General features: G+C 35.3%; 1 protein-coding gene and 1 long non-coding RNA gene across 6 annotated transcripts; both read right to left on the bottom strand.

The window, feature by feature from the left end:
- Window positions 1–29,416: 29,416 nt before the first annotated feature.
- Window positions 29,417–84,853, bottom strand: zfat (zinc finger and AT hook domain containing). Of its 2 annotated transcripts, none has more exons than XM_088601849.1 (16): window positions 84,677–84,853; window positions 80,847–81,014; window positions 79,345–79,599; window positions 78,516–78,695; window positions 77,757–77,910; window positions 73,600–75,086; window positions 71,073–71,305; window positions 54,303–54,390; window positions 49,549–49,698; window positions 47,160–47,333; window positions 41,382–41,470; window positions 38,801–38,939; window positions 34,475–34,590; window positions 33,337–33,463; window positions 32,729–32,856; window positions 29,417–30,698 (listed from the first exon to the last, which is right to left on the bottom strand). In XM_088601849.1, exons 1-16 carry the CDS (start codon window positions 84,693–84,695, stop codon window positions 30,474–30,476), a joined length of 3,732 nt encoding a protein of 1,243 aa, XP_088457975.1. In that variant the 5' UTR covers window positions 84,696–84,853; the 3' UTR covers window positions 29,417–30,473. The 2 variants fall into 2 exon arrangements, with proteins under 2 accessions (XP_088457975.1, XP_088457976.1); XM_088601850.1 differs by having other exon boundaries at window positions 33,337–33,460.
- Window positions 84,854–85,669: 816 nt separating this feature from the next.
- LOC148651498 (uncharacterized) lies at window positions 85,670–96,258 on the bottom strand. Of its 4 annotated transcripts, none has more exons than XR_015925763.1 (5): window positions 96,085–96,258; window positions 95,618–95,692; window positions 90,052–90,097; window positions 89,279–89,336; window positions 85,670–86,332 (listed from the first exon to the last, which is right to left on the bottom strand). It is a non-coding gene; the product is annotated as an uncharacterized LOC148651498 (long non-coding RNA). The 4 variants fall into 4 exon arrangements; XR_015925762.1 differs by lacking the exon at window positions 85,670–86,332 and adding an exon at window positions 87,382–88,213; XR_015925764.1 differs by lacking the exon at window positions 89,279–89,336 and having other exon boundaries at window positions 96,085–96,257.
- Window positions 96,259–129,533: the final 33,275 nt, after the last annotated feature.

Genomic DNA, 129,533 nt, shown 5'->3' with positions numbered 1-129,533 from the left:
ATTTGTGTCAATGCATAATTGAAAGTGATGTGATGTGCTTTGTTGCAGAGCAAATAATTACAAAGCGAATGGGATGAATAAATACAGTTTTGAACCCTTCAGAGAATTTGGTATTAAAAAGAAATTCACAGTTTAAAAGTCATTCAGCTGGAATCTAATAACTATTTAAATATTAATGGAAATGTTCACAAAAGCAGTTTGCAAAATGCGTGGCGTTGACAGTCTTATCTTCATGTTTGAGGAACAGGTTTGCATTGACAAATGGTTGCAAAAGTGGGAGTAGAGCCTCATTCATTAATAATTCATTTGCCATGTGGGTGACAATAAAAAGAAAAAAAGAAGGCTCCAGATCACACTCTCTGTTGACAGTGAGTGACTGGCAGAAGCTGATGTGTCTTCATGCTGCCTTCTTGGCATTTGAGGCCCCTGGAGACACCACACTGTCCTTCCCTTGTTATTAAGACAACTCCAACCACAAGCCACTGACAACTGGTGTCACTCTTGTCACTGCCATCTATTTAAATCTGTCAAAACATTTATGTTTGCAATAGAGTTGTGGTTTTCATAAAGACCTTTATGTGACCAGCTAGGCAGTGCACAGGCTTAATGGAGATGGAACAGCCATATATTCAATCCCCATGCCTCTTAATGACTGTTGCAAATTGAGGAGTATTGCTCCTACCTTGTAATGTATAACTGGGCACCTGATAGAAAAACATTGCCCCTGTAACACCACTAACATAAAACAATTTATATAATAATTGTTAAAATACAGATGCAATATATTTATCGCACCATTCCTCAAAGCAATCAAAAGCAATGCTCATTTACACAAATTACACATTCCCGATTCTTATTAATCTTTGCAGATTCAACCATATGCTTCAACCATAATACACACAGAACACATAGAATGTGCATTCTACAGTATGTGTACACAGAATTTCTACATAGATTTTAAGCCTGATAAATCTGTAAACATACTCTTTGAGTGTAAAAATAATATAAACTTAGTATTCAGAAGTCTAATTTGTTTAATGTCCATTTTTTTATATTTATCAGGTAAAAAATTATATTACCTAAAATAAATTAAAATATTTCTTCCCCAATCTACCCATTTTCAGTGTCTACTCATTTGGGTACTGCGATGAACAAGACACAACCCACAGGATGGGACTACAACCCTAGAAAAGATGCCAGGCTATCCCGTGTCACACACATGAGGGCAATATTAATGATGCCAAGTAACCTGGATAGTACAACCTGGAACTGTGAGAGGACAACAGAGCACTTGGAGAACATGCAGATTCCACAGAGATAGCACCCCAGGCCAGAAGGAAGACCCCAGAGCTGTTAGGCAGTAGCACAATCAGCCACCATTCCAGCCTTCCGTTAACATATTCTACAAAACAGACAAACGATTCACAGTATAAAATGTACAATAATGAACAATGTATTAAACTAAACCAGTTTAAAAGAAACTAATTAGAATGCAATTAAATGAGAAAAAATACTTACTGAAATAAAATTACCATAAAACATGCAATTAACTTGCCTTATACTTGCGTGTTTTTGCAGTTGGTAGACTAGCAATTAATTGAAGTTTGAGTGCTTTATTCCAATTAAAATGACATTCTGTCATTCCATTTGACAGATGAAAAAAAAACTGTTCTGTTTTAATTTGTACAAATGTTAAGACATCTTTATAATTGCTAAACCCTTTTTTCAACAAATTTCAGCTATAACCAATGGACTAAGCACAATGTAATAGCTGGATCTGCAGATTAGACAACCATTGCAGAAACAATATTTTTTCATCAATTAGAGTGGTTTATGTATTTATTTGAATGAAAGATTTAGTTCCTTGGCTTTGTGCTGTTGAAAGATAAATACAGAACATTTAATCTCACCACATTCTATTAAATGATGTAGATAAATGTTTAAAAACCAATTACAATTATCCAAAAAACAGTTTGTTTACTGTCACTATATATTTAGCTAGATGTGATAAACGGTTCAAAGCAAATAAGAAAATTCTATTCATTATTCACGTTCTCTAAACAGCTTCACTAGCTGCATTAATAAAAACCTAGAGACGTTGAATGTTATAAATTAAAAATAGACTTGATTCATTTGTACCAGGTAGAAATTTACGAGCTGTGGAAAATCCACTTTTTTGAAGATGATGGTGTATTTCTACATCTGTAGAGTTAACATTTTTTGGCCATAATATGTAAAGTTGCCTTAATGCACTAATAATGTGGACAATATCTGTGGATCAGTGTACAATTAATTTAAAACAATGTTGTTAAGCTGTGAGAAAACAGAATTTAGAGGTTCATTCCCATAAGCGTATCTATCCCTTTTTGGGTGGATGTTCTCTGGCATGGCTGGAAGGGAATAATGTATGGATATTAGCTGCTTTTCTTGCAAATCACATTTAATTTGTCTACGAAAAAGAATGCAAAATCCTGAAAAGGATATAGAAGTACCTGCTTTTTATGGAAGTGTTTTGAAAGACAAAGAGGCTGTGAATGGGATCCATGAAAGGCAAGAAGTATATTCAGTATTTATAACAGTATTTCATTAGAAAGAAATTTGTTTGAAAAGAAAGGAGTAATAGAATGTGTTTAGTGTTGAAGAACTGATACTTGCAACACAGCACATTGGAGTTTAAGGAACTGTCACGGATGTCGGAAGGGACGAACCGTGGAGAGGCAGGAGAGCGAAAATGACCCTTTGCGTAGCAGCGGAACGGGGGATTATCCTGGGCTCAGCAGTTCAGGAGTCGTATAGAAACCAATACCCTCAGGCAGCGGAGAACCAGAGACCCCGAAATATATAGCCCCAGAGGGAGAGACACCAGAAGGACAGCAAAGCAAAGGAAATTAGGGACAGGACAGAGTAGGAGCGCCCCCTGGCTGCAGAGGGCGTGACAGGAACTGCAATTTTGTACTTTAAAATACCTTGACCTCTTTGGACCTTGACCTTAACACATGACTGTGAAGTTGCACTATATAACACCATCCATTGAAGGATAGCTGCAGAACAGCTGTAATACGTTTATAAGGAAATTATAAAAACAGATCTATCTCTGTGATCTGGCTATGCTTATTGGCATTGTTACAAAGATAAAAATAGAACCAGACATACTATAGAAAACATCTGGATATACGTGAAAGTGTTAATGCGAAATATTGCACTCAAATGGAATGCAGTGTTTTACTGCTATTTGATGCATCACATTATAAACAAATGTGCAAAAATACCCAATTACATCAAAGATTTTTTCTACCAACTTGAAGCACAGTGTTATCTGGTTAGTTACAAATTAAATACTTTGATATAATAGAGTTCTTTTGACTACATTTTAGTTTTTTTCAATCTAAAATTGATAACATCTGAAGTCAGATTGTATCATGTGACTCCACTTCCAAGAATGTACAGTTTGTACTTTCAGGCTTGGAACATCTCACCTTGCAGACCTTATACAGTCTTCAGCAACTATCTGAAATTCACCACATATTCGTTGTATCTCATTCCTACTGCCTAAATGTGTTCAGAGCCTGCAATTCTCTGTGCCTTCATCATGCATGTTGTAAATCAATTACTAAGATCTGGAATTATTCCCTCAGCCCATAAGGTCTTTATTATTATTCTCTGGTAAAACAAAAACAGAACTTAGGCTCCAGACTGCTCAGTTATCATTTGCAATCATCTAACATGCCATTTTTTACAAATGTTTTAGAACATGTTTTTTTATTTTAAACATATAAAGCATAAAACAGGTATACTTATCCTTGTATTCAGATGAATATAAATATATACTGTAGGACAACACGGTAGTGCAGTGCTGATCATTGCTGGGGCCTAGGGCTTAATTCCTTGGGTGCTATCTGCATGGAGATTTATGTGATCTCCCCATGTACGTGTGAGTTTCCTCTGGGTTCCTCCAACAATCCATATTGGTAGGTTAACTCGCTTCTGTGAAAACTGGCCCTGGTGTGAGTGAGTGTGTGTGTTTGTGTTTGTATGTGCCTTAAGTTGGACTGGTGTCCCATCCAGGGTGTATCCTGCCTTGCACCTGCTTTCTGGCCTAGGCTCTGACTCCCCAGAGACTCTGTATTGAATAATGCAGATAATAAGACTCTGTATTAGAAAATGGATGGATTGATGGACAGTATATGCCTCATAATTATTTTTATGCAGGTTTTAAGAACAGCTATCCATACAAATCCCTAATCTTTACATACCTGATAGTAGGATGTGGACTATGAATGCAAGTACTGAGTATTCATCTTCTGAAAGGGAATTTTCTTTTTGACAAAATTACAGCATTGTGACCCCTGGAGTCAAACAGAGGTGGAAGTTAATGAACAACTGATATTTCAGGTATTACTAATGCAAGGTTCATCTTTTCCATTTTTACTCGGATTTCTGCTTCATATACAGTAGCTGCAGTTTATTTGGGTATGTAAGCTAGTATTTGTCCCAGTCGCACATGCTTAAGATCAGCGTAATGATAGTGTATTGCTGCTTTAACGCAGGTAGACCCTAATCTAAGTGTGTGTTTTCTTTGATTTGATATATTGTGTTGTATGTATGGGATGGTATTTCTTTGTTTGATCTTTTGTGAAAGTATTTGCATTTCCACATTTCCTGTGTAATAACTACTTTTGTTCTAGTAAGTTATGTAAGTTGCTATGCAAGTTGTGATGTACATTATGCAAGTTAATATGCAACTTATTAAGCTATGAATATTAAGATACTAATTAAAGTTAAAGTCCCTTAGATAGGGGGAAATAGCCAAAACTCCCTGTATTTGGACTTCTTTGACCGTACTGAAGGGAAGTCCCAGGATCTTCTGGAAGCTGGCTCAAGTTTATAATGTAAATGCCTGATTGTTACATTGTTAGCAGAAGACGTTTGAAGGATGCCATGGGTGAACGTGCCCAGTAGCAAAACGACAAACTTAATATCTTTGGGAGTTTGGGAAGAATCCAGAGAACCTAAGGAAAACCCATGTAAAGACATGGAGAACATGGAAACCACACATTGAAGGCACCTCAGGCAGAATAGAGCTCATGACCCAAGAGCTGTGTGGCAGCATAACTAACCACTTAACACTTATCACCCAGACAGCATCTTGTACCTTCAGCAAACTTATTAACTGTATCTCTTGCAGTAAATGCCCAGCCATCTACATTGGAGAAACAGGAAGGAGACTCGGAGACCGCTTCAGAGAACACGTCAGGGCTGTGAAGATTAAAGATCTCTCCAAGCCCACTGTTTCTCATTTCACCTCTGACGGCTACGACCACTCTAATCTCTCCGTCTCTGTTCTCAAAGACGGTTTTCCGAACTCATACATCAGAAAGACTACTCATACATCAGAAAGACTACCGAAACCAAAATTATTCTGCAGCTAGGATCACACATTCTCCCTTCTCTTAACAACAGATTACTGTTCTTTTAAATTTTCTCCATTCATTGGAAGTTTCTTTTCACACCTCTCTATACCCATTCTGACTTCACACCTCTTGATTGGCCTCTCTTTCTCTCCCCTGCTCCCGCCTCTCACTCCTCCTCCCTCCCAACCTTTCTTCTCCCGCTACATTACCTTTGCCTACTGCCTTGTCTCTCGCACACCTGAAGAAGGCTCCACGGCCGAAATGTTGTGTTCTCTTACTTCTTTTTTTCAGCATGGAATAAACCTATTACTTGTTCCTTTGCAGCCTATGCATGCTGACGCAGCTACCCACCTGAACCACTTAACACTATGCTTCCTAGATTCTAATGGGACTAATGGGAATTATTTTTGGCTCCTCCAGTTTTAATTATTTTTATGAATTTAGTAAAGCTTTCTATTTTGAATAACTTTAAAAGTTCATGGTGGTGTACTGACGGGGTAACAAAGCAATGAATTGGCTGAACACATAAGTGTTCAAATAAACTCCTAGTAATTTGCTTCAAATATTCCTTCACGACTTTGTCAGTTTCTCACTCCAAGTCTAGAAACACCCACGTAATAATATCTGTTGAGAATCAGCATTGACAGCAAGATCTCACAACTTGAGGGCTTTCATTTTTGAGAAAATACTGGTTGTCAGATGATCCATGAATTGCATTTGTCACTTATCACTCATTCTTTATATCCAACAGGTCATAATGCGAGAGAATAAAACATACACTTTGTTACAAAAAAAAAAAACAAAGTGCCTTAATAATAAAAAGAATGGATATACAGTATGGGATAGATATACTGTAGTCCTACTTTAGTCTGTAGTTCTTTCATTTCTGTGGCATTTAAATCAAAACCTATTTAGGATTCTACATGTATCTTTCATTTATACAAAAAAATCCCTCATACTGAGAGGGAAAATCTGAAATTCATTTATTTGTCCTGAATAGACAGAAAGGCAACACAGATGTCAAACCTAAAAAAATTGCTTGAAGAATTGAATTTTAGACAAAAAGGATGAAATGTTGATAGAATTCCATTTATCAGGGCAACGGGCTTTTTCATATTTGGGGATATGAAATACAATTTTAAAATGGTTCATATAGGTTTTTATTACTTATTTAACTAGGTATGTGAATGTAGATTCTCATGTCTAATTAAGACATTTTGTTGTTTTCACGTAAAGAAGTAGAAAGCTCAGTAACTTGAAAAGGTTATTGTCACGATTATAGTCCCCCCTCCTTAAGGGTGCTCCAGCCCTTTCACATGAGACTTTATTCTGTGCACCTGTTTCCTATTCCTAGCCCACCTTAAAAGCCAGGCGCTGACGCTCATCCGGGCTCTGCAACTGGTTTCCTTACCGTGCGAGTCCGGGACCTGGAAGCGCCTGGTCCCGTTAAGGTTTTAATCTCGGTTCCCGTTCCCGTTCCTGTTCCCTGTCTGCCGGTTCCGACCCGGCCTTCGTGTTTTAATTCCTTGTTCTGATCGATCTCCTGGTTTTGGACTTACCCATTTGTTTGGATTCTCTCTAAGGACTATTTTTTGGATTGTTCGCCTCGGCCACACCTCCCCCGTGCACCAGCGCACCTTGGACACGCCCCCCTGTCTTCAGCCCCGTATTCCTGCATGACGTTTCCCCAGTGTTCCCCCACTTCGTCGGATTGTGTCGTCCGCATAGGGTCCGGAAGAACTGTTCGTTACAGTTATTATTCTAACATATTACAGCCTCTTGAAATAAAATAATTATGTAGAGTATGTCTTGGGTTTATGACAGACATGATAGAAATGTAAACTTTTCTGTATTATAGTGTGTATTTGCAATACACAAAAAAAATGTCTTACACAATTCTTACACATCTTACACAGAATTCTCCTAATTGGCTCAAAGAACTCATAGTTCACATAATGTAGTTTCCAGAACTTTGTCTGAAAGGCACATTAGCATGACTTAAACAGTTGAAAGTATTTCATATGTTTAAATCATAGAAATAAAAAAGTTTTGGAAAATAGGTTCCTGTTGTGGGAAATTCTTCATCGGAGGAGCAGGACACAGTCTTGTGGACATTCAGTTTTACTGAGCCTCAATAAGGACAGCAATGTGCACGTGACCTACCCCGCAGAACAGACACACAGCAAGGGGGTCCCAACGCTTATATCAAGTCAGAAAGAAGTTTGTTTCACAAACTGAGTGCTTGTCCTGTTCTTTGATATTTGATTATTTCTTGTCCTGCTGTAGGTTCTGTCTTTTGATATGCAGCAGGCATTGATCTGCTTTATCCTGTTTATGGTACTGTATGTTTGTGGGTTTTGGCCTGTCTTTTGATTTGTAGCATTAAGTCACTGGGGCTGCTAAAGGAAGTCACCTTTATTGCATTTTAGCATGACTGTTGAAAGATACATTTACAGACCCCAGCAATACCTTCCACAGTGTGGTTAAGTAGTAATATTACAATGCTGGATACAGTAAGTGATATATTTATATGTCCTACTTCAGTTCCTATCCCTTGCAATCTTAAGGTTGTATTGGCTCTCTTATTAAAATATGTAATTTGTTGTTATATCAAATCTTAAATATGGGATAAAGTTCATCTGAAAGGATGTTCAATCGTATTTGATGAATCTTATTTTCTGGTGGGCTAGGCTTCTGCAATTTCCTAGAAAATAAAATCAAGCATTATCTTATGAAGCATAACCTTTATTACAGAGCGATGTTCAGATTGTTCTGAGCACCAAAAATGAAATCCTTGGACTCCAATATAGTCATTTTCAATTTCTATTTTTCTCTGTCAAGGTTTGTTTATTTTTAATCTGTTCTGTTATCAATCATCTTTACTTCATACTGTTTCCCTCTATAGAAGAAAATACATCACTGGGATTTAATAACTTATTCTTCTACAAAAAAGCAGTGGTAAGCCTAGTGGCAGAATTGCATTAGTTATCAAGTAAAAGAAATGCATTTTCTTGCAGAAGATTTAGTTCCAATTCATTTTTTACTGTTTAGTGCTGTCATTGTGTTGTCTTGTAAATTGGATTTTAAACTAAAATGGATATGCGATTTTTATGATTATGAAAAATCCTACTGTCATTGCTGTAGTGTTTTACCTTGTTTGCTCTAGCATGTATTGCTCAACATTACTTGCCAACACCAATCAGCTCTTATTGCACATGTCAAGGTTGCTGATGGAGAGCACGAAGGACACAAATCAAAGTATCTTCAGTATCATGTACAGCATTAGGTAATAAATGTAGCTTAAGACTGCTGAGCCCAAACAGCTTCTGTAAAGGTGTAATAAACATCTATTTAAATTTTTGAGTGGGTGTGACTCATTGTGCTATATGAAATCATAATTTAATCAGTTTTAATCTTTAAAAACATTGCAAACTGTTGTTTTATTAAATCGTTAAATTAGAGGATTATTTGAAATACTAAGATTCATATTGTAATTTGTTCCCTTTGACTTGGTTCACGATATGGTTTTCTAACTGTAGGTACTAAGAAACAGAACACAATCTTATACTATGCATTTGTCCAATGTGATTTGTATAACATAAAGAATCCCACAGATATAAATGAGTCTTGACAGAGATTCTTTACAATATTACTGGCAAACTAGTTCCCATTTGTTTCTTTGAAGAATTTTAAAGCTAGTTTACTAGATCAGCAGAAATATACATTTTTGCCTTTGTCTAATTATGACTTAAATTAATATACTATAGTGTTTAAAGTCAGAAGATACACAAATATTACTTTTGAAATGCTCACTTCCTTTGTCAGTTATATATGGGAAAGAGTTCAATAAGCAAGCTTCATATGTCATGAAGATATAAAATGGAATGTACCTGCTACAGTTGCATATTTACTGTATTTTTTCACTTCATTAAAAACAAAGTAAGGAACCCTACAAGTGTTAAATTGCATGCAAAATCAATATTTTTGCTGATCTCACAGTTCATGTTTAAAACATGAATGCATAATGGAAAACATGAATTTTAATCATATTTTTACAGGATTACAGTGTAGCTCATATTTCCCTTCCTCCTGCTCTGAGTTACAGAGTTCATGTGTCAGCACCTTAATAACTCAAGTAGTTACAGAAGGGTTGAAGCTACAGATCTATACTGTAGAATAAACCTGCTTTGCTCCAGGTTACTGGAAACAAATGCACAAAGTTTTCTGAAACTTAAAATTAAACTTTTAGAATGCAGAAAGTGCTTTAGCATGTAGCACCTTGAGTTTTTGTTAATTATAAGTTGGCTGAGTTTTTAAATACCCCATTTCCTATTTTACGCAAGTAAAATATGTTTCTGAAATATTTTCTTTAAATCAGAAACCTCAATAGTTTGGTAGAAGCCAATGTAATAATGGGCCCCTATTACAAGGTATAAAATGCTATGTTGCCAATTGTTGTGGGATGTTTCTTTTTATTAAAAGATCTAAAATGGCTAATCTTGGATTAGATAGTACAATTAGAAATGTTATGCATTTATCTTAAAAATGAACATATACAACTAACAATGAAAATGTACATTTATCTTAAATCTTATAAATCTAAAATCCATTTTAAAGATAGATCTTGTCTTGGGGTGGATGCAAACAAAATACTTTGAAGTGCTTGAAATTCCCTGAAGCCATCTTTCCTACACTGCAACCTCACAACTCCAGAGGTCTGAGTTTAATTCCATCTTTGGACACCTGTCTTTGAGGAGCTTGTATGTTTTCCCAGTGTTCATGTTGGTGCTTTGGGCTCTGAACTGTGTAAATACTGTACATAAACTGTTGCTGAGATTGATAGGCTACTCTGTATTGTCCATGGTTGGGGTATTGAAATGCATTCCCAGTATTAGCAGTACCATGGGACTATAGAGCAGTATTCACAAAATCCCTGAATATTGAAATAAATATGTGGAGTCTCTGGTTTTGTATGTTTTGCATGTGTGCTGTAACACGTTTAAGTATGTATGTATACAGTGCCACCGGAAATCTTATCACATCCTTCCTTTGGTGTCCCATTTTGTGAAATAATAAAATAACCCATACACGTTGGATAAATTTAATACTGAATTCAAAATCTAAATATTCATACTGAAGAATCTTGAGAGTTAGTAAATGTCAGCAAAAACTAAAGTGAAAAAAATGAAATATGCTGATTGCACAAGTATTCAGAGCCTTACTGGGCACTCAAGTAAGATCCAAAAAGACCCATATTATGAAAACAGAATAATGTGGTGCAAAGGAGGTTTGTACACATTCAAATTAGACTGTGTCGTGTACAGTACATCTGCTTGGGCATACAGTACAGTGAAAACTGAAGGCATTAACATGTAGTGTGCTCTAGTTTCCATTGTTCTTGGAAATGCATTCCTCATGGTAAACAACAGTATGGTACACGGTTATTGTGCCTTCAGTGATTGAATAAATGATCTAAGTTCATAAGCTTCCTTTGTGTACTCAAGAAGCAGACTTGCATCATTTAACTCTGTTATTTTTTTTAACTTAACTGAATTGTTAAGTTTGAAATGAAACTGATACAGCTTTAAAATGCATTCATACATTTTTACAGATATACTTATGTCGAGAATTTTAGTAATTAATAATCAAATGACTCACATTAAGATGAAAAGCAGTCTTGCAAACGTGTTCTTGGCCTTCTGCACACTTTTAATTTCCTTTCAGCTGTGAGGAGAGTGGAAATAAGATTTGTGAACTGCATACATTTACTTTTACATTGATAGCAATTTGTCAGCAGTTTACATACATGGTTTATGTATAGAAGCAATAACTGTCATGCATCTTCATAAATATGATACATAATCATGAAAATAGAAATAATATTAATGGCCAGTCAGTAGAAAGAGAAGAGGGTTTCAAGACCTTGAACTTCTAAATTAATTCCATGTCTGAGATCGATTTTTAAATTACATTTCCTTGGTTGACTTTATTGGATATTTTGTTATTTAAAAAAGACACCTTTTCTGTTTCAAGCTTAATACAGCTTTAATGTGCCTTGCAGCTTTTTAATTACAGTCTAATAAATATTCAATGAGAGAGAACGCATTGATTGTAAATAGTTTACTTGCCATGCCTTTTGGGATCGTTGTAGAACCTTAAGCTGTGGGATTGATGGGGAAATCAGGAATGACACATTTTGTAATCTTACTAATGGTTTCCTCCTCTGCCCCAGACACCTTCAAGGTTAAATAAAATGTAGATTAGACCTTTGTATCCTAGCTCTTGTTTGCATTTTGCAGTGTAGATTTGATCATCAATCTGGTACATGAAACTTTGCCTGCAATATTGAAATAGTTGTCTTCAATTAAATAATGCATTACAATGTAAAAAAATATTTGGAGCAGCAAAAATACTGAGATATGAATCTGAGTTGCAATTTGGATTTGGTATAACATCCTTTGCAGCAAAGTATTATACAGTTCTTAATCAGTAGAATATTACTCTGTTGGAGATGTTGGTAAAATTGTTGGTATTTTTAGCTGATTTTGAGGTAATCATCTTAATTATTTGTTCATATCCCAAATATAATGACATCATAAAGTAAAAAAAAAAAACTTGGATGAAACAGATTGTAAATGATATTTTGCTGAATTTCTTCAGTTTACTTTGTGTGATTTGAGAAAACGGTGGTAGATTTCAGGCAGTAACATACTAGTTTCAATACACCCCATGCAAGCACCTGTTTAATTGATTTCCTGTCATCTTTGCTGGGAGTCTTTGACTCACATTTTTGAAGGAAATAGCAGTCAATTCTTACACTAGTTGTAAGGAAGCTGCACTTTTGTTTTCAGAATGATGATGTTCCAGTTTTATGGTTGTAAGATGAAAAATCAGGTTTACAGGCAGCTATTCCACTTACACATTGTTTTCGTGATTAATCCAAAAGATTTCGATGTCTGATAATTTACAGTATGTAATACTTTCCCTGCGTAGTCTTTTGCTTTGTTTGCTGCTATTTTAGTTACTGAATAGCTAACTACAGTACTGCATAAAGGTGTAGATGAACTGTGAAGAACCTGAGCTCTGAATAAATAACAACTAGTTAACAGGAATATAGTAATTCTTTATATAATTAAACAGAATACAAATAACAACTCAGCCCTTCCCACTTACATGGCAGAAAAATAATCACCTTTGAGTTGTTTTATGTTTTGGAATACAAGCATCTGTGACAATCAAAATTTCGATCATCGTCTTAACCAAGCTTAGCGGGTCCTAAAGGGACCTGTAACCAATCTAAACTTTCAGTTGTCAAATAAACCTGATTATTTAAGGCAAATACTCAACACATTGCTAGGAAATACCTGCATCTGTGTACACTATTTATTGATTAGTGCATGAACGTTTGGAGTTTTCATTTGGCTTCTTTTGTACTGTACTGTATGTAAGGTGGTAAGCTTCTCCACTTACAGGTACAGTAAATAGACAAGATTGCCTAACACACCTAAAAGTGTTTCGGGAACACAAAAATCTATTTGTCTGTAAACATTGATTGTTTTGAGTTTTCCTTTTGTCTTGAGTTTTTCCTAGGAACCATACCATTTGCTACACATCAACGCCTTTGCTAACATTCGTCTCTCATCTCTCAAGGAGTCACTGCCTGTAATTTTAAGACCCATAACAAAGCTACAGTGGACCATGTTAACTATGTAGCTGGTGGGATTACAGGGAGCCAAGTGATCTGAGAATTAGCCAGGTGACCAGAACATAAAGAAACAATTTCAGGTTGCAGAGCTTTATCAATACAGTGTTTGCCTGATTTAGCTCTGTTATGATCTTCTCATTACTTTATTAAACTGACTGCACTCTAACTTTTCATAAGAAGGCAGCCCATAATATAATGACACATTCTCTCCAGCAGTGTATTTATGTAATTCCAAAAGATCATGCAGAGGGTTTACACTTGCTTCAAGTCTCACCTGAACTCTCTGGTAGACAACTAAGTATAAATTAAGAATACGGAACTAAAGCAAGTTCATTTGCCTCAAGAAGTCAACCAAGCTATCAGTTCGGCAGAATTAATTTTAATAATACAATTTTATGTATACTGTACAGTAACTTTTCAACTGGAGCTATTGTTTAGGTTCTCACAATGTATAACCGCACATCCCCATGTATTCAATTTATATCTTTGACAAAACCTAAGCCTAAGCTGTTCTTTGAGCTCATATCTACACTTCTTCTTAAAATCCATCACTAAAGTGGCTGGGCAGTCAAACTGTTTCTGGCCTCCAAACAAACAATTTCCAAAACCAGTCTTCCAAACTTTTCTGAATTCTTTCAACTAAACAAAGTCTGTGTTAAGGACTGTGTTAAACGTAAATATAAATAAACACTTTTTAAAAGGTGCTGGAAAAATCTAACTTCTCTTCCTGCAGCCAGAAACACATTTGCAATATACTCATAACCACACAAGTACAATCCTCTCCCATTTTCCACCTTTATTAAACACATTTTATTCTCCCTTGAGTCAGGAAAAAGCCTTAAAGACAGCCAGTCTCTACTATACAGATCTTTAAAGTCCCTCTGTATAACCTTATCCCACAATAAAGCAAAACGCAATCTCTATACCCCCATGTCCAACCCTAACACTCCCTGCCAGATCAAAAGAGACCTAAAGTAACCCATAATCAGAAAAATAAACGATTACCGGAGAGTATGCCTACTGGAGAAAAGACACCTCATGAGAACATAAAGTCTTTGAGGATTTCAATACATTGACCAATCTCCAGGTGCACCCCTAATCCTTAGGATGAAGTACTTAAAATCCTGAACTTACTTTTGCAAGAAAAAATATTTATCACACTTGAAATCGGCATCTAATCTTTTCCTCCCTTCTTACTCATTAACAAAATGAAATTCACTATAAAATTAGACAGAACCTACCGACAGCCCCTCCGTAACAACTTTCATCATCCATTTTTGTAGATCCACAAAAATTCTAAATATTAAATTCCAGTCTCATAAAAGACAAACATGCCACAAAAACACTTTGTACTCCATGAAGAGCCCAAAGGTAGTAAATCATGATAAACTGATTGGAATATAATCTCACACTGATGTAGGAGGCTCACATCAGATTATAATCCTCACAGAAATGTCAACATGTGCAAAACAGCAAAATGGGTTTTGTCTCCAGTAGCATTGTAACTGGACAAAGAACTAATTAACTAACTAATGGTCATATGCAACCCATGTGCAGTTCTACACATTAAGCATGCAGTAAAGGCTGTGCTAGTTAATTTGTTTTATTAACTGAGATACAGATTTTAGCATGTTTAGGGACAGTACATAGGGTAGGATATCGATGCCTATTTCACTTCCAGTTGAAGGATTGCCATACTGTACATTCTGAAACTTCCAACAAAAGAATATGTTTGCTACAGTTTTCTCAAGAAAAATGACACACTTGTCATTGCTTTATTTCAGAAAGATTCTTAAAAATCTTTAAAAGGAAAGTTAATTCTCAGCTTGTTTTACATTATCATATTTCAGGACACAGAGGGAGGAACATGACTAATTCTGAGAAGAACAGAAGAGATCCCGTACAAGCTTTGTAGATGAGCATACAATTTAAAAAATAAAAATCTCCCTGTTTTGTTATTGTCTTTGGATTTCCATTGTCTTTTTGTTACACACTAAAGCACTGCAATTATCTCTTAATTAGGGTTTTCGGAGTGCATTTTTACAGGATAATAACTTGGTTTGCAAGCAATTGAGTGTAAATAAACCTTATCAAGACAGTGTTACATTTCAAATCCTGTTTCTGTCTGTGGAAGAATTAATAATGTAGAGACTGTAAGGCAAAGACAGAATAATGCACAGACTGCAAGGCAAAGGCAGAACATGTAGATAAAAAATAATTGAGAGAACAAAAAAAAATACATATTGTATAGTCATACATTAATGACTATTGTTTAAACATTTAATGCATAATGTCATGTCTGTTGTGGAGTTAAATGAGCACACTTTAAAATAATTAAATTACTCATTGCTTATTGTGTTTTGCATGTAAAGAGTACCAATGGAGACAGTAAAAAGACAAAGTTATATTACATGTAAGTTAATCAAAATGATTATATTAAACCCTAACTTGAACTAAACTAATCACCTTAATGAAAATAATATCCTAGAAAACAGACAGCAAAGATTTAGAGAAGGTAGAACTTGCCTAATAAAACACTCCACTATTTTGGCCAATAGCTATAGAGTGTAATTTATAGCGGTCTGAAAGTAAGGAGTTGCAATGATTTTTTTAATTAGTTTAGGGTACTAGCTCTTTCTAAATTTATAGTGGGTAATTGTTTAATCAATTCCAAACCTGAAAGTAAAATTTAAAAAATGAATTCAAATTTTAACTGCAGTGAGGCAAAGGAATGGCAGGACCAGCCCTATTTAAAATCTGCCATTAAATCTCACTGAAGTGGTCACACAACGATAGGGAACAAAGAATACACATTCATATTTTTTGTCTAATGGCACTTATTTGAATATTTCAAATGTCAGGTAGAATAAACTTAAAAATTGTTATTTATAACCAATATTTTTGTTTAAAAAATATGTAGAGTATATGTACTAAAATGTCAGATTAAAAAAACACTTCTGCTAGGCTTGCTCATAACAATAAGCATCTGTTAACACAGCCAGGCAAGTTATCTCCAACAGTTCTTTAGGGACAATTTCAGACCAATGCTGCTTTTCTTCCCTACTGTTTTCATCTGAGATATTTTTTTGTCCAATACTATTCTAGATGTCTTTAGCCTGAAAGCCATGGTGGTTTTGACAACAATGAATCATCACATGATTTCTATCAAAGAACTCTGAGAATAAATCATTGCCAAAATGTTCTTAAAATGGGACCTGCTAATAGCTTCAATTTCAGTGCACTTGCACAGTTCATGGGAACAAATGCATCATCAGAACAACCTCAGCAGCTGCCCTCCCAGACTAAATAAGTTTAGATAAATTGTGCTGCTGGAAATAGCTAAAGCCGGCAGTAATAGAATCCAGCAGGCTTCATTCATTAGCTGGATAGGTGCCAACATCCCGTTGATAGCTTCATAATAAATATTACAACAATCAGCTTGCCTTTTTATAGTTTTCATGTGCTTCCTCTCTTCAGTTATCTGCCGTAGGTCATACTGATCATTCTCCTTTGTTCATTTTGAAAATGCCGAGTCCTAAGAAATAAAAACCCAAATCAATCCCCTTGCATTTTAAGCAGCTAAATCAGTTGCAGTTTTTTTTTTCAGTAACTGGTGCTTCAGTGGTTCAGTCAAATTTTAATAATGGAGAAAGGAGCCAACAGATATAAAGGAATAGCACACTTACAGTTATAGTCTGGATGAACTTGCTTGGCTGAGAGAATAACCACATTAAAATCCTCAGCACCAAGGAACACTGTCACTGTCTTCCCCTCACATACAAACTATGACCAGGGAACTGCAGCAACAGTGAGAGGGTTGGGGTGAAGGGAGAAGTTCTAGAAAAATGTATGCAGTGGTGAGCAGCCAGTGAGTGTTTATATACACAAGAGCATAAGGGCAAGATTAAAATTTGACCTCTTCCCAGATATCTGTTAAATAACACTAGTAGTTCGGTGGTTTTAAGCAACTAAATCAAGAATAGTGTTTTTTTTCCAATAACTGATCCATCAGTAGTTCAGTCCAATGTTAATAATGACGAAACGGGCTGACATACAATATAAAAGGGATTCTTAATAGCTTGGCCTACTTTGCCGTACTTATACTTTGGTGTTAATTTGCCTGGCTGAGGAGATGACAGGGCTGGCTCAGTGGTTTCAGCAAAGATCGCTGCAGGCACAACCCTTAAAAAGGATACCCAAAACAGTGATTTAGATGTCTTTGAACACGGAGCAAAGATCAAATCAGTCTGTCAACATAGGAATCTGATACACAGGAGAATGTGAGTGTAGTGGGGAATGAAAGATGAGCGCCTACAGTATGATGCAGACAAAGTTCAAGATTGAACAAATTATATTGACAGTAGCACTGTTAGTTTAATTACCATTGCCTGATCTCATCCATCTGTTCATCCATTTTCTAACCTCTTCATCCATTTCAGGATTACAGTGGAGCCAGAGCCTAACTCGGCAATCAATGGGTGCCAAGCAGGGTACACTCTAGACAAGATGCCAGTCCATTACAGGATACACACTGTGACACAGAGACATATACTGTACATTCACACCACGGCTAATGTTCCCACAAGCTGATTAACCTACTAGTATATAATTGGACTGTGGGAGAAAACCAGAGCACCCAGACGTGAACCATACTGTACGAAAACAGGGAGAACATACAAACTGCACACAGATTAGCACCCCAGATCCAGTATTGAATTTAGGGCCCTGAGGCAAGGCAGAAATTATAACCAATATGACACCAAGCAACCCCACCCCTGACTGATCTCACTTCATCCAAAAGGACATTCTGTTTCCTCATAATATGGGAAACAAAGGCCTTAGTTAAAATTTGAGAAGAACTGAAAAAGTATTTTAAAAAGATATTAATGTCCTCTATCTTTTGCATCCTGTTTATCATTTTACACAGCTTAGTTTTTTTATGGTGGCAAACATAGTGCTGTGACTGGGACCCCCTAGAGATTCTCAAGGACAGTCCATTGCATTAATACACACATTCTGTTTAATGTCTGCACATTTTGTAGATGTGCAAAAAAACAGCTTTTTTGGTAACCCTCAGGCTGCAGACATAGGCTGTTGAGAAAAACAGCAGACCATTTTCACCTGTTAGGCTTTTTCAGAGCATTTAATCCCCCCACTGTGAAACCCTTTCCTGTCCTCCTCTGTCCAAACGACACCAGGTGGTGGAAGTTGAGGTATTTCAACAACAGATGCCATTGTTCAGAGTGACTCCTGAAGCACGGAGGAAGGTCAGGCACACTCAAGGGAAGCGAAGCATTTAAATTATCTTCTAGTAACTTTAGAGTCTGTCGAGAGCCCACAGTTCCATACACTTTTCCAAGCTAACAAGGAATAATTGTCTGAAATTCTAAAGGTCTTTCCCCCTGTGCAGTCTTTTATTACCTTGGGCTTATTAAAATCACTGAGGAGAGAACAGACTTGGAAGAATGAAGCGTGTGACTTAAGACTCGCTGGTAAAATCCTTTTCACATTTCATTTTTTTTAAGTAACTCTGAATCACTCATGAAGTCCCATGGAGATTAGGGTCTCCTTTTCACCTTGGGATGGAACAGGATATTGATCTCAATTAAGGCAAAGGGACAATGAGGTAGGCCCAACCTTTTGGTTCAGTTTCTTTATTGGTTTTCTAGAGGGTTTGTTTGTTTAGGGTTTTATGTTTTGAGTAAATATCCTGAAACTGTATTTTGGTTCAGCATTGCAGATAGTAATATATTTCATTAAACCATGCGACCTGTTAATATTTGATGCATACAGTACCTTTCTGTCTTTACTTTTATGATTTTTACCAGACATTGATATGCTTTATATCTTTTAGAATTCGATTTTTTTAGATTTGTACTTTAAATACTGCAATGCAAAAAAAGAGTTTAGTGAGGCCAGAGATTCTGTGGTAGATGGTAAGACCTAACGTACAGTTAATACATTGCAAGAAAGTTTTCAGTCAGGTTCACAAGAAGTGAAAAGGCTGGTGAAGAAAACAATGAGGCGTTTTAACATTCTCTGTGTCTTGTAAACACACCTCTTGAACTCCTATTCATGTACGTAACTACTTGTACCCTTTGCATCTGGAACAAAATGCCCAGTCAATATATTCTTGAAGCCAATATATTAAAAAATAAACCTAGCCTTTGTAAAGAGATCACTTTTTTGGCCATATACTATTTCTTGTATTAGAAATTTGTCTTTTGCATACCCCAACTTGCTCTCCTTGAGACACACAGACAGAGAGTGAAGCTTAGGGTCAGAGCGCAGGGTCAGCCATTTATACAGCGTCTCTGGAGCAGTTGGGGTTAAGGGCCTTGCTCAGGGGCCTAGGATTTCTCTGCCGGCCGCTAGATATGAACTGGTAACCTTCCAGCCACAGACCCACCACACCGCCCCCCACTTTTTTTAAGAGAGATTTTTTTTAAAGAAATGTTTAATTAATTTTAATTTAATTAATTCTTTGTCATATGAACACACTGGGGCAGGATGCAAGGTAATTACTGAAGAATAACAGTAGGATAAGTAAAGAAATGTGTCTTTCCATTGAAAATCATTGGTATACAGTGGAAATCATTACTTATTTTCTATCAATGAAAACAAAATTCTGGAAATAAATTCCAGTTTAACCAGCCTCCAAGAATATGCATTGAACAAGTATTAACGATACGTTCCATCATATCAATCAGACAACCTCCTGGTATTCTCTACTACACAGCCAGACATGTTTAATTTACTGTTGGTGAAAAAACAAAAATAACAATAAAATAAGTTAAAGCTTTTTCAGAACAAAAGAATGATTGAATATCGTGATGTAGACAGATCAATATCAGAACAATTTAGGCGCATGTGCAATGTTTAACAGCTGTCTTGTTTCAGGAATGTTGTCTTATTATAATCACTATGATATATACCACTCGCAAAAGAAATCTTTCAGAGTAAAAAATCCATTCTGGTCAATTGCAGAGATGTATTACAAATCAAACTTTTCTATTCTACACCAGGTGGATTTTTCATCCAGGTGGATGCTGCACATTGGTGGTGGTGGAGGGGAGTCCCCATTACCAGTAAAGCGCTTTGAGTGGAGTGTCCAGAAAAGCGCTATATAAGTGTAAGCAATTATTTATTATTATTAATTATTATTATTATTATTATTATTATTATTATTATTATTATTACACCCCTAAAAAGCCTGCAATACAACTGAATTAGATCTGAGATGCATTTCACATACTGTACCTTTCACTTATCCCATTTAACTTTTGATTACAATCTCATCACCCTCCATTCATGAATGCGTAGAGTTACAGTAGATAGATGAACATATGGATAAATAAATAACAGAATCGTAGCAAATGAGAAGACATAAAAAAGTATTTCAGCTTTCAAATTCAATAGATTAATGGCAGTACTGCAGCAGTAAATAGAGGTTTCCTATAATCCTACTGTACAATCAAGTTTTCTAGAGTGGTAGAACAGTAGGACTACAAAGAAATAAAAACATGAGTATTGACCTGAAAAAATCTGTGATATGTGAAATGAATCCTCACCATTTTTTAAATGATGCTCTCTATACAGATAACAAAAATATTTCCTCAGTCAGCGTTCCAGGATGAGTTAAAGCCAAAGAAGTGCTGTGCTTTTATGAAGATGAAACCTAGTGAGCAATGAGAGCCATTTTTCTCTGAACATTTCTGCTTTTTAAGTAAAAAATAATAATCATCCTATGTTCCTAGTCCAATTAGGTATCAGTAATAGAATATTAGGGTAACTGTAAATTTTTATGACATTTGTGGTTGGAACAGCATTATTTAAAAATCAAATAATATTAAAATATAATATATTAAATATATAAAATATAAAATAAGAAATATTTAGAGTTCTAATCAAGTCTAATCTAATTATAGTCTTTAGAGTTCTAATTATCGTGACATTTCTCAGTGAAGTAACATGAGGAACAGCCATTTGATATTAAGTTATTAGAGCTTGTGCAAAACAAAATCTGACAATCCCTGAAGCTATATTGTCTTGTCTATGAAGTAAAAAGATTTTTTTTTTTCATAAAACTGAAATCCACCTCCTTGATCTTGATATGCACAACATATGTCTTGAGAGAAACAGATTTTGGGGAAATGTTGTTGTGAATCTTTTGGCAATGTTGCAATGATCCTTTGAAGCATTCTTACACTATATAACTATATATACACTATATATACACTAACTAACAGCTTCATATTATTTAATAAAGTAGCTGCATTGTTTTAACAGCAAAACACAGGCACAAACATTTGCTCTTTCTTTGTCACAGGAGCCACACAAAAAATTAAACAAGAGTCCAAAAAATGTCCTGTGTTGTTTGCTTTTTAATTTGATTTACATCCTTCTCTCCTTAAAGCAATCTCTTAAACCTTAAATCTTTAGGATAAGGCGAGCAAATTAAATAATGTGATACTTCAATAGCCCTTTTACTAAGGAAGCCAAGCTATACAAATGTTCATCGATTACAGAGCAATTTATCCTTTTCACTGTTAAGTAGAGAACTGTCAGATTTAAAGATAGACTAATGAATCTCACCATGAAACATGCAAAGTTTCTACTTCCAGTCCACTCAGGTAGAATACACATTTACAGCTGACAGTGACGATCGAGACATCATTGAGTGGTCAGATATCAATACAAAAATATGATTGTAAGGGTATATTTCTCTACTCAATTTGTTACTGGTGTTAACCTGAACTGGAGTTATTCTGGTGTACAAATTTACATATGCATATATAATATCAGTATAGGGTACCAGATCACAGCTGGCTAAGTTCTTTTAGCTTTGTCATCTATTGCAGAGATTGCAAACCCTGTTCCTGGTGTTCCAGTGTCTAGCAGGCTTTATGAATCACCCATTTATCATCAATTTCCACTTGGAAGAATTTAGTTTTGGCCACTTAAGTAGGTAGGTAGTTTGTGCAATTAAGTGGCTTAGAGATTTTATATCAAAATCCTATAACTCTCAAGGATCACAGTTGGTCATATATATTGTTTGGTTCCATTCATTAAAGTTTTTAATGTAGGTTACAGCAATTATGTTTTAATTGTTAATGAGGTTCTGAGAAAATGATGCATTGCCTCTTCAACAGATGCTTGTTGTGACAATGTAAAATCAGGTTCCATTAGAATTGATCTGACTGAATGCCAAAGACATTTTTTTTTCTTTAGCTATTTCTTCTGCTCAAGAATTCCTGACAAAAAAGCAATTTTGAAAACATCTGGCATATAAATGCAATCTTTTAATTCATTAAACTACTGGCATGGAAGAGACTCTTTGGGAAAACAATTTTGTACAAAATACATGATTGTGTAAGTACATTATCTTACAAATATAGAATTATATATATAATATTTATTGATTTGTATGAAAGACAGATGTCTATGCAGTAAAAGCCATCAATTTTAGTATAAGCACAAAAGGAGAATTACAACTACATCACAACATTTACAAAAAATTAGGCTTATTAACTCAGATATACTGTACGTAATGCCTGCACTGAAACGAAAAAAGTTCTGTAGTCACAAAATGTACTGTACGCATGAACTGGATATTCTTTACAATAACCCACATTGAAAAAGAATAGGATTGAAATTATTATTATTATTAGGTACCTGATCTATTGCAGATACAGTAAATACACCTAGCTTCATTTTATTAAAATATTAAAATTTTGACATGTTGAAGATAACTAAGAGTTTTTAACTTGTAATCCTCAGTGACTTTTCTTATGCCTAATATCACTACATACATTCCTCAATGCATTTTGCTATTGCTATTTCATGAGCTACTGTATATGTAGAACAAAGTGAATATAAAATATGACACATTTGAAAGAAATATTTAAGAAATAATTACAGTATATTTCTCCCACGACATAAAAATAATAATTACATTCCACAACTGTCATGCGTAGTTAAATTCAATTTTATATTAATTTTAATAGTGCACTGGCCCCATTTTGTTCAATTGAAAAAAGTACTGAATAGTCCTAAAATAAAACCAAAAATCTAATCCATATTCAATTCACTAAGTCAAACTCCCCACCAAGAGACTAATTATAAACACAACATGAAACTGTTTGTCCTAATTGACAAGTTTAAAACAATCATAACCCATTTCCAAAATTAAAATTAGTTTAATTTGTTAATTTAACTCTCACACTAATCCAAAACCAATCCTAACCCTTTTTCTAATTTAACTCTAAATTCGTGATTAACACACATTTAAATGTACACATCTAATCCTAAATTAAAGATATACAGTACAATACCGCCTGCTAATACCAAAACTAACTATAGTCCTAAAAGACCTAACAAGAACTCTGACCATAACCTAAGGCTCTAAAAGAATTTCTATGACTAAATCTACTGTTAGCCCTTACATAGACTAAACAATAATTCTAAATTAAAGCCATTTTTATAGGACATTATCTACAAATTCTATGTAATATCTATTCATCAGCCTAACTGTAGGTCACTGTAATTACTTTAAACCTTATTCAGCCTTAAAGTGAGCTTATCCCTAACCAAATAAAACCTAACTCTGGGTGTAACTCTGAATCATTCCTCACCAACTGTTCAGAAGACATTAAACATAATCAGGTTCACACAATTTGTTTTTTTAATTTTCTTTGCATATACAGTACATGTTGATTTAAGTTGCCTAAGAGTTGAATTAATTGAAGTTAAGCAAGTTCTTGTTGTGTGACTGTAAAGCATATCACACTGGTTAAATATTTGATCTACAGATGATAGTGAAGTGTTTCCACTATAAGGCATGACAACAATGCTGAGAAAATATATTCAATTAATTAATGCTCTGTTTTTAATCTCATTAACAGTTGTACTTAAAAAATCAAAAGAGGTACTCATTTCTAAAACAAGATTGTGTCGCAAATGCTCAGTGAACAACGTTTTATATAATTCATTTGCTTATTGAAATGACAATAGTACATTTACATTTTTACAAATACATTTACATTTTCTCATATTATAGGTTTTTCAGTCTCTGTTGGAGCTCAAATTCTTTTTGATATCCAAGGCTACCATGGATACATAGCACATCACCTTGTTCATATTCATTGACATTCTTATAATAGGTCAGCGCCCTAGAAAACAGGTGGCACACACTGAGGAATGTAGTAGGCAGATAAGGTGAGAAAAATGTGATTTTATCCATATATAAGGAAAGTAAATTCTTAAAACCCTGGAGCTATAAAGCACATTTTGTCAGAAAACGGTTAGAAATTTCAGGTAAGGTTGTTCTCTCAATCATTGATGGAAAACTCAAATTCATCAACCTAACAAGTTAAATGTATAGTACAACTGCTAGAATCTGCTAGCAGGGTGATATAGTAGCCATATCACCCTGCAACTCACAACTGGCAACCCACTGAAGCTAAGCAGGTGTGAGCCTGGTCAGTACCTGGATGAGAGGCCTTCCTGCTTGAAGAGGTGTTAGTGGGGCCAGCAGGGGGCGCTCACCCTGTGGTCCATGTGGGTCCTAATGCCCCAGTATAGTGATGGGGACACTATACTGTAAATAAGCACCGTAAATGAGACGTAAAACTGAGGTCCTGACTCTCTGCGGTCATTAAAAATCCCAGGGCGTCTCTCGAAAAGAGTAGGGGTGCAACCCTGGCGTCCCGGCCAAATTTCCCATTGGCCCTTACTAATCATGACCTCCTTATACTCCCCATCTATGAACTGGCTTCATTACTCTGTTCTCCTCCCCATGGATAGCTGATGTGTGGTGATGCCGTCTATGGCTGCCGTCGCATCATCCAGGTGGATGCTGCACATTGGTGGTGGTGGAGGGGAGACCCCATTGCCTTTGAGTAAAGCGCTTTGAGTGGAGCATCCAGAAAAGCGCTATATAAGTGTAAGCAATTATTATATTATTAGAGTCAGAATATTTGAATCACAAAGTGCCAAGTCTCTTTTCTGTAGCAAGAGTTTTGTAGAAATCTTTAGACAGCCAAGCTAAGACTGACAGTAAAGAAAGTAAATTTGTAAAATGGTAGCAGGAATTTCAGCCACATAATGGTTCATGTTTTTCATCTCAACCTTTTTTTCCAACCTCTTTCATTAATTCCCTTTAGCAACTGAAATACCAACTTGCCGCACTTCTTACAATATAATCTTTTCTTCCAATTGACCAGAAATCAAAACCAAAGAAAGAAAACAAAATTAATTCACAGACTTGGTCCTCCCATATCATCACCTACGAAAGTTAATACTGTATGTCTTACAATAGAATTTAAGTACAGTACTATGTACAGTACATTAGATCTTTTTTGGTCACTGACTCAGATACCAAGCTCTGATGCAGCATCTTCACTTGAAGTATGATGTACAGTATATCTGACTGTCTCTCTTTTTGTTTGGATATTTTAGCATGTGACAGGAATTTTCGCTTCGTGTTCTACAGGAAGCCCAAGAAGCCCCTTAAAAACAAGAAGCTGACTTCAATAGACCAGTCTGCCTCTCTTTTCAAACCCCCCAACAGGAGCCCTAGAGCCTTTTTACCACCTTTTTACTGCCTCCCTGTAATGTTCTGAATCTCAAACACATCTGTTGAGAGACTGCATGAGAGTCTCTACAATTGTGTTCTCAACTGACTTGCTGTATGGTGATTTTGCAGCTGATATTGACCCTGTATGAAAACATCCGTTAAAAGATTGTGGTGATGATGTTAATACTCATTTAGTTATTTAAGCTTATTTAAGTAATTAATCTAGTTACAATTAATTAAAATAAAGTTTTATAATCACTGAAATGGTGAATAACAACATTTCTAAAAAAGTTAGTAGTAAAATAAGTTTTGAGTTTTAAATTTATGCAGCTGTAGACCAGCTGCCCCACAGGAGATCATATATTTTATAGCTTGCATGCTCCCTCGCAGTGAATCAAACCACACACTCTAATTCACTGATAAAGCCAGACTTCAGAGTCTTTTACACTTGCAATGCCTTACATTATAATACTGAGATATACTACTCTAGTGTGCTCTGGAGTGTACAATATCATATAATAGAATGACGTGATAGATGATGAACAATGGAATTATGCTGAATTTTATGCTCTTAAAGTTTGAATATACATTTGTTGACATGGGAGAAAAATCCCTTCTGAGTTTAAAAGACACAAGAAAAACCTCTGATCATTCAAGTATCACTTCCACAAGGAACTGAACAGACACCCGTGCTCATTCTCTTGGATGATTTGGAACCTGAGCAGCGCTCTTGCAGGTACTGTAAATAGAAAAACTAATAATGTACTACTTCACCTATCCTGACTCACAAACCTGTAGAAACAAGATTTAAATGAAAAATTGTGACATTTTGATGTACTACTGTGCTAACCGAATGCCATTCAAAATGCTTAAATGACCAAGATGTTTTTGCACACTTTTACCAATGTTTTGAATTAAGTGATGAGAAGACAGGGTAGAGTGTGACCCACCTAGCTCATTTAGTTGAAAGGAAAGAATCAAAGAATAAAAATAATTATCCATGCATTGCTTTCTTACACGATTGTATATGAGTCGTATGAGACCCTTTCTGCATTAACATTAGCTCTTTCTGTAGAACAAAACAGCATATGGAAATATACTTATAAAATAATGGTTTAAAGAAGAGCAATATAATGCCGCAGTAGCTGGCATTACTGCCTCTCAGAGCTGGGGCACTGGGTTCAATTCCAGTGTGGATTTGACTCGTTCTCCCTGAGTTTGTGTGGGTTTCCTCCCACAGTCCAATAACTTACTGGCAGATTAGTTGTCTTCTGGGATAACTGGCCCTAAATACAGTACGAGTGTTCCAGTGTCTGCCTTGCAATGGGCTGGTTTCTTGTCCCTTGCCTTGTGCCTGTTGCTTGCCAGAATAGGTTCCGGCTTCCCTTGACCCTGAATTTGAAGAAGTGGCTAGAAAACGGAGGGGTGACTTTAAAGATTTCAGGATTCTTTTTACAAAGTTATCTTTTGCTTGTAATAATTAAATACATTTACCCAGTTCTCAGTGTACCTGTAATAGACTTTATCATTATAATAATGTACAATTCAATATCTAACCAAAGATTTCCAGGACTCAGCAGTAATATATTTTTTTTAATCACAGTCCACATTGCTATATAGGCCATTCAACTGAGATGTTGTAATTTGGCAGTTAAGGGAAAAGTTGATCTGATAATGATTAATCAATCTCCCTGGAACTTTCAAAGAAGGCAGAACATACACAGAAATGTTTAAAGACAATCTCTGGAACCACTGCAGCGGAAAAATGCCATTAATTGCTTTCTAAACAGATAAAATTATATGGCTCATACAGAAAATTATTATTTCTGTGATGAAACTCAACATAAGATGTGGTTAACTATGATAAAAAAAATCAAATAATTTGTCATTCAGTTCAACTTTTTTTATACCGCAACCCCCAGGCTAAAAGGATGTTGAAAAGATTCAAAAGTGAAGTTACGTCTCATGTCTTCATCGTGTCTGGTTTACGTCTACAGGAACTTTTAGTTGTTGCACTAGACCGATGTGTGGAATTCTTAACATGTAAGTCCGTAACATCTAACAACTTACCTGTTAAGGACTCTGTATTGCTTAAGGATAGAAAGATTGCATGGAATTACTGCTTTGATATTGCTCTCATTATGTAAGCAATGTTATAATAGTGATTTGAAGTCCATACAATAAGAACATAAAAACGGTTAGAAACAACAGAAGATCATTCAGCCCATCTAACCCATTTGTAAATCTGTAGACCATGGAGGTGTGTGACTTTGTTGTTTTCTATAGCAATCCACAGCTGTCACTGATTGTTTGCACTGATCTGTGATGAAGAGATCATTTTGACAACTTCTACTGACTGAAATCTGATGGCTTCTTCCTCAGAGATGAGGAGTTATCCTGTAAGAATGCCCCATCTTAACCTCACTGGTCCCAAGTAGATTTATCTTAGAAAACTAAGTGTTGGATCCTTAAAAAAAAGTTAATTATAGTAAGTAAATATTTTAATACCTCTTTTCTAAACCAAAAGCAATATCCAAGACTGTGTCATACCTAGGCCCTCTATTCTTCTAGGTGCTCTCTAGGTGTGCTGCTTGATGTAATATTACACTGGATATTACACAGTAGCATTAATAAGAGTACACCTTAGCATATTTGACTCAAAAGAAAACAACTTCGTCTTCATAAAGGCTGAAATCTGATCAGCATTGTAGAGGCTAATACAGAGTGACTGGTGAGACACAAACTAAACTTACGGAGGAAGCTTGTTTCAGCAGTTAATGGACTCTCCAGAATATTGCAGAATATCCAATAATCTAATTGAATAATGCAGAATATCCAACAATCTGATTGAAATTTCCAAAGAAACTGAATCCTTTAACTAACAGAATTTTCAATATATTCTCTCTCTCTATTTACTATTTAAGGAAAATAAGACTACTGAAAATACTTGAACTTGGAGTCTCAGAAATGGTCATCTTAGGTGAGGTAATAATATTTGCAAACGGGGTGCTTGTGCAATGCCTCATTTCTTAGTTATTTAATTTTCTATTAACTATAATTTATAAAATAAGTCCCATTCTCTGATTACTCCCTGCTTTGAAATCAGGGCTCCTGAAGCTGAGGGACATAATCACTTTAATGTTTGCATCGGTCATTGTAGTACAACCAGAACTCTTTATCTTCAAAGCATACACTCCCTAGTGCTTAATTAGATTCAATTCTATTTTATTTACCATAGCATTCGATATGTAGCTCTGGAAAAACAGGCTTTTACTGATACTTACAGTACAGCACTTTGAAAATTTATAATACTCTATTAACTTAAGATCTACAGTAAGTGCAGGTTGCAAGTACACATTGCTAAAAATATAAAAATAACCATGAAAAAGGTGTACTTTTCTTTATAGTGCCATGAAGATGCTTAGTCATCAACAATTAGTCTTATCCATACACATCTCTTTCAGTCCACTGCAGACAAGCTAATGCTTGCTTTTGTTTGGTATATCCAAACATGTTCTTAAGCTTCTCAAATTCTTAACCAAAATTAAAATGCAAAAACTGATTTAACCTGTTTTAAGCTTCCTTGTGCACAAATTCTGGCCCCCTTTCAGTTCACATATGAGGCTTTGAACAATGGGAGATACTGCTGTCTGTCCTGTTACTCTAAGATTGTAGAATCATCTTTCAGCCCATATCAGATCTAGCAAGTAAGTCAACAAGCACTTTCAAATTCACTTTTATACTTTTAATTCTGTTTCATATACTGTGTAATTGTATACTCATCTTCTTTTTGTTTTACTGTACAGTGTCTTGGGATGATGAAACATAAGGTTTTTGCTGTCTGATTCTTTGTAAAAAGAAAGACTTGACAACATCTGATATTCACACTTCTTTCTTATCAACTTCTGAATTTCATAAGTAGAATATTTTTTTTTAATTCAAGTAAAATTCTGTTTGCAGTGAAAGAATGAAGAGAATTAAAACATATTAATTGATTAAGAGACTAAAAGAGAAAGGCTGTTGTACATTAAACCGTATTTAAAATATAAATATGATTCTGAAAAAATACCTGGTTTCCAAAACTTAAAAACATATTCCTTTTTGAAAATTTCTCTGTGTTTAAATATCTATGGCTAGATATGTAAAAACTTTTGGCACCGTGCAAACTATGAAAAATGTTTGTTAAACAGAAAATACACTGAACTATTACAAGAATTACACAAAGTTTCTGGATTAAGCAGCTCATTTAATCTCAAGGGCATTTATCAAGATGCTTTCTGGTAGAAACTTTTCCTTTTACATTAAAAGTGCAAAACTATTAATTGAAAATTAATTAATTAAACTATCTATCCATCCCATATTAACTGAAATTTAAATGTTTGGAATGGAGTCATATCACTAATACCAATAACAGGATCTTCAGAAATCTGATTCTGTGTCAGTCTAGCTTTCTTAAAAATTGTTAAACTAAAGCAATTGGGAGAGATTAAATATTACTATGATACAAAATCCTGACATTGTTTTTACTTTTAATTCGAGAAGCGTGGCCCTTTCATGGAAGTTTCCTCTGAGTGACTTTGTTGTTTTATCCATAAAATCAGGATAATCTAGACGCTAACAATCACATATTGAGTTCTGGTCATTCAACATATTTATGTGAAGAAAAGGGTATATCTGAGCTGCCCTACATCTACAATTTATATTTTAAAAATTTCTTCACAACGGTTTTTGATACACTCTACTCCTCCTTTTCAAAAAGCACAATCTTGCTTTCCGAGCATCAGACAGTTTCAACAGTTTGCTCCTCTGCTTGAACAGCCTCCTGGACATACACAATGAACTGGGAAGCATCTTCTCCCTGTGTGTAAACAGTAACAGTCTCAATTCCTTCCACATCATCCGAGGAGACTACCAGATGGTGTTCCTCTCCTAGGCCTACTGATGCTTGTTGTAAAGCCTCTTGAATCATCACTGCGTGGTTCCCTTGTTGCTCCTCTTCGGCAACCTGTGATAAATGAAAAGAATTGTGCTTGATGGCTCAGTCAGTAAAACCATAGGTAAATCTATATTACATCAAATAATTAACCAACAAATGTCTCCTCCTCTGTGGAATCTTTCACAAGATCACTTGTGTGTTGACATTATTTGCAAATGTTTTCCTTCCGGCTTTGGCCAAATATACTGCACCCATCTCTGTTATCAGACTAAAGGGTAATGAGAATCAAATGTTTTCGTTGGAAACAAGTGGCGGATTAGGACTATTGACTATCCTGGGGTGAGACAGCAGGATATTATTGGTGTCCACAGGATGTGTGTACCCACTCATACATCAATAATTTCCGGACACTAACTATCCTAACCAGCAGGTCTTTGTATGACTGCGTAACCTTTAACTGGATCTGTTTTCTTTCCACTTCCCACAGAACATATAACATCACAAAGAAGGCATTAAAGGGTTAGATTGAACCAAAAGCAGTGCAGCTATTAAACTGTTATTTAATATACTGACAATATATTCATATCAAAATGATATTAGCTCAATTAGAGTAAATAAAAAAGTGATGATTTTGGTGATTAGTTTCTTGTAAAAAAACTAACCTGAATTTGAGAACAATCAATTGCTGTCTGATTTTACCTTGCATTCAAAATTTAGCAATTTTCCTATCCTGTACATATGAACGAAAGGTACTTGATTTTTTTGAAAAGTGTGAAATTCCAATTATTATGCTAATTGGATAAAGTAAATTAGCCTTTGTTCGTTAGTAGTGTTACAGTTGAACTTTCAAGCCTTGACGCATATGGCCTTGATAAAAGCAATGAACTGAACTCATTAAGGCTTATAAAGACATTTTTGCAGTGATGATGCACATAAACAATTAAGCTGATCTTTGTTCGTCCTATAGGGAATTAAGAACATCTAAAGACCATTTTATATAGTCTGCTTTGACAAACTAATGCTACACCATTTACGAGGCCTTTAAGTAAGGAACATTTGGGTGTTCACTAAAATACACTATGTACAATGACCTGAGCTGTTAGCATTGATACAAAACTGACTACTATGTTGCTGTTACAATAACCATTAGCTCAAATTATTGCTATCATCACTACTATCGTTACTATTATGCCTCAAATCTTAGGCCAAGGGATTTTGAAGTTTCCCATGATGCCTTATTTTGCTTTTTTTACAGGCTGCTTGGTTTTATTTAAACCTCACACTTCATCTGAAAAGGTAGGTCAGTGTTTCTCTCTACTGCCAATATTTCGACACGTGCATTAAAAATCTTATATAAACATTAGTTCAGGATTTCAAAGTGGAGCTTTGTAAAAAACTTGATAGAATATTCTTTTTGAAGTTCTTCTGCTCCCTCGAGTGATGCTTTACCTTTAATTGCTCCAAAGGCAAATTTTCATTTTCATTTGAGCGCAATGTGCAAGTGCTGACCTGATGTGGAAGAACTCTGTAAATAACTGCTCTGACATTTACAACTCCATAATACATTTCAGTTATTTTTCGACATGGTGCAGTTTTACATTTTGAAATTTAATCTTTCCCTTTTGCTGTATAAAATGAAACGAGAATGAGTTCCATAAATATCATGAATTTAAAAGATGTAAAAATCACATTAAATCATTTGCACATACTTATAACCCATAATTATTCTTATAAAAAAAAGATGTACAGTGTATAATGTCAATGACTTTATATTTTTCATTTTACTAGAGGCTTTTAATTTTGTGTGTATGAGTCAAATATACTCTTATTCATCTTTTGGACACAGTTTTGCTCTGATTATTCATTTCAGTCCTTGTTTGCAAAAGGAGAGTGGCATTTCTATCCACATTATCTGTGAATTCGGGTTGATGCATTTCGTTCTTTCGCCACTGTGAAAGACACACTAGAACAAAGTAGCTCCTTAGGTCCATAAATAATAAAAAATGCCACAATCTGTCAAGACTATGATGCAATAAGACCAATAAATTACATTACCATTAATTCAGAAAGTTTTACTGTAGATGATAATGACATCTCACCTGTTCCACCACAGTCACAGTTCCAGGAGCCATAGCAACTACTGAGGCGACAGCAGTGTCATGATTCTCTGAGCCAAGCTCAATTATTTGTTGAAGAATATTAACTGCCGTAGGATCCAATCTCTCTCCTATAGTAAATATCAAACCGAGGCAAGCAATAAGCACAAGAAAGACAAAAACAATAACAGCAACAACTGAAATTCTCTATCTAAAATTAATTTAACTTTTGTAAACGGAACAAAACCCAAAGAAGATCAATTGAACATGGCTGAAAACCAAAACCTAATGATACAAAATAATGTAAAAAATGAGAATGCGGCATTTTGATTTATATAATATTCACTATTAAAAAATGCTCAAAGGTGTAGATCCCAAATGAAACAAAAGGAAGAGAATGAGAACGCTCACGGGATGATTCCAAAACTTTCCTGCTTAATTATAACATTTCATTTGATGAAGTCCAAGGTATTTTTTTGTAAACTAGGTAATTGAAAAAGAAACTCTATTTCATTTCTCTTTTGCATTTTCTGCCTGATTGTACAAACATCAGGAAAGAGCTAATAAACTGTACTGTCACAAACTCCTCCCTGGTATTTGCTTTTACTCACCATTTTCAGTGTTGTACCGCAGATCCTGGAGTGCTGCTACAGCAGCCTCAGTTCCCTGGAGATCTTCAGTCTCTGTAATATGGAGATATTGGGTAGATGGCTCATCCAAGGAGGATTCTACAACCTGCTGAAAGATACACATTTTGAATTCTGTGCCTTTGGGCTATGCAGTAATCTATTTATAAAACAATAAAAAGAACAACGTTAAAACTTGAAAAAGAAAAGGCTATGGCAGTTCCTTATCTTCTTTTGCTTTAGAAGTATAGTAAATACTCCTCGTGCTATTGTATTTTGTTTCTGATTCTTTAGGGGAGATCCTGTACTAAGAATAAGCAGCCAAGTTCCTGGAGGCACATATTTAAAAGCCAGTAATATTAGAAACAATATACTGCAACAGTTTTAGCAAGTAATTATGACAACATTTGTAGCAGTTACAGCAATTTGAATGACAGAGGATAAGGGAGATTAATTTTAGTGGGACAATATGACTAGAAAAGATGAAAGGTGATGGGGAAGCAGTTTATACTGGAGATTCCACTTCTGTGACTGCAAAAAATAACTGGAATTGTGAACTGGCTTGTAAGAAAGAATCAAAACTGAACAACTGGAACCCTGTTTAGCCTGCAATACAATTAGATTTGCATGTGTAAAAGAAGAGGTTATATCATTGGTTGATTTCAGTTTTCTTCACCTAGAGTTATACAGGCCAAATGAGATCATTACTGCTAAAACTGAAACTGAAATGACAAAAACGATTGATACTGTGAATAACTGCTTTCGTAGCCAGCTTGTCAAAACACCAACAAAGGCAAGTGCGTGCATTAATTTGATCTTCACAAATATCCCAGATGGATTAATAAGCATAGAAGAGACACATTAGGAAACTGTGAGACCAGAATATGATCTTGTATCTTTCAATAAGCTGACAATGACTTTCAATAAGCTTAAAGCATACCATGTAAACAGAAGCCCTTTCAATGATGTTGATATCAACCTAAACTGTTTCAGAAACTTCACTCATGCATGGTGACAAGGGCATAGTATAAAAATATTTTACACTGAAAAGGACTATGTTTATTATCTATAGTCATAAGTAACCAAACAATGTCCTTAGAGGCAGCTTTTTGAGTCACCTTACCTCCCACTGATTTCCATCAGTCTCCACAAGCTTAAGACCATGCTTGTTTTTAAGATGTCTATTCATCTCCCATTTCGTGCCATAAACAAAGTTACAGACAGGACACTTGACACCTCCTGGAAGTAAAAATACGAAACAAATTTGGGGCAGGTTAGATGTTTTACAACTGAAAGGAAAACGGAATTCTTTACATTAAAGTACATGAGCAGCAGTAGAAATATAACGTGGAAGTAAAACCAATGTTATGATTTTTGATTTGCTGATCTTTTGTTGCTCTCAGGTTTTAATTGAATGACTTGATTTGTCCTTTTGTCGCCCAAACTCTTTCGCAATTAACGAGGACTGCATTTCTGTTAAAGCCTCTTGTATGTAATATCAGAGTACAGAACGTACGTCTCTATACTACTGTTTAAAAACAGTATTTTATTGATAATAAGAATAATTAATTGCATTTATATTGTTTTTTTTTTATTCCAAAGTGCTCTTCACACGCGGAGGGGATGCAATTAATTCACCAGTGAAGAAAAACATGACAGCCTTTATGCACCAGCTGTCCCACTGCACAGATCAGGCACAGGATGGACAGAAGTGAAGTCTCACCAAATAAAGAAGGGGGAACTTTAGGTTGGTTAGTGAGGAATTTAGCTAGGACATTGGGATGAACACTACTAGTCTTACTAACATTGCCACAGGATTTTTAACAAGCAAGTAGTCATAGTATAGGCTTAACGTCTCATCTAAAAAACACCATCTTATACAGTGACAGTCAGCATATTAAGATATTGTTTTGACAATTATGTTCCAAAGGGGAAAGAAGATGTACTACTGTAGTACACCGACAGCAGGGATATTAAAATTATTTATCTATAAGTCATGCAGTCATTTTAAACTGCAGGTAAATCAGAGTTTTACATGCAGCATACAGTATATCTCGTGTGTATTATAGGTAAGCTGTGAAAATTCAAGTCCACAACCCACTGCTGTCTAAGCATTCTAGGCACCAGACTTATCTAATGTGAATTACAGTTTCATCTTATACTATACATCAGAAGATTTGAACAGAAATAACATCAATAATTGTAATTTAATCTTTAAGGCATCAGATAGCACTTTTTTATTATAATTACCATAGCTACTGTATATACATTGTGGTAAAACAATTTTTCTTTTAAAACATCTTCAAGTGTCTTTAATCTGCAGACGAAATATTTCCGTAAAAAAATCCAAGTACGAGATATAAATCTGGCAAAACAGTATTATAAAAATAGACACTACACAGTGCATCATCTATCAGAACTCAAAACAGCTGTACACTTTCAGAGGCTCTTGGCTCCTCTTTAATCTTTCTGAATTCACAGCTGCCAGCTGTTGAGTCCTTTTGGCATTTTAAAATTAACAATAAATTTTGCTGCAGTCATAATCTGCCAAACAAAATAAATGCACTTAACCATTCACTGAAATGATTGTCTTAAAACACTACTTATTTCAAAACTCCAAACCACAACTTAACTGTAGTATTCTTTAGAAAAATATTATCCATTAGAAAGGGGAAGACAGAAATGACATAGCATTGTCAATTAGCGATGCTGTCAGAATGTGGCATCCAACTGGCTTAAGATGACTGACCTTGTGTGCTTTCCAATGATAACCAGAAGTGCACCAAAGCATTTCAAAACCACCTTAAATTTAGCCTCATCAGGATCAGCTTTATTCCATTGTTGTAATTGCTTTCCCTGAACATACAGAAAAGATTGGGTCCCTTATATGAAACTGCGAATACTATAATGATTCCCTGCTGGCATTAACAATGTTTATGTTATATATCGTGTACTGTTTGTGTCACATGAAGTAATTGAAAGGGAAGTGATTTTTCATTAAACAGCCTATTATAATTTAAAGCTTTAAAATCAAAATGTATGAGGAACCTACAAAAATGGAAATGATATCCATATGATTAATTACATGATTCAGGAAACATCTCACAAAAATGCATAAGTGTGTGGAAGCAATTGTTAGGCAATGGTTTGAAAACTGATCAAAGAAACAGACTGCCAGACTTTCTTGGACCAAAATGTTGTGTTAATGCCCTGATATCCGTCCGTCCCACTAACTAGCAGCACCAAAATTATTTAAATGATGTGTTTATGTAGCTTTGTCAAAAAGATAGGAGGACGCAAGATATGTTCATCTGTTGTATCTAACAATAAACACCTTTATTACAAGAATTAAAGCATTGTTTTTTTTTGTGAATTTTGGGATTGGTTATATTCCCTTTTCTTTACATTTAAAACCAAGTTAAAACTGCAGCTTTTGATACTTGAAGAATGCATATGATGTTCCTACTTTGATGTGCAGTGCCAAACTCAGCATGTGCACATTCCTTCTCATTCAGCAAATCTGGGCAGTATGCAGAGAGACACCAGTGCAAATTGATGACAAAGGCAACTTTCATGGATAACCAATAACCTCATGCACATTACATATCAAAACAACAATTAGATTAGTGGATATCAGCCACTCATTGTCAAGTGCTCCTGGGTAATTCTATATTGACAAGGCCACTTTATCACAGTAGCTCTGGGGTAATTCTGCCTTGACACTGGGAACTGCCAGGCCCTGGAAGTGGCACAACCTGGATTTCATCCTACAGTCACTTTTTGACACAGGTTGCAAATTAATCCACTTATTCTGCAACCTGTATCAAACAGTGTACCACTTAGTTGGATGTATTGGAAAGAGATCTGTATATAAATCATTCTAATGGCAAAAAGAAAGCAATTTCTGACTAAAAATACACATTTTTCAAGGACATAAACAATCTATTCTCCATCTCTTTCAATACTAAGTATAATTGGTAATGTTACTGACAGTAACCCTGAAATGTATCACCTACTGAAAGGATTATTTGACCTCACAATCAAACCAGAACAGGGATTTTCTAGCTGGAGTCCACATAAAAAATAGAATAAAAATAGTGAACATAAGTTTTTTCTTGATGAAAACAAAGAAAAGAGTCTCACAGGTTCCATATACTGAAAAAAATATGTCTTTCTGGTTAATGCCAAACTTAAAAAGAAATGGAAGGCAATGAAAACAATTATATGAAGTAAACTGAAGGATCACTTTTGTGGAAACAATATCAGAGAAAATAGGCAGCATAGTTTAGAAAATATACATCTTGCCTTATCAATTTGTTAGAGGTCACTGAACAATCAATAACAATAATGGACACACATGTAGAGCATTGGTTATTAAAAAGAAAATAGACAGGTCCAGATAAGAGATGAATACTCAAGCTGGGTTGATGTAATTTGTAGATTACTACAGGGATCTGTACTAGGACTATGCTTTTCAAAATGTATATTAATGATACAGATTCCAGAATGATAGATGATAATAAATTATGAGAATTGTAGGAGAATTAGAAAACACTATAAAAGCAACAAATACAAATAGGAAAATATTTGATACAAATAATGACTGGGAAAACACATAGCAGATGACGTTTAATGTAAGCAAGTGCTTACAAATGTTCTGTAAAACCAGAACAGGAGGGACTTTCTTACCCACAGATTAAAGATGGGAGTATGGACCCAGCCATGCTGTTAATACCCTAGTGTCTTTCAAGATATGGCTAGATGAGAGTCTTGGATTAATAATACTAACTACCACACAAGCTAGATTGGGCTGAATGGGCTCCTCTCATTTCTAACCCTTCTTATGTTCTAAAAATACCCTTTAAAAAGAGACAAATTGTTTTAAAGCCTGACATGTAAATTGATACTGTAATAGCTTAACTTCATGGGTAAATTATAATTAATTAAATATCATTCAGCTTTCTTTTCCATTCATTTAAATGCAAATAGTTTTGAGAGCATAATTAAAACTACTGCTGACTGAAATATCATCTCTCCCAAGTGAAATATAGACATATCAAGACTTCGAGCTTGTTGCTGCTAAATGGGAAAACATAGCATTCAGGAATATTTCAAGTGTTTTTCAACCTGTGTCATTCATTGCTTGTTAGGTAAGAAGAGTGGGTTCATTTTTAAATTATTAAATTTTTATGAAGATTGTACTAATAAATCACTAAATAATCAACATGGGAGCAAACATTCAGGAAGCAGCTAAAGGCATTTTATTTTATATTATGGCATGAAACATACATAATACACACAAAAAACATATCAGTAGTCAGTATCAGTAGTACAGATGTAACGTTAAATTCAGGGATGCAATACACAATCTTAACTAAAAGTTAAGGACAAAAGGAGAAGTCTGTATGGAAATTCATGCAGTATGTTGAACACGGATTAAAAAACCTACCTTGTTGAAGCAGCATATCTGCAGCTGGAGTACCCAAGCCTGCGTTTGTGTATTGTTCATTGGGATGCTTTTTGTTGTAGTGCCTTTTCAGGGATCCAGACATGTTGCAAGAATAGTGGCAGTGTGCACATCGGAAAGGCTAGAAATGAATCATGAAAAAATCATATTTGGTGATCAGTTATTTCCATTGAGTTGTAAGAGCCGAACACACATGCACACCAGCTATCCAGGCACTTGTATCAAATCATTTTCGTTAAGGTGATTTCTGCTGACACAGACGCAATGCAACATATTGGGATAACCTTGTAATAAATTCATGGCTCCTTCTACATACCAATGTGGCAATGAGTAAGGTTAAAGTCAAGTGTACGGGGTGGGTTTTGATACACACAGATAGATTCTAGGTACTGTAAGTGTTGTGTTTTTTGCACCAGATAATTGACTAGTGGAAAGAAATAACAACAGAGGTGAAGACTACTGCAAAGGTTTCAGTTAATTTTGCACCCTGCTCCTCCTGGTTTTTATCTCTCATTTTTAACCCAATTCAGAACAATCTTAAAGTGAAAGAAAAGGAGGAATGAAGTCCATAACATAGCATAGCAGCCAAATCAAACATTTCAATTTTTCAGACCCCCTCAATTGATTGTAACTTAACCATCCAGTACTCTGATCTTGCCAAGCAAATGCCATAAATATCATAAACACTCTCATACATCATACAGTACATCCTGTATGTTATGCAAGTACGACATAATTTCACTCCCTTTTAATCTCAACAGTAAAATAAATGCTAAATGCTCAGTGTGAGGAAATAGGCTCTGCAGTATAAATGCAAAATCTAATTCAAGACAAAATTTCTGCTGAAGTGTTTCTGCTGAAGGCACCATTAGGCATGTTACTTCAACAAGGAAATTAATGGACAAATCCTAGGCTGCCAACTGTTCATAAATTTCCAGACAGCCTGTAAAATATGTCCAAATTTCATTTTTGAGAACTCCTAAATTACAAAAAATGAACTTTGTTTTATGAAAAGTTCATGTTTTAATGAGCCATTTCTTTTTAGATGTTGTATTTGGTGCTTGTAACATAGCTAACGTGGCCAGAACTACAGCAAGCAAGCAGCCACCCACCCACACTCTGGAAGCAAACATTCCACAAGGTCAATCCACCTTCCCCCTTAATGAAAGGTTTTTCATTAAAATGTGTTATTTATCCCACGACCTTTCAAATGTAAAAGTATATGGTTTGTTTTTGGATACAAACTGTACAAAGAACATAAGCAAAATCTATTTTAAACATGGTCATGTGAGAACTAAAGCCATACTATTTAGTATGAAAGGAGATTTGAAGCCTCAATTCTTGACACTTTTCAATTGAAAAAGGATTTGTTAGCTTTCCAGCTCTCATCTAAAGATGCACTTGTTGGAAAGCTCGTGAAGGAGAACACAATAATTGTGATTTGTGCAGAAATCTTTGTGTGTCCTTGGGCTAGCACCAAGCAATTCAATGATGAATTCATGCAACCTTATGTATTAACGCAAGAAGCAATATAACAATGAAGAACCCAAGCGGACTAAGATGAAAAAAAACTTTTCAATTGAAAAAGGATATGTTAGCTTTCTAGCTCTCATCTAAAGATGCACTTGTTGGAAAGCTCGTGAAGGAGAACACAATAATTGTGATTTGTGCAGAAATCTTTGTGTGTCCTTGGGCTAGCACCAAGCAATTTAATGACGAATTCATGCAACCTTATGTATTAACACAAGAAGCAATATAACAATGAAGAACCCAAGCGGACTAAGATGGAAAAAAAACGCAGTTTCTAAACTGGCTTTTATTTTTATGTTATGGACTTTCTTCCTCCTTTACTTTCACTTTAATTTGTTTTCATCACAAATAAAAAAAAGTACAGTACCAAGCAGTCCAAGGCTGGCATTTTTCACATTTTTCACAATTATGCCACAGACTGTTTCAGTCATCTCGGTTTTCTCAACCAGATTATCGCTTAACATCTCTCAGATGCCAAAAACCATATTAGCTGATCACTCTTCATGACTGACAACTGGAAATTACTGTATGACTGATACGTCCTGGATTCTGCGCAGCCTGTCACTGAATATTTGGAAATCCTTGCACCATTCTGACCAAAAAAAAATTCTTTCCAGCGTAAATTCCGAACCAAGCAAAATCAACACAAAAAAACACAGTAAAAGTAGGAACTGTAAAAAATAACATTTTGTATCAGACAGAGAGATCTTAAAAGTAAGACCTTTCAGGAGTCTGGTGAATCTTTAAAAGCACAAGGCCACTCAGTGATATGGATATTAAGGAACTCTTGTAATATCACAATGCTTGTGAGGAAGGACAACTTTACTTCTAATTTTCCCTTCTCATAAAAATAATGTGATTGTGGAAAAACAGTGATTTGAAAATAAAGTAGTTTCCACCTCCATAGTACTCTGGAAAAGAAAGAACTAATAAATATCCCTAATATATAATAGATCTATCATTTCCTTACTCTTTTTCAAACATTGATAGATTTTGTTTTCCTTTTTCATGTCTGCAACATGTCTCCTGTTACCTTAAATGAGGCGTGCTGTTCCATGTGGCGCAGGAGCTGGGGCTTCTGAGCTGCTGTATATTCACACACAGTGCATTTAAACTGCCGGCCTGCAGAAAAGAAATGAAGGTTGATCAAAAGATAATTTTCTCAAAAATATGCAAAGTCCCACTTGCACACTGAAGGCAGATGGGTGAGGGTAACTGGATAATGAGAGTCCAGGCGACAGAGGTGAAGCGATCATCAGGCTTTTTTTTTTCAGTTGAAGTTAAAGCATCATACAGCAGCATAAGGGGGGGAAAAAGTTTTATTTTCTCTCTCTCTTTTTTCCTTCTCTGCCTGTTTCCCCTGGCAGAGCTCTCTCTTTATAGCCAGATAACAGAAGTTGCAATTCTCATTCCCACTCAGCCCCCTGTTCCAGCAGCTGGAGGACTTTCCTTTCTTGCCTTTCAGTTATCAAAAACCCAATTTGCAGTTACCCGCAGTCTACGCATTATGTCTGAATCTCAAGGACATATTGTTAACAAAAGAGGTGGTTTAAACATAAATAACTATTTACAGATGCAAGGTCATTGGTGCTTTGAGTACAGGCATAAGGTTACAAGTGTGATAATTACAATAATTCTGAGATTATCATGTTATATAATATATATAAACAATTACTCAATATAATGTATATATTATAATGTATAATATATTGTATAACCAACATATACAATACCGTATGTAATGCTAGTTGAAAGCTTTGGAACCCTTAGAACTTGAGAGGCAAAAACAAAATGCCAGTATGCTACATTGTCTGCAATAAAAACATATGGGAGGGGGTCTTCAAAAATAGTATTACAATAAGTCTCTAATACACAAATAACAGTTGCTATGTATGTATTAAAACAGGGAAGATGTGACCTGAGAATTTAAGAAGTAAAAGTCTGATAATGTATCAATATGATCAAAGATTAGCCTTTCAATTTTCATAAAACAAAAAGAAACAGCCAGTCAAATCTCTACTGTTTAAGACAATTGTATTAGCAAATCACTTTGAGGATATTACTTTAATTCTGATAATGAACGTCCGACAATGCCAAACACAGAACTATATATCAATCTGCTCTTTCTCACTGGAACTATCGGTAATGAATGTTTGCATGCCACCAAAAGCACTTAAAGTAATTCTTGTACTTTGTTGTATTAAGAAATTATACTAAACTGAAAACCTAAGACGAAAAGTCATGAGGTTTCAGTTTTATATTTCAAGCCAGACTGAAGTCTTACCACACAGTAAAAGCAAATAATATTAGTCTGTCAGCTTTCACCCCTGTCTGCTATTTAACTGGAATAAAAAGCTCAAATACTTGCTTCCTTTTAAATACTATTTCTCACTAATGGAACTTTTTTGCTGTCATTGTGAATTCTACAGCTTTTCAAAAAATCATTAAAGCTTCTTCAGCATTGCGATTTAATCTATCCCACTTGATTTTTTAAGTAAAATAGTTTCCTTACAAAAAAAACTTTTCTGGAATTGGACACCATTCATTTGGAGGTTAATAGATGTAAAGAGATGCTTGCAATCTTCCAGATAATTGCTTTACTCAATTGCAGGTCACACACCTGCCGTTTTCAAAATGTCCTAATAAAGGCCCTCTGATAGACTATGTATCAGCGCTGTTAATATTCCCACGCACTAGTCCAGAAATATCATCATTGTGCCAGTCTTGATCCCATTAGTTTTATGATAATTGGGCACATCCATGAAGAGTGTGGGGGTCAGGAGGGGATCAACTACTCTCATGCACTTGCTAATGGATTTCAAACGCCAAGACCCCAGTCAGCAGTGTGAAGGCAAAGTGCCAGATTTATAAACAGTAACTTTTTTCTTCCCCTGTGTAATAGCTGTAAAGTGAATTCCTGGGTGAGGATAATTGACTGCCAAGAGATAATCTTACACTGTAATATCCCACAGGAATTAGAAGGCAAAGGTACTGCAAAAAGGTACTGTACGTGACAATTGGCTGTCTAGCATCTAGACATGAGCCTTTCTCAATGATAAAGGAGACATCATTTAATCTTATAATACAAAAAATAGAAATTTAAAAGCATGGTCATATGTAAGGGTTAAACATTTGCATTACATTTTATAAAGTGAAGAGATAATTAAGCTTTTTTAGGGGGATAACAATACATTGGACTCAGGTCATGTGATTTCTAAAAAAAACAAATGTGCTCAGTATTTGGTATTTGAGCTGATAAAAAAAAAGCTGATTAAAATCCTGAATTAATAGCCAGGGGATCACATAACTGGTATGCAGGTATAATCTTTGTTTCTGAGAAAATAATAAATCTGACCTATCATCAGAGAAGGATACTTGACTGCAGTAGGCAAAGAAAACACTTCTACCAAAAATGTACAGTACACCATACATGGTGGTAGGCCTTCCTGTTTCATAAGCAACATTAAAGTTGTGTATTTTTAAGTGTTTCTGTGCACCTTCTTTTCAGTTATGTGAATAATAAATAATTCATGCCATTTAAAAAACAAAAATTACAGCTAGAAAGAAAGATGCAACAATGCCCTGCCTCAGAAATGAAGAACATTTGTTTGCCTTTGGTATGAATGAAGGCTGGCTGCCTGCAATAGAAGTGACCCAGATAATGACATTTTCTCATTCAAAATCAGCAGAGTAGTATAGAGCAACCTGGAAATTGTCTCTCTAAGGAATGGACAACGTTCTGAAAGAGAATGGCGATTAAGCAGCCTAGGACTTCACATCCATCTAATCTATCTCTGTAATTGTTTTCCGAGGCTACAGCACAAGAATGTCCAGGAAGGAACAGCACACTGTAGTCTTCCCTAAATACTATTCTAAACTATATACTATATAATACTATAATATTCCCTAAATGCATGCTTGGTGGCTTTTGAGGAGTAACATGGACAAGAGAGAAAGAAATGCAGTCTTCTGTGGGCTAAAGGACATCTAGAGTGGCAGCAGAGAGAGACTGTTGGAGTGTTTTATTCAATAATGAATGCCATTTGCCCTTGGAAGACCTGACAGATGATGCTGTGTGTGGAGACATTGATGGGAAGAAAATAATTTTGAGGTCTTGCCACAGCCAGGCTTTTCTCCTGACCTGAGCCCAATATAACATCTGTGAGATCAACTTACGAATGCCATCAACGTGAGCCAAACACAACCACCCAGCTTGCTACAGCTGCTCAGGAAGAGAGAAAAAGCATCCCACAACAGGGTAGTAACAGGCGGATAAGATCGATTCATAATACAGTAGGTGCAGGATTGTGCTAATGCTCTAGGAAGTAGAACCCAATTTAAGCTGTGAAATGCTTTCACTCACAACAGAAACTGAATTGTTTTTCTTTGTTTCTACTTTTCAGCACAGAATTAACCTATACCTTTTCCTTTACAGCTCACATGCTGCTGTAGTTCCGTCCACAAACATTCATATTTAAAACATTTGATTTTATCCATTAAACCTGAGTTGCATCCGTTTGGTGCGCAGGACAGTTAGATTGTGCTATATGGATCTTTTTTGTTTTCTGAGGAATAGATTGTTTTTGTATTTGACAGAGATTTAAATACAACAAAATACTTCAGCCCAAAATAATATTTTTATTGTTAAAGCATACTAGGGTTACGGTTGATGTATTCTGAATGTATAAAGAAACGAAAGACCAAGGAACTGGACTGGTTCCTCTTCCTGCAATGCTACAAAAAAAGTGGATGCCACTTAAAGGTTTAAATCAATACGAATGCACAGAAAACTACTTGAACAGAGGAATAAAGACAAATGTCTCACAACATATGCTGTCATCAGAGTCAGAATAAGTAATCAATTCCATACAGTTCTAAGTAAGTGAAAAATCAATGATAATTAAATAGACTGAAAAGGGATAAACGTGGGACAAACAACAGACTCTGAGCTACTTGATAGAGAATCTTGATAGCTAATTGTCACATACACATTAATAACATTTTTAGCTTAATAATAAAATACATTTGTATACACAGAAAATGACCATTTTCTTAGTAAAGTACTTTAGTAATGAAGTAAACTTGCATATTGCAATTATACAATATTAATGTAACCTTTGTCAGCTTTGTTCAAAGCATTCTCTGTCCTCTCTGTACTGTTTTCATGTGATTGTATATTTGGAGTCTTTATTGTACTTGCTATTTTTTAACAAAATCTTTACAACAAAAAACACAACTTATTTTTCTCCCCATGTGAATAACGACTAAAACACTGAAAAGTAGCAAAGGTGATAAATTGCACAGCAGTCCAACAAACCTTTTCAATAGCCACTGAACTGGCAGCATTATACTTGACTACAAATGAGGGAAGACGTAAGCGGTACTTCAGGCAAATGTTCACAGTGGACTCTTAATGTCTTGAAATTTACAGAATAAGGAATGTTTTTCTTGTCCTTTTCATTTATCAGGATGAATTGCTTTAGACTAGATGCTGTTGCCAGTATTTAGGGAAGACAGAATAAATTCTCTTTCTGTTGAAACCCCCCTCTGCTCTCTTTCATCTCTCCTTTTTGATCAATTTCAATTTGCTGTCCCAGTGGTTCTAAGAAGAGCATATCTAGCAATATAAATAACTTAGTGGAAAGAAGACTTTTAATGCCAGCAGTGTCTGTCTCTATTACAGCAGGATCTATTGGATCAAGAAGCAAACATATTCCCTGTGGAGACTATTTTCTACCCAATTAGAATTTACCTTCCCCACAGATATGTGGCCTGTCTACCCCAACATGCTCACACAAGACTTAATTCCAGTCCTTTGCCTTTTTAGCATACTATTCCTCCCCAAGACTGTGCTGAATTGCTTTGTGAATGATTGCAATGTTTTGTCCTTTCTGACCTCACTTGGTATATTATTCCACACATTTATTATTCTCTGTGGGAAAAGCTGCCTCCAGGCCTCTAGTGTTTTTTTATTTTAAGAAATGTACTGTATTTCACATCTTCAACACAATTTGTATATTTTAACCTTTTCTCCCTCTTATCATGATGCCTTTTCAATGAAGTGCTCTAGAGCAATTACATATATATATAAAGCAAAAAACCTGCTGCAATATTGGGGACTGAAGATTGTATTTTAAGCCCATGCGTTAAACACACATTTTTATATAGCGTGACTTTCTTTATCATCATTGTAAATCAATACTAAGGATCGGAAAATGGATGTCATTTTAGGTTTACCAAAAAGAGCAAAGAAATGTTTTAATTTGGAAAAAAAAGTGGAACAATGGGATTTTTAGTTTATCTGCAACCATTTATAAAACTTCAGTACAGTACTAGACAGCTTACGAACCATATATAGCCACCTAAAATGACATTTATGTTTTGGGAGCCTGAAATAAATCATTCTAGATTTCATTCTTCAAAATATGCAAGATTTAAACATAAAAAGGGCAGCTTGGTGATGCAGAGGTTAGCAATGCTGCCTTGCAGGGCTGGGACCCTGGGTTCAAATCTGGAACTGGTAGCTCATTTGGCTTCTGGGAAAATTGGCCCTGGTGTGAGCATCACTCCGTATCAGATATAGACATTAGAAAATGGATGGATGGACATTTTAATCCTAGTAAGAGATCTTTCTGTTACTTTAATATAAGTCTGTTGAGCCATCTTAGTTGATGAAGGAGAACGCAGTTATTTTGGGCTTCACAAGACCATTTTACTCTTATTCACCCCTGTGTGATTGAATTAAACGAGACCAGTAGGGAAGACCGTTTTTATTCCAAAAAAGGGCATCTATCCTCTTTCGTAGACTCACCATCAGCTGTGTGCATTAACTTGTGGCTCTTCAGAGTGCATTTGGATTTGAACTTCTTCCCACACATGTCGCACAGGTGTGTTTTCTCGGTGTTGTGTCGGTTCATGTGGGCCTTGAGGTTGCTCTTGCTACGAGTGGCATAATCACAGAGGGAGCACTTGAAGGGTTTCACCCCTAAGAGGAACAAGAGCACAGGCAAGAGTTCAAATACAGCCCTCATAATAGCAATTAACCATGACAATATCTGCCATTTCCATTTAGAAAATGTTCACATACCTACTGTGACTGCAATAGTTTAATATTAATAGATAACAAATATTAATCATTATTTTAAAAAGACATTTATTTCTTACAGCTTTATTCATCTTAAAAGAAACAACAGAAAATCAAGAGAAAAGCTACTGGTGTGAACAGGCCATTTAAACCATCTGTGCTCATTCCCAAGCTGGCTACATTCTTAAATTATGTGGACCTTTTTAAAGGACTAGGTCACTCTATATTTGTACTGTTAGGCTTGTGTGTGTGAGCTTAAAATTAAACAAAGATGCATACGCTGGGGTTTAATTAAGATGTGTAATGTTAAACTCACATACATATTTATTACAGATGATAAAAACAAATCTGTCAAAGCTCGACAGAAAAAAAACCTTTGACACAAATGGAGTATGGTTCTTTCATTTTAAAATGTATTTTTGGTTGAGTTAAGAGAGGGTGCTTTGTTATTACAAACATTTACTTTAGAAATGTTTGTGCATTTCTAAAGTAAACTGCACAAACTGTACTCATCATATCCTAATGAGATTTCTGAGCATTCCAATCCCATACAACAATTACATATAATGAGATTGCATGACACCAACAATATGGAGCCCCTTCAATGTTCTGTCTTTATCACCACTGTTTAATTTGCAATTGTTGCTTAAAATCTGCTTTAGCAAAGGTACATACAATAGAATAGGAGTAAGATTTTGCCCACAAATTCATCAGGTTTTTGGGTTTCCGTATTTTCCTTAATCCACAAAGCAGGAAATTTCACATTTTAAAGTTGTAAACTTGGACCTTATCCCTTGACAATTTTGCACTCTGATTGCAAACTGATTATTTTCAGAAAATGTACACTTTTAACTACTATAATGAGGAAACACATTAATACTACTCTAAACAATGTTTTGCTTGCACCTGAATTTCTCATTGTCATTGTAGCCTCTCTGTCTTAGAACAGACTTCCATCATTGTCTCTAGCCTGAACAATTCCTGATACTAATGTAATTTAAAGCTGACGGAATCTCACACACTAGTGCTCTAATCTCAGTCTCAGCTGAAGGTGAACCTGCTGGAAGCATGGGATGGAATTAGATTGCAAATATGTAACTGGCATGTATAACATGGTACTTTCTGCTTAAGATATTCTTGATGCCTGCAGAGCCCCACTTCAGCCTCGCTTCCAAATATTTTTACTGTTTCCAATCCAAAACTGTTATAGTGATTTTACAGTATGTCATCTTTTTTTTTTTAACCAGCATATGTAATAAAGATGACATACTGTAAGTAAAAGTTTATTCAGAACACACAAAAAGTTGAAGATGGATAATCTATTATAATATATCGTTGCAGACTGTGTCTGAAAACATTTTACAACCTTTCCCATGCCATTTAAGACCTCATGTTATCAGGGTCAAAGAATAGTTTTAAAGGTTAAATGTCATCGGTAGGGAATTTTAAGTCCTGTAGTTATGAAAACTGGTAATTCCAATAAAGTACTAATACTACCCTGACTCTGACTCATATGCTGCCTGGGATACACTGATCTCAATATCAGGGGATATGCTTCACACTTTGTGATTGTCAGCACTAGGTGCTATATTAAAATGACAGGAAGGTGTCTGGATTTGTCACCAATCACTGTACAACACACATTTCTTCACATACACATTCATAAAGAGATTATGTAATTCTCAATACCTCATTCTAATTTTCAAGCAGGTATTCAAATGAACTTAAAACATCAAGGTCATTTTGATTCTCCCCCCAATTAATAATGTCCTTTAGGAAACAACACTGTAGCAATAACTGAATAAACAATGAGCTGATTATGCCAGGTTCAAAGCCCTGTCTCTCAAACTGCTGTTCCTTCACTTTGCTGTCCTGCTTACCCATCAAAACATTTCTACAAATCCATTTTTCGGCTCACACATCAGAAAAAAAACACTTCAGTATGTACAGCACACCGTAGTTTTATTATGCAGAATATCCAGTTTAGGATTAATGGCATTAACTCCTTTGTGACTCCAATATTTTGTAGATTTGGCTAAATTCAAATTACACACTCACTTAAAAGAAGCTGCTGAAATCACTAGTGAAAGACATTTACCAGAAGCACAGTGCCTACCTTCATGGGCCCATATGTGTTGCTGAAGGTCAGAACCATTTCTCATGAAGTAACAGTCACAATAAGGGCACTTGGATGCACGTTTTCCAATTAGCCCCTTCAGCTGCACTCTCCTCCCAAGAATTTCTGAGATTTTGTTCATCGATACATCTGAAGAAGTGAAGAAGGATCTTCCATGATTATGTAGTTAAGCAAATGGTTCTTTGAAATAACCTGATAATATCTAAATAAAGTATAAATTGGTTTTACTAAACAGAAGTCTATTGAAAGCTAAAGAAGTCCATCATTGGTAACAGCTCATATAAATCTCTTACATCTACTGAGGTAAGAGTTGTGTATCTATAGCCAGGATCATTGCATTTTATTACACATTATAAAAAATTAAATAGTCATGCTATAAAATTCAATTTTGAACGGTGCACAAAAATGTTTTAAGGACATTACAAAGGTTTTAGATACAGTATTCCAGAAGATTGATTTTAAAATAAAATAAAAATCACACAAAGTATCTTCCTTCATAATGACAGATCTTAGAGGGAAAACATTTTCTGTACAGCCTCACATCCTCATTCATGTATATATAATTAGATTATTCAGAATACAGTATAATGTCTGTCCCTTGGTCAAGTGCTACTCAGAGGGAAAAGAAAAACAGTGGCACGATGAAAACTGATTCCATGCCTACCCTGCTGTGTTAGTGGCATACAAAGCAAGATTATAATTCTTCTCAAAAGTTTTTTTTTAAAGAAGTTTAAAGCCTTTTTTCCTACCAGGAATCTGAAGCATGAAATTGAGCATTACACTGGATTTAGACGTTTATAATCACTGTTCATCTAGTAATCAAATTTTAACTTCAGGCAGTTTATCCTTTTATTAATCCCAGGAGGTTTTTAAAACTTAATGTAAATGCACTGTAATGCAGACAGGCTTTCTGTGGTGCCAAAACAAATGCAAGATGATAACTAAATAGCCTGACTTTTTACTTCTACTTCTGTTTTGAAATCCCCAGTAATGCCGCTTATAAAAACCCCTTTTGCATCTTTGTCCCATGCAGTTTTACACCATGTATGTTGATAGATTCGGTGCTCCAAAAAACGTGTGATCTGATTGATGCGATGTTTTGACATGTAACTGATTTGAGGTTTCTCCTATTTTAGACTATCATTTTTGCAGATATTTTGTTTTTGTATCTTTAAGTGCTACATATTGTAACGCAACGGGGGCTCAGGCGGGCGCCCTTGCCGCATTAGGTCGGCCCCGCACCGTCGGGGGCTCGAACCCGGGACTCCCACATCACTCAGCAGGGACCCAGCCCGGTGAGCTAAAGAGAGATCTCTCTACAACCCAGTAGCTGTAGTCCTGCTATCACAGGGAAGCCGGCAAGCGTTACAATATATTAAAATGTAAAATGCTTAATGAAGCAGATACTCAATGAAAACACCTTCAATGTTTAGCTTAATTAAATGCTGCAATTTGAATAAATAAAACTCTTCATACTTTGTATAGATTTGATGCCTGTACATTTTGCATTGGAATCACATACTTTACAGCATGTTATGGATCAATAATAGCTTCATTAACACACAGTTAATTGTTTGTCAATAAAAGAGTGAGTCATAATAACACCAGTAAAAAAACTTAAATGAAATCATCCCAGCCATATTATGGTTTAATTACTTACTGTTACAAAAACAGCTGTGCACATCTATTGTATTACAGTTACTATATAATTAATTTACAACAGCAATATATGGTATAATAAGTACCATTTTAAATTAAGATATAGTCTAGAATGAAAAATTAGAGAAAACAATAACATAAATAATATTATACCATAGTTGGATTTGACATGGTGTGTTGTTTCGTGAATAAATGCATAATTATAACTAATCTTAATCATTTGTTCATTTGTTGTATAGAACATTAGTCTTTATTTAAAGCTTTCATGAATTAATGCACTTTAAAAAACGTCAAAAACTTTACTGTACTACAATAATCAAACATTACAGCACACCAGTGCTGCTATACATTAATACTAAAATATGCATTGTATATGATAAAATCTATGGTAAACTCTGACTATGTCTACAAAACATAACAAGCTAAATTAATTATCAAAGGAGGAAAATAAACTTAGTAGAACATCTCCAAATGGTGGTTGTCTAAAGGAATCTGTACAAATGTTGGAGATATGCTTAATTCTTTCATTTTTATTGCATTTTCTTCTAAAAAAAAAACGTTTTGTGACCGAATTTGCATACTCCCTATATTTACAACTTTAAGACAGTGATATATTTCTATAAGGCTTGCAGCAGGGAACATCAAATAGTTTAAACTCTAGTAATGGATCTTTCTGGTTGGTCCCTCTGCTACATTACATTGATTAACTTTCTTAGTTAGCATTCAATGCATCTTGAATAACAATTGCTTTTAGGATAGTCTGTAATAATTTCCTTAGAATATTTAGAAAAGATGCCCTTGGATACATTAGTTTTTTAAAGTTTGCTGTGTGTTGTTCGGGTTCTGTTTTTTTGTTAGTTACAGTGGATGTTTTTCATGTTAGAACTTTCTTTATTCCTCAATGATAATTGCTTAGACTTCAATGAAAATAACTTAGTTCTCCATTCCCCAGAATAACTGTAAATCTTAATCAGCAATCGACTTCTCTAATACCTTCAATTAAGTATTAGTCAGTGTCAATAAAACACAAAGGCGGACTGGTGAGAGGATACAGTCTCTAAGTACTCCACATATACTGCCACGTTTGTGTCTATATTATTGATGCTTCTGAAATTATAGGATATTTCCTTGCAATACTTATTATGTCTATTATGAAAGCTTTGTTTTTGTCCCAAACAAGATTTCTAGGTTTCAGTGGAATAAATGCTAATTTCATTGTCTACCTGGTGAGACAAAGCTTAAACAAGTAAAGTTTTGATCATATGGAAAAAAAAACCTTCAGTTGCACCACAGACAGATCCTGTGTTATTGCCCTCAATCATGCTACTGTAAATCCTACAGAAGTCTATCCTTTGCCCAAGCATACCTTGCAGATATTAACCTATTTCCTATCTTCTTTGATTCTGGAAAGGTTTTGAAAATAGGGCTCCCTGGTAGTTCATTCAGCATGTTGTATGATACAATTATCTTGGATCCCTCCAATCCTGTGCATTCCTAAACAGCTGTGATGAAACTCCAGTAGTGCAAATGTCAGTGACAATAGTGATCTACTGCTCAGTGCTAATGCCCCTCACTGATTAGTCTGCTGGCACTGATAACTTTTGTCAACACTGGCCATGTAATCTCCCTTGATTGCCTCCAATAGGGGTTTTGATGATTCAGTACAAATCTTCAGTAGGACACTTGCAATCTCTTTCTATTGCAGTACATTGCTCTACCACAAAATATGATCTCACATAGTGTTCCACCACAATCTGTATTTCGACTACTACATTTTGAACTCTACGTTTTGTCAAAATAAAGTGAAATATATTGGAACAATAAACTGTAATCCCAACTGTTGTCACAAAAACTATATAAAACAGATTTTACATGCATGCCTGCAAAATCATAAGACACAAACCTACGTGCTTCAGGAGCTCTTGCCAGTTTAATGGTATCAAGACTTACTGTTAGATCCCGAATCAAAATTTTACAAATATGCCTCGGCTACATTATTTTGAAAACCATTCGTTTCTGCAATCCTGAACAATCAGTCACCTGAAAGTCCACTTAGGTAGTAACCTCATCTCCACAGCACAGTGCAAGTCAAGCATCAATTACTAAACATTGCAAAGGACTGACCCTATCTCTATTTTGCAGACGCTCATAATCTTGTGTCTAACCTTTTTATTTCTTGTCTGAGTTAGTGATAAGCTTTACTTAAATGACTGTATTTGTAATTCACAATGAAGTCTTGCAAAATGCAACAGCCTGAATTGTTTCTAAACAGCAACAGCTGCCAAGCAGGTTTTAAACTATATTTAGGTCTATTCTCCCAAATCATCACAGCTTCCACTATACTAGTACTGATTACTGCTTCAATTTCTTGATACTCTGATTTTCTACCTGGCAATACTAGGTTCTTTAAGTCTGGGCTATCCCTAAGAAATACACTTGGCAATCGTCTGCTATTTTTGTTGCACCTGCTACTTTGGATTTCCAATCAGATACTGCTCAAGTTGTTCCTGTTCCATCTCTGCAGAAAATCTAAACTAAAAACACATCTGTTATCACAGATTTTTCATTCTTCTCTCTTGATTGATATCTGCTCTCATGAGCTAAAGTTTTCTAATCAGACGGGCTAGCAACCACGTGTTTTTTTTCTTAATATTCTCTCTTCACGAATTTTGTACCTTTTTTTTTTACAATTAGGTTTTTCTAAATATGTCATTTGCAAGTGTTTGGAAACGAGCCCTTTTATATAATTTGTTAGGATTGTGTAATTTATTTTTATTGCAACAGTAACCTGAAGGAACTATTTAAATTGCAAATCTAACTGTGTCATAGTGTAAGATGACTCACTGTACATATGGTGTACATCATGAAAATACACAAAGAGCTGTTTTTAACTGATTAAATAGACTTAATAGATGTTATGCAAAAAAAATCTTGTAATGTAACTTTTAATTTTGTTTAATAAGAACCACCAACCCACAGAACATACAAGCCCTGTGTGTGGAATTAAGTAAGCAAGCAAAGAAAAGCCCTGCTTCATATTCAGGTGGAAAAGTCAATATGTCTCTGGTTCATACCTGGATGGTAGGTTTTGATGTGAGATTTAATAAGTCGATCCTCAGGAAAGGACTTCTCACACACAGGGCAGACATAACTTCTTTTATCCTGAAAGAGAGTTTGACACGTAAAGTTAATATTGTGTGAAATTAAACTACATAACAAAGATTTCACCAATAAAGTAAGCATCAGTGACTACTACAGATTTAACTGAAAAACTCTTTAAGGAAAAAGAAACAATCAAGTTCACTGTTTAAAATGAAGTTTGTTGGAACTACTTTTATCTAGTTTAAGAAACTGTAAACAGAAAAGTTCCCAAGAAGTTTTGCTTTCCCTATAGACATTACAGATACACACATAACTGCAGCACGGTGGCTCTGTGGCTAAGGATCTGCGCCTGTGGCTGGAAGGTTGCCGGTTCATATCCTGCTGCCAGCAGAGGAATCCTACTCCGTTGGGCCATGGATCAAGGCACTTAACCCCAACTGATCTAGGGGCGCCGTATAAATGGCTGACCCTGCGCTCTGACCCCATGCTTCTCTCCCTGTCTGTCTGTGTGTCTCATGGAGAGCAAGTTGGGGTATACAAAAAGACAAATTCCTAATGCAAGAAATTGTATATGGCCAATAAAGTGATCTTAACTGACTTCTTATTCTTATAACTCTCTCTGTTATTTGGGCACTACAAATTGCAGCCTATCTGCTAGGTACAAGAATTTACCAAGTATGCAAGTCAATGGCATTAGGAAAACGAATGATCCATGACAAAATTAGAAATTATGGTAACTGATCTTCACCTCAAATCAGTCAATGTGCTTTGTGTCAACAATGACTGTGCAGAGAAGGAATGCATCCCTGTCCAAGTTAATACTTCTACCAATATACTGTGAAATCTTTAAATTTGTTCTGTACACAGGATCCAGCCTTCAAAAGCAAAATCATAATGTACTTGGATAACCTTCTCAACTGGATATTTGCTAATCTCTTGCTAGCTAGTAATATTCTCCAGACATCTGTCGGCACAATGTTTTGCTCAATTATTGTGGCACTCTTAGCATGTTTGGACTCTTAAACCTTGGAGTATGATTGAGGCCGGTTTCTTTCCCAGGACTATACCATAGACAGGCCCATAACCATTTTTCAGCCTTCTGTGAGTATTCATATCTTTCTAGCTTACCTTGGCAGGAATTTAATCACAGTTCTCTGCTCAAAAACAAGTTTAATGCATGCTGCCATCCTGACTGAAAAACAAACCAACAACAGCACTTCCATTTCTCATCTTCTGGTGCTATCCAAATTGCAACATAGTTTTTCGCGTTGCACTGACTGAATATTTCATTTTAGATAATAAAACTACAGACACATTCCAATCGATGCTAGTACCAAAAGAGAATAAAATGATGTCATTCTCTAATGTTATAAGATTTATAGGCAATAACTCTTAAATATGAACAGTCTGCAAACACAGTTTCATTATGCTGAAGTGCAAAACAGCATCATTCATACCACAGATAAATCTTCATGGAAAGAAAACTCCAAAGGTCAATTACAAGAAGATTAAATAACCAAAGGTTGTCCTTTTTTGAGGTCACAAAACTGCAGATATGAAATGGACCAAGCTAAATTCATCTTTAAATTCATCCAACCATTTTCTAACCGCTTCTTCAAATTCAGGGTCGTGGGGAAGCCGGAACCTTTCCTGGCAAGCAACAGGCACAAGTAAGATACATCCTGCCCAGGACACCAGTCCATCGGAAGCCAGACACTGACATTCATACTTAGGGCCAGTTTTCCCAGAAACCAACTAACCTACCAGTATGTTTTTGGGCTGTGGGAGGAAACCCACATGAACACAGGGAGAACCACTCTATGCTAACCACTGCGCCCGGAAAAGTATTCAGACCTTTTCTTTTGGTGTCTGATTTTGTGACATTACAAATTGATACAAACTCTTTAACGTTTTACACAAAAACTAAGGGCTCAAAATGAATGAGCAAATAAGAAATAAGGGAAAAAATGTGATTATGTTGATTGTGTAAGCATTGTAACCCAAGAACTCTATTTGGTAGAGTTATCTTTGGCAGCGATTGTAGCTACAATATATGTGCATAGTATCTACCAACTTTGCATCCCGACAAGGTGTAGGTTTTAACAATTCTTCTTTGCAGATTTGCTCAAGCTCTCTCTAGTTACTTGGAGTATAATTATAAAAATCAGTTTACAAGTATTTTCCTAGGTGCTCAATAGGACTAAATTCAAGACTTTGAATGGGCCACTCTCAAGGACATTCCTTGTCCTGCTGAAAGGTGAATTTGCACCCTAGTTTTTAGACTGATACAAACTAAAACAGGTTTCTTGTCTGTACTTTGCTCTGTGCATTTATTAAATCAATCTAGTTCCTGCTGAGGAAAAGCTTGATGGCAAGAATAGTGTTGACTAGGAGATGCTCTTTTTGGGATATTCTGCTTTTTAATTATACTAAAAAGTCTAAATTGTATGTTGTCTGATCACAAAACCTATTTGCCATATGTTTGCAAACATGCTTGTATCACTTAAATTGTTTGTTGGAAACTATATTTGCGATGGATTTGTCACTCTAAAATATATGCTAGTTTTGCAAACTATTTTGGATGTTGTTTATTGTTGCACATTTTCTCCCATCTCTGCCACTTAATTCTGTAACTCTTTCAAAGGTGCCACTGGCTTCACAGTGCCATTCCTTACCAGTTTCTACCTTTCCTTGTTGCTCAGTTAACAGTGAGTACCAGTCATATCTAGTCGGTATCTGGGTGGTATAATTCATCTTGATTCACCTTCCACTTCCTGATAAATGAGTAAAAAAGTAATTACAGGGATGTTCAAAGATTTGGATATTTCTGCACTCTTCTCCTAATCTTTCATTTTCAATGCATTTATCCTTTCCATGCTCTGGATGCATTGTAGTCTTCCTGGCTGAGTTTTTGCTTGAAATTCACTACCTGAACATAAAACCTCAAAGAAAAGAGGTGTTTTCAGATAGAAATCATAATAGAAATTGATTATTGCACAGAGAGGCTACTTAACTGTGTGGCTCTTTAAGTCATTTTGTCCAAAAACATTAAAAATTAGGTTTGCCACAACAAAGGATTTAAATACTAATTTAAATAATGCAATCATGACATTTCCATTTTTCTTTTGGAATAATTATTATTTGTGAATATAACAAATATTAATTTCTACTTCAAAGTGTCATGACTGAGAGCTTCCAAGCAACTGTATGAACTGTGCAAGGGTCTTAAAACTTTCACAAGCCATTATATTAAGCTCAACTAAAAATGAATAAAAAATGACTAGCTCAAAAAAAAAAGTAAAAGGTATTTGCAAGTTGAATGTTCTCCAATTATGAGTTCACCAAAAAAACTGTTGTAGATACCACTATAAACATATTCTTTAATATAATATAAATGGAGTATTTTTTTTTCTGGTAGAGCACTACAGAATACAACTCATTATTTTTAATGAGAAGACAGCTGTATATTTTGAGTGTGCTTGCAGCTAGGGAAACATTTCTTCCTTCCACTGAAAGGCATCAAAGCCAGGCAACAGGACCATGGTTTCCATAAATGTTGCATATGTTCACTAAAAAATAAAGGACATCTGCATCATAAAGTCTAATTTTGATTTTCATACAAGAAAAAAAATACTATTTTCATTAAGCCATATTTCCTATTTCAAAGTCGTATTTCCCCCTGCATCTTCACATGAACTGCTCTGAGTGTAGTATTAACATTTTTTTCTTCTGCAATCCATTACAGACTAAACTGTAAAAAAAAAAAACTGTACTGAATATGTGCAAGAGAAAATGTGACAACCAAAAGTAAACATGACACACAAAAGTAAAGCTGACAAAACTGAAGAACTGTTAGCAATAAAATCTGAATATCACACATTCTGTTTGTAGATAGCACTTCCAAAAAGCAGTGTGGCAAATGCATAGCATATTTGTTTTGGCTGATTTGTGACTAAAAGCTGAAACTTCCTTCACTTTGTATTTTTAGGCAATGATTTTTTTTTTAGATGGAGTTATATCTTGTTGGTAAAAACTAGCATACTTTATGTTGAGGTGCATTAAACCTAATCTGCCCATTCTTCTACCTGCATGTTTAGCATAAGTTAGCATAACATTCATGACAAGAATGTTTTTGTTACGCTTACTCAATCTATTCATAAATAAAATCTATAAATAAATAAAAGTTTAAATTAAAAATCACAGTTAAGTTTTAGTTAAAAATAACATTTCATAAACTGGATTCTAAAACTGCTCCATTTAATGTAAACTTTAAAAAATACTTAAACCCATAAATGTTCAAAACAAGCCTTCTTTATCCCATTAAATAAATCATAAAAATGCCCCGACAAGCACTCCAAAGGTGTGCATTTTGACAGTCCTTCTGAAGTCTTAGATATCATACAAGATTCTGAGCCACATTTCTGCCAGGAATTTTAAAAAGAAGCCACAAAAATAATCAGTTTCCAAATTATACAGTATGTATAACTCTTTTTAAACTTAACATATGTTACTACCTGAATTTAATTTGATCTGGCAATAGGTGTGGTACAAGCAAGTATCTTAAACACAACATGTGGTAATTCAAAACAGGATGCTACAAAGCCAAAGGCCGGTTCCGTTTTTCTCTGTTTTGCTGATTGATGGGTTTGCAAATCACAAGAGCATAGTGTCATGAGCAGATTCTTTGAAACAGCCAACGTTAGATAACTAAATGTAGAATAATAAGAGTAAAATTGAATTTATATGCATTTAGAAACACTGACATGGCTGTCAAATTCAGCAATGAAAAGTGACTGAAGAGATTTTACTGTTTAAGGAAACATTAAATTTAGACTCTAATTACATCTTTTTAATTTTTAAAGCATTCAGCCTATTTCTCCAAGGTCAATAAAATAAAAGCATATCCATAAAATAGCAAGAAGTATTGCTTCTATTTTCTTAACTTATAGGTCTGATGTCATAAATGATACACATCTGAAATAAAACAATAATATATGTAAATTTGGTCATTCAATATAAATTCTGCCCTATTGCTTATTTTTTCTGCCTCCTTATTTCTATACTATAAAATTCTGTAATTTCCTTTAATTTAAAGGTCACACTGTTCATATGTCTGGAGTGACTGATTTGGGGACATTCCGACATGTAAAACATACTAGAAAACAAAAAATTAATTTCACAATACTCACAAAAAAATTATATTAATACTGTATGTGACCAATAATGTATCCGTTTTGTTAAAACTGTACTATACATACAGCACAGGTTTTAATATAGTTTCGACAGTTGAACTGGACACTGACCCATAAGCTGCTGGTACAAAAAGACATGACCAGCCATGCCCCCAAAAGAAGCACAAACCCTGATTTTGCATTATTTTTTGTGGCAGGGTGAATAGTGCAGAAAATATACTTCATTAAAATACCAACAAAAATAATATGAACAGAACTGAAACACTTCAGATGGAATGTATTTAAAAGCATGAAAGTAAATCTTTTCAGAAGCACACCAGCTAATAGAACATTCTTTGCTTTCACACTAACTACAATACAACCAGGAAACAACAAACAGAACCAAAACATTAGAAATAGTAAACCTGAGATCATCTGAGCTTTCCAGAGTGTTGCATTTTTAGTTAGAAAGCTTTTTTTTTTCCATATTATGCTCTCTAATGCACTCACTAAATCTTGTAAATGTATTACTTTAACCATTTTCTGTGGAAGCTGGCATGAATAGAAAGCTGTTCTATTATTAAAGACTTCTGGGAAATACAGGTTCTTTAATCATTTTAAGCAAACATTTGCTAAGGATGTTTCAGTTGCAAACACTTTTAAAAATATATTTTTAAGTCTTTAATGTGTACATATCTACCACAGAACACAAAGATGTTTTGACAAGACTCTAATATGTTAATAATCAGATGGTACAAAAGTTATTGAAAGCTTCACAGGTGCCTCATCAACCTACATGTCGTTTTTGTTTAAATGCAGCTTCCCCTTGTACTCTAAAACAGTTTCTGGGATTGAACACTGGAGATGTGCAACACCCAGGCCTACTTCTGCAATTGAGTGTCACTAAATAGTTAAGCAATAGTGTGAAAGAGGGGTTAGAAGACTACTGGAAGGTTGTGGTTTAAATCCCACTGCTGTTGAGTTAGATATTTCAAATGGGAACACATGTTATTCAAATAAATTGATAACATTTTCCGAAATCCGCCTCTCTTTAAATGGTGATTCACATCACCGGAACATCACACTGTATTAAAAAGTATTTCTTTACCTCTGATTCTTTGATGATTTTTACCATTATGAACAATAATAATTATAAACACTGGGACTGTCTAAAAGCTTGGTGCTTGGAAGAACTGGCTCCATAGTAAAACACTATCACTGTGGAGAGATGTATGACTTCAATTCTGGAATTAAATGACCTAACTCCCAATAAAGAACAAAAGCAATTTTCAGATCCATGATGTCTCACATTAAAAGCTGTTCCCTGATCCAAATACGTCCATTGTGATTTCACTTAAAAATGTGGTCTCTAAGGGCACAATTAAACAAAAAGCTTGATTTCCTTTACGTTTTAAATGTATTTTGTTTTCTAGAGAAACATGATTGATCAGGTAAGAGGATGAGGGTTATATTTAACAAGTACGTATACAAATATAAGTGCAATACTTATTATAATTTAAAGTCAGAACAATTCCTCTTCAAAATGAAGATCTTTGACCAGCATGGTCTAACTTTTAGATTAACTGGAGAAGCCCGAGCCAAGTGCACCAAGATATGGTCCCATTCACAGATGAAAGATATAGCATCAAGTAACTCAAGTTCAAGGGAAGACTGTCCTAAGGACAGTAAAGGGCTGTCCTATGCTGGCAAGTAAAAACAAATGCAAACTAAGTCCTTTTAACACTGAGAAGAAGTGGTGCTTCTTCATATGAAGGTTTGTACGAGCTGGCATGTTGTCCAAGCAGATAGACTAGATCATTAAAAAAACAGCTGGATCAATTTCTCACATCAATTACATCCTATTACACAAGCTTATATTTAGAAAGACTCAAATGTATACTAACATACAATATTTTGCAAACTTTCATTCACTCTTTGATAGGAGAAAAATACTTCTGCATAACAATGCAAGGACAAATAAAGTTCCATAACTCAAGGTATAAATGGATCATGTTGTGGCATCCTCTTGGAAAAATACACATTTTATCCAGTCAACCGATCCCCCTCAGCCTCAGCAGAAATGGTAGAGCTTCTCTTGACAAGCCGATAGTTGAAAACTTAATTTTATAACAGCATAATAAATCAAAGGCCCAGGCACAGGCCATAAATTCAAATAGCCCTGGAATGGAAACTGTTGAATACCAAACAAAAGGAAAATGAATTTTCCCCTTACTCTGACAGAATGGCTCGAATTATAGTGCATTAGAAAGGGTATGCAGTTTTTCAATGCCCTTGATCTTTTTTTTCTCCTTAAGCTGGAAACATTTTGTGGGTTGGGTTATCATTCCAGACATCTACAGTGGTCTGCTAGCCTCTCCTTTCCAATATATAACTTGTTGCTTGTTATGGTGATCTCATATCCCTTTAATGCACCACGGTAGGTGAATCATCCTGCTATGAAAACTACTTGATTCAGCAGCTGGGTGTAACTAATAGTCCAGACTTAACACAGCTATTTCTTAGCAATAAAATAACGGTTTTGAAAAATCCTAAATGAATAAAAGTCACATAAGTTAATAATATTGTTTCTAAATCATGTAGATTTTACTGGCTTTTTTTATTTAAAAGACTTACTCAAGGGGTTTGTCTGGTGTGTGGTGTATTGATCAACTACTGTATATCAGTATAGTATATATACTGTGTATATGTGACCATAGAGGTGACACTATAATGATACAGCGGCCATGGTAGTAAGAAACACAAAACACGAATGACGTACATAGTCTACAATCACACATGTCCAGGTGGTACCTTAAAACCAGTCAAAAAGTCTTAGAACAGATATCTGACTCTTTTCCAGAAGAATGTTACACACAACATGTAGTCCAACACCTCCTTGGGGAAAGCAAGGAGAAATGGCCAGCAGCCATATCACCCTGCAACTCACCACTGGCAACAGTACCTGGATGGGAGGTCTCCTGGGAAAAACTAAGGTTGCTGCTGGAAGAGGTGTTAGTGGGGCCAGCAGGGGACACTCACCCTGCGGTCCATGTGGGTCCTAATGCCCCAGTATAGTGACGGAGACACTATACTGTAAAACAGGCGCTGTCCTTTGGATGAGACGTAAAACCGAGGTCCTGACTCTCTGTGGTCATTAAAAATCCTAGGGCCTTTCTCGAAAAGAGTAGGGGTGTAACCCCGGCATCCTGGCCAAATTTCCCATTGGCCCTTACCAATCATAGCCTCCTAATAATCCCCATCTATGAATTGGCTTCATTACTCTGCTCTCCTCTCAACTGATAGCTGATGTGTGGTGAGTGTTCTGGCGCACTATGGCTGCCGTCGCATCATCCAGGTGAATGCTGCACATTGGTAGTGGTGGAGGGGAGTCCCCATTACCTGTAAAGCGCTTTGAGTGGAGTGTCCAGAAAAGTGCTATATAAGTGTAAGCAATTATTATTATTAAATTAGACAAAAAGTGGTGTTTTGGTACAAACATGAACATTCTTCCTGACAACAGAAAATTTAGCTGCTTTTGAAACAAAAAAGAGAGTGTAAAAAGACAAACAAGATGTCTTAAAAGGAATCCCAGAGAGAAATGTTCTCATCTAAAAATAAAATTGCATAATTATGATAAAGAGTAAATATTCCAGTTTGGGGTAACAGTACTGCATACAAGTCCTGCAGATTATTATTGTATTATCTATGTTGCAAAAAAATCTTTCTACTTCCTCTGTCTTATGGCTACTTCCCAGGAGCCACATATTATAACATAGGGTGTTATTATGTTACATATGAACAAAAAATAATTGGAAGCTATTTGACCTACAAATGTGATGTTCAAACAGTTTACTACAGCAGTCAAACCAATTTATAACTACCCATAACTCCAAAAATAGGTATTACCATATAAAAATACTCCAAAACACTTGGAATTGCCAAGAATTGGCAGGGTAATTAATGATAAAATCCATTCCAAATCCTCAAACATCCTTTCCTTTGAGGAACATTGGTCAGCTGTTTCAATTTAATTTGAAGGTTAACCACAGATACATTTCCACTGAGGGAACAAAGAATTTCACCCACATAAAAAAAAACAAAGTCCTCCATTTTGCACGTATAACTACTCCCTCTTGTCTCCACCAAGACCAATTAATTTTCAGCATGCTCCAGTTTCCTCCAGAGAACAATTGATCCTGTTTTGACAAAAAAAATGGACCCTAGACCATATTAAGAACTACGTGGCTTAAAGGACAACTACCTATGACGATTCTTAACCTAGTTCTGAACAAGAAATGATTTTAATGTCTGGTTAATGCCCTCTCTTCACTGACTGCAACACAATTATTATTCTGTAGTGGTGACTGCAAGTAGTACAATTAATGAAGTATTATAAACTATGTATAATATTAATGCTGTAGTACTGTGATATGCATAATGTGGGACTCCTACTCTCCTGACTAAGGCGTGGTGCCTCAAGGACTATGAGAACTTTTCATTATTAGTGGCTTTATTGTCATTGCATTCATATTTGGGTTTGGATTTGTTTTAGGTTTTTATTCATTCACATGGCATATTGATAGCACTCATGTATAGAAGGGAGTCCATTATCATACATGTTAGATCTATTTATTTTGTATGCATATGCATCTTCTTCTGTATATCTGATTAGATATACAGAAGAATATGCATGACCAGAATGCATGACCAGAATGCCTTATCATTTGTCTTATCTTTTTATTCTTCTTAGATAATTTATATATATATATAAATGTAAGGATTAATCAAACTTAAACTGCAGTTTTATTGTGTTTTATCATTATTTCAGGTAAAATGTAAAATCAAAATTAAATGATTAAGCATGTGTATAGGATTTTACATATATATATTTAAATTGGCATTCTGAATAAAAATCAGATTCCAATATCTTTCCTTACCCTAAATCATGATGGATTTACCAAACCTTGATGTACTTTATTACACCATATGAGGAGGGGATTTATCTTAATTACACAGCAGCTTTGTCAAACGTGGTTTTAAAGTTAATCATTGTGTTCTGAATTATGGTAATTAAATGAAATCTTGTAACAAAAATCTGCATACAAAAACGTAACTCATGGGATTCCCACCAAGGTAGTTTACAACAGGATTGGTGCCACCAGGAGAAGGGTTATGATCTAATGAACTGGTCAACTCCTGGTCAACCAGTGACTAAGCAACTTTTCAGGTGTCAGAAGGCATGCAATGATGTCAGTGAGGGACAACGGAGTCACACTTCTCACTAAGATAAAAGATATCTAAACTGTGAGATGTTCATAAGTCTGCCGCCGTGGACCAGTACAAAATTATATTTATCATCATTCAAATGGAACCTGGTGACAAGATTTTTAAATGAAAAAAAAAACAGCACCTTGAGATCTCACCAGGACACATCAACACTTATTTTGTTCATGTTGACGGAAATGTATCAGCAAATTAGTAAGAATTTTCACAGCTTCTGGTTTAGCACTTTTCTTTGACCTTCAGTAAAGCCAAGCAGAAAACTGACTGTTAAATCACCTGTGTTTTTTTTTTATCTGTACTTGTTTTTTTTAACAAAGTCACCAGTCTATTTTACCTTACCAGTAATTTTTGATTAAATTCATTTTCATTTCAGAGAATCCCACTTCTACATAACACCTTCAGAGAAATGGAGGATGTGGTTTGGCCAAAACTTTCAGTCAGAATAATAATTTATGCTGCCTTAGATGAGCAGGAGCTTCTCAGAATAGAACAAAATCAGGGATAAAAAAAACAAACCAGAAAACCTCAAATGTCAAATCAATGTGTAAAAGATAATCTGAAATAAAAAGCCTTAACCCATTTACAGATCAACAATTACACAAGAAACAGGAGTGAGAAAAAATGGCAAACTATTTTTTTTTAAAGTGATGACTTAAATAGGGAACAAACTTACTCCATTTAAAATGTTAATGTAGTTTTGCACTAAATTACCTACAGTTCAACAGAAGCAGTGCACCATAAAGATAATCAAATGAAAGAAATACTGGGTTGCAGGACAGAAAAACTCCCAAGGCAACCATTGATGGAATCCACTTCACCTGTACTTCAGTTATTTATTTAGGAACTTAATTACTACAATTTTCTTATGATCAGTAATATGTTTCTGAATTAACTTTAAATGTGCATCAAGGCAGAGATAACTCATTACATTTGAAGAGAAAACAATTTCCCTTGAGTCTGTTTAGCTTTGTATGCTTGACCAAATGCATGAAATGCCAGAGGCAAAAGTAGCATAGATGGCAAGGAAGTTATATCTCACCACGTTCTTAACAACAGGTAATAAATACATACAGGCATTTGACAATAAGTAATGTAAATTATTTGTTATAGCAAATTTCCATTAAAATTCTTAATAGACTCAACGACATAGTGACATATTTGGATTAAAGTAGTCCAATGTCTATATTTGTAGCAATACTGTGTTTGCACGTGTCATTGTTTCTGTCATTATAGTACAATGGACAATTAATTTCATACTTTATGGCTATGAATTAAGAAAGTTAAATCATAGCTGGAGGCCAACTTTAAATACCAGCAGTGCTGCTTCAGAGTCTTAGGAAGATGTCTGTATTATTTCTCTGTAATGCAGAACAAAATTCAGACCATGGTTTAAAAAAAAAAGGGTGACCTTCATTTATAACAAAGAAGCTGATTCAAATATAATATATTACAAGGCTCAGGGTTTTTGTTATGGAATAACATAAACTGGAACAACTGTCACCAAACCAGAAACATTATAATCAAACAAAATCTCTGTGGAAAGAATATGGTGATAGTGAAACAGTACTTCAGTAAACAGTAAAATAAATAGGGGGAAAGTTTTAAAAAAATAAAAAAATATTTTTAAAGTAGAATAGTTATCAATTAGGAAACAAAGTCCTCTAGTAAGAAAGCCAGGCCTGCCTTTACAAGGACAATATGACATTAGCAAAGACTTGAAGACACCTACCAATACTCTTTTCAGAATTTATGACTTATCCATAAATATAATTCTAATGTCTTGATGAACAGCTTCAGGAAAAGCCAAGCCTCAGACTTCTGTTTTTAAGACTTTACAAATTCAGCCAAATGATTTTTTTTCATGTTTTCCCCACTACACTTACCTTTGTGGTGTGGGCTCCAATCTTTGCCTGTTAAATGTGCTTGTTTCCCTGGCTCAACATAAACTATTTTAACTGTAATTCTATCTTTTTTTTTTGTTGTGCCAGTAGCATAGATTGTGACGAGATTAAAAATGTCATGGTTGTTCTAAAGAATTTCTGATGAAAGCCAATATGACAAAACCAATAAAGAACACAGAAATTTGTCTCTATATGTTGATGAAATTCATCTCAGGTTGTGTAACAAGCTCCAGTACTCAAATGGAGTACAAAGTAAATTCTATCTTGGGAAATAAGAAGACCCTAAAAACAAACCTGCAGAACCTAAAAACATCTGCAGTTCCTGACCTCCTTGTACCACAAGACCATCCCACAATACAGTACTATGCACACTGTAATATGTGCAATACTATACTATAAATGTGCTACATGTACTGTATATATGTGCTGTACATATTACTATACCATACTGTGCTATTTACACAGTACTATGCTCAGTACATAGTACAGGAGCTCTTGTGCCTTTTTCTTCCAAAGCATGTAACTACACTACTTACAGAAGTCAATTGATTTGATCTACGTCTCTCACGTATGACTAATCTGTGATGACTAATCCAAAACAACTGTAACTTGTTAAAAAAAAGAGACATTATAATTTATTCCAAGCCACTTAAAAACATGCAGATATTTCTTTCCAATTTCAATCTTACATCATTGAGAATGTAAAAATGCGAACAACACAAACTACATTAATGTAAAAGTAAACAACATTGTCAAAGTCAACCGGCAAGACGGAGGCCATTCTGGAAGCATTGGATATCAAGTAAAATAGAAATAGAAATGTTCTCACATCTGGACAGGATAATGAACCAAGGGACAATTCAGAAAAGTCAATAAAAACCCATCCAGCATATCTAGGAGATGTGAAGAGCCCACAAACCAACTCAACCCATGTGCGACAGTGAGTAACTGCCAAGCCACTGTTCTCCTATCTAACCACAATATTATTTAATAATATTTAGGTACCTCATGCAAAATTCTGTATAACACATAAGTACTTTAACACTTAAAAATGTGAATGCAATATAAAAACAATTATATGAAAGCAGGGATAGTGCTTTTGATGCATTTCATACAAGTAGTTTTATCAGAAGATACATATTCCTAAGAAAAATTTAAAACATTCACTGTTTCATTTGGAGCACACAAAAATTGGTACTTTTGATTTCCTTATGTCAGAAATAAAATTATTTAAATCACAGGAACATGATCTTCACTGGTTTTAAGTGCTAATTTGTAAACAGTATGGCTATTGTATAAATTTTACATTTTAAAAAAGTGCACGAATGCTTTCTATAAATGTTTAGATGAAAATATAAGTCATCCACTTGTCCTTCCAAAATATTATGCTAACACATACTGTGTATGTACTGTAAGAGCTATCACACTAAAAATGCTCCATATGGGAAATACCAAAGTCAATGTACTAGTAACCAAGAGTTCGCCTACCAAGTACCAAAGTGAGAGTAAAACTTTTTTCCCAGACATCAGCTAATCTTTCTTTGTATCTAAGAGACCACATTCTAGATGTCCATGAAAAGGACTACAAGTGTAGAAAACAAGCAGGTCATCACTATAAAATGGAGAAATTATTAACTTCAGTATATGAGGAGAAGCGGAACCGACTGCCAGTACAGTATATGAAGTACTCAGGCCTTCCTATGGTATCTTAGGTTGTGAAAATACAAAATGATGCATACACATTTTTTCACAACTTGTAAATTCAAGTGAAGACCTCTAAGGGTAAAATATGTTCCTGTAAATGTCAGCAAAAACTAAAATGTAAAAAATGAAATATGTTGTTTGCAGATATCTTCAGACCTGTGGACTTAATGTTGGCAGGAAGCATTTTTGTTAACAATTGCAGTCTTAAGTCTTTTTGAGTAAGCCTCCACCTACTTTTGAACAACAGCTTAGTATGGTTTTTGTCCATTCTTCTTGGCAGTTTTGCTCAAGCTTTCTCGAGTCGCTTAGGGAATACTCATGGACAGCAGTTTTTAAGGTATTTCCATAGATTTTCAATAAGATTCAAGTCAAGACTTTGATTGGACCCTTCAAGAATATTCACCTTCTTAAACCTATTCAATTCACAGTATTTGTGGCTTTGAGCTTTTAATAACTGTCTTGTGGAAAGGTGAATTTTCTCCTTAACTTTAAAGTTTTCAGCAGAGACTGATTTTCCTCAAGAATTAGCCTGTTCTTTGCTCCATCTCTTACTCCTTCAGTCCTAACAATCTTTCCATTATTTTGTGAGTAGCACCACCATATTGTGATGCTACCACCATCACGCTTATTGATGGTGATGACTGGGCAAAGTGCTGTGTTGGCAACACTGCGCCAGATAACACTGCCCAATTACACTAAAAAGTTTCACTTGCACACAGGCAGAGGCAACTCAGTTAACTGTGTTGTTTATTAAGGTCATTTTCGGAACTCTAAATTAATATAGGTTTGCCACTGCAAAGGGATTGAACAGCTATGCAATCATGATTTTTCTAAGAGTCTTTCATACTAATGATCTATTCATTTGTTTCTTTTTTTTATTTTGCTTAGAATGCATGGAATACATTGTGGAGATTACAAATATGAATTCCTACTTTAAAATGTAATGACTGCAAGCTTTAAAGCAACAAATTATGAAATTATATGCAAGAGTTGGAATACTTTTGCAAGGCACTGTAAATATAGAAATCAGAGACCGAAACATCCGAGCAAACAAAAATTCAAAATATATAGTCAACATAAAATAGACATTACATACAAGGTGCTATTAAACAAATCTCTCATTGTTTTTGAGATTCCAGGACATACACTGCATCTCTTTCGATCTTAAAGGTCAGATAACGTCTTTGCTTTTTTTGAAAATTGAAAATTTAATCCCACAATTCCGATTAAAAAAAAATCTCCTTGCTGAATAATTTAATCACAGGCAAAACTCAGAATCGCAGCTTTGCTTCTGACTGTACTTGCCTCTTTATAACCTCAGCTGCTTCCTTTTTAGATTTTGTTTTGCATTTTTTACTTATCTTCTAATTAAAATGCCCATTCCAACCACGTAAACTGCATATTTAAATAACTCAGATCTACATGACTTCTGCTGTTGTGCTTTGAAAAATATCCAAAATTCCCTCCAGCATTTAAACACATTTTTACTTTCATCAACTAACCCCAATGCACAGACACAAATCTCTAAACAACAATATCAAACTAAATTCACTTGACTGTTTTAAGGAACCCACAATAAGTACATTCTTGAAAAAAATCAAAAGACCTATGTTATTATTTTACAATCTTATAAAATGGTGTTTACAGATGTCTAATAAAAAATGAGGGATGTGAAGATTTATAAGCATCAAGTTTGAAATGTTTTTTTCTACTACTATTATTATTCTATTACTATTATTTTTTTCTATGGATTACATACCTCAATTATCAAGGAAAAAAAATATTTTAACAACTATATGATGAATTTCCACAATATTTCCAGCACTTAAGACAGTATTTTTTAATTTCAATCTTGTCTCCATTTACCTTTCATCAGCACAGAATATTATTTAATCATTTTATCATGCTGAAACAAACTATAAATTTGAGAATGTTAAATACTGTGTAGGAGCCTATTGAACAACATGGTGGCAAGATGTCAACAGAAACAGAAAGAAATATGTTGGAAATACTTTAGTCCGCTTGTTAAAGAAGCTTTCCTGATAGCACAGTCAACGTTGCGAAAAACGTTTTTAGTAAAACAACAAGAAAAAGTGCCCAACACCTTTTCATTAGAACCCATATTAATTAAACATGGTTGGTGCATACCTTGTTTCCCTGAAAATAAATGTGGTCATTATTTCTTGATTAAGTGCCACATTACTGTCCTTATTCTGAGTATATATGACATACTCCAGCTGGATGGCTTCATCACATCATCAGGTCCCTCCCCTGTCAGAACTCTTTTTAGAAAATTCTAACATGATAGAACATGCCATTTCTATGAAAAAATAATGGTGATGATGACTGAAATTGACTTGTAAGGGTACTGACAACATTAATTTTTTAATAAAAATTATAAACTGATGTTGAAAAAACTCAAGGAGGGTGCCCACATTGCCACTAGAGAATGGTTCTCCATCGATGGTCCATCAATAAAACTGTGAAGGACACCTCAAGCTCAAAGATATGAAGGGCTAGTTACAAACAAATGAGTCAACCCTCTTGAACATACAATGCTGTCACACCTTAAGGACACGACGCAACACAACACTTCCTTTAACAGATCATACAGCTTCAGGGAGTGCTAGTAGATTAAAAAAAGACACGACAACAATCAAACAAATGTAAAAATAAAGCTCACCATGTCGGTGTGTATCTTTAGATGTGCCTGTAGCTTGTACTTGTCGGGTGTGCTATACTCACACCCCTCTGTGGGACACTTGAGGAGGATATTGCTGTGTTTCTGAATCACATGTCGTTTCAGGCAGTTCTTGGTGATGGAAGAGTAGTTACACTGGGAGCAGTAATGTAGATGCTCACGGGTGTGAGTGCGAATGTGCATGTTATAATGCACCTGATACCAGAATAATTTACCTGCAAGGTAACAAAAAAAGCAGAGCAAAGCAAATCTTATTTATTATTTGAAACGTTATTTTCAATCCAAGCTATACCGAACTTCTTTCAGAGTAATAGGAATCAAATATTTTATTTTACCGTCTCACACTGCAGTGTTTAAAGGAGTCATTAAAAACACAATTAGTCCCAAGAATGTAATTAACCATTGGAGAAGAAAATATCTAAAGAGAAACTGAAGTAATAAAAACAACATAAAATCTTTTTTGAGCTTTCCAAACAATAACTAAGATATGTGCAGGCTGGAAAAAATACTTTTTCAGATGAATGAAACATTAAAAGCATTTTAAAACCATTTCTGTTCAAAATGATTTGCAAGATTAGATAAGGAAAATTGTTACACCTCCCTTAAGATAAGAAAGCTAGGAAAGTGCCCTAAAATTAATAGCATTTCTGTTAAAGTATCATTAATTTAAAAACATTCTGAGAGATTTGCTATTTAATTTCAATTCGCTTATAAATAATAAGGTCTTCCACAATAAGCAACTTAAATCAAGGACTTTATTCAACTTTATGATTAAAAAAGAGAATTTGAAAAATCTGAAAGACCTACAGAATATCATATAGGTTTGAGTGGCAGTCTGGCTCTTTTGAAATGCAGAAAGATCTTAAACATGGCCCGGCCACTCTCATGAGAAAAAAAAAATACAGTGATGTGAAAGTAAAGAGAAATGAGACTGACAGGACAAGTTTGTTACACGGGTACAGAGAATTGGATCTGGCCCTTCATCAAGGGAAATGTGAAGCCAAGCAAATATTGCATGGGCAGTAATTTTCAACCCTCTGCAGATTTTAGAATTATATGTACTTACAGCAAACTGCTGGAGACATGAACATTTGAGTTACTTTCAAGCTTCAATATTCATCCTGATTTACTGTATATATATACAAACTAGCAATGATGCCATGACCACATCCTCAGCATATTTCAAGCTCAATAATGGAGACAGTTGTAAACCAAAACCAATAATTGAGAAGATGGAGCTGCAATTCTTCTTGCCAGGAGAAGATGTAATGACAGATTTAGTGAAACCTTTAATAAAATGGAATCTGGAGCAAAATGGGACCATAATAGGTAAAATTATATACACTGGCAATGACAATAAAGTAAAAACTAAAGAAAAAAAACATTAAATGAAGGGAAGTTATATAATGTGAGGTAGGCAGGCTTTGCACAGAACTCCTAAACCCAAAATAATTAACATAGCAATTTCTATTCCAGTGGCCTTCAATAAGTGCACTTTAGGTCCCACAAAATGGCAGAAGATGCATAAAGCAAAACAAGATGAAGCAGGAAAACTCTCCAGTGTATTTCTCAATCAGCTGATAACTTTCCTGCCCACAGGGCAGGAGGTGACAGACTCAACAGATTGCTTAGAGGCAAACGGAGATCTACACTGTCATTCCACTCCCTAATGGGACATAGAATATTTTGCTACAAAATGTACCACTTTATACAGTAAGTACACTACACACCTGGCTAAATTAGCAAAATGTAAGGAATGAATAAAAAAACCTCATCAACCAGAACACTCATTCATGTTATCATTGTGAAACCAAATGCCCCCATTATGACATTTTGGTTGAATAATAAAGCCAAATAAAGTTTTTTTAAGTAAACAAAATCCCTAATTTACAAATCTCAATACAATGTGTAACAAACTGAAAAGTTACAACACGGCAAAGAGTACAAGAGTATTTTAGTTGGTAATGTCAAGATCATCATTATCTAATGCAAATCTGAAAAAATCGGTCAGCGTTATGAAACTGATACTGTAAATATATGTAGAAACGTTTAACATCTACAGTAAATATAATTTTCTTTAGCCTTTAATTACAATAAACATGATTTTAAACATTTACAATTTCTCAGTGAACAAAAAAAAATAATGCTAAGGAACTTTAATATTAACGTACCTGTTTCTTCTCAAATCACAGAATCACCGCCAAAGCCATTGTAAGTAATACAGTCACTGAAACCAAAAACCTGGCTTATGCTGAAGGAGCAATGTTTTCTAACACTATGTGCTTTAAAAAGTAGTCTTAGGACACCCGCCATCTTACTTTAATTGCTAATGAATGCTATACTGTCTTGGGCAGCACATTAAAATATGAATAATGGGGAAAATAAATTTTATACCTCAAGGATTCTAATACAGAATGTTGCCTTGCATCACATTCAACATAAATCTACAGATCAGTACTCATATTTGGTTTAAGTTCAACCTAAATTTTATATTAAACAAAAATCTTACCACAGTATTCACACTCCAGATCTCCATAAACCTTCCTTATCTTTTCAAAGACTTCCATGTTCAGTTGTCTCTTTTGCATGCTGTCCACAATCTGCTTGAAAGCTGTCCTTTCTTCTTTAGCGTTTGATGTTAAGTTTGTCTCTGCAAGTTCTCCATTTGGCAAAATTTCATCCTGCCCTGTGATTTCCACATTTTCAGGTGTTCCTTCACGTGCTTTGTCAGTATTTTGCTTGGGTGATGATGACTCTTCCTGTAAAACAACATGATGCTCAGCCGGCTGCTGACTGTAAGATAATTCTTCTTTGCTTGTTGGGGTGCTTGTTTCCAAAGGCACTGGTAGGAGAACATGAGTTGTGCTCCCAACAGCACAAGAGCTTTCGACCATGTGCTGGTTACATTCCTCTTGCAACAGCTTCTCGTTGGCTGGTTCAGAAATTGTGTCCTGCTTCACACTTTCGCTATTAGGCTCTGGCAAATTAGGCTGCACTGGACCTTCAACTAAATGTATCACTTTAGTCTCCTGTATCTGACTATTCTGTGTTGAGCAGACCTCTTGAGAAAAGCTTGCCATCGTTTCTGCAAACCCAGTTTCCTGCACCAAAAGATGACCTTCTACGGCTAAGCCTTCGTCTGTTTGAGGTGCTGCGACTACTTCAGCTGTTCCAAGCTCTGGAACAAACCCGTCCTGGGTGTTCAAGAGAGACAGCTCCTCAGTCATCTGCAACTCTTCCTGTTTTAGTGTTTCCCGTTGGACATCGCTGCCGGGTTCTAGGAGACAGAAGCTCTGATTGATGGAATCACTGAAAACAGCCAACTCTTCCAAATCACTGTGGGCTTCTCGGATATGGACCTTCAACCTGACGGAGCTGACAAACTTGAGCAGGCAGATGGCACATATGTAGATGAAGGGATGCTTGCGAATGTGAACCTCCAGCGCTTGGTACTTGGTGGAGCCATGGTCACAGAGTTCGCAGCCAAAAGGCCTCTGGCTGCCATGAACCATCATGTGGCGGTCCCTGTCCAGCTCATTCTTAAACTTGCGGTCACAAATGTGACAATCGTAGAGCAGCTGCCGTTTGCCTTCTCTGGTTTGGAGACAAAGTTCGTCGTAGGAGTCTTTCACTTTCTTGTCCTCCATGTCATGGCTCACGCGGATGTGTTTCAGCAGGTTCTTGACGTCGGAGTACTTCTTTTTGCAGAAGTGGCAGTGTTGCTTGATCTTCTTGTGCACGCGCTCGACGTGCACTTTGAGGTGCCCCTTGCTGAGGCAGTTGAAGGCACAGTACTCGCAGCTGAACTTCTCCCCTGTGTGCTTCCGCAAGTGAACACTTAGATTGGCCTTGATCGCACTGGCATAGTCACAATGCTGACACTTGAAAGGCTTCTCATTTGTATGAATGCGCAAATGGGCTTGCAAGGAGTGCTTAAACTTAAACACCTTGTTGCAGTATTCACAGGTGAAGATTTTAAGCTGTGTTTGTCCCAGCCTGTGGAGGGTACAAATAACACAAATATGTTAACTGGATTTTTTTTTGTTAACCGAGATGAACATATACCCAATTAATTCTTATGAATTCACTGTAGTTGTCAGTGTTATTTTACACAAACAAAATTGTTGTTTCCATATTTCAAAATTTCCCTCTCCAGTAATTTCTAATTGAAGAGCTTTCTACAGTACATTAAAATGATTAAATGACTGCTTGAAAGGCATTTTAGAGAACACAAATATATGCTTCTTTTCAGTTACTTGAAATCACCAGCGCTGTTCAGGGGTTTGGAAACACCATATGCAGAAAGACTGAGGATGAGAAGCCTACTTCTTAATTGTAATCTCTTGATATCTCTGAATCCCTGAACAGATAATTGTCTCTCATTATTTCTTAAAAAAGCTGTACAATGGGGAAGTGTTTCTGTGATGCCTGATTAATCAGTTTAATATGTTCCAGACCCCAAAACTGTTACCCCAACTATTACTTTTTTTTAAATCAAAATGACAAAAAATGACAACAAAAAACAATAATAACTAGCATTCATACCGTGGTTTGTGTTTTTATAATAAAATAAAGAACATTACCTACCTAGCTAGACATCATTAATCATACCTAACCACTGGAAAGTAACCACTTTCATTTGCTTTTTGTGTAGTTACACACACACCCATAATTTTCATTTTCTTAACACCTTTAGGGTCCATGATAAAGCCTAAACCACAAATATTCTTACATGAAAAGTAAGAGCGCACAGGATAGCGAACAATGCACGAAGCAAGACGCAGTGATCTGTATCACGCATGCCTCTCCTGCTATTCCAGTCTCTGTGCTAGAGACTCACCCATACTATTTCATAGAATGTGATGCACACACACACAATATGAAACTGTTCCTCTTCACTCTACATTTTGGTGGAGGTTTTGAAAACTTTTCTTTACAGCACTTCTTCATGGTTTCGAAGTTGGATTGTGGGTAACAATTTCATACTTTGTAGTACTGAATGTTCATAATAAGAATATGTGTAAAAAGAGGTAAGGGGGTATTCCAGAATTTTTTAGAAAATCAATTAAAAACTGAAATTTTGGCTGGATAAGTGCCTACACCCCTTATAACAGCAATCCTAAATTAGTTCAGGTGTAACCAATCAGCTTACAAATGAGACACCAAGTTAACTGGTCTCCACCTTGGTTCAACTGTATTGATTCACAAGATTTCAGGATAAATTCACCAGTTCATTCCTCTGTGTAGTGCATTTCAAAGTAAAGTAACTCATAACCACCAAGGAGTTTCCAAAAACTTTGAAAGACACAGATCAGGGGATGAGTATATACAAATTTCAAAGGTAGAAACAAATTAAAGCATTAAAGTCACAGTGCAAATAAGTGGCAAAAGGTCTTGTGGTATGACAAAACTAAAATGTAACTTTCTGACTTAAATTCAAAGTATTATGTTTGGACTGAACCCTACACAACACATTACCAGAAAACAGCATCCCCATTGGGAAGCATGGTAGTAGCAACATCATGTTTTGAGGATGTTTCTCATTCACAGGTACTGGGACAGTATCCTTTTCAGGATAGAATGGAAAATGAATGGAGCAAACTACAGAAAAGTTATTTAGGAAAACATACTACCTTCTGCAAAAAAGCTGAAACTGAGATGGAAGTGCCCCTTAAAATTGCAGTGTATAGATGAGAGGGAAAACATCCCTCATTTAATTCCACATAAAATTGACAGAATGTGAAAAAGTTCAAGGTGGTGTAGATTTTCTTTAGGCACTGTTACTTTCTTCTTTAAAAACAAGCTAACATCCTATACTGTAATGATCTCTAAACACTGCAGGTAACTCACACACTGCCTAGTTCACCAGCTTCCCTGGTATAAGGGAGAACAAACTTAATAGCCATCATACTTATGATTTAGGGTACACATTAATATTTTAATACTTTTTAACAGGAAACAATGAGGGATGCAATTCATTTGCAAAGCAAGCATGAGAGGGGAAGAATAACCCTACCACAGCATACTATGTAATTTTTAAACCTTATGATAAGTGGTATAAAAGTATATTTTAAAACAATCAGAAATTAGTATATTTAATACATTTTCTAAGTTAACTGAGCAGTTACCATGCAGAACATCTACCAAATTGTATAGTTTTCCAGGTGGAATAATGAAATACTTCCTTGTAGACAAGTTCCTTATTAATTTTTACCATAAAGTATAAAACAGTAGACACATTTTCTATTCAGGGATGTAAGAATACTAGTGAATCAATGTAGTGCATTGAAGAACAGTTATTCTCATCCCCAGTGTCTCTGTATGTGCTCCTTCTAAAATGTATGAACAATACTGTGTATTCCACACTTTCAATATATTATTGATGTATCAATATTCTTGACTTGCAATACAATATAATGTATGCTACTCAAATAAAGCACTCAGATAGCTTTCAAAGAATGTACAACAGTGTCCTCTGCTGTCCAAAGTTAGTCACTATTATTATTATTATTATTATTATTATTATTATTATTATTGTTATCATCATTTACCGAAAACAAGATTTTAGATGTTGTGAGAGTGATCAAATAATTGATCACATTAGTTTATTAACTTATATTTTCTTTCTTTCCCTATGAACTCTTCAGTGAGACAAGACTGCCATACCTGTTGGACTTCAGTGGCAATTCATACGCTGTCTGTTGTATAGCATATTCCTGATAGCCCCTTTTTAAACCTGTGTCTGGGCCAGTTGACTCTGAATCTACAACTGGAGCAGTTTCTGCAGGTGAGGCCTCGATTGGAACAATTTTTGTAGCACCTAGAAGTAAAGTTACACAGATTACAGCTTGATTATTATTATTGTTGTGATTGTTTTTTCATACTCAATTATAGTTCTGAACAACAAACACAATACATGCAGAAGAATAAGATTCTGCAACTTTATATTTTTATACATATGTTTGCAACTTTAAAAGCGACATTGTAAAACAGCTTTATAATTTCACAATACATAAAAGGCACTTTTCACAGTAAAAAAAACTTGGAAAACATAAGATACAGAAGATAAATCAAAAATTGCCTTTTTAATTATAGTAGAAGAATGCCATCTACTGGTTATATTGGCAGCAACAACATGGTGTACATTAATCAAAACTATCAGACAGCAGCCCAAGTGGCTGGATTTTGAAAAAAAAAATAATTTCAGAACTACTTTTTATTTGAATTTTTCTATTTGTACCTTTTCCAATTCACTTTTCAGATGTACAGCGCACCTTACGTTTATTCACGGCCTAGTGCCAAACGTTTCTGAATATGCAACAGACATTATAATGAATTTCAGCTTAAAGGTATTAGTGCCTCATGCCCTGGGATGAATTAAACAGTTGTCCCACAATTTTCCCAATTGTCCCAGCTTGCTCTTACCTGGTATAGCTTCATGAGCTGTAAGAACAACACTAATGATGGGCTTCTTGAGGCCACTTGTCTGGTCAGAGTCCTTCACAGAAGAGGACTTCTCAATTCGTGGCACCCGTGACCTCTTTGGAGCCCTTTCCCTGTCTTCTTCTCCATCTTCTAAAGCCAGCTTTACATCAGGGTCATTGTCTAGGACAGGCATAAATGATAACAGGACACGTTAGAGAATTCACTCTTGACTTTTGATTTACTGTAAAGTAAGAAGTTGCAAGAATCATGAATTAGTGTTATCAGGGGTTCCCATGTTCTCAAATATCCAAGGACTTGCACATTTTATAATTATTTATCCCACAATTATTTCAATAAATGGCAACAAAAATAAATGTATTAATGGCTTGGATCAGCACCAGAGCAGGCCACTCTAGCCTCAGAAATAGTTTTGCTTTATACGGTCAAAAATTATAGGCATTCTTAAATGCCATTGGTCATGTAATCTTTAATCCAAATGTTACCACAAGTTCAGCATTTAAGTGTTAAAAATGTATCTGAAGCAATTCTATTTCATAAAGTTTAAAATAAGTTCAAGTATAATTGAAAAATATTCATTATTATACTATTTTTTCTCAACTTAAGTATTTTTCCTGTATAATGCCTTTTCAAAAAATCACAAACTGAGAAAGAAAACATCATTAAATTGAAAGGTTAGAGCATGGAGCATGGTGTCAGTGTAAGCTGCAAAGGAACAGGTTAATTTTAGCAAAAAGAAAGAGGAAATGTTTCGGCTGTGGAGCCTTCTTTAGGTGTCATTACATCAATACTACAGCAGATGCAATAATACCATTGTCTTCTTCCTCTTCACCCTCTTCCTTCAGTCCTATAATGCAGATGTGCTTCTTTATTTGTCTCTTGTTGCAGAATTTGCGACTGCATTTCTTGCACTCCAAAGTGCTGCTATCCTCAGACTCCACCTCCTCAACTGCCTCGGCCTGTGCTTCTTGACTTCCTTGGCCACTCGTTTCCAAAAGCTCTCCTTCTGTGTAGAACTTCTTAGTCGACCCCTTGGGCCTGCCTCGTTTCCTCTTAACGGTGCATTCTAAGGGCACAGAGGCTTAAATGTTATTTGTGCAAACAGAAACAGCTAATAGGATACATTTGTCAAAACATTTCAAAGATGTTTTTATTCATAGAATTAACCTATAGTGGACATGGCCAGTACTTGTCCTAGAGATGAAACTTTCAGATCCTATATATATACACTGTACATGCATGTAAGATGGATGCTTAAAAACCCCATTTCAATACTGATCAATCGAGCTATTCAGTGATTCAACATGGCAGAGTTAACTCATGGTTTCTCCGAGCGCAGGTCTGACTCCAGGATTCTGATGCCCCAACTTTGAGTCATGTCACCAGTCATTTGTAACCAGGACTCGTCAAGTGGCAGCATTTAACAGGACATAAAGGCACCATGGTCATTAGAGAAGTTGATTTCACTAACCTCGAATCTATATAGCATACAATTCTCAGACAGCAGGAGATCTGATTTTTTGGCACAGTCCACACTTTACTCTTGGAGGAGTAGGACTCTGTTGCCTGCGAGTAGGTGTGATCAAATTCCAGGAAGGGCAGAACTGCACTTATCACAGGCAGACAATTGGCTCAGTGATAAAGTTAAGATTAGTTGGCCAGGGCTCTCTTACCTTCTGGTTAAACACTGACCCATGTGACCTCCCCACTCCTCCCATCAGTGTTAACCCTGCTGTTAGCTGTATCACAGTTTAAAGTATGTCAAATTATATATGGATAAATGGTTGAGTGGGTCAAAGGAGCCTGTTTGCCTCTTCCTTAATCTTTATGACTGGGTACAGGACTTACTGCTGTAAAATGAGACATAATGAGACTACAGGCAATTCCAAAGTGGTGGATATCATAAAAAAAACAATAGAAAGAGCTCAGATCAAACCGAAACCAAAGCTCCCTGCTGTTCTTGAGGATTATGATTCAGTATCTCAAATACAGTAGGAAGTAAAATGTTTCCACAATACAATACCCACTGATGTGACTGAATTGCATAAGTATGCTTTTGGAGAAGGAGAATATGTCAGCATGCACAAAAATCAAAACTGTTGTTAGAAAATAGACTGTTTTGTACAGGAAACCTAATTTCAATGTATTAAACAGCATGTCAGGAAGCATAATGCTAACATTTAAATGTAATTTCAAGGTCTGAGCTCGAAGACCGACAAGTATAAAGGAATGTAGTAGTTAAACTGCACTAGTATTTAATATACAATGCTAATTAAATTCTAGATTCATCAGCAGTCTCTCGCCACCACTCACCTCCACTCTTCTCAGATTGGGTGGTTGTTGATAAAGGTCTAAGAGGTACAATGATTTCATCAGGACTGAGACCCTCAATTGTGTGCTTCTCTGAGACATGTGTAAGAAGTTTTGCCTGACTAGGAGAGAAGAGGTTGCAGATCTTGCACATGAAGATAGAAACACCACCTGTGAAATGTAATGATACCGTTAAGATAACCAGTGTGTAAACTTACACTTTGATTAACACAAATTACATTGTGCATATTATTTTGTGCATTTATTCCAAAAAAGATTAAAAAATTCCACAGAAAAAATACAAAATCTATGTACCCAAATCACTATCAAAACACAAAGGGCATTTACAGATTGATTTACATAAATGGACACAAACCAACATCCCGGCAGAGTTGTATGATAATAGCAGTACTAGAAGTCTTACTACTACTGTTACTACTTTTTTTTTTTACTATCACAAAAATCATGTAGTATCACAAAAAATAAATTATTTAATATAACTTCAGAACTCTTATTTCTATTACTGTGGATTTGCTTATTAGATGTACTTATCCAGGATGACTTACGAAATATACAATGATAAAAAATGCATAAATAATGCATAAATAAGAAATGCAATAACAGCACCTCACAGAAAAACTTGAAAATGCACACTGAATAGATGGGCACCTTTTTATCTCCCTAAAATAAACCAAGAACCCCCCCCCCCCCCCAGTATTCCTGACCTTAATTAAATGTATCTTGTAAACTAGGGTAGTACAGTGACATTGTGGTTAGCATTGCTGCCTCACAATGCTGGGTTCCATTCCTGAGGTACTGAGTGAAGTTTTTAATGTTCTCCCAGTGTTAGCATGGGTTTTCCTCCAGGTGCGATGGTTTTCTCCAACAGTCCAAAGACATACTGGTAGATTAATTGACTTCTGTGAAAGTTGACCATGGTGTTGTGTCTTTTGTGCCCTGTGATAGACTGGCATCGTTCAAGATATATCCTGCCTTGTTGCTTGCCGGGATATACTCTGGCAGTCCCGTGTCTACTGGATAAACTGGCTAGAAAATGAATGGATGGAAGATGGATCTCATAAATGAATTAATAATTCTAAATTGGCAAACTCGGAGCTTTCCTCCTCAAGATGTTTATTTCTGCTGGTGCTTCATCACCAAACCAACCCTTCCACAGGAAAATGAGGATGTTCCATATTTCCTTAAATAGTTCATGACACAGCACAGGTACCAGATATGTTTCAACAGTATATGCCTAGAAATAACACTGTTTTCTGCTATATAGTTTCCAAGCAATACCCTAGAGCATAAAGGCAAATATGAAGATTTTTCTTATCCATCTCAATGTCAAGAACTTCAAGACAACTAGATCCTCTAAATATTCACCTCTAAAGGTGAATGCTATGTGCTCCTAGTACAGGACACTTAAACACAGCTCTAAAAAAGCTCAAAGTCTTCTGTTTTTTGGTCCACCTGTCACTTACATGGTTGGTTTAATTACTTAACTGCACAACTGTAGTACATCTAGACGTAAAACCAAGGTCCTGACTCTCTGTGGTCATTAAAAAACCCAGGGTGTTTCTCGAAAAGAGTAGGGGTGTAACCCCGGCATCCTGGCCAAATTTCCCATTGGCCCTTACCAATCATGGCCTCCTAATAATCCCCATCTATGAATTGGCTTCATTACTCTGCTCTCCTCCCCACTGATAGCTGGTGTGTGGTGAGCGTTCTGGCGCACTATGGCTGCCGTCGCATCATCCAGGTGGATGCTGCACATTCGTGGTGGTGGAGGGGAGTCCCCATTACCTGTAAAGCGCTTTGAGTAGAGTGTCCAGAAAAGCGCGATATAAGTATAAGCAATTATTAATTAATTATTATTAATTGGACACTCTCTATAGCATAAGTAACTGTATCTTCGATGAAGGTTCATTTTGAGTGATCAACTGTTCCTTTGCAGCCTAAGCATGCTGACGCAGCTGCCCACCTGAACTACTTCAACCTGTTATGTAAGTGTGTGTCTAAGTACATAAGTTGTTTAAATGACTGTTCAGTTTGGAACAAAGACAGAATACACTGTGCTCTACAAAAACTTCCTCCAATAGAAGAGAAAAAACAATGATGCTCGCAGAGAGAGAATCTTTGCAAGAAACCATTTTGGAAGATAGCAACAGTAAGAAATAAGACATCAACAGTGTGTCTGTTGATCTCTAATTATTGACCTAAAACAACAGCAATATGAGTTATTTATGTTTATAAATGTATTAAACTGTGAAGGAAATGGAATATCAAGTCAAATACTTTAACACAAGTCCTTCACATCCTCCTCAATAAGCCCAACAAAGGTCAAGTTATTCTCTTCCCACATTTCTACAGACAGGTCGATTATTTGATAATGTAATCCCAAGGTTTTTTTGTGGGGTCATTAAATCAAACAGAAAAATGTAGCTACACAATGGCAACAATGAGTTGGAATAGGAGGCATGATTATAATAAATTAAAAGGACTCATAAGCAATTTGTAATTTAAGTTACATCTCTTTATGATTTATAAGGATTTTTGGTTTATACATGTGGGATTCCAGTAAATGTTCCAGGTGATCCTCCCACCTTTCAGACACACAAAGACTAATTGATGTGGATTAATTGATGCTTCCAAATACATTTTATTTCAATCAGCAACAAATGTGGTGTGTACTTAAAGACAACATGCTTAAATATTAAGTTAAGACTGAACCAGGACCAGGGTGACTAGTAATCTCAAATGATTGTGTAGCTCTATATAGCAAACAAAACAGTATGTCTCTAGTAGTCTATAATGGTCTTAATTATAAGCTTATATACAAGCTCTTTGGAACATGACAATCGTCATTCATCTTTCCCTTTCTAAACTATTAAATACCAAACCGTTTATTTCAAATCATTTTCCAGAATTTATCTTTGCTGTACTGTAGAAGTTACATTAAGAAAATCCTTGAGTTGGTATACACCAATTTTGCATTACTGCTCACCACAACATGCTATATAGTAATTAAGGTAATTTCTTACTGCAAAATAATACATTGCCAATATTTTAAAAAGCAGCACAGAATAAACTTTTTATTAATGCGTTTCTTAGTATTGGGTTGAATTCCCAGTCTTGGTGGCTAATGGGTTTTCATATAATCCTGTAGTCCCTCTCGACTGTGAGTATTAATAGTTACATTTTCTGTCTGCGAGACCACATACCTAAGACTGCTAAACGTGCACATTTTATAAAACTCATGTTAGGGGGCGATTATTGAAATAAATGTATTCATACACTTAAGTACATTAATGAATCTATAAACTCTGCGCTTGTTTCTATGGCGTACGCTATCTAAACTAAAATATAGGTAGCGCAAAGTGCACATTTCCATCTCCATCACGTGTTACATGTTAAAAAGTTAAGAGACATTTTTACAGTTAAAAAAACCAAGCAATCGCTAAAATAAAAGTGGTACTTTATCTCACTATTATGGACGCCAAAACTGGAAATAATTTCATTAAAAATTTCGAAAGCTATCATCATTCGCCCAGTCGGTGTCATATAAACTAGCATTTTTAGAGACAACTTTCCTTAGAAATTCAGGACGTCACACTAAAATAACCTTATATGGTTATTGAAATAAATACATATTGATACGTACTGGAAATGTAAACCCAACACAATTTTAAAGACGACAACATTTAATATATAATTTATAATCTACAATATAAACAAACATATCCCTTGATGCACCCGTTCCGCCTGCTACTTTTACCTTTGCCTCGGCATGTAGCTGCAACGGAAAAAACATATTCAATTTAAACACCTACCTGCATTCAAAAAGTCCATGGTTTGTAAATAAAAACTAATTCCTTTCAGTATTGACTGCTACCGTTGTCATTTTTTTTATCGTATTAGATCCTAATTTAGTTTACATTATATTTATTTAAAATGTTTTGGTGAACGTTTCTGGCGAATCTGCGATATCAGACATGGCGAATACAGTCTCCTTGACGAAACCGTGGTTAAGGTGAGAGTCTTTCAGAGAGAGTATATTTCTAGCGCGACCTCTATGGACTGGATGTGTAAACTTCATTTTTTTAACCTTTTAAGTTGTCTTTGAAAAAACTGCATGTAATTAATTTACAAACTTGATATTTATTTATATTTATAACTGAAATATTCCATTTTCTCGTTGTGATCATTATTAAATAGCAAAACTTTTCAATCTTAAAATGCCTCAGATTTTCTGGTATTCTTCAGTACTGTTTCTCCATTCTTTTATGCCCAAGTCTCTAAAAAAACACTGCCATGGTGGAGACTATAAACCAGGAAGCTACTAATATGCCAGGTTTGGATCAATCTTGATACAACTTTGATTATTTCTAATTAGATTGTCAATGAGTAATAAATCTCAGATACTCAAAAATTCACCTTTCAAACTCAGAAAACAATATAGTGACCATTGGCATTTATAGTGACAGTTAGGCATTTATGAAAAGCTCCGTTCCTAAATTTTCAGTGTGAGCTACTGAATTTGTATGTGAACTGTAGGCAGAATTATAAAATATTCTGCATTCCTGAGAGGCATTACACATGGGAATGTGCAAGAGAAATGTCTCATGAAAAACCAATATATATTTTAATTTTTTGTGATTTCCATAATAAAGCTGTTCTAGGAGATGTTTCAGATGGATTTCATTTCAATCTGGATTTATAAAGGAAGCAGCTTTTGGCTCGATTATTTCACTTATCTTTAAGCATGTATATTATATGTCATTTACTATACTGGTATATTAATAAAAGCATACAAGTGCAACAAATTTACAAAGTTATCAGGATTTTTTTTTTTATTCCAGGCAAACTCACATTTTATAGAAAAGACATACAGCTGTCTTCTGAGGTTCTGCCCCATTCTCCTTGTACAATTAGAAGATGCATGTACCTGTTCACTGCCACAAATCATTCCAGCTCATCTCAGACTTGACTGGAGCTCCAGACTGACATTTCAGGTATATACAACATGACTCATTCTGATCTTGGAAGTAAACCCATGTTATACAACTAATACAAGGATGTATGTTTTCCTACGGGAATGATATCACACCGGGATGAGTCTATAGGAATGGCAGCAAGTGAAGTCCCAGAACTTTGTCCATACAGGGTGATGCATTCAGGAAACCATCAATCATTTCCAAGTGGCATTTACCCAGAATCCATAAACTGTGAGGCAATTGTGCTAACCAACATCCTGATCTATGCATATTTCACAAATCATTTTAGTATAACCAGTATAGCCCCCAAAACCCAAGATATTTGTGCAGATGGTGTGTTTTAAAAATAAGTCAAGATGTTTTATGGATCTGAACATTGATTAGCTTTTGACATTTCATAATGTTGATCAAAGTATTCTCCACTAACAAGCTTTAAAAAGGGCAAGTACCTTTCAGAGCTTTAACTTTAGATGTGGAAAAGAAATCTTAGCACTGTAAAAAAGAAAAATACTGTTAATTTCTATATTCTATACATACATCATGCAACCAAGAACTGTGAAGACGCTAAAATGTATGATTATAAAATGAAATGTATCTTAAAATAATTACACCCAATCAGACATACTCAATTTGTAAGATTTTTTAAATGAAAAAAAAGTTAGGTTATCACATATCCAGTTTTCTTAAAAAGCAACAGAACATTAACATCATGTTATGGGTAATCATTGCCAGCTGGATAAGCAGAGGACCGAACTGTTATATTACATATCTGAATTGGAACCAGAACTGCAACTCAAAGTTTTTGTTATTTCAAAAGTCAACTTTATGGCTAAAATAATTATCATAAAGTGAAACAAGCTTTGATGCCTATTTTGAGTAAATGAATTGTCATTTAAGAAAAACATCCAATTACAAGAATAGTTCCTGAAATAGATTTTTTTACACTAGTTTTCCCCTCAGTAAAGTAGTAGATATGATTTGAATATCATAAATAAAAAAAGCACTTTGCCTTTCAACAAAATGTAGAAATAAATCAAGTGTAATTCAATGTGTTGAAGGAAATGGATCTACTTTAAAATCCCCACTGAATTTTCACTGGGGTGATGAATGCATGTTTTTTTTCTGTAGCTGAAAATGTTGAACACAAAAATGGTCTGCTAACAGAAAACAGCATATCTCTTTTGGGAGAAAAAAGAAATAAAGCGAAGTATTTGCGATACAGCATTTTACTAAATGGATGAACACAGAATTTGAGATTTGGGTTCAAAGCTAATAGTAAATTAATTTTGGTGCAAACTGAATATGTTAATAAGATCAGTTTCTCATGGTATAAACAAAGGTTGCACACAATGTGTAGAGGCCAGTTGGATGCAGTCATCTTCTTTACTTTTCACCATAAAATTCAAAGCTCAGATCTTTGATAAATATCCCTCTTTTATTCAATAAATTTCAGTATAGTTGATTTCAAAAGTGTTCATTGTTGAAAACCAGTATCACTGTTTGATAAAATGAAGTCTGTAAGTGAATTAATGAGTCAAAGGCACTTTTCAAAATTTTTATTGATGTTTTTTTTAAAGTATCAAAAATTCAAAACAATACTAAGTGTAAATACTGCATTCATTAAGCAAATACGAAATACAATAGTAAAAAAGGAAATATTCTTTACTTTTATTATCATAGTCCATCAAAACTGCAACATTTTCTATAAATTCCAGTATTTATTTTACATTTACAATGCCTTGAAGGACATACCCAACAATTTTATCCAGAAGGGTTTTTCCCTTCCCAGTAATCTGGAATTGGTAGCTCTTAATCCATTTGGATCACTGCTTCAAACTCTATTTTAGTATTGGATAGATTAAAAAAGGCATTCTAAAACATGTACTGTTATCTGCTGTTCTTTTCCTCCCAGTGCAGGTCCACAGTAATGCTATGACACTAGAGTGAGGATCTTACTAAAAACACTGCAGGCACAACAGTACCTGTCAAGACACAAACATGTCTGTTTGAAAAAGACAAAAATATCTTGGTTGACTACAAACCCAACACTTGTGGTGCCTGGTATTGTGCACAGCACTTTAGAAGTCCCAGTTTCAGTTGGATAATTACATAGCCCATGCTTGAACTAGCTATGTCTGGACTGTGAGTTCACCCTGTAATTCAAAGGGGTCCTTCCCTGGATAACCTAATCTTTCATAGAAGAAAGAAAATATATGGATCGATTAGAAACTAATTAAATGATGTCTCTATGATGGTAATTTATATAACAGTCTACTCCCCAATAACATTCTATAGTTGATTTAGTTGGTGAAGAACATTCGGATTATTCAAGATAATTTAAAAAAAAACAGCTTCTATAGTGTTTATCTGCACCTATGAAAAATAGAAAGAAATTATTATAAGCAGATTGGATCCTCTTTGGCAGTAAGAGCTGACACAGCTGTCCTTTTAAAGGAAAAGAAAAACAGTATTTAATATGAATAGTAATCCTTCCTCCACACATGAAAAAAGAAATATGATGAAATCTGTAAGATACTGCAATCAATATGCCTGAAATACTAATTATGAATTTGTATGCTGATATACAGACTAAGCTGCTGGACAGAATTTATGTATTAAGGTGAATGCGCATAATGTATCAATTGTTTAAGGATATCAATCACCGAATTTGTAAAATGCAAACAGGCTTGTTTGACTGAAAAGCTAAATACCTAACTCATTCCTAATGTAAAGCAATAGCTGTCTGTATTTTGTCTGCTTGAAGTTAAGACTATGAACTTCAGTAATAGATTGTGTACCAGAAGCACAGGAGCAAACAAGATCAATTTTACAGTACCCAGGTGCAAGGATACTCAAGGTCATTCATATTGCCTTTCTACATTGTGTTCTTGCCAAGACTAAAACCAAAATGAGCCAGTGGTTTATGGATAGTTACTTAAAACTGCTTAAGCAGACAGACAACACCAACATATGTTTAAGCAAACCAGTTTCCATCTTAACTCAACCTTGCGTTTTTGGGTCAGTTTCATCTCTGTGCTCAAAACCCTGCTGTAGACATCATTCCAGGATTGTTACACCCATTAAATAAATGCACAATCAGGGTTTCACTCTCTCCTTATCTTTTCACCTCTTGATACCTTCTTTTTATTTTAAATTGATGGATGATGGTATTGAGCACCGTGTATGACATGAGAATCCTATGATAAAAAGGGAGAATGTATGGTGTTACTCTGTCAGTATGACTGATTTCAAAAGCACTGGATAAAATGTAATAAAGTGATAACTTTTTCTATTTCAATGATATATGGCATTCACTTCATGTTATTTGCTGCATAAACGTTCTTCCAAACTAGTCAAAGTAAACACCCTTCTCCCAGCCTTTACTTTGAAGTTACAGCTGAGTGTAGGATGTTTACACTAACTATGACTTGGATTCACCTGCAATTCACAAGCAACTATTTCCATGTGATAATCCATCTTCTTCTTAGAAAACCACCTGAAATATAAAAACCGTGAAGAATTTTTTCCACATGAAGCAATTTTAATCTAGAAATTCCGATGTTACGTTTTATGCATTCAAAGTGGACAATGCGTGTACACTTTGCAGAACGCATAAAACACTGTGAATGTGGAAAACCTCTCACAATTGAAACCAAACTTTTGAATCATTTCATATGCTGTATTTAGCATGCATATAATCATATTTTAATAAAACCTTTAAATGAGATAGCCAGGAATGTTTAACCACATCAGTTACAACTCATTAACTCTCAAACATGCCTAAATTAATGGTTTGCTTCACTGTGGAAATCTAAATTCTATGTATGTTTCTGTATAACCTAGTTTACACTAGGCCAAAGATTTTCCAACATAAAAAACAAGAATGCCACAAGAATAAAACCAAAAACAGAAATAGACCATTATAAAACCATCACAGTAGATACAAAGAGACAACAGTTTTAAGGTCAAATAACTGTCATCATGCCCATTTGTATCCAAGGAGCTGAAAGCAGCCGGTTGCAGCAAACATCTGACTGAAAGCTCAGATGTTATTTTACAGCTTCCAGTCGGGGATGTTTACAGTACCAGACTACCAAGTTTAAATTCCTTATTAACCTCCAAAATTGTAGATATGACAATTAAGCTCCCTACAATACTCGTCTTCCTTCTCCTAATAAACCTAAAACACCATTTTGCAGAAGCGTCCATACCTTGCAGAACTTCAGATTCACCTCCTCAACGTCTCATCTCCCCCACCTTTTGGTAAGGAAATAAGAATGGTTACAAAAGAATAGCCAGAGGACGCTATTCTGTATATTTATATGTGGAATGTTATTATCAGATACAATGAAAAGTTCCTATTATGCCCTTTTTTTCTGATTCCATTGTACATTTTAAATTTCCAAAAATACTTTTAACTGCTTTTATCTTGAAATATACATGTTTTCACAGACATCAAAAAGATACAGACAAAGCCTCAATACAAAAGTACGTCTTAGAGATAGTTTTGAAGGTTTTTAAGAGTTCCTGAATTTTCTGTTAAGTCATTAATTCAGTGATACATGGTTTATTAAAGCTTTTTAAGTGTTACACAATTAAGCAACATTCAAAGCATAGTTTACGTACTTGTTCTGGCACATTTCAATACTCTATAATTACATTTACATTGCATTTTAATCAATCTGAACTGTAAACTATTACAGAGATCACTGCCCCACAGTGGACAACCTAAGTAACGTGTCAAAATGTTCACTACAAAAAAAATAGACATTTAAATGTAATAAATAATTTTATACCATAAAGACAAAACAATGGCAAGATCTGCTTAAAAAAAATGTAAAATTTTCACATTTCACCCATCTACTGTAATGAAACTAGTAGTGCTGAAATTATGAATTCGGATTAATAACAGTCCTTCAGTTATGGGAGAAAGACTAATGTTAAAAACAGACTTTGTCCTAGTTTATCACTTACAAGCTGCTCAGAGCATTAACAGCAACTTAACTTTGATCCATCCTCAAGAGAAGACACCGACCATCTGATGAAAAATGTTTGGAGCGTCTCAGCCAATTCACAGCTGACTGAATACAGGACAAACCTCTCAGAAAATATTCAAGCTTCTGCCCAAGAAAAAGGCCTTTCTCATGAAAGGTGTTAGTAGACATTGCACATTAGACTCATATGGCATGGGTATTTACAGTCATTGAATGTAAAGCAAGTGCTAAAAAACACTGAGCAAAAAGAATATTTTCACAATTTTCAATGCAATAGTCAACAACACATTGAGCAAAATGATATAACAGCAGAATTCGTCAGGTGATCCGCATGTAATGGTTTAAAAATTGACCACCTTAAATCAAAATAAAGTAATTCACATCTATTTCTGCAGCATTACAGTTACAATCAAGTGCATCATAATATTGTTTACCCTCCCCATGCAATGTTTATCAGCAGATAACTACAAATGTTTTGAATTCATCTCACATCAGTACTGGACGGACTTAAGAGAACAAAAATGAATTTCTTAAGCATAAATAGGAAAGAACTACTTTACTAAAGAGAAAAACCTAAAAGCACTTCTCAAGCAAAGGGCTACCTACAACATTATCTCTCATACAGCAGGTACTTACAAGGTGCACACTGAGTCTACAAAAAAAATCAAAGTGAACAGATGGAGGGAAACCTGCAATGGAAACTACACCGCTGAGGTGAGTTAGGAATTTATGGTACAGAACAGAAAAGCTGGAGCAGAGCATTTATTCCAGGAACACAGCAACACAAAATTGCTGAACGTGTACGGAAAGAACAATAAAGAAACTTACATATAGTTGAAGTCTACATATTGAATTACTGTTTGCTGGAAATGAAGATGTCAGCATTGTACATTTTCCACAGTCAAAAAGAAGTATTTTAGCAAAATGTAGCAACATAATGAATAATTAATGGACAGCAAACTGACCAATGATAAGATGCTGTGTGTACATTTAAATGATTATATGCTGGTGATTTATTACTTGAGTATGTTTCTGTGAAGGTTCTGCCTTTTTGCTAGGGTTATTTGGAAAACTGCCAAAGCATCATACAGCATAAGCTCACAACTTTACATTACAAATCATGGCAAATGTATTTAAATTAACAGTGCACTTTCAGGTTCCACCATATAACTTGCAGCAAACATTTTAATGCAGATCAAATTTTAAAAAATTCACTATGCATTCATTTTTCATATTTTGCCCTACACCACACTGTTTTACTAGTGCAAATCCAACAATGGAAACATCTGGAATTATAACATCGCTAAAATTGTAGGCAATACTGCTCAATTTATGTTATTCACACTGATTTTTTTTTAATCCAGTATAACAGTACTACTCCTCTTCTTTCACTCTTGAAAATTAACAAATCACTTAAAGGGATACAAGAAAATCACATGAAATACGGGCAATGAAGAACACAGAGGTTTTTAATTATTCCTCCTAGTATAACTCAGTTTTGAAGGATACAAGCATACTTATGAAATGTTGCTTTGTTTGTAAAAGGATGATCTCAGTATCAATCAATAGAAGCTTAAATATACTAACATGGTGTTAAAAATAAAATAATAGTTTCTACAAATGCTTTGGATTATAATACATGCATTTTGCCGTTAGCCATTGACAGGCACTATGCAATTTCTTTTCAGTTTCATTCTTCTTGCAGTTTTTCCAATGTTTGGCCTAATCCATTATTTAAGGAGCACCAGTGTTCCACTCTAACATTGCTAACTAGGACAGACATCTGTAAATGATCTAAGATTCATTCACGGGTAAGGCTAAGGTTAATGAGGTAGGCCTAAGTGCAAGCAGTTTCCATGGACACATTTTGTCGCTCCAACAGTCTATCCTAAAGTAGGTCAGCATTTTTATACATACTATATACTTCCAACACAAAGTGCAGTTTGTCATTGCAGCTTGGCTCCTTCATTAATTATATAAACAAATCTCTGAAAAATATTTAAGTGTTCCGGGACATTTGAGCTGTGAAGGAAACACCATGCCACTCTGACCCCCCCCCCCCTGTTAAATCTGACTAATTGCAAATGACAGAGTTCTCTGAAACTGAACTAAGCAGTTCAACAGATCAGGATTCTTTTCATTCACATAGAAAAAATAATTTAAACTGCTACTGTAGCACTGAATACCGGACATCCAGTGCCAATGCAGCACAGTTAATAGGAGGGTTAAACAGATTGACAGTGATGACTTACATATTAGCATGATCAATCTTTCCCTGAGTGAATAACTTTTATTCACTTTTAACATAAACGTCCATCTAAGCCTCAGTTTAACAGGGTAACAGCTCCTGTGTCATCACAGTTCTACGTATGTGTAATGTCTACATAACACTTGCAATAATCCCATATAATACACTTAAACTGTTACAGTACCATTGGAAAAAAAAAAGCGATAGCACCTTAAGAACATGACAGCACTTATAAGGCCTTTCACAAAAGTGAAAATATTAACTCAAATCCTGAGCTAGGAAATCATACAGGGAAAGAAGCAGCTCTCCAAATTAGGAACCAAGTTCAACACCTGACAACTTTCCATCACACTCTGTGAAAGGTCCAGTTTCCAGGAAAACACAGACAAACGGGATAAGGCAAACAGAAAGACAATTAAGTCACTATCTCACATGCTTTCTCAGGTAAAAGACATTTTATCAACTTTAATTACTAGGTTGAAAAAGTGCTCACTAATGCCAAAATGTGATCATTACGCCTATTTAGTGACAATACTTCTCATTCAGTGTCAATATTAACTTCTGAAATAGTAATCAAATTTAAATATGCATGAATCTGAAAAAATATTTTTCCATCTTCAATGTTAGCATGTTACGAAATATGTACAATCCTCACTCCACAAAATTAGCTTGCACTTCTACGTCAACACTTTACAGCTTATGTCTGGGTCTGAAACACTTTCACATTATAACAAATGAAGATAAAAATGTGCAATGCTGTCACTAAAAACATCATATAAAGTCCCTTACCAGAATCCATACAAAAAGTAAAGTTATGAACTATATTTAAAAATTACTATCGTTTTCTTTCTTGGTTTCTATCAAGTTCAAACTTTAGGAAAGCACTGTTAAGATTTACAGTAACTGCACCATGCACATTATCAAATGCAGGATCTAGTTAATTAAATTTAAGGGCCAGGGGTAAGGTCAAAACACAAAACTGGCACTCCTCTCAACAAAACAGACTTCAAGTTTTTAACTACTTAACAACGAAACAGAAAACGATCACAGCACAAGGCGAACTTTAACCAGTGCGGGACAACAGGTTCAATCATTATCATTTCAATGTCCTTCATAAATGTAGCTATCTGGATCAATGGATGGATTAATAGCTCAATTGAACGCCGTTTCCAAAGGCCCAGTCACAATGCCCGTGCTTGATGGGGAAAAAAAATAAAAAGCTTTTGAGGGGAATTGAGCCAGGTCAAAGGGGTCAACACAACTGTTGTTCTTAACCACATAAAATCTGTAACACCCACAGAGCAGATGGGAGTATTAATTCAATCTTGTCTAAAAGCCAAGACCCTCCAACAGCCTAAGGTCCTTCCATACAATGGCAGGGGACAGCAGGGTAAAACAATTCCCTAAGCAAACGGCTAAACTCCTGACCTCTGGATCCACAGTAGATGGTCCCACCTATGGAGACATCAACGCCATAATCTTTTGAATGACATCTCCATAATTCAACAAAGCCAGATCTTACTAAAGAAGAAAATTAGACCAACAACCAGTCGTGGCTGTGTCTTGCTACATTTCATACAGCTAAAGCAATTCACCTGATTCACAACAACTACACAAGCACTGACCTACATCAAAGCAGAATTTACCCTGACTCATGATTAGGTATAGCCGGGAAATGAAACGTAGCCGAATACAATTCAAAACATGGAAAATATATTGAGCTCCACGGTAAGCAGCAACCCAATTTCGGATGGTTTACGTTACAAAACGTTTGGGCCGTTTTTTTTTTTTTTACACTAAACGGAAGCAGAGGTCGATGCGTCTCCATCTCTAAAAACACCTAAACAAAAATACATTCCGCTTTACCGGGATATGGGAAATTATGCGAGAAGCAAGGTAACAGCTGCAGAAAGTTAACTGTTGGCGCTAAGTGTTTTAATCGAGCGTCAGGACATTTTTTTTTTGCGTGCATTTTAAATTTTAATGATGGGGAAATTGCTCTTTTCCTCATAAATTGAATGAGCAAGACGGAACTCTTCTTTTCCACAGGATATGCAGCAGTTAAGAAGGAATGTAAACAAGCCTTAATCGGGTCCTCGACATTGAAAAAGGAGTGACATTGCTCGGACTTGGTGTAGCCCGCATTACAGCTGTTGGCCAACTACTAAAGATCAGGGATATTATGAAGGCCATTCGGTAGTTGGTTTTTTTTTAATGCATTTTCATTTTTAATGAAACACAAATATTTGGATTTCCAGTTCCCGTCCGTAAAGACAAACAAGGTGGATTAAAGAAACCGAGATAAGCCCCACGTTCTCCGTTTGTTTAGCTGTGCTAAGGATCACTACTTGTTCAAAGGTCAACAATCAACGCAGAAGCAAAAAAAAAAACACATATTTAAATGGCATTAGAAACAGGAAAGTCGATCAATCACATTAAATTAGACCAATGCAAAAGCCAATCCCTACAAAGTCAAATCACTGAAACGCTGTTTAAATAGTTTGATAATTCACTCAGGATGAAACGGAAACTTACGTTAGCGACAGTACTCTGGACTATTACCAGTCTGAACCAGGTCATCATGTACAACACGGGCAACCAATGTCGCTTCTGTCAGAAAACAAATCTTAAAATCTTAACAGATCCAGCAATATGACCGCAAATTCAATTAATCTGAATTAGCCCAAACTTTAGAGAGAGTTACTAACAGCGCAGTTCGCAGTGCTGTGCACACACACACAAAAAAAAATATCCCTCTGGTTGACTGTCCTCAACAAGCACGACTTTGAAAGGAACAGGAATGAAGGACTTGCAGTGAAACTGTTAACTATATATCATCTGTACAAAAAAAAATAAAAGGAGTAAATATTAGACATGTGATGCATTTGTTTAAATGAGTATAAGAAAGTAAGCAAAGTCCCCCGGGCTAACTAAAGCTTTTCTCTGCAACTAAACCTGACGAAGACTGAAAACTCCCCTAGAACACTTCACTGAATCCTTACCGCAACCTCCATCTCCTAATCCCAGTTAACTGAGGCATATAGCTTCACGCCAGCCCCATTTTAATATAAATTTACGTGTTTTCCTCCGGCTTTTACAACCCAGTTAAGACTCCTCATCTCCGCCATTCTGTTTCTGTTTCCTTCCGTCTCTCTTGTCTTTAATTTGACCTTTAGTTACCCGACACTGATATTGACGTCATTGTCATGGAAACACAGCCCCTCCCATGGCCTGCAAACGTCTGACAAAACCACCACTTAAAGCTTACCAAACTACCACATGTGAACGCCTTTTTATTAAAGTGACAGTCAAAGTACCCAATCATTTTCCGAGAAAGTAAAGCATTCCCTCCCCCCAAGGAGTGATCCGTAGCCAATAGGGAGTTGATTCCCTGGCCTGTCTGTTCAGGACAAATCAAGCCGTTTTCGGCCTTTCATCCGTTTCCACATCTGCAAGTAATGAATCAGAGGTAGTACTGTAGTAAAAAATTAATGGAAGTATTAGCACCTTCTACTGTAAAGTTATTTGCTTTGAATCTTTCATAGGGCATCACAAAAGTTGAAAGGATTGATTTATTATAAGGATTTATTGGTCTTACAAAATAAATTTAACTTTTACATTTCATTATCACCCTTTTCAAAGTGAATAATAAATCTTGTACATTTAAAATTCCGTTGAATACCCAGTTTCATATATACAGTACATATGCTATTGCTGTTTTTTATGCAAAAATATTTCACTTTCTCTGCTGTTCAAATTAACAGGATCTACCCCTGTCTTGCTGAAGTACCGACAAAGTAACAGACACACTGAAATACTGAGAAAAACAATCTGCAGTCTAAGTCTGATATAAAAAGATCATTGGACATATGCATGTTATCATTATCACATAGTTTGTGTATTGTGTCATAACACTTTAATAGGTCTCTGCTTATTAACATAACTCAGTCTTACAAGTCTCAGACATGTGTTTCCCATCACCCATCAGCCTGTTCTTATACAGTGGCATTTCATTAATGTTCGAGTTGAATCCACGATCTAGCTTCCACAAACAATAATATTTAGTGAGAGAAACTGTGAAAAAGGTTGATTTTTGCAGGTCAAAGTGTAGGCCGTGACCAGTGGATATTGAAAGAAAATGAAAGGCAGCTAATGTAGGTGATATAGGAGGAGGAAACTAAAATAGCAGAAAGCTTACAGTATTAAAAGATCAATTGTAAATAATTTCTTAACCTCCACTCAGGTGGCTGCCACTTTCAGTTCCACATCAGATCTCTGTAGCAGGGCTTCCAGATGGCCTAATAAGTAAAGATTTTCTCTCAGAAAAAATTAAATACTCCACAAATACCCAGAAGAGGTATTTTAATTTAAGTAGAGAAATGCAGAGTTTTGCATGCAAAAAGCAAAAATATATAGTATTAGTACAAAATTGTAACTAGAAGAGGCTACGTACGAAAAAGACAGGAGTTTACGTTGTCACATTATTTACATCTTTTAAATAATGCAGGGAACCATTATAAATAAAAGAGTCAAACAAGATGTTACTAACATTGTTAGCGTATGTAGTTAAAGGAATAGACTTTAAATCGCAGGATGTTATGCTTACATTGTATAATGCACTAGTAAGGCCTAAGAATATTGTGTACAGTTTTAAGCACCATAGTACAAAAAATATTGCTGGAATTAGTCCGGAATAGAGCAACCAGATACATTATAAAGCTTCTGTGAATGTCCTGCTCTGATAGGTTCAAGAATCTTAACCCTTTTAGTCTTGAATAGAGAAGACTATGAGGGGACATGATACAAGTATCAAAGTCCTCAAAGGCACTGACATTTCTTTAGAATGAACAGTAAACAGGAACCAAAGTGGTAACAAGTGGAAACTACAGGAAGTGCTTTTATAATCGAGCAAGAAGCTATTCCTTACCTAGGCATATTGTTGAAGCCATCACCCTGTTGTCTTTCAAGAAAGGTCTGGCTGGGTTCTTTGTATCTATTTATTTATTAGTTATTATCTGCTCAAACAAGCTAGACAGACTGATTTGTCTCTTCTCGTTCAGCCCTATAGTCCAGATGTCAGTGGTCCGCATTTGCACCATGCCAATAGCCCAGCTGTGATAGTAATTCTCCCTGTAGTTGCAAGCAGTTTGTAGAGGTCGAGTAGGTTTGAACTTGCAACGGTATCCTCAGATTGTCAAGCAAGAGGGATCCAATTAACACTTCAGAGAGATGCACCACTCCTCCAATCTGTCCTAATGCTCCTGCGAGGCAGCATGTGTCTTGCAGTATGCTGAATAACAAATATCTCTGACAGGTGTGGCGGTATCAGAAGAATGTACAGTATGCACAGGACCTCATTCTCTACATGTGGGTACGGTTTGGTAGTGGTAAGCAAAGGAAATAAAAAAATTCATTTCAAATTGAAAGGATATGAAACAGCAAGTTACTAATGTATCCAGGTGCAGAGTGGTGCAGCTCAAAAACGTCTGACAAGACAAGGAAATAATGTCTAGAATGTGGTAAAACTATAAAGATGCAAAATAAGCATGGGGGAAGATGATTAATGAGATGTTGTAGATACTGTATATGAACCAAAATCTATATTTTTCATTTCCAGCCAGGACCAGTCATACATGTGAATGGAAGAGGCTTTGGAATGTATCTGGCCCATGAAAAAACAGGACATGTGGAAAAGATACAATATCACTCCATTTTCATGTAATAACCTAATGTCATGCAATAACCTGAAGAAGATGATGTGCATACAGTGTTCATTCTCTGCAAGATGATAACCATAGAAAATCCACTAATGTAAATAGTACCACTTGAAATTAACTAATTACATTAATTAATTGAATTAATTGAGATTGAAAAGCATTAGGTTTTAAAACTGAAATGCTGAAATTTGTTTTAACAAAAACAATGTTAAACTCACTGCAAATAAAACATGAGTCCTTACTAGAGTAGATATACAGTACTGTAGGTTGCACTACCTATAGCTCTGCAACTATTGTCATGGATAATAATACTGGCTGTTAATAATCACAAACCAGGTGTTGAGACACTTCTACAGAGCATAAAAAGTGCTGTACCACAAGGATTACTCTTATGACACAGAACATATAGTTCATTCCTCATATTGTCTTGCCATTGTATTTTGTAATGGTGTTGGGCAAACACAACAAGAAAGGAGGGTTCTATAAAGATCCCTGCATCACATTTAATTTTCAGACATTTTTTAATTTTGCAACAGCTGACTTTGATATCTTTTTCTAAGTAATCTCTGTAGACCTCTAAAGACTTGCCATAATAAGAATGTAATGTATAGACTTCCCTCATGTGTCAGCCTGCTACTGTGTACACATGGTGCCTTTCAAAGACTCCTCCATATTGTAAGGCAAATAATAAAAAACTTAGGCCTGTGGTTCATAAATACTGTACTGTACCTCACAGGACCAGTAATGGAGAGACTGAAAATCTAAAATGCTAAAGAAGTTGGCACACTTATTCTTGATGTCTTTGTAACCAAGGATATTAAGGTAAAGTATTGTTATGAAGTACTATCCAAAAAACAAGAGATATCAAGGAGCTTCTTTATTTTATATTTATATTTTATATATTTATATTTTCAATATCACCTACTGTAGGTGTTTTGTTGCAAACCCCATATGGGATCTGAAGTTCTTTCTGTCAGTTCCACACAAACCCCCTTTGTGGAGTGACCAGGATATTGACTTATGGACATTTCCTCCCACCTCAGTCACTGAACTCTGTAACCTGTTCAAACTCTCTGTTGTGTTCACAATGTTATCTTGCTCAGTTTGGATGGGTAATCTGATCTATACAAAGTCTAGGTGTCTTCCACTTCTTAATCATCATCACCATGCTGTAAGATAAAGGATTTGAAATATGTGTGCACCTTTTGTCTGGTCTGTGGATTTATATAACCTTATGCCTGAGCTCTTCTGAAATATCCTTAGTCTTCATGGTTGAATATTTAGTTGAATTTCACAACCTAACTGAGAGATTTTACAGAAATAGGTAGATTTATTCTGAAATCATGTGAACTACTATTATTGCATACAGAGTGGACAGAACTAATTTTGTTTCTTGTTAAGGTAATATTGTACACCTAAATTAATTTAGCAAATGGTTTGAATACTTATGCAATCATCCATTAGCAAGGCAAGGAACACCCTGGACGTGTCGCCAGCCCATCAAAGGGCAGACACAAACACAGACACGCAGACACTCACACCAAGCCAATTTTCCTGGAAGCCAATTAACCTAGTAGTATGTTTTTAGACAGTGGGGAAAAAGATGGAACACCCGGATGAAAATCCAAGCAGGTAGCACTCCAGGTCCAAGATTACTATCTACTGAGCCACTATGTCATCCTTATGCAATCAGAACTTTTCATTATTTATTTTTGCTTTGTGGAGTAACTTGTGCATATAACTAATATTAATTCAGGTGGGTAGCTGCGTCAGCATGCGTAGGCCGCAAAGGAACAAGTAATAGGTTTATTCCATGCTGAAAAAAAGAAGAAAGAGAACACAACGTTTCGGCCGTGGAGCATGGAATAAACCTATTACTTGTTCCTTTGCTAACCAATATTAATTGTTACTTCAAAACTTGAAAACTGTGAAGCAACAAAATGTGAGAACTATGCAAGAGTCTAAATCCCGTTATGTATGTATCATTGAAGGAAAATTACTGAATAGGAGGCATTACTAGAGCATGCTCAGCAACTCACCTTTTTTGAGGCCAATGGCCTGGAAATCAACCTTGAAAGAAAAGAATTAAGTTCATTGCTTAGACAGCCGTGTCAAATTTCTTATACATACAGTGCCTTGCCAAATTATAAATCCCCCTAAGCTTTTTCATCGTGACAAAGCAGGTATTAGGACTGGATTGCTGGAGAGGAAAAGAGAAAGAATCTGAAAGCAGTTAAGTACTGCTATCACTTGGATTTGAGATTGTTGAAGTTTAGGCTTAAACATCACACAGTCAATTTGCAATAATGAATTCATATGTAAGGTTTCACATTGCTCTGTATGCCAGCTCGTATTTGGCAATTCATAATTTATTACGCAAGGGTGATGGTCACTATCTTAAGTTCTGTATATACGCTTATTGATTGTAAAATTGAAGTTTATGTTATTAAAGTAATGCATATTACCAAATGTCTTGAAAACATGCTCTTTCCTTCTTGGTAGAAATCACTCATTAATTCTACAGGAACATAACATTTAAATGAAAATAACCACATTTTTGTAACACTCAAACCTCCTTTGACATTTTGTGTAGCATCAGAAGTGGGTGGGCATATTTAGATTTAAATTTAAATCTAAGTTTGATCCATTTTATACAATCTGCTTAGTTTCTTTGAAAAAAGTGTAAGAACTTTTACAAATTAAAGAATGCCATTTGGCCCATCATGCTTGTTTTAGTCACTGGTATCTGAATGCTAACAAAATCCAGATAAGTAACTTCTTAATTAGATAGTATCAGTTTTGACAATATGGTTAGGACGCTTGTTTCAGATTCTGATGACTGTAAAAAATAACTCTCTCTTGTTTCTAGCCCTAAACATTCCTTCAGTAGGTGATTATGTCATCATTTATCTTCAAAATGTCTGCTGGATTGATTTGGCCAATACCCTCCAGTATTTGTAAGACATAAGTCAAGTACCCATGTCATCTTCTCTTTTCCAGGCTAAATACTGTAGACTCACTTCCCTTAATCTGACTGGTAATGGCATTCCCCTCTGTCCTCTATTTTTTGCCTGTGTTCCTTTGTACATCTTCTAAAAGCAATCATTTGTTTTCCTTCCTAAAAGAAGCCGACCCCAACACGTTTTGTTTCACTTTCTCTCAGCATTCTCATCCTTTAGTCTTTCAACAATTCATTTTAGCTTTATTAATATTATTATATTAATAAATATTATACAGTACTTTAACCAATCCAGTGGATTACATTTTGTGGAAATTAAATACTGAGTTATAAAGTATGCCTGAGATAACATTCATGCAGTACATGAGAAGTACAAAGATTTTCACTTTTCAGAAATTGTTTCTTTTATATGTGAGTTGTAATAATGCAAAATAGATTTCTCCAAAGCACACTGGGTGGTTTTGTTGGTTATTGGTATACCTTCCTTCACAGAACACTACAGGAAGCAACCTATATTTGTTTAGAGATGCCCTGATGTCTTCTCAAAACTAATGGGGAAGCTGTTTTGGAGAGACGTCTTACCATCAAAGTTCTGAGAGAAAATATCTATCCATCTTCAGTGACCAGTTAGTCCAATTCTGTAACCAAACAAACAATGGATGCCAGACCCAGATGAGAAGCTGTCTTATTGAAGGGCACACACAGTCATGCAGAAGAACAATGTAAAGACACAAAATAACCTGAACAGCATGCCTTGAAGAGTAGAAGAAGTCATAACACACAGCAAAAACCCATGCAGCTACAGGCAAAACTCACAACTGGCAACCCACTGAAGCTAAGCAGGTGTGAGCCTGGTCAGTACCTGGATGGGAGACCTCCTGGGAAAAAACTAAGGTTGCTGCTGGAAGAGGTGTTAGTGGGGGAGTGAGCAGGCACTCACCCTGTGGTCCATGTGGGTCCTAATGCCCCAGTATAGTGATGGGGACACTATACTGTAAAACAGGCGCCGTCCTTCGGTTGAGACGTAAAACCGAGGTCCTGACTCTCTGTGGTCTTTAATAATCCCAGGGTGCTTCTCGGCGTCCTGGCCAAATTTCCCATAGGCCCTTACCAATCATGACCTCCTAATAATCCCCACCTATGAACTGGCTTCATTATTCTGCTCTCCTCCCCCACTGATAGCTGATGTGTGGTGAGCGTTCTGGTGCACTATGGCTGCCGTTGCATCATCCAGGTGGATGCTGCACATTGGTGGTGGTGGAGGGGAATCCCCATTACCCGTAAAGTGCTTTGAGTGGAGTGTCCAGAAGTAAGCTATTATTATTAAAACATGAAACACTCTATACAGAAGGCACCCAAGGCCAGAATTGAAATCTGGACCAAGGAGCTGTGAGGATGCAGCATTGTCTTCTGCCACACCACCCATCAGAAACCATGTTATGAGAAATGCAATTGGTAAAGAATACCTGTAAAACCATGGGCATATAAGCACTTTCTTTTGTAATGTTAATTCATCCCATTATTACATGTCCTTTTTGTGATAAGCCTCATATTTATATGGATAAGGTTGCACCTCAGTGCAATACAGTATGTGATTTATGGTGTGTAGTAAACAATATTTAGGGGATAATTACAACTACAAATATTTTTAGATGTTATAATGTGAATTCTAGGATCTTACTGTTGCAGTGCTATAAATGTCAAGCACATAGTCATACCATTTGTATTAATTTATTCCTTATAATTATAAATATAAACTCATTTATGTTTTTTATGTTGCCATTAGTATCCAAGGGATATACATTCTCTCTGACCACAATTAACTGTATCAATATGTATAGGGTGAATATGACACTATATTTATTGCAGATTAACAAAGTAATGGAGGTGGCAGTATAGGTTGAAACTTTCTGTAAGGAATTACATTTTAAAAACAAATTAACAGTGGAAGAAAAATAAATGCTGATCAAGCCCTTTTTTTTCTTTTTCTGTAATATGAAGCATAGTCACTAGGGGGCGCTTTTTGATAAATTATATTCCCATTTTTTGCAGTCACGCCCAGCTGGTTGAAGTCTAAAACCAACTGTGTTATTTCAGACAGATTAAGCATAAATCTGAGATAAATTCTGTGATGTGTGGTAGTTCATATTACAATAGGGGAAGACAAACGATATGGATGGTGAAGAGAGTCTGTATCCCCCAAACTGATTAAAATATTTTTTGGAAGATTTAGCTATTTGGAAATTGTATTTAATTATACATTTTTTATCCATACCTAAAGGCCTACTGGGAACAGTAAGATCTCAAGCATTTTAAAATCTTTTAAATTTCAAGTATTGCAAAGACCCATGGATATTAACAGATGCAAAGGTATGAACTAGAACAGTGCAGGGAATATGTTCATGCATTTTTATTTTGATTACTATATTTTGAGACGGAACTGTTGCTGGGCAGGTCTTTAGTCCCTCAAAGTTACAACCTCTCCTATTGTTCTTGTTATTCATGTTTTCAGTGTCACTGTCTTCTGTTCTCCTCTATTGAGTTCACATCTCCACCCCCATTACATTCATATAGTCCTGGGAGCAAGAGGAACTTGATAAACTTGTATAATAGCTTGCATTTTTTTTTAACATAAGAATGATAAGAAACAAGAGACGATTATTCATCTCATCTACAGTAGCTCATTTAGTTGTTAGTAGCTAATTGATACAGGAATCTAAACCAGCCATTTCATGAAAGAAACCAGGGTGTCAACTTTGACAACATAGCGGGGAAGTTTGTACAGGACTCCCAGAACCCTTTGTGTAAACAAGTGCCTCCTGTTCTGTTTTAAATGCACTTCTCCAATAATTGTTCCTCGTATCCTCTGCTTCGTGTTTTTAGTCCAAAATTAACTTTGTGAGTACCTCTGATGCTATGAGTACTTCAATCAAGTCCCTTCTGGATGTGAGGTGGCAGTGAGAAAGTTGCTATGGATCTTGTGTTTCATAATGCCCTTATCTTTCATATCCCGATTTAATTTAACTTTGATTCATTTTAATTTTGGACATTGTGTAAATAGATCAAATGTAATCCAGAAAAAAAGAGCACTCACATAAATTACATTATCAGATGCAAATTCAAATTCAAAGAGCTTTAGATAGATAGATACTTTATTGATCACGTGAGGAAATTGCAGTGTAACAGCAGTTTAACACAGACAACACAGCCACAGTGTAACGAATGATACAACTATAATAATAATACAATATGTACAATACAATCAGTACAGTGAGAAGTGCACTAAGAAGAGTTACTCACAGTCCAGAACACACAAAGAACAGAACAGAACAATTATTTACTATTTTTCATTATCATTATTTAACAATCATTTATTGGCATGACAATTGAATTGCAGCATAGCCAAAGCAATAGCAACTAGTAAACATTTACAAACATTTATAACAATATACTATTATATGAGAGGCTTACTCTCTGGTCCACAGGCTGTGACATGAGATCCCATCTGGGCTGCCAGCTCTCTTCAGTTTCCTTCCTCCTCGTCCAGTAGCACTTCATTAATGATCAAAGATATTCAAGATCCATGTTTTTTAAATATACTGTATATTAAAGGTGTGAGAAGTACAATTATGTTTTAGAGACTTATTTTTACCTTTATCCATTATATTTTGTAATCAATCAAACTCTGACTCATCTGTCATCTAGATAAAACCAATTCTTTTCAGGAACTGCTGTTGTCACCAGTCCCACCTGGTTGTGCTGCTGTCCTGCAGCTTAAACTAGTTGCATTCTAGACTGAAATAAATAGCTAAAACATCATGTCTAAATCAACACCAACACATGTACTTCTGTAATTCCAGTTTAAAGGAAAGCGAACAAACATTTAAGATCCCCTCACAAAACAGATTCTGTGTTTATGTTGTTGAAATACCAAAATCAGATTGTGTTTTTGTTTCAATTGGTGTATGTGGACACATACAGCTGAATTATGAGGATTGAAGTTTATATCCTGTTTAAATCAGAAGACATTAATCATTTCCTAAGTGAGTCACCAGTACATTTATAATACTGTACGTGCGTGTAAATCTTGCTGGGAGACTTCTAAAGAAAACCAAGTTGACATAAATAATGTTAGTGAACCAGTAGGTGGCACTCTTCCCTCTGCCCTAGTATTGTATAATGTAGGGAGTGCTTCCCTTTAATGGGACTATAACTCCTTGGTAATTCACCATAACATGCATTCAGACTACACTCAGACTAGAACACAGTTATCAAAAGATCTTTGAAAAAAGACTATTATTATTATTTATGATCAGAATGCAAAAGGAAAGACAGCAAAATTGATGGTTCAAGAAAGAAGCTCACTTTATGCTTAGTTTAAGCAACACAAAGTCAAATCCCAAACCGGATCTCCTTTTTACACATTTGCACAAATGAGACACATTTTCATGTTGTGTATGTATTCAGTGTTCTCAAATTAATGTTATAAACTGTAGGGGATAGGGATCATGACCAATGGTGGAAATGCCTTCCTTTTACAATATTGATTTTCTGCATCAGTTGTGTTGATCAATATTTATAGATACAGATATCTCTTATGAAATCCATCACAGTAATGTTGTGTAGTTTATTGCTTATTAAATTATGCTTTTGTTTACCAATGGTTTCTAATGGTTTGTATCACCATTCATAATTCCCGCCCAGTCTCTACCATTAATTTAATGAACTTACCTACACTTTACTGAGCTTTTATCATGGTACTATGCAAAACATTTTTCGATTATTGCTTATAAATAAAAGAGGGAAACACTAGATAATTAACCAAAGGTTAAATAGGTCAGAAACAAGTTCTCTCCTTCCAAAAGGTTTTCCAGGTACAATTACACAACAAATTAAATGCTTCAAAATCCCATGCCAGATATGAAATCCCATGCCAGGAAATGGTGTACAGTTAAAAAAAGACTAACAACTAAAAATCACTACCTCTCTACATTAAATAGTCAAACAACTACTTAATATGTGAATTACAAACATTTAGCCATGAATGCAATATTGACATTTTTTTCTAGTGAAGAATTTTTTTCGGTTCCAATACATAATAAAGATACAAAACTCAAGATTTTACATATCTGTTTTGATAACAGGCTATCTAATTTTAGATGTTTTTGTGATATTTCAAATGACAGATCTAATTTCCTGGAGTTACTGTTGCTGTGGTACTATTTTTGTTCCCCACAGCTCTATCCAGATGTGTGAAAAATCCCCTGCTGTTCCAATCCCCGAAGAAGTTGTTCTGTGTACTGTATATGCAGTTATCCCTCTAAAAGTTACAGTAGCTGTTTTGGGTGTCGTTCTCTGTCTATCAAATACGAATGTGCTTCCCCTTGATTTTGTGAAAACATATCAAAAACAGACAGAAAACTAGTTCCTGTAGTGCTGATCCTTATATTAAAAAAGAAAATTGTGTGTGTTATTAATACTGGAGAGAACTAGTTATGGCCTATCTGAGCTAAAATAGGGCTAAAATAGTACTTAAGGGCTGGTTTCATAGATCAATTTTAATAATAGTTCTAGGCTTTGAAAAAATAGCATTAGATAGTCCAAGGTTTCTGCTAATTGTTGTCTGTGAAACCAATGATTAGACTGTTAGTTAAGATTCCCTATAAACATTATTTGAAGGGTATGGGCAGGTTGAATAATTAAAAAAGTAAAAGGAATTTTTAAAGTAAAATTGAAACCAATTCCCCTAGCCTTACCTGATTCCTTTTCTAGTACAGCATTTCACATTTATTGAATTTTTCTCCTGCTAATTTTACATTCCACTTCATTGTGAAAGACTCATATTGCCATTATCTGCAAGAAAAAAGTGCTTCCAGCCCAGTTATTTGACTGCGATATTTGCTGATTTTACATGAAACATCAATTGTGACCGATTCATTTTTAATGCACAGCCAGCTATCCGTTAAACAGATATCCTGCCAGTCATTTATGAAATATCAATCACTAAACAAAGCTGCTTATGATTATTTTTATTTTTGAACTTCTGGTGGTCATAGCACTGACATTGCAGAAAACGTGCCAGCCAACTCAATCACACCTATTGAGCTTGCACACTGCGGCTAATGGGGGAGAATCAGCAACAGTATATTGAAAAGGAAAAAAAATGGATGTGGAGCATCTACAGTGCTGTGATCTTAATTTTATTTGTGGCATAATTTGATGTTTGTTTCTGTAATGAATAAATCATTGAGAGGGGGAAGGGATGTAGCAGGATGTAGCATGTACAGTAGGCTTATATAAATAATGTCATTGTTTCATGAAGTTCTATTCACTTTATCATCACAGAGACAGCATCCTATTTGATACATTTTTCTAGCCCTAGATGTCTCAGTTTGCCTGGGACTATCATTGCTTATGGACAGTTCGGATTCCAGGCTTCATTAAGTTTCCACCCTACAGTTGTCTGTCATGACTTGATATATTGTCCAGGCTGGCTTCTCATCTGACCAGAGCGCACCAACACCCAGGAGAATTTCCTATGTACTTTTGGTTCATATAATTCTCTTCCGATTGTTTAAGTTGCATGGTGTTTTTGCAAGCATTACTTTCCTAACCTATTTTTTCATCCTTCTATATTGGAATATACCGTACTGAGTGGAACTAAAAACACCAAAAATGAGTCAAAGAGCCATTACTAATGATTTTAATGCCTCTCTTTACATGTAGTTTGTAGGAATTCCTAGACTTATTGGAATCCAATATTTTCTCCTTTACGTAAAGATGAAAGATGATATTTTAAAACATTTTCTTTAATCCAGAAGTCAGCTCTCGGAGGGTTTCTGTTCCTCCTGAGTTTGCAAGTACACAGCTTGTCTAATTATTTACTTAAGCCAAGTGCTGATGTGTTTTATAACTGTGTTTTGAGTACCCAGTGGTAAACAATCTTAAGAAGTCTCCATTAAGTCAAACTAAGAAAATAACTGGATGAATTTTTAAACTGACTACTCAGTTAAAAAAATAGATTGATTTAGTAAGAAATTCAATACTAAATGTGTTGTTGATGATGATTATAAAATTAATAAAATAGTAGGTTAAACTATTTAAATATAAGAATTGAAAGCATGTACTGTATGAAGATGCACTCCCCTTTCTCTGCTGCATGGAGGAAAACATGATAACATAATTATTAGTTTTGCATTTAAGCACCAAAATCCCCTTCTTACAGTAAAGCCTGTGGTTTTAATTGTGGAAGAGTAATGTGCTGTGGTTTGCTTTGAGAAGATGATCTGTTATGGTCCCGAAGGAGATCTAATGCACAGGGCAGTGTAATGTGATTCAGAGTTGAACTTACTCTACTGTGTATAAAACACTTGTTTCCAACACCCACATCCTTAAATTTCACTGAGGTGGATAAATAAAAAATGGAGGAAGTGTCATATTGCTAGGACTAATGCATTGACTACCAAAAGCTGGTGTTGTGTACCAAAACATTAAACGAACAATGTCACAGCTTCTTTTATTTTCAGTTGTCTCTCTTTGTTAGCCCTCACTTGATTTCTATTCATAAATGCCTTTGGGGATTTTTTCCCTATCAAAGGACCTGAAAAATAACCAAATGCATACCACAGTACATAAAAGATTGTTCTTGTCAACTCAGAAGTATTAACTTCAATTGAAATCAGTCAGCTTTGATTCTATCTATTCAGCACGTCAGGACTTTCAGGCTGAGGGTTGATCCATTCAGATTTCATGATGCACCTTCTCAACCCTGGTAAATCTCCAAGTGCTTAGCAGGTCAGTCATTCTGCAGCCAGAGCAGAGGAAAAATGATGTAGAAGATGCACAACTTACAGGTAAAAGAGTATCAAGTAATCATCAATCCATTTCCAATAGCTGCTTAGTCTTGTACAGACTTGTGGTGAGTTGGAACCTTACCCTGTAGACAATGGGCGCATTGGGCGCCAGTTAAGTAATCATTGAGATTAAAAAATTAATGACATGATGCTGACAAACCACAGGCAAAGGACTCAATACAAAGTATAGGACTTAAAAATTCCAATTGGCTCAATGTAGCTTACAGTATAAATGATAATATAAGTAACATTACAACAATCGTTACAAAGATGATTACAAAGATGGATAATTATATACAGTAGATAACGTTTTGTATGAACAAATATTAGAATGGCAGCAAGGTCTATTTCCTTCAATTTAAACAACTAAAACTTTGGAGCCTTTCTAGAAGTAAGAATAAGAAATGCCAGAGAATTTAACGGGTTGACTGCAGGTTAATATTAGAAGTGTCCCCAAAGTGAAACACTGTCAGGCATGCGCTTTATGAGTTTCCAGAATCAGACAATGTATTGTGTTTTCTTCCAAGAACACGTGCAGCTCTTCAGATCAGAAACAATGCTGTTAAATGCTGCGGAGTTGATGAAAAAAAGAAGCATATACTGAGACTTTGTAATTCACAAGTGAGGCTTAAGTATTACTAGCATTCAGAGGAAGCACCTGCACATCCAGTATTTTATTTTGAATTTCTAAAGTAAGGAAGTGTTGCAGAGAAAGTAAAGAAACTATCCTCTAGTGTATATAGATGTCAGTTGCATTGGAGGGGAACAGGGAATTATCATATTACTGAGGATAAGTATCTACAGCAGTAGTTAATAAGCAGTAATCCTAAGAATAAACGTATGGATACAACACGTAACACAGATCTGAAACTGACTTCACTCTTGTTTTTATGACCACTAAAAGAATTTATTAGGCAGGATAACCAATTCCATTGAGTACTAAGCATTGTCCCATAGACAAGGAGGAAAAGCAAAGCCAACAAGACCATGCAATATGCAGATTTCACTCATTATGGATGTTAGCAAAAAGGTATAATCAAACAACATGCTCGAATTTGAATTTGTTTGGTAAATTGAAATTCTGAATTAGTTTGGGATGTCACATTAAAGACATTAATGTGACATTAGACATTAGGATTCATGTTTGTTTACCTGACGTGTTGGAGAATCTGAAAGTACCAATAAAAGGATGCTTATAGGAATTTGTTTGGTGTTTTATGCTATATCAATACTATATCTACTGTAGGCTGATGGGACCATCAGATTAGGCCAATGTACAAATTACTTCACAAGACAGTTTGCATTTGGAGAATGAGGGAAATGATAACATAGGGAAGATGCATTGATGTTCAAACTTCTAATAGCTTCATAATCTAAATGTAGGATTCATAGCTTTCCAGTTTTGTAATTTATACTAAAGCAACTGATCTTTTCTTCTACTTTATTTGTGACTGCTTTAAAACCGGGTTTTGCCAACCAAATGAATTCAACAGACATGAGTCTTCTGTTAAACATTATTTTGAATGAGTCTCCCAAACACTGTTAAACATCCTCTTCACTAACTATAAGGAACAGAGGAACAAGAAATAGGTTTATTCCATGCTGAAAAAAAGAAGAAAGAGAACACAACGTTTCGGCCGTGGAGCCTTCTTCAGGCGACACCTTTCGGAACCTTTCGGATCCAACCGATCCTTTCGGAACTTCTATCCTTTCATCTTAGTTTGTTATCTTAAATACAAGTCGGCGTGGAACGCATTTTGGATCATGTTATTTTTTAAGTGTAATTGTTTTTATTTAGTCATTGTGTTTTATAAGATCTTTTATTTTATTAGGTCTTAGTTTAGAATAAAATCAAGAACAAAATCCAATGTTTGAAATTCATATTAATACTTAATGTAAATGCTTGAAAGAGATTCACTGGCTCCATTGAACTAACCACACATTTTTCATTTAAATGCTTAATTATTGTAAATGACTGACTTTAATGACAATATAGTCACAATAATTTTAGTATAGATCATTTTTGCTGTTTAATTAACTGTAAATGAATAATTTTTGCATATATATTTATATCCAAAGACACTTAAAAGACACTTCAATAAGCTAGTAGACATTTAAGGCAACTTATTAGATTCATAGACAATTTTTATAGGACTATTTTAACAGTAATTTTTAAATTCATTACCTGGTGAGCAGAGATATGGTAAATCTCACATTCTCCAATGTAGAATAATTGAACATTAATTACAGAACATTTAGCAACCATAATTTTATAAAGCTGACATAAAAAGAGTATTTAAACCACTTGTCATTTTGAAAATATATTTTACTCCTGGTGGGTTACAGAAGAGGGATTTTTTAAAACATTTTTTCTTTGCTTAAGATAGCTGTCTAGTAGAATGCTAGAATTCACTTTCAGTGTTTGTGAGTTGTTGATGGAACTTTCATTTTGAGTAAATTGAGGTGGTTGTGATTACTTTCCAGGTTTGACAACTGTGAAAGATGAGTTTCCACATTCACTTGACTTTACCATGTGACTTCTGTTCTGGTTAGGGCTTATAGAAAGAAAGCTAGTTTCTGGATCCTTTAATTCCACTTTTGATTAGAAACATCTTAGGCTGACATCTACTAAGGCAAAGTATGGCCTGAAAAAACACCTGGAAAGGAGAAGGGCTTGTAGTTGAATTGTGGCTATGAGAAAAAAAAGAGAAAAGCAAAATATTTTTATAATAGCATTGAACTCTTAATCACTGAGATGGGCTCATATTGACTCCAGGCCAGTGCCTTTCATTATTCCTATTCTTGGAGTAACGGCCAAGAATTCATGCCTTCAGGTTTCTTCTGCCTTTTTTGAATTTTCATTTTGGGTCAGCATTCTACCAAATTTGATTGGGAGCAGATCACCATACTTCTTAAGGATTAAATGAAATTTGAACAGCCAGTGTGAAAAGTATTTTCCCCATTAGCCAACTCTTTAAGAAACAATTATGTGAGAAAGCTCATTAATAATAATAATAATAATTGCTTACACTTATATAGCGCTTTTCTGGACACTCCACTCAAAGCGCTTTACAGGTAATGGGGACTCCCCTCCACCACCACCAATGTGCAGCATCCACCTGGATGATGCGACGGCAGCCATAGTGCGCCAGAACGCTCACCACACATCAGCTATCAGTGGAGAGCAGAGTAATGTAGCCAATTCATAGAAGGGGATTATTAGGAGGCCATGATTGGTAAGGGCCAATTGGAAATTTGGCCAGGACACCGGGGTTACACCCCTACTCTTTTCGAGAAGTGCCCTGGGATTTTTAATGACCACAGAGAGTCGGTTTTACGTCTCATCCGAAGGACGGCGCCTGTTTACAGTATAGTGTCCCCATCACTATACTGGGGCATTAGGACCCACATGGACCACAGGGTGAGCACCCCCTGCTGGCCCCACTAACACCTCTTCCAGCAGCAACCTTAGTTTTTCCCAGGAGGTCTCCCATCCAGGTACTGACCAGGCTCACACCTGCTTAGCTTCAGTGAATTGCCAGTTGTGAGTTGCAGGGTGATATGGCTGCTGGTCATTGTACTCTTTTACTCAGACTAATACAATAAACAGTAGGGGAAAAACAACGTTTTGGGGTATTGTGCATTAACAAAAACTATATACATATGTATTTTATTTTTGAATGTTATGGTATTCACTCTCAACATAGTGGCTGGCTTTACTGGATATTATTATGGGAAACATCATTTGAAAACAGATTTTATTTAGAAAATTTAGAAAGAAGTTTGATAGAATATTCAGTGATAGACAACTGCTACATGGATTATCCAAAAAAAGAAGCTGTGGATACTTCCATTTCATTAAAACTATGTCATTCCCATTCCATTAACATGATCACCACTCTCTCCTCATCAAGGTTTGGACAAAGGTGGATCTTTAACAGTTTTGGGCAAACTCATATGGACAGCAGCCTGGTGAAGATACACTTGATGCACTGAATAGAGAGTGACATTTTGAAAGAGAGTGTACTGTACTTATACTGTAGTACTTCATCGTGTAAGCAGTGAAGAGGAAAAATCGTTTGATCGAAGTGTGGTGATATATAATGCTAAATTTGTCAGGTCAAAACTCTTTGCTCTTAAAGTCAATGTAACATGTAGACCTCAACATGAACTAATGAATATAAAAGGGACAATAAAATAAGATGCTTTCATTCTACAAGTACAAAAAATAATAATAATTAAAAAACAACAGTAATATACAGTAGCTATAAAGCTAAGGCATAAGGCATTTGGTTTAAGTGAGTATATCCCAGCCAGAATACAATCCCAAGAGTGAAAAATCAGCTGCAAAGAAAACATACATTTTTAACAGTAATGTTGTCACAATTCTGGTTGCTTATTCTGGGGTCATCCTTATCTATTTTAAAGGCAATCTTTGTTTTTCTTCCACAGAGACAGCCGGATGCATTCTGCTGTTGTTCTGTGTTATTGATCCATAGGTTTTACCAGAGATTTATCATACAAATCTAAGGGCAAAGTATTATTGAATATGCAGCTGCATGATGTTGACAAAGGCAGAACCACACATAGATACTAAAGAAAATATTTGAGGTCAAACAGTTGTTGTTTAGTTTTCTTCTGCTATTGCTCTTCCATGAACATACTGTAAAACAAGAAGCCTAGTGTCACAGAGGTTTAAAAAATATATACAGTACATACACACTTATTAGATTAATATTTTATATTAAAATAATCTTAATTGCTTATGTTAATTTTCAGGGGCTAGACATGTAGAAACCAGAAAGAACCCATTTGAAATAAATATATACTGTAATTTGAGGGGATCTGTTATAGCAAATCACAGAACTTTCTTATTGAATCAACAAAAAAGGTAAATGGTTGAGATTATAATTGATTTATATGACTTAGACCTTAGAAATAGCAAAATATTCCCTACGTCAGGGTATAACAGACTGCTGAGCATGACCATGTAAAGTATGTGAAATTCTTCAAATCCAAACCACTCATCACAAATTAAGTAAAAGATGAACATTTTTTAACATATTTTTTAAAATAAATATCACTGCCATAGATATTACAATATACAAATGATATACCAAAACATCAAATATTCATTCACAAATCAATATACTAAAATTTAGAGATCTCATTATCACAATATATGAGCTTCAAAGAAACGTTTACTGCATACTGTATAAACATATAACAAATGTATAGCATATAACAAATTACGGGCAGAATACCCTCTTCCAATAAGTGATACCTCTTCTAAAAGCAAACATACTGTACAACTTTGCAAACAAGAATTTTATAGCAAACAGTATATGTACTCAACCACAATTCCTAGGTATCCCTAACAACACTGGATAATGGGTGTTAGGGTGAACAGAAACCAAAGGAAATATTATTTTGGAATAATCCAATCGCAAATCAAAAACATAATTTCATATGCTGAATCCCTTCAGCATTAATTGCTATAAACATCCTTGGAAAAATGAAGCTTATGATACATGGTACATTGTAAATGTCTGGAGGAGTATTATTTTATTCCATGAAAATTCAACAAATAAGGGAAATGACCAAAGGGGCCTTAAACTAAATTATTGTATAACATATGCACAGCATAAAAAATAACAATTAATAATTTCTATGGAGAAAAGGAAGTATTTGCACATATAAAAGGCACATATGTTCATCAGTACTCCTGCTCTATAACACCAGGCTGACTGTTGTACACCTTTCATTCTGGAACTGTTGTGAATCTGTTGTATGAGGAACCTGATGTCCTTTAAACCAAGTTTATTTACTTTTTTGGAGCGTTTGATTACATAGCTCTACTGGACAAAAAAGGATCCCTCAGCGAAATTAGATTTAAGAACTCATAAAAATAAATTAAAATATTTAGTGACAAATGAATAGAATCTTTTGCTGCACAGTAGCACCTTGACAATAAAGAAACTGAATCAATGGTTGTTGAGCATGCTGTGACTGAAGTTCAAGAATTTGAAGTTTCTTTCTAATGGACCAGATTGGTAAACTGGTAGTGGTTTGGCACAGCTTAGTCATCAAATAAGTTAGGAACCTAAATTATGGAACCTGAAGTTATGTCTGAAAAAATGGGTGGTTAGCCATCTTGACAACTCTTAGACCACCAAATCAGTTCCTCTCAGTCTATTTTTCTTTTCAAATCATGGAACGTTTTTCAAGAGTCCTAACTTATTTGATGACTAAACTGTGCCAAACCACTACCAGTTTACCAGTCTGGTCCATTAGAAAGAAACTTCAAATTCTGCATTACCTACATCTTTTATTGCTTACCCTGAACAAAGGCCTTTATTGTCAACATCTGTGCTCAGTAAACTCAGGGCAAATATCTCACTGTCCTTAATACACTGTGGTTGTATTGTGAATGTAGATTATTCACTCTCTTCGTTTCCTTGAACTACAGAATTTGAACTGGGAAATTTAATATCCTGGGCTCATAATATACATCCTCTAGGACTTTGGCTCTGATTTTGTCACACATAATCAGAGCAGCCATATCACCCTGCAACTCACAACTGGCAACCCACTGAAGCTAAGCAGGTGTGAGCCTGGTCAGTACCTGGATGGGAGACCTCCTGGGAAAAACTAAGGTTGCTGCTGGAAGAGGTGTTAGTGGGGCCAGCAGGGGGCGCTCACCCTGCAGTCCATGTGGGTCCTAATGCCCCAGTATAGTGATGGGGACACTATACTGTAAACAGGCGCCGTCCTTCGGATGAGACGTAAAACCGAGGTCCTGACTCTCTGTGGTCATTAAAAATCCCAGGGCGCTTCTCGAAAAGAGTAGGGGTGTAACCCCGGTGTCCTGGCCAAATTTCCAATTGGCCCTTACCAATCATGGCCTCCTAATAATCCCCTTCTATGAATTGGCTACATTACTCTGCTCTCCTCCCCACTGATAGCTGATGTGTGGTGAGCGTTCTGGCGCACTATGGCTGCCGTCGCATCATCCAGGTGGATGCTGCACATTGGTGGTGGTGGAGGGGAGTCCAAAGCGCGGTGGTGTAAAGCGCTTTGAGTGGAGTGTCCAGAAAAGCGCTATATAAGTGTAAGCAATTATTATTATTATTATTATTGTGAACTAGAAATTTCATTAAGAACAAGCCTTCATGTTCTGCAAGAGCTACAGTATACATCTCAGAAAGACTAAAAACAAATGTAGTCACTTACATTTAATGGCTGTGATCACAATTGTCAATATTTAAAATATGCAACAACTACATTTACCACAAAAGAAATCCTGATTCCATACCTACAAAATCTTTGATGTTCCCTTTTATTTTTTGTATCTAAAAAGAACTAATATGTGAGTTGTTCATCTTTTTTCTGTTTCTTAGAAGGTAATTTGAAATTATAACATTTCCAAAAGAATACAAATCAAATGTCACTGAAAAATGTGAATGAGAATTGGTGTGTGCATTCCAAATGCAAAGCTTAAGCAAGAGTATTAGAAGAAAAAAATAACGAATACACAGCAGAGAATTCCATTGCAAACATATTAATATAAAGTCATACATCATTTGTATCTGCAGCTCATTAAGCATAATTAAGTTTAAACTGGAAAAGAAGCAGGCCCATCTGTTAAGAAATGTAAATGATCTCTATTTTCTTTAAACTAGACAAGGATATTCCCAGCTTCCCTTGGCATTTTAGCAAGGCCACAGTACACACAGGTAAACTCATATATCTAAGTTATGCTGAGCAATAAGGAACATGCTAATCAATTAATCAAAAGTCAAAAACTGTTGTTATACATCTAGTCAATTACAATTACTTTTCCCACTGCAACAGTGGTGCATTTATCTTTTAATTTGCTTTCAAAGGATATAATTTAATCAATATTCTCAAAAATGACTTTCATCCATCAGCATGTGAAATATTGGGTCATGCATTTGTTATAGATTTGAGTTGTACCTTTGAATTGCCATTTAAATTGCAACTCAGCATGTTCCATCCTATTTTTAACTAGCATTTAAAGAAGTGGTTTATATTATCAAACAATTATGAGCTACTCCACTTCGGGGGCTCTGGCATCTTCGCTTTGTGTGACATAGGCTGCTCTTTCTCAGGCTGTTCTCCCACTGGAAACACAGGTTGCTCCCCTCCTGACATTGTAGATTACTTCCCCATGGGCAGCACAAGCTATACTGTCTCTACAAAATAGGCTGCAGTCCTCAGGTGGCACAGGCTGCTCTTTTTTGGCGAACACAGGCTACTAACTTTTGAGGAAAGGGGGGTGAATTCCCCTTGAGCATCATGGATTGCATTTTCTAAGCCAGCTTTAACTGTCTTGAAGAACGGTTTGGTTTCCTCACCAGTGGCACTGACACTACCTTCTCAAGCTTCTTTGTGGGAGGCATTGGCTTCTCTACTTCTCAGACATCCCTGGCAGCATTCTGTTGGGATGTATGGACTCCTTCTTTGCAGAAATCACAGGCAGCTCACGCCTGGGAACTCTAGTGAACCCCTATTGGGCAGGAGGGGCTGCTAGCTATCTGGAAGCACAGACCTCACCCTCTCAAGTATCTCCCTCTCAGGTGGCATAGGCTGCTTGCTTCCAAGTGACACTGGATTATTGTACCCGCAACTGTGCTGGTGTGCTGGTTGAGTGGAATACAGACTGTAGGTCTCCTTACTATATGCTTTCCAGTTGTAGGCTTTCTAGCCACAGGTTCTTCAGATGTACGATCACTGGTATTATCCAGAAATCTCACTGCTGTGCACTTCTTCTCCTGGAGATTTTTCTACTGGAAGCTTATCCTATTTGTTCCCAGATCTGTTGGTGCAAACGAGGAGAGAAAGCTTCCTGGCCAAAGGAGAGACCCAAATTAAAGCTCTTCTACTCAATGAGAGTAGCTCCATGCATATACTCTCTCCCTTTGGTCACTGCAAAGTTATTTAATATTTTGACATTGAGAACAAATCTGTAGAGCCTTTCTCTACTATTCATAACAGAGGTTCTTTCAGGTCCAGTTAACTGATTATAAAATATTTTCTAATTCTCCAAATACAGTAAATTAGTCTCTCTTTTCTCTGCAAATATAAAGCGGCCACACATCTAACTTCTCATGACGTCTGGCCCAGATGTGCTGGATTGAGGTGATATCAATGGATAAACCCTCTTTAAACATGGGTACCGATGCCTGCCATACTCTCTTAACACATACCAATGCAAAATATGACCATCATATCTGTGTTTTGTTTCAGTATTGAGGTGCTTGACAAAGCTGTTATGTTCTCTGTGTGCAAGTTAAATAACTTTATTGAACAACTCAATGAGCACTAATCCTTATTTTCTAATCAATTTTTTTTAACTCTCTTACTTATTTCATTTTAATTTTATAACCACAGATTACATTTATGTTAATAACAAAAGAGGACATACGTTGTGATCTTTTTTCCCCACAGAAATAAATCACAATTTTCACCTGATGTTGGTCCAGGTTGTATTTCAATTCCAATCTTTCTCTTCAGTTTTGGGATGTCTTATGCTGATTTTATGGTTTAACTTAGATAATTGACACTGAACTATAGTTTCAGCAGATGTCTCGTACCAAAATTACTCGGAATTGCAAGAATGTGATCCACTGACAAATAATCTGGAAGATTATCGTATAAAAATATGCAGATATTAATGGAAATCTGTAATTCATTTGACAGTTTCTACTAAATATTACAGCCTTAAAAACTTTCTTTTCCAGAGAATTCATCAGTTGTTTAGAAATTTGAACTATTCAACAAACCAGCCACTTTAACAAATACTTTATATTATATATGTTTCATTGATTGTTTCCAGGTTGAGAACTTGGCAATTATTTGTGCATTTTGTAAGTTGAAAATAATTATTTAGGTACATGCAGCGAAACGAAATAAAAACATACCAATCTCCCTAGCATTATATCGTAAACCTTTAAAAAGAGTAATGGAATTGCTGCTCAAATAAAGCCCTGAACGTCAACGTGGCATATTTACTGTGGAAGAATGATAAATTGCACAAGTCAAATCATGCAAGGAGGGTCTCAGGTCTAGCAGGGTCATGTGAGATGGAATGTGTAAATTGGGAATGTTTAAATTAGACTGCTGTGAATGTGAAAGTAGAGCAGCACCCAGGACAATAATTAAGCAGTTGAGTGGAGGGAAAGCTCTCAGAGAGACAGTCTGATTTGGCTGCAGGGATCGAAGTGAAATTGTTCCTTTAGGGTAATTTATGCAGGTTGGGCCTGTACTACAAGTCCTATTTTTCAAACTCAAGGCACAACAGGACTGTTGAATGACAAGGAAAAAAAACTGGAAGAGTAAAACATGAAACCTAATTGTTCAGAATCTGATCCTGATGCTGGTTTTCTGATGGTAAGAAAAGGTAACATACCCCTTCCCAAAGCATACAAGGGGTTTTATTTATTTCTATTTTACTAGATAAAGTGTTTAAACAGTTGATTTGACAGGTTTTCTGCTAAAGTCCCCTCAGCTCTAGAGATACAGGTTGCGAAATGAAAACAAAAGAGAAAGCAAATGCCATTGTATTATGACTATTTGTTAAATCTGATGAAAACAAATTATACTGCAGGAAAACAAGATGAAAGGTGTTGCATCCACATTAATACATGAGCTTTATCCTGGGATTGACACTGATATACTTAATATAATAGGCTCCAGTTAGTTGTTTAATGATTACAATTGAATGATTATTTAATAGCTTTTTAATTGATCTGAGGAAGTAAACAGACAATTGTGTAAATCAATCTTGTTTTATGTTTTTATTCAGTTTAATCAATTCTGTAGAGTGTTCCAGATCTCAGCAATGCAAGTATATCGCATAATGACACAATCTGTATTTATTGCTAAGGAATACAAAAATATAGATCTTTTAAATAACCTAAGGTTCAATACCAGATAAAACTCAATGGACTGTAGTTTATGGATGAAAAATGACCAGAAATACATTTTATAAGTCATATCTTAATTAAAAGTTGTCTAAATTCTTTGGTATCTGTATTTGGCTTGCAATGACTACATGTATAAAATCCACAAATGCACCTATACAGGAACTACAAAAATATATTACTTTAAATAATTATACTGATTAGGAATATTATCTTGTTTTAGCTTATTGCAAAATGATTTTATTGTAGGCACCCAGTACTCCTAATATATAAGGGGTAAAACATTCATTTCCAAGTCGCGAATACAGCACCACCATATACTCATCAATTTTTTCAACAAATCATTAATTTTATTCCTTTTCAACAAAACCTTGAAATTAGCATTGATTTAGCTCTTATATTGATTTCAGACTAAGACTATTAGACTATGTCTAATGTTTCATGACTCCTTCAATGCATATTTGTTCAAAGTTCAGAGCAACAATGTAAGAGATGATTAATTACACAGCTTAATGAATCTATGTAACCTACAGTACTGTCATCTTATCTACTTTAGACAACTTTCAATGACCCATCATTGGGTGAATGGAAATGCATTTTCTACAGACATTTCATCAGTCTATAGAAAAGATATTCTCAGCACATGTGGGTAGATAAGATAACATGAGGTCTTTACAGTACAGAACATACAGTACAGCACATTTGTACTAAGACTTGCGTCTTGTACCTGTTGCTTCTGAAGTGCAATGACTTATCTTATTTTGTAACCTGTAATATGTCAAATCTACATCTATGGTATCACATCTAATTTTCTCGTGCTTGTAATAAAAAAGTGAGACCTAGTGCCACTAATTAATTAGAAATGATATGCATGGTATAATGTAACTTGGGTGTCACTGGTGGGAAGATATAATAATGATAGTGTGTTTCAGCTCTTAAAGATTGTAAGATGGATAGAAAACATACATGTGAAATATGGTATTCCCAAATATGGTTGCTGTGGGTGAGCTGTGTTATTTTTAACAATTCCAGAAATAGTTATTTGTTCAATTGAATTTCTTTGAATATGTACTTTATAGTAAATATACTTACTGCAGATGTGTTTTTTTTGTTCTGAAATTCAGCCAAGAAATATACAATAAAGACGATTCTGACCATGTAACAGTGTATAATGTATTTTGTTCTCTAGTACTTTACTGTGATAATTGTTCATCGCAACATCTCCAAATGTAAACTGCCAGATATCTAAATGAGAGATAACTGTGTTTACAAAATTACTATTATAGTTTTTGAAGACATTTTGAGGAAATAAGAAAGCATAGGTCAGGGGCGGAATATCTGACAATTTCGAAGAGTTTAAGGGGCTTTGAAAAAACTGTCACACAATTTTATATGGGGCATATTTGTTTGATACTGGTAAATATGCCTCACAGCATTCCGTGACTCTGAAAACACATTCATTCAAAAAAAACAAACTAAACAAAAATATAAAATAAACAAGTTAAAGAGTGAGACACAAGGGACATGGTAGATTCAGTAAAATATACTCTTTAAAAGTCCCCCAGACCATTACATAACATTTATAAAATAATCCTTCATGACCAAAGATAAGCCTGTCATTAGAATATTTTCTAAAGGAAGCTGATTTAACATCAAATGCTTTAATTAAACAAGTACTACTGTCACTTTTTCCCTGTTGAAATTGCTTTTATTAGTATACAGAGAAAATGGAAAGTGTGGGCATACATCTGCAAATTAAGGTTTCATTACCATGACATCTTTTTTTTTAGGTACAAAGAGTTTTAGACAAGTAATATACATACAGTATGAACACTTTTGTTTATATTGGGAAAAGTCAAAGCAGAGAACAATGAATTATGTAGGATATTTTTGTTTTAGATTGGGATATTGGGATTTGAGACCGACATTGAATTGAGACATCATTCAAAGTTTTTTTTTTTGTATATGACTTTTAAAAATATTTATCTCCTAGGACAACAGATCAAAATGATTCTATGGGTTTGTGTCTCCTTAGGGCAGACTTGTGGGTTTACATGTAGAGAAAAACTTCATGGTACAGTAAAAGCCACTAGAAGTCTATTTTCTACTTGGGTGAAAATGAGTTTGTCAGATAGCAATTGTGGTTGTTACTAATTTACTTTGGCTTCCCATTAAATAAATTATCTTTTGTTTGACTGATTGGCAACCATTTGCATTTGCAGGAGAAACAGAAATTGTGTAACTGTAGGCAGGAAAGATAAAGAAAGTATAAAAGCTACTATAGAGAAATAACACAACTACTTTTCATTTCCAAAATACAAATCTCAGTCTGCAACAAGTAAACTACACATTTAGATCTTTAAAAATTAGATGAAACCACGAATCTACAGCTTATGTGACATTTGAAACATCCTGGAGGAAGTCCAATAACTATACTATATCTGTGACAACTGCCACAACATTCAGATCCCAGTCCTTGATGGTTAAAGGAAATAGATTTCACCAGCTCATCCAAACATTTCTATCCATTATCAAGTTGTCAAAAATATGTACCCCACTCCAGGACCTGAAATCAGACATGAGAGCTCATGACCAGGACACATGTATAAATCTGAATCCCCAAAGAGAAGTGGTAGTTGTCTGGAACATTACAACTGAAATTTGCCCCAAAGACCATGAGATGACAACAGTTTTCTGTGTCTCTGGAGGTAAGTGAGAATGATATCATCCAGAGAGTTGAAAGACCCCATGTGGGTACAAATGCCATTGGATTGGGAAGCTTCTTCCCAATCAGAACAAATTTAATAAACCTGGCAAAAAACTGAAGAACAAAAACTTAAATTTAAAAGAGTATGGAGCAATCTTCCCAGACATGTTGTTGGAGTTGCCCTGGCCTTTTAAGAAACATCTGAAGAAACTCCTCTGATCAATTAACTACTAAACACCAAACAATGGGTCAAATGGATTCCACTCATTTGTAAACTTTCTTACAGTTTGTTCTTATGATGTAGCATCTTGGAGATGTATGGAAGGTTGATATTATGTTATGTTTGCGAAAACATTGAATCTAAATGTAAAATAGAGACAAATCCAAGACTGCTTTAACTTCATCCTTGTTCCACCTACTACAATTAAAATACAGAAATGAACTTTTGCAACCGATTTAGATATAAATGATATGAAATGCCCTAGAAACATAATTTCAACGTGTAGTACTATCGTGAATGTAGGGGGAGTATTCAGCCACCCCATAGCCTCACATAAAGCCCCATAGCCTGCAATTTCCCTCGTGGGATCAATAAAGTATCTATCTATCTATAAACAAAAAATACTGTACTGTGAGGACTGAATTTTCATGACCAAGCACAGGAAAGAGCAAATTGCACTAGGGTAGGGAATCAGCAAAATTTATCATATCTATGTTGATAACCATGATTGTCAGTACCACTGTTTTATAGCAGTCAGTTCAAAGTATTATTATACTACCAAATTTAATAAACGTGGCAAAAAATGATATTTTTCCCAGGCCCTCTGGAAATTGCAAAGAGCAATTATTTTAGATTTTTTTTCATATGTTGTCAGCGGAGGTTTGGTTTCACATTTTAATTTTAAATGACGTTGTTGTTAACCATTCAGCATTAGAGCAATAGGTGTCAAGAGCTGAGAAAAAAAACTTGACAAATCAGTAATAAACAAATTAATAGCAATGACATACAAATGCAATTTGACATTAGCCAAAGGACATATTAAGAAATAGGTGTTACAGCAAGATCTTCAGTAGGTTACACAAACAGTCCAAATTTTATGAGCACCAAAAAGCCTCAACAAATATGTAGCTGATACATTGGAGTTATTTTCTGATAAAATAGAGATAATTTTTCAAAACCTATCTATGTCCTGGGTTACATTCTTGGTTGTGGCGGTCTGAGGTTTTTCGATGTTTTCCCTGTGTTCATGAAACAAAAATATAAACATAAACATATAAATATAAACAAGAGAAACAAGAAAACTGTTCCATGTCTCCTGAATAAAAGGACACATATGAGACTGTACCCATTTTTTAAAATGCAAAGCACTTTTGAGAAGACATTTTTAAATGTGTCATATAAAATAAAGTTTATTATTATTATGATAATAATTATTATTATTTCTATAAAATACATATTAAAAGCTTGGAACAATGGCACAGGAGTTAACATTGCTGCAACACATCTCTTGGGTCTTGAACAAGATTCCAGCCTTGCATTTACAGTATATTGAAATAATTAATATTTACAGTTTAGTATGTATTTACTACATTTATAAATAGTATATACAGCAGCAAACATATGTAAGTACATTAGAGCTAAAATGTGGTGTATGGAGACACAATAAAAAAAAATGTTCACAACAATTAAAGTTTCAATACTTTCTGCAGAGAGACAAGTGTTTGCTGCACGATTATTTTTAGCATGACATAAACAAGAAATGTGACTTTGTTATTTTGTTGTTCAGAGTATCACGTGTTGCTACTCCAGCTGTCAGACAAAGTGCTTTTTAAAACATTCATAGAATTACTCATTTGCACTCCAAAGAGCTCTTCCATTTTAAAAGCTTCACTTAAGATTGTAGTTATCTCTCTTTGCAACTGAGCAACGAGCAATATTGACCATGAAAAAAATAAATCATCATGGTCAGCAGCATCTGTACCACCTAATCGATCAAACAAAACTCTTTCTTCCATGAAAGTGCAATCCAATACCATGTCACCCAGAAATATTTTGAAATCATCTTCTGAAATCATTTTGATTACTATAGCCATATTGGGAAACAAATCTGTGCCAGAAATAGCCCACTCTAAGCAACAATGTTGATATCACTAGAACTGCAGTCTGTATGACTGAAAAGGCAAAAATATAAAATAAACGATCTTTGAGTGTAAACAGATGTTCCTACTGTATAGCCAGATTAAAGTCTACCTAAGGACTCGTATTGTAGCAATGCAAAATAACAAACAGAACTACATATCTCTTCTCTAATTTACCATACATATAATGTTTTGCGGAACATAACAATTTAGTCAAGTTAATAATTATTGCTGATCAAATAATTAACATTTAACAAGTAAATGATCTCATTTATTATGTCAAGTGTCAAAAGGGGACAACACCAATCTCAAGGATTTATGAAGTTTTAATACTTTCTCTGTCACCAGAGATTGGCTAACATCCCCTATGCACGTGAATGTGAAACTGGAAAGTGGCAAAAGTAACACAAACAGTTTTGTCATCTACAGCATAGGTAGCCTGGTCAGGACAGAGACTTGGAGCAATTTCTTTCCACTAGTACTGGATTTGTGAAACTGTGTACTGTACAAATATTTTTTATATGCACCCCTATGTGTATGAATGTCTGTGAAATACACCAACAATAACAGTTTATTAGCTCAGATAGTGAAGTGACCAAAAAGAACACAAGAACCTAATGTTACAAATGAGAAGAGACCATTTGGATCAAGGGCCAGACAGTGCATGGTGATGCACTCTGGGTGTGTAAGGAGCAATGAGGAGCAAGTGGAGGCTTGATGTGCTGGTGAGGGGAGAGTCAGAAACAGAAACGTAAACAAAGAGAAGCAAAAAAACAGTTCTGTGTCTCCTGATTAAAAGGCAATGGGGTTATCCCTTTATCTCCATGGCTGGCCCTCCATGAAGGCTGAGATATGACATCACTCTCTTTAATTGACTATTGGTGGCATTGGGAGAAGGGCCACAGTGATGCAGTGGGTAGTGTTGCTGCTTCACAGAAACTGGGGCCCTGGTTCAATTCCTGAGGTACTATCTTCATGGAGTTGTATGTTTTCCCTGAGTTTGCGTGGGTACTCTGCTTTCCTCTCACTTTTTACTATTAGAAGCATTGTTTTTCTGTGGCTGCCACACTGTCAGCATGTCTGAAGATGCCAGTGTCTTTATTATTTCTTTTCTTTGTATATTTTATATGGTATATACAGGTAACAGAATTTCGATTTAATACAACATGAAAATAACTGTACAAAAAGATGCCTGAATAAACAACAGTCTATGTCTGTGTTATATCATTTATACAATTCGCAAGATTAGTTTTAAAACCATTGCAAAATATGAAGCCTGTGTGGCTGAAAATACTTTTTTACAGAAAATAATGCAGAATATTTTTCCATAAAATAAAGATGAATGAAGGTCTAAACATTCAATCACAGCTATCTGATTGGTTGTTAGGCACATTAGCATCATTAACACTGTTGGCAAGATGCTTACTGGCCTGAAAATAAAGATTCCTGTTGTCATTTATTTTGCATATTAATTATTGCTAGGTTTCATGTTTTAATGAAGTAGCCTGTGGTTTTATGACAAGTAATATACAAGCAATCACATGTTTATAAATATCCATATTTTATGTCTGTTCTGCTTACTGCATTAAATTTCCAAACATTTTGTTGGTACAGAATTAACAAGGTTCTTTAACATTAATTTAACAAACTTTATTTCAAGAATATGATCCAGTATAAAGAAAAGAGACACAACATTTCAGATGTGAAGGCTTCTTCAGGTGTTTATTTTTTAGAGGTTTTGTAGCTCTCAAGAACTACAATTCACTGTTTTTAATACTCTTTCAGATATGGCTGGATAAATGTTACTTTTTCAGTAAAGAAAAGAATAATGTTTTTTTGTGTTTACTTCTCGGTGCATTGTATAATGGAGTTCTATTCTTTTTCTTATTTTGCTCTGTCTCAATATACTGTAGCTGAGCTTCAAAAGAAACTATTATTCACTAATCACTATTTATGCACACTGTATATATTTCCAGAAATAGTAATAGAGAATAACGTGTATGGATTGTGAATATTGACTAGATGTTTTGGTGTCATTTAGATAATTGATCATTCATGCATGACCATGATATACTTGAGTGACTTTAACTGTTGTGTAAGCAGTAAATGGCCTCATTAATAAGATAGTTGATTGGGTATAAGTGATGAAACGATTTAGGTGGAATGTCAAGCTAAATGCAAAATTATGAGAGAAACACACAAAAAGGAAGTAATATGCCTTATGAAAAGAACAATGCCTTTTTTGCCATTAGAATATTGGAGCAACAGCTCAGATGGAGCTATGTTCTCTTTAGTGATGAATCAAGGATCTGTGTAGACCACTCTAATGGATGTCAGAAAGAGTGGCATGGTTCTGCAGAATGAAAAAGTCTAATCAGGCTCAGAGACCAATGAAACGCTTGGGTCTGTGAGAAGAATGAGATAGCATGTATCATCAATGCAAAACTTGTATTGCTTCAGTGGTCACACTCACTCTTATTTGTGTTTTCACAGTAAACTCCACCTTGGTCGATCCTGTTTATGACGAATGTTAATCAGCATAAATATTTTACCTATTCAATATTTGTCCAAGAAAATATTAGTACTCCTGCAAAAAATATTCAAGAAGTTTTAAAGTTTTAACAAAAATATCAGAAATAATAAAGTTTTATGTATTGTTTGTATGCAGCATATATGCAAACCATAACATTAAGACAAATGATTAATTTTACTTTGAAATCACTTAATTCTTTGAAAATTTAGTCTAAATGGTTGTGCATTTTGTAAAATATGTCCTCCTGGTTTTGTCTGATATGACAGTGGACTAAACTGTAATTGGTGCACATTTATCTTGTCTTGTTTTGTGAGGAATATTCCACAAGCAGTCTCTGTCACTGAGCCTTATTCTTGTATGTCTAAAAATATGTTAATTTAAATTCTATATTTAGGGCACCTCAGTTCTCTGCAAGAAAGAATGAGGCCAAAATTAAACCAGACTTTTTCAGTCTTCTTTATTATTAACATCTGCTTCCAAACACTGAATGTATATTAGCAGTCTGTCTAAATCTTAAATAGAAGCACATAAAATCTGTTTTTACTCAGTATTTTGCTGTCTTTTTTTGTTTTATTCATTTATGCACTTTTGTAACCTGTATTTTATATCAAGATTGCAATGGCATTATCAGTTTTCCTTCTGACAATTTCTGTGTTTTTCATTGATTAAATCTTCCTTATGTACTGTATAGCCGCATGGTTTAATTGAATTTTTGGTTGTCCCCAGCAGAAACACAGGTACTTAAAATATCAGCAGTGTAGGAGATTGGGAGTTTAAGTTTACTGTAACAATCAGAAATTTTAGGAGTAAATTGCGAGGGCACTTGACGGCTTTTAGTCTCACACACAAATTCTAAATATACAATATACAATTATTGATATAACCAAAGCATGAATAACAAGCAACAATGTGATAGAATATGTACAGTATCTGTGAAACAATCTGCTGTAAACATGGAATTACAAAGATCAGGGAAAACAAAGATCAGAGTTAACAACTTGAGTGTTAAAATAAGCATTAACTATAAAGTATTACAGTATAGCTCTTAGGTTCTATCAGTCTCATATAACTAAATCACATTAACATTCTTAGACACAAGTAAATATAGATTTATTATCATGAGCTAAACATGAAATATGCATCTGGAATAATAATTCAGCTCTCGAGAATTATAATGTGAATAATTAAATTATGATTTTTATACTCAAAGATCAGTCGTTCAAAATTCTTAATGAGTTAAAATTTTGTGCTGATTAAAATCTGGCTGCATTGTCTCAGTGCTGGTGGGATCCCAATGTAGGAGAGAGTAGGAAAAACCTTTTGCCTTGCATTGCTTCAAGTATGGAGCTTTGTCTGTATCTGAGTTGCAAAGAACCAAGTAAAATAGACCTAGCAGTATTTAGAAATAACAACAATAAAATTTTTACCACAGATGAAACATTGTTTTTCATCTTTCTATTTTTTCACTAGAAACTTTTAATATTTCATAATATTATATTTGTTCTGTTAAATAAACAAAAACAGTTTCAAATCTGAATTTACAGGTTTATGTTTATATTAATAAATACTTTATAATTGCCCTCTAGAATGCACACTG

Source organism: Lepisosteus platostomus, chromosome 12, assembly GCF_059453375.1.
Source record: "Lepisosteus platostomus isolate fLepPlt1 chromosome 12, fLepPlt1.hap1, whole genome shotgun sequence".
Classification (NCBI taxonomy): domain Eukaryota; kingdom Metazoa; phylum Chordata; class Actinopteri; order Semionotiformes; family Lepisosteidae; genus Lepisosteus; species Lepisosteus platostomus.
Note: the sequence above shows the minus strand (reverse complement) of the source record. Positions and strands in the feature narration are given on the sequence as shown.

Excerpts from the sequence above, each read along its gene's own strand:
- zfat (XM_088601849.1), bottom strand. Across the intron at positions 71,306-73,599 it reads TCTGGAGTGTGAATACTGTG|GTAAATTATTCTGGTATCAG; the intron begins GTAAGATTTTTG and ends GTTACCTTGCAG. Across the intron at positions 38,940-41,381 it reads AACAGCACGCCTCATTTAAG|CCTTTCCGATGTGCACACTG; the intron begins GTAACAGGAGAC and ends ATTCATTTCTAG.